Raw genomic sequence first — 122,863 nt, 5'->3', positions numbered from 1 at the left:
ACGATCAAGCACGTGTTATGACCGACAAATTATCATACATATATCAAATGAAAATTTGGAAGTAATAACGCATGCTTGTAAAATTGCGTGTGTTTATTGTCATTTCAAAACTTATGATAACACTAATAATTTTTCTGTGTTAAAATTCCCCCGCACATTTCTTAATTTTCCAATTTGAATATGACATATTTCAAATGATGTTTTAAACCCACTCGGTACAATGAAATATTATTTATAGGTAAAGGACTACATTGCATTTTCTACATAAAAAGTTATTATTCATCGATCCCCACTTGTTTGTCATAAATGTAATTTATGTATCTTTTTTTTTCAAAAATGAAAATGTATACGTACTGTCATTAAGAATGAAACGTCAAATTATATTTTATGAATTTATATTACCTTTACCATGAATTAGACACCCACAATACCAGAAATAGCAGAAACAGAAGCTTCGAGATTTAATTTCGTCTCGATTTTGAATGATGTGAAAACGATGAATGAAAAGCTTGCATAGTAATATTGAAATACGTATATTAATGAAAATCCTGCGTGATAACATCCAAATAAATATATCAATTTTTTGATAATAGTTTTTATGTATGTGAATTCATTTTACAATGTATTATGTATAACATATAACTCTCATTTGGTGAATGTCTAACCCTATTCTGTCTGGTGCAATATTAATGTGCATATACTATGATATAGAGACTTTTTTTAATGTATTCATCCATGTTTTGATATTCCGCTAGTATGCCCTGCAAATTGGTTTGTTGTTTTAGATGATTATTCCTCTTTTGCAATATCACATATTTACATATTTATATTGGTTACCCATTCTTTGTGTAATGTATTGCTGTTCCGAAGGTTATAGTTTGATTTCGTTGTTATTTTACAATAACTGTATTATATTTATACTTAAATGTATTTAGTTTTTTGTATTTCAATGTTCTGATCATATTTTTAATATGTTTAATTTGGTGATGATGTACTTCAGGGGTGCAGACATGCATGGGTATTCGTACCTTTTTTTGCACCCCTAGATATTTTGTTTTTAATTTGTCTGAATAAATACAATACAATCAAATCGAACATTCATTCATTCTCTCTCCCTCTTTTTTTTTCCTTTCTTTTTTTTCTTTCTCTCTCTTTCTTTCTCTTTCTGATTTGATTAGATCTTGGGAACGTGGTCTTCTTTATGCAGGATAGCTTCTTCATTGTCACTGCTGTACCAAAGGGCCCTCCCATCATTATTACCCTAGCGTTGCCAGGTAACCACTTATAAACCTGGGTGGTGGGTGTAAACGTTTTGTCCAAAGATGTACAGACAGTAATTGACGAGGTTCGAATTCTGAACGTCCGATTGAGAGTCAGGAGTCTCATCCCTGATGCCTGGGTGCCCCTTATATGACTATGAAGTCAAAGAAACATTGGACTGGTACGGCGCTCTGCTATTTCCACGTTTATTGCTGAGCAAGGATTCAGCAGATGCTCCGTTTGAGTCACATGATTAGATAATATTTCATAGTATGCCGATACTACAAGATAATTTGTCATCATTCCCTTGATTTCACATGTATTCACAACCTTAGATTCACGAAACGAATTCTTAATTCAGTCTCTTGTCAAGAATGTCAGACTTCGCCTTTACGGGAGTCTTCCCGCAATGTATACCAGCTCTCCGCTGCCGGAGGTTTATCATTATCTCCGAAATCCTGGAATATGGCAGAAAGTAGATTGGGGCTTAGCAGGCTGAAAGCGAAGCAGGTAATTTGCAATCACTTCTCTCCCCCGACGTTGGCCGAAGAGGCGTGCAAGCTACCTCTTAATACGTCAGGTCCCAGGGGTGTGTGAAATGGCGGAGATTCTGATTACCTTAATCAATTTACATAACTTAATCTTTTGTTCTGTCATTTACTTATCTGTAGGAAGTAAAGAAGTGAATGGTTAGATCTCTATGGAGATGGAGATAGGTCAACGGGCCGGAGAGGACAAAAAAAAAGAAGAGAAAGAAAAAAGATTCTGTGTCAAATAGTTCTGCGCTCAGTGAACGGTATGTGCTAAAACACTTTATTTATTTATTTATTTATTTATTTATTTATTTATTCAGTTTTCTTTACCCAGGGTAGCCCCATCAGTGGTTTAAACACTGTTATCCTAGGGGGCCCTGCAACAGAATGACAAAATATAACAGTTCAACAAACACAAAATAATAAATCAAGGACATTCCTTTTTACATCATAACATCAGCACAATATCAATATTCTATATAAATGAAAAAATGCAAAGTTAATCGTTGACGATTATAATATACAAACTCATATTATTTGAAAAAAAAATACCTTAACATTAAACAGGAATATCAAAAATACCCGAATTCTACCCCAAGTGAGATATGTATGCTCTTATGAACGCTTGAAGAGAGGTGGCGTTTCGGACTTCAGCGGGGAGCTGATTCCAAATACATGATGCATAGTGTGAAAACGATTTTTTTACCATGACTACTAGACTTAATCTCTTCATCTCAGTCATGCTTAGCATAAAATCAACGTGCTTCTTTGAATTTTCTTAATGTCTACACACAAACACACACACAAGCCCTTACTTTTAATCATGGATCTAATATACATGGACTGTTCACTGCAGTCTTTCTTTGATGTATGATCGTCGCCGACACCTGATTATGTGCATCTTAATGAGTACATTCGGATGTCTGGACAATAACGATTGTGATCATGTATCGTCACTAACATTTCAGTCTTGTTTCGCTGATGTGCATTTTCCAGACGGAAATGTCTTTGAATAAATACAGATGATGAGGAGCAGCAAACCTGAGATCAATACAAATTTTGTGTCAAAGGATGGGTAATTGCTGATTCGCACATTTTCGCACACGCATAAGACCTTGCCTAATGGCAAGATATATCTGTTCTCTACCATTACCGTCCCTTCTTGCTCTGGAATAACCTGGAGAAAAGTAAAATATTGAGATCACAAATGATAATTATTCTGCCAAAATGTTAGCTTTCTTTTAAGAACTGCCTGCTTCTCCCAGGCGAAATTGTTTGAGGTATGATTTCCTAACATACACCACAACTGCACATTCACTTTACTTGATTTTTTGTGAGTTATTTTCCTCTGCGCATATAGTTTTAGATTTCTCGAATCTCCGTCTTGTTCTTCTCCCGGCTTGCTGGTGGTGACGATCATGGGACCAAGCAGTGAAGCATGCTAAAAATGTCTTTGTGGCGCTTTTGAGATGTACGGGTGCATGAATGAATTTACGATATACGATGAATGTCCATGTGTATTAGGTCCATGTTTTAATTAAGTGTACGTTGATAAATACAGTGAGATTCTTCAGATTGAGTGGATATTACATTATTCGTAAATTCAGTAGGAAAAATGAAAGTCCTTTCGAATTATCTTCCTGAATATGCGGCTGTCCACTGCACATCTTCTTGGCAAACCTATGAATTCCCCCCGTGAGCACAGAACCATGGCTGGCGTCGAACAATTTCCGTTGAATTTTTACCACCTCCACATCTCACAAGAAGGCGCCATGCTTTCATCAATTTCGCTGATTCTCTTCTGTCCATTCCTATGCATTTTTTCACTTGAGGTCAGCGAAAGCAGGAAGTTTAAGGGCATGTTATGACGTAACCTGTCTTTCCTTGAAATTCATTCAGTTGGACAGTCTGCGCACGAGAGGAAACCAAGTACTTCCGTGGAAATCAATGTCCGGAAGAATGAGAGTGAAATGTTCCGACACGACCGGAAGACTTCTTTTGGCAGAAATTGATTTTATTCTATTGTATAAGATTTGTATGTCTTGAATTGAAACGAGTCAGGCTAAGTCATCACAAAATTATTACAATTTTGTTTTGCAGTTTCAGCCTTCTCCAGAGTTTTTCACTCTTTCAAAGAAAATCGATATTTTACCCAAACAAAAGTAATATTGCGAGTACGATACTTGGATTTTCGAATGGGTGAAGTTTTCAAATTCATGAAATTATTCAAATCGGTGAAGTTTTGTTGCTTGCTTGCGAATGAAGAGGGATCTTCTTGAATCCCTTGTACACGTAATATTAAAGCAAAACTGATCATGCATATATGTGATGCTTGTGAAACTAGTTTTATCGTTTCTCACAATTTGTGCATTCGTCTCTCATTATTCAATACAATTCAATCTTTATTTCCGTAATCACTTAAGATCCTGTATAATGAAAAAATACAGATAGAATATAGGTACAATAAGAACAAAAGCTGTGTGTATGTGGTTAACAAAAATGCGCGTAAGGTCTACATACCCCGTATATAATCATTTAATACGCATGCCTCTTTAATTGAAAGAAAGTTAAGAAAAATCTTCGATATATTTGATGCTCGTGATTTGGTGATGGAAGAAAGAGGTTATCAAAAACGAGATGAAATTGAACGGGAAAAAAAAATAAATAAATACGCAGAACGAAATTCTGAATTTCCTCTATTAGCTTTAGTTTGCGTGCACTGGAACTCTTCAGTACTTCTCAAACGATGTACAATTCCCTTAATCTGACAGAAAGTTTGTTGAGCAAAAAAAAAAAAAAAAAAAATATATATATATATATATATATAGATTTTCCAGCCAATGTTTGTTTTGAGGTGAGAGAAAACTGCACACCACAATCGGTTTTGCAGTCTGAAAGACTTCCTTTTTTCAGCAGAACTTTTGATTTCTTTCAATCCGACGATCCTCATTTCCGTGTGCATCTTGAAGTTGTCGCGACGGCGAAGAATACAATCATGTGGGAAGAGTGGGGTGGGGCGGGGTGGTGGTTGGGGGTGTAAATAACTCTAAAGCGCGGGGAGGGGTAATCATTTTGTGAGACGGACTATTGAATGACTGCTCATATCTGGCCGCATGAGAGAAACGTGTCGAGACGGGACATGGAATGCATTAGCCGTTTGTCACGCTGTTCGTAGCGCCACTCTCACCGCGAGAATGTTTACGCGGCATCGATTCCGCGCGTCCGATATTGATGTATTTGCCCAGTGATTTTGGCGGCGGAGGACGCACTTGAACCGTCCGTTCCCAACGGGCCGTCGTCAACTCGTTCCCATCTATTCTGCATGTTGCGATGTATCGGTGGAAAAAAAAAAACAATTATTTCCTCGCGACTCTTGAAGCTCGAAAACGTTTGAGCGTGAGAGATGGAGACAAAGGAAGTAAAGTTTATAGATAATTAAAAAGATGAATTATGTAAGATGAAATGAAATGAAGGATGAAATGAAATGAAATGAATGAAATGTAGGCCTTCCGTGCATAAATAAAGACATATGTACACACATAAACACATACACATTTATGTTATATACATTAACTGTTAATCATTTATTGTTCCAGCCAATGTTATCACGTCTATGTGTGAAAGAGGGGAAAAGTAAACGTATTGATTTAATTCAATTCAATTGGACTCGATCTTATTGTCCAATTCTAGAAATTTGTTTTGTTTGTATGCATACATGTTACATCGTTGCATACATTAAAATAAATGCATACTTACAGGACATAGGTAAAACCTGATAACATAGATACATACATAGACATAATAGACATACAAAAGATATACAACCTGACAACAATATGATATCAATATGAGTGTGAGAGGTACATGACATTGGAGGAAATATCAAATTGTGTGTACAGTTCTGGTCGAGGTGAGGATTTAGCTTTTAACGCTTTGCGAGATATTCAGAAACCACTCTATGAGATGTCAAAGAGCATGCCATTCTAAGGGGTATCAAAAGTTTATTTGACGAAAATCGGTTTTGAAATGGCTGAGATATCCAAAAACAAGGTGAAACAAAGAGATCCTAATAAAAGGCGTGGCCTGTCGCCTTTTATTATTATCACTTGTTTTGATATTTCAGCCATTTGAAAACCAATTTTCATGAAATAAACGTTGAATCCTTCTTAAAACTACATGCTCTTTAATATTTCATAAGAGGTTTCTCATTATCTCACTTAGGAATGTTCAAAACATGAATCCCCACCTCAACCAGTACTGTACAGTCCCTTTAATCTGTATACATATGAGTCAACTTCGTGATGGATGTAATGTGCGTGTATCTACGTGTGTAAATGTATGTCAAATTGATAATAACTAATGAGAGTTTTAAAAGATTTCTATGAGTGGGTGTATTTTTATGTTTAAAAAAGACAATGGTGATTGTATAAAAGGTTTGAAGGTTATGTGTGTATGTTTGTATGTGTTTGAATATAAATGCAAATAGGTGTATACATTTTACAGAAATATATACAACATCACGTTCATAATCATTCTTCTACTGAATCAAATTTTTAAAAAATGATAACATTGATATGATTCATATCCGAATTTCAAAATAATCTTAACATCAAATATTACTATAATGTAATAATGGAATTCTGTCGGGTTCGGCAATGACGTCAGTGACGCCGGAGGTGGGAGAGGAGCCCAAAGGTGGACGCGCAGAAGCGGCCACATGTTGGGCATGCCACGGCAGAAGTAGGGTCCCGGATCCTCTCTTTACGGGCTTTTCGCTTCTGGTCCAGGCTCTTGAGGCGCTTATCCTCGAACAGTCTAACACCCTTTTGGACAGCTGGGCGCCAGGCGGTGCGGTCAGAGGCAAGCGATTGCCAGCCACGGGCTGAGATGCCACAGGCATCGAGGGATGTTTTCGGGCTGTCCTTGTACCGCTTCAGAGGCCTTCCAATGTTTCTTACTCCAGAAGCCAGCTCGGAGAAGAAGATCATCTTTAGTAGGCGAGTATCATCCATTCGGACTACATGTCCGACCCACCGGAGCTGGCCCTTCATGATGAGGGCCTCGATCCCAGGCATTTTGGCTCTGCGAAGCACCTCAGTGTTGGAAACTCTGTCCTGCCAGGAAATTCCCATGATTCGTCGCAGGCAGCGAAGGTAGAACTGGTGAGGTGCACGGCTTTGCCTCCTATACAGCGTCCACTTCTCACAGCCGTAGAGCAGAGAGGTCACGACGACTGCCTTGTAGACTGCCAGCTTGGTAGAAAGTTTGATGCCTCGTTCACCCCACACACGTGTCCAAGGTCTGCCAAACGAGGCTCCTGCTTTTGCGAGCCTCTTGGAGACTTCCTTGTCCATGCTGCTGTATGAGGACAAGCGTGCAGCTTCCCAGGTATGTGAAGCTCTCCACGTTGTTCAGTGTTGTGCCCTCGATCTCGATCTGAGGCTCAAGAGGTGTCAGGCCAGGTGCAGGCGGGAGCATCACTTCTGTTTTTTGCAGGCTAATGGTCAGTCCAAAGGTTTTTGCTGCTTCTGCAAAATAAGTGGCAAGTTCTTGCAGGTCTGGTTCATTCAGTGCTGCAAGCGCACAATCATCTGCAAACAGGAAATCTCTCACACGGGCCTTCAGGACTTTGGTTTTTGCCTTAGACATCTGAGGTCAAAGAATCGGCCATCACATCTGTAGCGAATACTGACACCAGCATCACACTTGGAGAGGGTGCAGAAGAGCATGGTAGTGAACATGAGGCTGAAGAGTTGTAGGAGCCATCACACAGCCTTGCTTCACACCATTGGAGACCGGGAATGGGTCAGAGACATCTCCGTTTTCCACAATGCGAGCCATCATGCCATCATGAGAAGGCTGGATGATCCTGACAAACTTTGGTGGGCAGCATAGCTTGGTCAAGATAGCCCACAGGCCCTCACGGCTAAGTGTCAAAAGCTTTCGTCAGATCTACGAAGAGGATGTAGAGGTTCTGGTTTTGTTCTCGGCACTTCTCTTGTAACTGCCGTACTGCGAAGATAATGTCTATTGTCCCCCTGTTGCTCCTAAATCCACACTGGCTCTCAGAGACCACGTCGTCCAGCAGATGGTGTGTGATGCGTTTCAGAACAACACGGGACATGATCTTTCCTGCGATGCTCAGCAGTGATATGCCTCTGTGGTTGTCACATGAAGCTCTGTCCCCTTTGTTCTTGTACAGATGCACAATGTTGGCATCCTTGAAGTCCAGCGGCACCGACCCTTCTTCCCAGAACTGCTGTATCTGCTAGGTCTGTTTAGTAGCTGGCTGAAGTGTTCACTCCAACGATGTATGACGTTGGTTTTCAAAAGTAAGCAGGCTTCCATTGGCAGAGCGCACAGGTGTCATTGCATTCGGCAGACTTGTTCTCCCACCACTTGTCTTTCATCTGTCGCAGCTCAGTCTGCACCTTTCCTCTGATGTTCTTGAGGCGGTCATGCTTCGCTTTGGAGTCTTTGTCGTTGAGCCAGGCTGTGAAGGCTTTTTTCTTCTCCTGGAGGAGGGTGGTGATCTCCTTGTTGTTATTGTCAAATCAGTCTCGGTGTTTCCTTATCATGTATCCAAGAGTCAGACTGGCAGAGTCGTACACTACATCCCGGAAGTTGGCCCAGGCCTTCTCATAGTCTCCCTCTGCTGGTAGATGTTCAAGCTGGTTTGCAAGGTTGATGATGAGGGCTTCTTTTGTGTTCGGTTCATTTAGCTTCTGGATCTGGACATCCAGTTTCTTTTTAACATCAGCTTTCTGGCGTCTGTGTCTGCTGACAATGGAAAAGGACAGCTTGCACCTCAGCAGCAGGTGGTCTGTCCAGCAGTCAGCTCCCCTCATTGCTCTCGTGATGTGAACATCCTGGATGTCTCGGCGCCTGGTGATCACATAGTCAATCAGGTGCCAGTGCTTGGATCTTGGGTGCATCCAGGTGGTTTTGTGGATGTCCGGCAGTTGGAACAGGGTATTGGTGATGGTGAGTCCATGTTCAGCGCAGAGGGTGAGTAGCAGTAAGCCGTTGGTGTTCTCATGGCCACTGCCATGTGGCCCAATGACATCTGGCCAAGACTGGGCATCTCCCTACCCGGGCATTGAAATCCCCTAGTATCAGCAGCTTGTCGTCTTTAGGAACTGACCGTAGCACTTTGGAGAGGTTCTGATAGAACAACTCTTTCTCCTCCAGAGTGTAGGTCATGGTGGGGGGCGTACACACTGATGAGTGTCAAGTGCATCTTGCCATGGAGAGCGATTCTCATCACCATCAGGCGGTCGCTGATACCTCTTGGGAGGGACTCCAGGTTCTTGACGAGGGCGGTGCGAATGGCAAAGCCAACTCCTGCTTCCCTGCGTTCATTCAGTGCCTTCCCTGACCAAAAGCAAGTGTATCCAGCTCCAGCCTTTGTGACCTCTCCAGTGTCTGCAAGGCGTGTCTCGCTGAGGGCAGCAATATCAATGCTGTATCTCAGCAGTTCTCGACCCACATGTGCTGTTCGACGTTCTGGTCTCTCGCAGTTTTTGTTATCCATGAGTGTCCTGATGTTCCAGGCTCTAACACATAAGGTGTTTTTCCGGTGGGATAGTTTTGAGTTCATCTTTCGTGTTTCTCTTGTGTTTCGACCGCGAGGTAGATGACCAGTCAGCTGCGGTATGCTGACAGGATGAAGTTAAGCCAAGCTTAATTAGGTCACCTTTTCTAGACCCTTCCCCCTGAGTGGAGAGCAGTGCTGTCCTTGAAGAGGGCTGCTCCGTTGTCAGAGTGGCTGCCGAACTATGCCTTGCCACGGTAGACTGTAGAACGACCATCCTTGCCCTGACCGCCTGAGTGTAGGTCCATGGCTAGCAGCCCCCAGCGCCATCTTGCACCTGCCACCGTCGCCACTCGCCCATCGCCTCAGGACTTGGGAGAAGAAGAAGAAATGGAGGGTGGAGTCACTGAATCCTGGGCGAGAAGAACTGTGGAGGCCTTGGGTTACCCAAGTCCAGGACCCCCCCCCCCCCCCTCGGTCCAGCCGATCTACCCAGGAGGGACGCAGGGCGACACATCATAGCCACAACCGGACTGCTGGAGCTGCCGGTGAGATGATGAACGGCAACACCTAACCACCTTAGGGGCTCCGCTCCGGATTTGGATAAGGTTTACTCCCTAGCCTTTGATTAACCAAAACCTGCCCGCAAGGCAGCGGGAGACTCGTGGAGGGCGGGGACGTTTCTGTACTCGTACAGGATCAGAAGGATCTGCCAAGAAGGAACTACCCACTGCCACTATAATGTATATTTTGATAACCCGGCTCCTTCGGGATATTTTGCTATAACTTGTATCATGAATTAATAATAATAATAATACATAATTAATTTACCTAGATATGAAATTACAAGTATCCATATTGGCATAATTATCACTAAACCGAATTATATAATAAAACATTATATTACAAATTTATGTTACATAGAAATTATAAATATATCTCTCTCTCTATATATATATATATATATATGACCTATTTATAAATATATATTTTTATATTAGATAGCCTAATAGTAACAGAGGAGAGGGATATCATTTTTGGTTCGACACAATCTGGTAAATTGTGTCACATTAAAGAGAAGATATTGATCTGCAACAGACAAAGAAAATGAAAGTGAAAAAGTTGGTTAAGATGAGGTTATCAAGCTTTAATTCTCTCTGTTACTATTGCTCTCCTCCACCCCCCACCCCTCTCTCTGTCTCTCTTTACACAAACACACACACACACACACATATATACGATATAAATATATATATATATATATACATATATATATATAGTATATATATATATATATATATATATATATATATACATGTACGTGTCGGAGCATGCAGATTACTGACAAAAAAAAATCAGAACACTTTTGACTAATCATTCATTTCTTTATTCATTGTCAGTAACTGACAATTGACCATTTATAAGACTCTCCAACTGTCGGCTGTGGATGGAGACTATCTGTCTACTGGTATCAATCAAGGTCAAGCCACGCGCTGCGTTGCAAGCTATGAAAAGTTATGGTTATACGCCATTTTTTTTTAAATAAAATGACGTAATATGACGTGTGTTAATGACCACAGAGGTCTGATTCAGAATCGTTTGGTTTTCGAGCGTGACGGCGAGACGCGAAATAAAATATCGAGAACTGTTTCTCGTGGGAATCTTTGAAGGCTTTTGGCGTCATCTGAATTTTCTGTTAGGAGGATAACCTGTTCAAGGACATTATCTTAAATCTGCGTATGTTACTTTCTCTGAAAAAGACACTATACTGAGACTGAGAAAAGCGTAATGAAACAAACAAACAAGGAATAAAACAGATGAAAATGGCCAAACACGATCACGAATAGGGTCTAGAGCTGCCTTTGTGGAAGTCTTCAGGTTTTTTCACAAATGTCTTTAGGATCCAACCATTGAAAAGAAAATACTTTCAAGGAGACCAGCATTACACTTCAGAGCGAAATGTTTTACCTTGCTATCTGCAACCAAGAACATTGAAACTTGCTGTAACAAGTTTGAAAGATGAAAAGTTTCCTGTCTATGTGTTTTTTCAAGAGACACCAGACGGAATCGGTCGTCTCGGCAAATGGATCGCTTTTGATTGATCAAAAATGACCGCGGAGTATTGGCAATTTGCACGGCACGTACGGAGCATTGAAATGGTAGTGAGTCAGCAGATTTATTGGCCGATGCCAACGTGGTAGCATGCATGGGCCAATCCTTCACCAGCAGTTTGCATTCACAAATCCTCCTCTCTCTCTCTTCCTCTCTCGCTGCCCCCCCCCCTCCCCCACCCCCACACACTCACACACATTCATTTATCTTTCTCCCTCTCTTTCTCCTCATCTTTCTCTTTCTCCTCATCTTTCTCCCTCTACCCGTTTTCACACTTAGGAGCTCACTCTCATTGATGCACAATCTCCTTTAGACTCATTGCCGTCATTCATTATTAAACTTGCGCGACATCCCTATTAAACTTCGATCCCCCTCCCCTCCCCCTACTCCCGCGTTTCTCCACCATATACCGTATATCAATGGCCGAATGCAAATCGTCTGACTCCAGTGTGTACAAATTGTGAGCCCGGAACGTAGGTCGATCTCTCTCAGTCATTCTGAATGACACCACAGAAGAGAATGACTTCCGGCGATGTAAACCTGTCCGACTGTTTATACAACAAATACACCACGCTTTTCCCACCGAAATAAATTACACGGAACCGCTGTTTCAATGAAGGCCGCGACTTCGCGCAGTAATTCCTCTCGCGCACGTTTTCGGGCCCGCAATGCAGACCTTTTATTTACTAAACTCTTTCTCCACTATTCTCCCATCCTCTCCCCGAAGAAACAGAAGGTGAGACGTCAGCTAGAATTCGTAGAAAATCACCACGATTGATCACTTTTTTTCTTTTTTTTCTTTTTTTTTTTGGTAGGCAGCTTTCAATTCAAGGAATTGCGCTATCCCCTCCCCCTGTTGTTAATCTCGTTTAACCAGGGCGTGTAATGTTTGTCCGCCATGTCTCTCCGCGATCGTTAAACGTCTGACACTTCATTTTAAGCGGACGCTCTAGCTTCATCTTAGAACGAAGAAAGTAGATTAATTCTTTACGATCGTTCAAATCAGAGAAATCGAGGGTTTCCCACTTCAATGATGTGTGAAACGCCTCGCTAAGTGTTCGTTGGGTTGTGAAGTTATTTGAGCCCACCCCATCCCCCTTCTTCTGCTTTGTCGTGATTTTTAACGACTAGAAGAGGAGCGTTTGGCGTTTCGTTTTGATTTTCATTTGAGACCTCCTCTTTAGAGTGTGTGAAGGATAACGCAGACATGTTCAATTTGTCTAGGAAGAACAGAACCACTCTTAGCTACTGTCCGATGTTCCAAATTATAAAGTAGAAAGTGGAAGGTGATGATTTTTCACTAGTGATAATGTCAGCACCTCATGGCGAGAGCGAAGCCAGATTCAAGAGAGTCTAAACACAGGTGCATTTTTACGATCGCTGAATTTGTCCAATTAATGTTAAGGAACACTGATCGCAGCTGAAAGTGTCACTTATGCAAGCGTGTATTCACTTTTCACTCGCTATAGCAAGTTTTTCCCCCTTGTTTGTCTTTTGTCTTTAGGAGCAGTGAAATTCAAACTTGAAGAAATTTGCAGCCATAACACAGCAGCGATTAAGCTTCATAAAACGAATGTTGAAGAAGACATCTTAATCGCAATCTATTTTCCTTTCTTTGTGTATTATAGCCTAGCCAATTGGCTACTACTAGGGCAAAATTGTTGTCTTTTTTTCCATGAATGAATCAATCGATAGCTTGATTTCGTCCTCGCCAGAATTGTGCAAGTGCATTGAGCAAGTGGAGCATCGCAATATGCAGTTGGACTGTGAAGATTTCTTAAAATTGTGATTCTATTTCTGCTAAAATTCACGATGTCAGTTGATGGCACTGACGCTGAAAGTAGAGAATGACACATGCAACCAGACTCGTTACAGATTTGGTGTCACGCTCGGTGCCAGAGTGCAGGATTATGAAATAGGATTTTTTTTTTTAAGTTTGACATGTCAAGGTTCTGAGACCACAGGGTATTGATGAAAAGAATACGGGCTCTTTTTGCCAAATATTTGCCTAGAAATACACAGACCGATATTTACACATGTAAAATAATATCAATAACAATATGACATGGTGATCTCATCAAAAATTAAATTTGGAAAGGCAGTGATTTATATCATTTACATGAGAATGTTTGCAAGACAGGCGGAGGGGAGAATGGAGGCCAAAAAAGAAGAGAAGAGGGGTGAATGGTTGCCCTACCCGTTGATTTTGCATTGAATTTTGTCACAATTTGTCAGTAACCTGCGCTTGGCGGCTTTCTTCAGTGAAGATACAGACGGAAGGGCACAGACATCCCGTATGCGACAGTGACGCCAATTCGGGAAACAGGGTTAAATCAAAATATTTCAATTGCTTTGCCATAGTCATTGATAGTGATTGCCAAATACTCCGATGACATATCCGTTTCCCCAAATTGTGAAGGAAGGAGATACGGCCATGCGCAGTCAATAAAGATCCATAATCTTCAAGCGAAATTTAAACGTGGAATCTCATTCCCATTCCGGGCAAAGAGTTTATACGATTCCTTCCCGCCGCTCCTCCTGGGCGGTGCAATCTAAATTCCTCGCCATGTTTGACGCCGTATGGAATGGAATGTGTGATCAACGACTCTCCAGGGTAAATTTGAGTCCAGGCGCTGGCATAAACATCAATAAATTGCCACTCATCATGATTGCTATCTTATTACTTTCATGTTGGATGCCCTTTTTTTACTTCTTCTTCTTCTTCTTCTACTTCTTCTTTTTTCTTATTCTGGGTCACTTTTCTGGCAAATTATGCTATATGGTATATCTGCGAAGTAGCTTCTGTATTTTCTTCAGATGTTGCCCGGCGCGAAGAAGAGCTTTGGGCATAGATGTGCCTATATGTTTCTGTATATCATGTGCGTTTAAAACGTGCCTGAAGATACGTTAAAGGGAAGATAAACCCCAAGAGCAATGTGGATTGAGTGAAAGCAGCAACATTAGTAGAACACATCAGTGAAAGTTTGAAGAAAATCGGACAATCGATGCAAAAGTTATGAATTTTTAAAGTTTTGGTGTTGGAACCGCTGGATGAGGAGACTACTAGAGGTTATGACGTATGAGTGGACAACAATACCAAGAAAATATAAAGAAAATACTACAAAAATCAATTTTTCATGAAAATTACAAATTCCATCAACTTGATATTGACATATGTTAAGGGTAGCAATCATTCCCCCTGCTTTCTGAAAGCGGTTGGTCCATTGCTCTTTCATAATTCTAGAAAAGCGAATTTTTGTTGAATTTCCTTTATATTTTCTTTGTATTGTTGTCCACTCATACGTCATATCCTCTAGTAGTCTCCTCATCCAGCGGTTCCAACACCAAAACTTTAAAAATTCATAACTTTTGCATCGATTGTCCAATTTTCCTCAAACTTTCACTGATGTGTTCTACTAATGTTGCTGCTTTCACTCAATCCACATTGCTCTTTGGGTTTACCTTCCCTTTAAGGTTCATTAAACCTTGGTATATGTTCTATCATTTAAATTTGTTGAATCTATGGTGTATTTATCACGAGTTATATTTCGGAGCGAGTCTGCAGAATACTCTGAAGCAAACGGTTTTTTTTTAAAACTTTTATAATAGACCTCTGACATCTAATATAACGTTTCTTGTTTGTATGCATTTTATATTCTTATTTGATAATCAAGGTACTGGATATGTAGGCAGCATTATGCTTTGTGTTACACACGTGTATAGCGGTATTATGTATACGATTCATACAAAAGCGATAATATTGTGCAAAACCATAATGAATAGTAATGAGAAAAAATAACGCAATTGCATTTTTTTGTGCCTGTCCCAGAATTAAACGTACTCTCCCACTCCCTCACACGACTTGCGAATTTCATGAATAAGAAACTTGAGTAGCAATTTTGGAAAGCGAATTGACTCGTCTCTCCCTTCTGCTAAGTAGGACCTATACTGGTTACTTTTTCAGTACCTTCAGCAGTGGTTATTCTATCTTGATTCTTTATTTGACATCTGCTTCTATCCGTCCGTTTATGGTCTACGTCATCGATACATAACATTATTAATCCCCGACTCTATACATTTAGTTTTCTTTTACTGACTTAGTTCCAAGCAGAATATAAGATGCAAGTTCGGACATACTTATTTCAATCATATTCTATTTCCGTCTTTTCCATCGCTTTATCTATTCTTTGCTACCATTGCAAATTGTGCATTGTTTCCGGGTATAATTTATCTTTCCGTATATTATATTCTTTATCATACTTACGTCTTGCTTGATTTTTTAATTGTCCAATAACATGAATTACTAAATGTATACTTTGTATAATGTATTGATTTCTGTCAGATTGATGGAAATGAAGCATTACTTGAATTGAATTGAAATTCTAAAGTCATCGTGAAACCTGTTCTAATTCAAGATGATATCTCAACGCCTCTGAATATCAACGTCATTTCCACGGTAGAAATTAGGAAAATGTCATATGAATATTTTTGTAGTATATTTGGCATAAAAATTAGATATGAACATGTTTCGGTGATTTTTTTTTTTTTTGTGTGTGTGAATATTTATATACGTATATGTGTTTGTGTGTGTGTATGTGTGTGTGTGTGTGTACATATGATAAGGGATATTCTTCACTCAGCATATGAGCTGAAACAAGTTTTGCGTTAATTTGTCAAATTTAGGCTTACGGAACTCATAAACTTGAAAAAAGTAAAATATTCACTTTGCGCTTTCCCATCAAAGTTTCGTAACAAAGCCGTAGAAAACATTTAATGTTCCATCTAACAAAACCACGCTACTTAAATCGTTAGGAAAAGCAGACAAAAGCTTTTAAGTAGTCTGCAGACAAAACTGATATATCAACTTTTTTTCGTCTCCACAAACTTAATAAATGGGCTCCCATGTTTGTTTTACACCGTTGAACATAATCATGCTTTGATACGAACGTTACCATATACCATATTATGTAGGTTTATCTGGGATCTTCAAAGAAACAATCTTTTGAAATAATCACAGTAATATGTGAGGTGATGGCTTTGCCAATTTAGTTACAGATAGAAGTCAATTTGTGTTTTTCACATAATCTCATTCTTGTATATTGTATGATATGCTTTATCTGCACTTGGTCCATTTACGGATTGATTGTTAGGTATAAATACACGGGCATTAATGAAACACTTGTGAGGTGAGTGCCGTAAAGTTTATTTCATATTTTAATATGTTTTCTTGGGATATGCAATATCACGTTTGCAAAATTCTTCCTTTGAACTTTACCCTCCTTTTCTTAAGTTCATTTTACAGAATATCGTGAATTACATGTATTTTCCCTGCAAATTGTATCCTATTGCGAAAAAAACATGTAATTACCATTTAAACTCACACGGATACAAACTTTCGTAAGCCCCACAAATTGCAAAATTTCTCAGAGAGACAATCCCGGGTGTATAGTCCTGGTTTGTGATTAAACCTTCTACTGTAGGCATGAAATGAAGCCAGACTGGTAGATATTCATTGGACAGAGAGAAAGAGAGAAAGATAGAGATCGATCTACGTCGCGGAGATTATGATGATAATCAAAGCCAGCTAATTCGATTTCTATTTCATCTTTTCACTTACAATTCTCATATTGATTTGATTTCTTCTTTGAAATAAATCTCCCTTGAATTCCACTTTTTTACATATATACGATATGTAGTACAACACTGATGCTTGGGGTTTCTGATAATCATCACTCAGTACTAATATTATTATCATCGTTGATAATTATGAAGTTGCCTTTTCTGTGACTATGTGATTCCAATTATTACTGACATGAATATCATCGTCTTTATCATTTGTCGATTCATTATTCTAATTATGATTAATTCCTCTTACTCATTTATTGCAAAGGTGGCATTATTGTTAATATTACCGTTATTATCGATTCAAACATGGTAATAATTATCCTCAAAGATGATAACAAAGCATAGGATAAACCTAATGAACTCAAAAGAATATGTAATGAATTTTATCTTCTGGAAAATGAAAAAAAAAGTATAATGGTATAACACAGGATATGGAATATTGATCATTATTCATGGGAAAAGCTAGTTTTCTTGTTCACCAGATGATAACCAAAAAAGCAATTCTTCTATTTCTCTGAAATTTAATATCTTATGTAACTTTGGAAACTTGTAGTCGCTTATAGTTATGACATGTTGTTTGATAATAACATGATAAAAGTGAAAATCTCTTCGATAATTCCATATCTTCATTAGATTACACAAAGTGATAAACGAGGCTGTTGGTTTTCAAAGAATAAGAACTAATAATTAACGTTCGCATTTCGTTCACTTGAAGATTCTTCTCGTTGAAACATTGTCTAGACATAGTTACAATCTATGTATACTACATCCTATAGTTAAGTATATCAATTTGTTTGTAGATATAAAGGCCATGGCACTACTGAAAAATATTGAAATCTCTGTTACGAATTTCAGAGACAGAATTCAGGTGAGTGAATTCGCGATTCCTGTCCTATATTGATCCAATCAATCAGAAATAAAGAATAAGATAATCACAAGAGTATTTTTTTCTTACAATGACAAAGTAATTATTTCAACCTCCGTGGCCAATCACGAAACGTACAAAGGTAATGTGCAGGTGTTAAGTCTACTTGTTTTGTTTTGTTTTGTTTTTTTGGTTGTTTGGGGAGTGCATTAATGTAAATGTAATGACACGTACATGGCCCGACCGACCCACTCTGTTTTCGTATTTGTCCTAATTCCAGCCCTTTGTGGTATCCTTGAATTCCGTCGAGGATTTATTTCCAAGAACAACACACAAGGGGCAAACAAAATGATTGGCAGATCGTTTGATTATGATCGTTGAGGGCGTGGGCGCCATAAATGTCACCCCGATATATCGTCATCGCTCATCGTCTGCTCTGACCTTGACGAAGGCGATGAACGTGACGTTTTCTGACGTCACATAGTCTACCCGCTTGTCAGCAAATCATCGACGAATAATCTTCGGACTAATACTTGTACATTGTCTCGTACAAAGCATAACACAACTCGATTTTCTACGCTTAAAGAGCAATACCACACTTTGCTCTAGTTGGATATATAGGACTCTTTTTTTATTTAAACACAAGTTTGATTTAGAGTAAGACCTGGGGGCATTTCATAAAACGTTTTGTTGATTTTTTTTGTGGACAAACTGTTTGAAGTCCTGAAATCCTTGCATCTGATAGCTGAGAGCGACTTTGTCCGACCAATTTGTCAGATATATTAAACGAGTGAAATGCCCCCAGGCAAACAGAATTGCAGAGCTTTCATGACAATCGGACTCAAAATAAGAGAGAATTTAAGATTCTCCATGGTTTTGCAATTTAGTGATAGGCCCATCAGCCGCACTTTACATAAATCTAATTGGCACAACTGACAATTCTTTCATTAAACTGTCCTCAAGTTGTCACAATATTTCCGTTTCTTGAAACTAAATTCTATAAAAATGAATACATCCTCAGCATCAGATTGATATGTTTAAAATTATAGTGTCTTGTAATAACCCTGCACCGACTTGAAGGGAACAAAGATTAAAGTTGCTGGATAAAAAGAAGTGACTCTGAATAGATCACACTGTGTACAAGTCAATAAGGGAATTGAGGTTATGACATCGTTGCTTCTTTAAAGTTTCGTCTGTTAGGCGAAAATATGTGAAACTTAAAAACTTCCATAACTTTCATTTTATTTTTATTTGAGTAAGATTAGTCTGTTTATCAAGTAAACGTGAAGGAGGTATGGAATTACTCTTATCATTCCTGACGACTTATTCCGACACAAAGCATGACGTGTAGTTTCATGTACTTTATTTCGTAAAGATACTTTATACAATGGAGCAACAGTATAGGATTTTTCAATATGCGTATAGTATAATATTATTATGTGTATATCATAGAGATTTCCACAAAGCATGTTTATGTTGTGTGTGTTGTGTGTATTTGTTCGTATAAATTATTAAAAAATGAATTGGACAAAGAAAATTCTGAATGTGTGGCAGCTGCAGAATTTTACATTGGTCCAATCATTTCATCATTTATTTTCATCATTCATATGTTACCATGTGTCATTTGAAGCTGATACTTGCTAATCCATGTCAATACTCTTGTCATCTCTTCTGAACATCATCATAATAATCACTAATAGTGTTTTTTGTGTGCATCACCAGTGGCTGATCCAGGGGGAGCGCACCGTCTCCCCCCCCCCCTTTATTTTTGTTGAAACAAAAGAAATAAAAAGAAAAACATGGGAGGGGTGTGTGCACCCCCCCCCCCTTTAATTTTGTAAAGGCGCCCCGTCTTTACCGAATTCCTGGATCCTCCCCTGCGTCACTGTGATTCTGTTAGCCGGGTAGAAAATATAAATGAAATAAAAAATGCAAAATCATTGCGTGGTTTGAGTATTCAGTTTCCAAGAACCTTTCATGGTCCTCATGTAGTTCTTTTGACTCTGGGTATCTTTCCCTCTTAAATACTCTTTGTTCTGGGACTTCTTCAAAGAAATATGCATGCCGACACTATATGCGATACGAGTGTTTACGGTATATAAAGAGAAAGGCTTCCCGTCTTCAAAGTACACAATAACTTCTATACGTGGTAGAATCGTTGGAGGGATGAATAATTCACAGGCGCGATCGACACATAGCTCTTTGGGTGTCATCCGTCCGGACGGTATAATTAGTTTCAGAATTCAGTAATCCCCGCGGAATGAGCGGATCAAATATGATATTTTGGGTCAGAAGGTCAGAATTTCAATGGAAAATTAAGGCGCACAATACAAGTTACCGATCCATTCGACCCATTGCAAGCTCTACCAGAAATGATAACTACAGGGCAGGATGGAGTTGACACCGCCAGACAAATCAGATGCGGCTTTTCTTTCACGTCGACACTTCCTCGTTTGCTACGTTGCGAGATAAGTTACTAAAATCTCGACCTGCTGACGCTGCATTCCATATTTCTATAGGAATAGAAACCGAAGGAAAGGTGTGCATAATCTCTCAAAAAAAGAACGCGAATTTCAACTACTTTTTTATACCCCAGTCTTGAGGGTATTCCAGGTTATTCAACAAAACGCTTGACAGAAAAGATTCCCAATTGGATTGAACACCTCGGAAATGATTACCATTGACACACAATTACTGGTACTTGCATATTTAATTTTCAGTGTCAGTCTTATTAGATTATCTCATTTAAATGATAACTCTCATAATAAACGATTATAAGATTTCATTGCACTTGACGCGATAACATCGTCCTCATACATAATATTGCAATGCCAGTTACGGTTTGCGCGGGCATTTCATAGCTTCGTTTTGATACACAAGAAATTCATGTGATCGCCTGGGCCAGCATATCGTTCAAAAGTTAAATAAAGCAATTACTGCCAAAAAAGAGCAGAACCTGCCATGGGGAAATCAGCGTAGTATTATTCTATCTGTGGGAAAAGAATGAATGGAATCTATCATATAGACTGACAATAGCACAAAAGCCGGAAGACAGTACTTCCGGCTGTGGTGCTCAATCTTAATGTAAATACGGGCGATACATGGTGATGCATATTGATAACTTCCTTCAAAGAGAGGGAAATGGGGACGTCATTAGACTACTCAATCTGGATCAATAATTGTACACATGAAAGATAAAAACAAAACGAAACAAAGATGCCGGTATTCCCTGTTGTGACGTAAGGACCATGGCATGTACGCAAGAATGGAATCACAAGGTGTAAGAATGTGTTTATCTGTGTTGGTGTATGGGACGCGACCACCGAGGAAAGAGTTTGAACAGCCATGTACATCAACCATCACCATCATTACAAGTATTTGGTGGCTGATGAAAAAAACAAAGGGACAAAATGTTTCCATTGTAGGAGCCAACACTCCCTGATACCCGGTCCTCCTTCTGGGGTTGAACTCGAAAGTAATGTAAGGGGAGTACATACGCGTGTTTGTGGCAATGGCTTTTCTTATGTATCCGTGTCGGCGGGTATGTTTCTATTGCTTAATCTATGAACGTGGGGTCATCTGTCAACAACGAAAGAAGAAGTCTACACATAGAATTCAAAATGGCAAATGCAAACATAAGAAAATGCGATAAGATGCACTAACAAAATAAGAATAAAAGACTAAGAACTATAAAATGCCGTTTAATCATCAAGACGACTTATGGTCAGGATTATTGGGCCATGGTATGGCGAAAGCTTACATAATTGTATCTGGCTCCTATACTCATTCGACGTTTGTCCTTTATTAACCGCCAGTGTCCTGCACTATACCATGGTAACCATAATACAAGGTATTATAAACAGATGACGGCGTGAAGGATGAACAAATCACCTGGTTAGGAGGTGATCGTGAGGGAGTGAAGACCTTGTGGCTGGACAGAGAGGTAGATAAATCGATGGAAAAACAGATGGATGGACAAAAGAGAGAGAGAGGGGGGGAGAGAGATGCCGTATACTAGTAGTATATCTTACAATTAGCGTATAATGTTCCATAATGATATGCTGCCACAAAACAAGTAATCATTGTCAGTATCTTTCGGTTGAACCGATATGGAGGAGGGGCAAGAGTAGAAGAGAATATATGTATATATATATACATAATATATATATATATATATATATATATATATATATATATATATATATATATATTATATATATATTATATATATTATATATATATATATATATATATATATATATATATATATATATATATATATATATATATATATAGGTGAGAGGAAGGATGACACGATAGACGTAGTTTGAATCCTCACTGTTTGATTTTTATTCTCAAGCTTTCGGGCCCTGCCCTATATCAAGACTGAGGATCAAAGAAATCGGACAAAATAATGATGATGGATACAGAACATGATATAGATATTGTATACAAACAATAATATGATAATACGATATTAAATTTTTTGCATACAATATCTATATCATGTTCTGCATCCATCATCATCATTTTGTCCGATTTCTTTGATCCTCAGTCTTGATAAAGGGCAGGGCCCGAAAGTTTGAGAATAAAAATTAAACTGTGAGGATTCAAGCTACGTCTATCGTCCCATCCTTCCTCTCACCTATAAACACTACTAAGCTGCGACGGCCCAGGGGTTTAACAACTGAAAACACACCTTTCACACTCACTATATATATATATATATATATATATATATATATATATATATATATATGAGTATATGAATATAAGAACGACCCAAGTCCATGGAAGACCATTTCGAGTAAACTAAAAAAAACTTCATATCTTTTTTATTTGTCCAATAATATTCTATTTAACTGTGTTGGGAAGGCAACATTGTATATACAAATTAGAACATAATTAAATCATTATGACAATTAACATTTACATTAATTGTGGAGAGGCCATTTTGTATGGTGGACTTGGGTCGTTCTTTGATTCATATACATGATATTCTGCTATAGAGATGAGAGAAGGATGAAAGAGGGCGCTATGATATGAATGTAAGAACGACCCAAGTCCTTCATTCTTACATTAATATAAGATTTAACTCATTCATTTCAGGCACTTCCGGGGGTAATTAGGATTTATCATTTATACATAAGATGAGTCCATGCAAAAGCTACAATTTCCCATGTCAAACTGAATTTGGCCAAAAATTGGACTTAAGTCGTTCTTATACTCAGGTCTTCATATTCTTCTCTGTGTTTGTGTCTGTGTCTGCCTGTGAGAGTCCGTACACTGATTTCCTCCGCACCATTAAAGTAGAATATTTAATTCAATTCAATTCAAATATATTTCCGTTTTTCAACAATAACATAATACACCTGTATACATTTCACTCACTTTAGTGACAAAAATCATGTAAACAAAACAATGTGGATTGAACAAAGTAAACAACAATAACTGTATACCTACAGTTACAATACATTGTAATGATATTGCAGGTAATTACAAGCCAAACAGATAAGATATTTTTCCCCAAAAAAGTCGACTATTACAGTGCACTCTTTTTGTTTTGTTTTGTTTTTTCTTTCAGTGTTGTAATGTAGTTGATTCCGTTGGAAAGAGCCATGTGCTCAAGAAAAGAGATGAAATCAGCAATATACACGATGTCAAACAAGAGTAGGCAAAATTTCATGCAACAAGTCTCGCCCACACACTGATGATTAAAGGAAGCACATCATTTGCACATTGAGATTAGAATCTCTGAAAGTGAAGTTGCATCAATAGAAATTAAAGGTAACATCAATTTTTTTTAAATGACGATAGGTTAAACAGATGAATAAAATAGTTGATAGGCAAAATAGATGAAAATGAACAAATTCATAAACTGAGAAAAATGTAAATAGATAATGACTAGGCAAATAGATGTTTTTGAAATTATTTTCATTTACTTTCTGTCAGATTTAAAGTGATAACCGTACTGTTCTGACACTGAAGATGCATACTACGTCTACAGGTTCGAATGCGCATTTTAACTTTGAGTAGTTTCAAAAGATTAAAAGTTTCATGCGCAAAGATTAACTATTGTTGTGAATTCCTAACCAAACGAGAGTGTGAAGGTCGTACAGCATGTCTCTTTTTATACTCTTCATGCATTTGACGCTTTTTGTGGTTCTAAACGTTATAGACACGGCATGCGATCTCCGATAAGGATGAGTTTGCAACTTACATTATTCATTCAAATCCAAATACGATTATAATCGAGAAATGTATTGCTGAATTCAACAGATATTCAACGATGACATAGTTCTGTCCTGTACAAGTTGAGAGAGCTGTAAATCAATGGATTAGTTTTCTTTGAGCCCTTCCCGATTGGGGTCAAGTGAAAAAAGTATGATTGCCTCATTAGGTAAACGCCTAAACAAGTGCTCGCAAATTGGAAAATGGATAAGTGGTGAATGTGTAAGCAGACAGTTAAAAGGCAGAGTCACGGCAAGCAAACCTTCCGCTCCATTTTCCCATAAATCTTTCCTTTTTGTTCCTCTAGAATTCATTAATAGGATCCGACTACCTGAAACAGTTGGAGTCAATAGCAATATCCGCCCCCTTAGCGAATTGTCTATTGACACACGGACTAAATGGGGAGTGGAGTGTTCTCATACTTCAATTCCATTGTTTGGAACAGGCCCATCGCCAGTATTCGCACAACGATGAACCTGGCTTCCCTCGCTTCATCGCAATCCCATCCTCCTCAATACAACAAATTTTCAATTATTACTATTTCCAGGAAGCCTGCCTTCGCGTCATATATCTTACGTCTTTTGATGAAGAATGGAGCAAATGTTACTGAAATCCCTTGGAAATCGGAATATCAGGGTCATGCGTTTTAGCACGACGAGTAGCCACGAGCTGATAAGATCGTTATAATGATAACGACAGCGTTAAACACACACACACACACACACACACACACACACACACACACACACACACACACACACACACACACACACACACACACACACACACACACACACATCTCTCACACACAAACATGCAATAAGTGATAACTTTCATGAACAGCGCTTGTATAGCATGTATAGTGCGTGTCTATATCAAGTATACGCGTGTGCGTGCATTTGTATGTGTATAATTATTCTCTTTGTATGTGGGACGGAATACACTCGTGGGTTTGCATGCCTTTGGCAACTAAAATACAGTTTGTGGTCTTTATTTCTGCGAACAATTTTTCTCAAAAGGTATAGTCTGGTATTCCCATTTCTATTAATATTACGATGGTCCTAAATGTCGTGCTTATAGAAACAATAGAAAGTTTAGCTATAGTCACTGCTTGAAGACCTACCAATAAACTATTCACCTCCCCCCCCCCCCACACACACACAAACAACACACACAGTCATTATTGATGCCTAATAAGAATTTAGCTATACTATTTGATGTGTAGAACGTGGAATTTCTTTTGATTTTCTCCAAAATCATTAAATTCATGTTCAGGTCAATGAAAGATTAGTATACACAAGACGATTATAAAGATCACAGGTCATCTAATTCACAGAATACATTTTGCAATTGTGACCACTGTCACTGTTTTGTGTAGATGTGTGAAGTACGAATTTGTTTTACATTTTTTGAAGATTGGTGTGTGTGTGGGGGGGTATGTGTGCGTATGTGTGTGTGTGTGTGTGTGTGTGTGTTCTTTTTCAAATTTGCATGAACCTCTATCATCTTCCTAGTTTAATCTGAGTCAAACTATTTAAAACAATTTGAATATGGAGTGAAAACGCTGGTCGAACACGGGAGGTCTTCACAAACAAATATTTGGATTCAAGGAATGCAGAAAGACAAGTAAAACACTCTGCGAAAATTTCAGATTATATATTCAAGTGGTGGCCCAGAGGCATAGATTTTGGGCCACCACTTTCTAAGAAAAGATATATAATTTGGTGGCCCGATCGGGCACACAATATGTAGGCAGCAATGGGGGGGGGGGGGGGTGGTGACGTGTCCCACTTTTCCGATTTTTAAAGCTCAATATACTTCCCCCCCCCCCCCCCTATTTCATTGGCATTTTTCATGATTGGTATCTGCGAACTGCGAACCAGTACATAGGTGAACACTATATTATATTGACTAAAGATTTTCCACCACCACAGTGTGCACCTGATCACTGAATATCAATTCTGAAAATGCAAAAGCTTCCTCGCGTGGGAAGGTGTGGGATTTGAACTGAACTGAACTGAACTGAACAGAGGGGGAGCCCCTAACACACCCTTCCCCCTTCGGTTCACTTTCACAAACTTACTATACAGTGAACAAGCACACGCGGATAAAGATGTATGCATATTTTTCGCCTTCGGTTTTTCCGTCCTCCACCCCCCCCCCCCATTTATTACATGAAATCCCTGCCACTTTAAGTCTGTTCTGCTATAATTATGAATTGTTCAAGTTTTTGATAGTTCTCTGTGCCAACCTCTCTAGATACAAACACCACACAAGTTGTGAAATTTGTAACGGATTATTCGAATTTTTTTCCCAAGCTTTCGTCGAGTGATAAATTAAATGACTGAGCTTCAACCAACCTTGAATTGTAGAGGGCAAGCTTTCGTCCTGCTCCTGAGAACTAAGTCACCCACAAAGGAAAGGAAGGAGACTACCAATAGGGTAGTCCTCCCCTTCGTTAACACCATATCCTCCCGTCTGAAAAGAGCATTCCACAACAAGGATGTTGATATTGCATTCAAGAGCTCTAATACCCTGAGAAGTAGACTAGTCCATGCTAAAGACAAAGTCCCAAGGCAAATAAGGTCAGGCATTGTATATAAGATCACTTGTGCTGATTGCCATGATTGTTACATCGGGGAAACCAGCAGAACCTTGAACGACAGACTCAAGGAACACAAAAGGGCACTGAGACTAAACAATCCATCACACTCTGCGATAGCTGAGCACTCTTACAACACAGGACACAACATTGAATGGGATGAGGCGCGTATCATTGACTTTGAAAGCAACTGGTTAAAAAGAAAAATAAAGGAAGCACTTTGGATCAGAAGGGTTAATTCAGCTCTCAACAGAGACTCAGGCTATACCCTTTCACCAATCTAGGGTCCAGTGATTAACAATGACAGGCAACGGCAGCAAGACAACACTCCACTGCATAAGGCTTGAGAAAGTCCTCAAGAGCAGGACGAAAGCTTGCTCTCTACAATTCAAGGTTGGTTGAAACTCAGTCATTTAATTTATCATCATTCCCAGCCGATGAAAGTTTTTAGTATCTTTCGTCGAGTGCTTCAATATTCTAATTCTACATTATAATGAATCCCAATAATCGCTCGGGGAAAATTGTATATCTCACAAAACTCATTATAAATAACTTCATGAAACAAAATACAAACGAAAAATTACTGGAATGAACCGAATCCATACCTACACGTTGCTCACGCCCACATGTATAACGTAGCGTACAATCACGTATTTGCATTAGTCCCAATTTTTTATAATCTCATTAGATTGCTTCCAACGTCTGCTATCTTTGATAGAGGAAGATGATTCTTATGGCTAAGGCTAAAGCTTTAAGCCCAAGTTCAATCACGTGTGCTATATTTGACAGGTTGTTAGGGCACATGCGAGCAGACTTGGGGCACCTGTTATAAATTACAGCTCGGACAAAAGCAGAGTCGTCCCTTTGCGCGTGGGCATTGTTCTACTGCGTCGGTAGGATAATAGAATGGACAATCATGATTTTTTTTTTTTTTTTTTTTTTTTTTTTTTTTTAGCTGATGTATGACTTGCGTTCTTACACGTGATTCTTGTAGTTCTTAGACAAGACAGTTCTCTCTCACGAATTTTCCCTCGAAACAAAGAAGAATGAAACCGAAAACTCACTGCTTCGTTGAAATGGATCACAGAAAACCTGATTCGTTAGTCCAAGACCAAAATCTCACAGAAATTTGATGTATTATGGAGATGACAGGCGAGACTCAACCAATTCCCTTTGCGCGCTTTCTTGTGATTAGGTCAATTATTCTTGCAGATACAAAATAATTTCGATCAACCATGAAACGGTTTGTCTTTGAAAGTCTTCATTTTAATCCAACCATTTTAGTCGACAAAATCGTGTGTGTGTACAACGTCTGTTTCATGTGCATTCCATATTTGTGTGAGGGCAAGTGATAAGGTGTGAATAAATTGTTTCTGCATGAGACTTTAGTAACCACTAATGGTGTCCGTCTCGTTTTATCTGAATTTTCTTTCAGTAATTTCTTTCTTTCTTTCTTTCTTTCATTTCATTAAGAAAAAAAAAAGATGGCTGGATAGCCAATATTCAGCTGGTATTCCATGGGCTTCAGTTGGACGTGAGGCGGGACCACTCTTCACCGGGTTAAACACCCTGCTCTTTGCGATGAACGAATATCGTGAGTTCTGACTCTCTTACCACAAGACCGCAAATTTATTTCCTACCTGAGGGAGAGAGTGTTTTGCCTCTTACTAGACGGGATGGTATGATTACCCACCACATTGCTCAGTAAGACTCGGAGATCGAACCCGGGTCCTTTGGATCTGGAGGCAGACGCACTGCCGACTGAGCCAAATCAACGCCCTAATTAGTTCGTCTGAATAATACAAGATTATATCTCTCTCTCCCTAAACATGTGAACATGTTATGGGCATGTTCAACACATCACCCTACAATTGGCACTATAAATGCGTGGACACGAAGATGCAGATTTTGTCAATTTGCATAGTTGACTTCATAGTTTTTAGGTCTTTCAGTCCGTGTTTTGTTATGATTGCGTTGGTCGATATTCCTTGCACATTAATCTTCCATATCTGATAACTAGATAATCTTCGGCAATTCTGTTACTTGCGTGCGGCATGAATATGATTCTATCTTTCGATAAGAATCAATAAATGAATATCTATACATGAGTGGTTGTTCACTTATCGTCAGAAACCAAGAATACTAATCATAATCAAGCTTATAATTTATCATCTCTTGTTCTGTTGACAATTTGACAAATTATTTGTCAACTAATGAAGCCTTTCCGCAAAATTTCCACTTGATTGTTTTTGTTTGGTGATTTACACTTCGTCAAGTCTTTAGACTTTTCCTCGATATCCAAGTCAAGTTGCGTACTACATTCATTCGACGGAGCTTACTCATTTCTGAAGTTACTTTGAAGTTCTGTTGAAACAGGTGCTATACTCTTGATTCAGTTTTAACTCTCTATATTGTGACAGTGAATCACTCAAGTCACGTTTCCGATTGTCCGCGCCTGTTATGTTGTTTTCGATTTTTCACGCGAAAAACACAAGTGCCAATCTACTCAGCTTTATCTATTGTTTTGTGATGAGAAGATGTACGTCAAAACCATCGTGAGTTTGTCAGAAATACCGAAAGAAGTTGGTGGCAATCGTGGCGCTATTATACGTGATGTGCCTATGAATAAAATAGTATCCCTATCAAAAGTTTACAAAGAAAGCAGAAACAAAGAAGCATGTACCTATGAACATAAGAGTAGGGAACAGAATTTCATCTTAAGCATGAAAAAGAAGTGTGATCATGACGTCATAATTGTATTTATAAAATTGAGAGATCAGGACCTACGCAATAAGCTCCTTGAGAAGATTGAAAAAAAGTCGAACAGGGAATACGCTGCAATTATTACAGATATAAAGATAAGCGTGCATTCAAAGCAAATTGCGGTTAAATTTGAGTGTTTGGATTTTTTTTCGCAACAAAAAGGAGCATAATGTGTACTTCGCGGTTTTTCTTCCAGACGCTTGGACATGTTTACAAAGCTGCGAGCATCACTGTCACGTGCTTGAAATCATTCAATAAATGCTACGTCACATTCATGGCTATAGTTGGATATCAGTTTACAAAATCTATCGAGGTACGGGTCCTCAGAGTTTAAATGAATTGTATTGAATTTATTTGCTCAGCACAAAAACAAAAAAAACCAAAATCAATCAGTGACAATGATAAGCAATCGTAACAAACTACAGAGTAAAGACTGATATATAAAATGCATGATATGATGATATGAATATGAATATGATAAGCTGAAGGGAAGCAGCCAACGGGGAATTAAAGTTTCCCTAAGATCAGGCCGACCCAGGTAAGCAGTGAAAAAAATACATTAGTGGTAATCATTTTCATATTTTTATAAACAAAGAGATGAAGAAATATACAGATGGAGGAACAGAAAAAAGAAATCTGCAATGATAAACACCATTATATTGAAATAACAAAAGCAGGTTTAAAAAAAAAGTGAATTATAATTATTTCTATGAGATAATGCCAGCCAAGAATATCGAGAAGTTATGAACAATAATTTTGTACAAAATTTTCCCTAAGTTTACGTTTGAATAAAATATATCGAAAGAGGTGGCTTTATGAATATCGTCTGGTATTGACGTTTTGAGAGAGAAAGAGAGAGAGAGAGAGAGAGGGAGAGAGCGAGCGAGAGAGAGAGGGAAACTTCTTTAACTTCACTGTTCCATTACAACGAGTCCCCTTCATTATGTACATGTAATTCATTTTCAAATCTGACCTTGCCGCGTGTTGACATATCCACTTGTTATCGGCTTTACCATCTTTTGAATAACGCCAAAGTTCAGTGGCGCTTACTTTTCCTTTGCTCTCCATATTGGTGCCTGCCTTAATTCGCACCAGGAGAACGAAATGACAATAAGGAATGTGGTGACATAACGTTAGAACAGCATTGGTAGGCGAGACGTTTTGGCAACGCCAGTCACGCCTGTCTGAGGTGTCATGCGTGGTAGCCTCAGATTACATGACTGAAATGAAGAACCCGACGTCGTGTCTTGTATCGGATCGGGTGGACATACAACAGTCTTTCATTTATACCTAAAATGTCAGATTTCTCTCCCCTCCCCCCCCCCCCCCCCCCCCTCCATCACCAGTTCACAGGACACCGACCTGTCTCATTGATATGTACGTAGATTATCATCGTCTCAAGTGGATTAGCATTTTCACTGTTGCTTTATCAATTGGTCTGTGTGAGGGTTTTTTTCTTTGTTTTGTTGCTAGGTTCTTTTGTTTTATGCCTCGGCCACAATGTGTCTCCGGAGGTACGATGTCTCCAGGTTGTCTGTCCGTTATCGATTTTATGGGTGTTACTTCGGAACCAATGGCGGTATCTAAACGAAACTTGGTATACTCAGTATTATGTACGTATATGCACGAGTGGACGAAGCTGCGTCTGTCAACTTTTGAGTGCACACGCTCAAGTTCGAAGGTCATAGGTCATGGTCAAATTCAATGATTTTCATATTTCCCCCCATATCTCTGCAGTGCCTGAAGGTATTCTCATGAAAACTTTAAACTAGTGTGTACATGTATTACCAGATACACTGATTCTCTACAGAAAGTTTTGAACAATGGGGTCAAAGATCAAATGTCAGGTGAAATTGCTACAATTTTACCTTTTACTCCATATCTCTTCAATGGCTGGAGGTAACTTCATGAAACTTCATACATAATTATATTGCCTGTGATTCTCGTGGGAATTCATACATTTGCCGCGCATAATAATATAATGTAGTGCATTCAAAATCACACACTATCTATATTAAATATATATGTATATAATTATATATATATATATAATTATGCTCTGCTTCACAGCATCGATCACTTTTCGTCAATCCTCAACAAACTATATCCAACGGATATGCCCATCGGATATATACGCTGTTTAAAATTAATTTTGTCTCCATTGGACTTACACTGTTGTATTACAAAAGTGTATACTCGGCACGATAAATAATACAGAAGGTCTACTATACAGCTTAAGCCTATTCTAGCTCTGTTTGCTTCCAGCCTTATACATAATACATCCTAAGAGGAACAAAACAGAGGGCAAGAGTGACTGGCGTACAGTTATGATAGAGGAAAGGGAAGAAGAAAATGAGAGGTTTGACTGCTTTCAGAGAAGGTTTGTCTGTTTATTAATACAAGTAGGCCTTTCACTGTTCAGCGTACCATTGCATATTTATTTTTCTTTTTTCTTTTTTCTTTTTTTTCACCCAGGTGCAGATAGACAGTTTTGTATGCCAGTTAATGGTCGGTATGGTTACCTAAGAAATTAGGTCGGGTAGCATTTACAAGTTGCAAGTTTACAAGTTTATGTACATCACACATGCATCCACATATCTTAGGATCATTGATATCCAGAGGGCAGCATTGTTTTTTCATTTTTTTTTAATATAAGGAAAAGCAATGTGCAATATGTGGAGAATTAACGGTTGTAATTCGAAAATTAATGCTATTACACGCAAAAGCAGTAATCTTATCTAAATTGACGATGATAGTGTCTAATTGCTTCTTTCCTTGTTTTCTTCTCATTCTTTATGTCGTTGATTCCCTCTGTTTAGGCCCATATGTTTATGATTATATATATATATATATATATATATATATATATATATATTATATATATATATATATATATATATATATATATATATATATATGTGTGTGTGTGTGTGTGTATGTGTGTGCGTGTGTCTCCTTAAAGTTTTCTCCTTTACACGTATTAAATGTATATCCCATTCAATCCACGCTTTACTGCTGCCGACGCTTAATGCACATTTTCCATACACTTCCTGCTTTTTGGGTTTTCATGTTTCGGTCATTATTGGGCTCGATGCAGACGTCAAATGATGTGATCGCCAAGTTCGGGATGATGGCGCTGTTTACAGCATGGGGCGCCACACACGTTCACATCTTCAGTAGATCGACACAGCACAAGCTGATTTACGTTGTAGAAGCTTTGTGTGTCTCTGTGTTCGTATAAAATGTGCACGTCAGCTTATTGAGTGGTGATCAACAGACGCATAACTTGAAAATAATCAACGTTGATTGCCACAATTTTAATCGAGACCAGATCTGTAGTAGTACAGAATTTGATTATTTATAAATCACAAAGCCATCAATTTGTAATATACATATACACAAATTGAAAATCAATGATGGTTAGTGCATGTTACAGTATTCATTGGGTACAGAGCAAAGGTTTGCAAAATCTGATTTTGCCGTTTGTTTGCAGTCCCGGACATTTCATACTACATTGCATTGGCAAGATGTAAGTTGCACAATAGACACGTGTTTAGATAGCGACCCAATGGCATTAGAATGCGTAAAATTTAATCAAGTAACATGTATCTTCCGTGCCTCACAGAGACCAAACAGTATCTTAACAGTTTCAATGAAATAAAAAAAAAAAAGGAATACGAAACAAAATTACACCTTCTCATTTCTCAGTACGACAAAAATGTTATTGTGGTAAGAAAAGCTACTTGTTTTCACTCATTAAATGCATGTACAGGTCTACTTTCCCACAGATCACACAACTAAATCAATTGTCCAAAGTAATCACATAGTAAAACAGGAATTCATTTCAAAGCAGCCACACGGAAAGTAAACCTACGCAGAAAAAAAAAATAACAACTGAAGTCCCCTTCGTAACCTTTAGCCCTTTCTTACTTTTTGCTAGGTCAATATGGAAACACCTAATTAGATGATCGCTATCAATATTCTATCATGTAACCCTCCCCCTTTTTTCAGTTACAGAGAAATCACATTGGTGAAGGACTGTTGCAAAGTGCATATCTGTACTAGATTCTGGTAGAAAATTTTTTTCTCTGTACAATGCCAGGATTTTGCAGAGGAGGTCTAAAAATTCGGATTCACCTAGATCACTGTAAATTACCATTGCGGAACAAGTGTTAAATACCAATGGTGTGTCCACGTTGGCCCGAATTCACGAAGGTGGTACAAACGAAATCATGGTTTAAACCATGGACAAAAACCATGGAGCGCCAAGTGTCGCATGGAATATTTCGTTACGGAATCAGTCATTTCGTCGATTAGATGATAATTTTGGAACGAAATGACAACATTTCGTCCACGAAATGATAATTTCGTTAGCGAAACGGTCATTTTGTCAACGAAATGGACAATTTCGCAACGAAATATTCCGTGCGACACTTGGCGCTCCATGGTTTTTGTCCATGGTTTAAACCATGATTTCATTTTGTACCACCTTCGTGAATTCGGGCAATTGTGTCTATCTGAGTGACGAATTATTTGACATTGTTAGTGGCGTAGGAATGTCCCTGGGTGTGTAGGTATATGTCTTGGATTATTATGTGGATGTGTGTGTGCGTGTGTATGTATATGGGTGCGTGTGTGTGAGTGGGTGTGTGTTTATGTGTGTACCCGGACATGATGAAATCCAACTGAATTCAATGAAATAAACAAAGAAACTATGACTAAGGTGATACATTATAACTGATTTTATTATGATAAATTCCCTTTAGTAATACGCATTATAGGTAGATATACTATGTAACACTGCCACAACCTGTACACACTCAATTAAAACAGTATCAAACATTAAGAAATACAAACTTACAACAGTAGATGCCTTTCTATGATGTCTTCAGCAAAAGTTTTAAAATACCTGGAATTTGATAGTCTTTAACTTCATATTGTCGCAAAAATACACACACACACACAAACACACAAACACTTTGTGTCTGTAATATTAAAGCTTTTTAAAGTTCAAACATGATTCATCAACTTGCAACGGATCCCAAGTCATTCTTTTTCCCCACGTGCGTACGTGTGTGCGCGCCAGCAAACGTTCATGAATGCCATTATTCAACGCAGCCTATAATGTCTGAGGTCATTACTAATACACTGCTTCCCGCTAAAAAAAAAAAAAAAAAAAAAAAAAAAAAAAAAAAAAAAAAAAAAAAAAAAAAAAAAAAAAACCCAAAAACTCTGAACTTAACATTGTACTATGTGCAGTATAAGTCTGACAGACAGCGAAAATACTGGAGTCTTGAAATATTCTCCCATGGCACTACTACAGTGCGCTCCCGTTATAACCAACGCGGTTATAACCAGTGATAACGAAATTCTCGTTACAACGAAATGAAAATCAGGTCCACGACTTATCATCTATACATCTTTGTACACTTGGCTGTTCGGCAATAACGAAATTGCGATATAAAGTTCCCGAGGACTTCGTCATTAAATTTTTTAAAAAAATAGACGGTAAGTGTGAACATATTTCTTTATTTCATATACACTTCTGATGTTCGTATATACCCAACTTGCGTAGTATTTAACTTTCTTTTATGTGACCACCTCTAGAGGAAGATCCCATTATACAATTCTCAAAAGAAATTCGTATATTGCCTTAACTGTTTAGTTTGGTCACGTTCGTTTGACATTGAGATGAAATGCATTTGTGCGTCTCCACATTCCTCGGATTACTGATGCTGCAGTATGAGATACATAGTAGAATACAACAACAAAGTGATGGTATAGTTTTGGTTGAGATGGGGGATGCAGATTTTAACTTTTTGAGAGATAATCTAGAAACTACACTGAATTTATGAATATGATATCAAACAGCATACACTTCTAAGAAGTATTCAAAGTTTATTTGATGAAAATCGGCTTTGAAATGACTGAGATATGCAAAAACAAAGTAAAACAAATTGGTCCTAATAAAAGGTGGGTCCCACCTTTTATTAGGATCACCACTCTGTTTCTGGATCTCTCAGTCATCTAAAAACTAATTTTAATCAAATAACTTTCAGTACCTTTTAGAAGTGTATGCTCTTTAATACTTCATATAAGTGGTTTCTAATTATGCAAAAAGTTAAAAACTGAATCCCCATCTCAACCAAAACCGTACCATCCCTTTGACTCAATCAAGTCCAAGAGACTGCATTATTATGGTTTTCATGCTATCTGTTTGTATTACAAATGTATCATTCATTGTCAGTATTTCAGAAAGTAGAATAAAAACGTCCCTTATAACTAAGCCATATTATAAAAAAAAAATCAAAATCAAAATCTCTGACCTGCTGGATTCATAACTGATCCAATTTGGCAACACGTGATTAAAAAAAGAATAGTTTTAGTCTTTATTTACCTATTGAATATTTGCTAACACTTCAGTCCTTTTTCAAGTTTTTGTACTGACTCGACTAATTTACAAGTTCAGTAGAATCTTTCTCCAATAAACGGATCCAAATCAAGTTCTAAATTTAGTGACAAGATAATCTTTGCAGCAAAATCACATCAGGACCTGATAGGCAAATAGGACACACCTCACAAATGTGACTTCTTACGTTACATTTCTGCTGTCATGCAGCTTTAAAAGGTGAAAAAATTGAATGAATACAGATGTGTGAACATAGGTGCGTACCATGGAAGAAAGAAACTTGCCATCTTTAACATACACGTTTACATGAAAATCACTGTGAACAGAAAAAAAAAAACTAATGTAAAGGTAAATATATCACACAACCTGCTTTACAAAGACAACCAAGAAAGAAGTGATATTTTTTATTAAAAGGCACATAATTTGTAGTATACATGTACATATACTTTACATCTCCTGTACACTACATTAAATATTTGGTTTTCGTATGACAATATTTCCTTGTCTTTAATGTAGGTTTTTGTTGTTTTTTCCTTTGGTCAACTGACAAGCTGCACTCATAATAATTATTATAGGTCATTTCTCTGTTTTCTTTAGTGCTTTGTCCAATTCACAATGTGATGATAGAAAGAAAAGGGCACTTGACAAGGGAAAATTTATGTAAGTGATGGTGACAACTAAGGACTTATCACAACCTTCTTCTTTTTTTTTAAACCTCAGACAAAGCACTGTATACTGTTAAGCTCTGGTAGCATAAAGTCAAATTGCATTTCAAATTGTAATAACTTGTCCCGCTAAATATATCAGCAATAATCAGTTAATCATTATGCAACAGCCATTATTATGATTTTCTTTGGCTTTGTGCGGCAATGACATTTTCAAAAATAATAATTGCTTATTTTTGCATTGCACTGGCACTGCAAAATGCAAAAAATGGTGCTTATCATAAATCTGGTCACATCTCAAACCACTGCTTTAGGAATGTTAACTAAATATGAGGTAAAAGTAAATTCCCGTTTTCATATATATTTTACTGACAACACTTTACAGCCTTCCAACTATTTTGTATCAGGAAACTGAAGATACTTCAGCCTGGCCAACAGGGACGCCACGAGCCAGCCTTGTAAAAGAGAGTCAGACTGGGCAACAGGCGACTCTCCCACATCTCCGGAAACAAGGACACATAACGGAGATGACTGTGATATGTCATCTATCAGTCCTACTTTTAGTTGCACTTAGTACTGTTCAGCTACACTGCACCTACCCCTTCACAAGTACTTCAGGAATAAAAAAAAAAGAAAAAAAAAGAAAGAAACTTGGAATTAATACTACACTCATAGTGAACCTAGAATACAAGGGGATGAACTTGGGTTATGATTCACAGTGCAAGACAGTAGAACTAGTGATGGATATTCTACTCAAAACAGAGAGGAACAAAAACACTTAATTTTTCAAACATACAGAATCTGTATGGAAATTGGTTTTTACATCAGCAATATACCAGAGAGCACAAAATAATTTTGCCTCGAAACACATCATTTTTGAAGGCTGTGACCCTCATACTGAACCTTGACAAATACCTAAGAGAATAAAAGTGGGCAATATTGTGCAGGCAAGTCCACAGTGGGATAAGCACATAAAGTGCATTTCAAGTTAAGTCATCACAAAGGAAAATGCTCACAAGGGTACTGATCTCTTACTTTAAGTAATATGATGCATAATTATGAAATAACTCAAGATAGAGGGCGCTTCCACAATTACAGGGAAATTGTTGGTATTTGCATCCCTTTAAAACACTTTTTCATAAGGTCAGAGCTGCTAAGTGTGCACATACAAAATTGACTCTCTTCGCTCAACCACTAAATGCACACAAAAAATGAAAAAGAAAGCAATCAAACACTCAATACATCAGCTGCATTTCAAACACTGAGATGTCAACTAATCATGTTACTTTGAATACATTATAAAAAAGTCTGAAAGTATGGACATTACATCCTGAAATAATGAACATCTATGCAGGCTCCACTTCCTCATTTTGTTTGGGCAAGAAAGCTCCATTTAAAGGTGGAATCCACGAATCAGGTTACTGACAGCACTCTTAATCAAGCAGTACATGAAAAGTACGTTTACAGGAACATTGTATTTTTCAGACTCAACAATTTTGTTCTTTTCAGATACAGAGTTAGTCAAAAAGGCTCTGAGTTTCCATTATTCAACAACTTTTACATGAAACAATGCGCCATTTATGTACATCTTCAGATAATCTGATTGACAATAATAATCAACCATTCTTTTTTTTTTAGAATATACATTCGGTTTCAACATTAATGAAGGTTCAACAATACACTGCTTAGGCACAGTAAGACGAATTTATCCAGTGACAGAAACAGGTTTTAGGAACAACTCAAAAGAAAATAATATTGAGATACTCTACTTACATACACATGCAAGATTCTCAGAGGGGAGATGTATATGGCAAGTTTCATGAGTTATTCATTCAGTGGCATCAAAACAGCTCACATATGGCTCAATTGCTTTTTTAAAATCATGTCAGTGCTTCATGCACAAGGGATATCAATCAAGACCATTTTCACTATCATCTAAGATAAAATTATATACATATATATATAATGTTATATTGATAGATATGCATGTATGTGTGTGTGTGTGTGTGTATGAATCTGTACATGCGCATACCAGCTTATCTGTTCATAAAGTGAGTAGATACCAATGAACATTAAACTGTAATTACCATAGCTGCTTGTGTCAAATGTAAAGGATGAAATGCTGAAAATAAAATGCATAACTGATCCATTCCTGTATACACTCTCCCTAGCTGGGGAAAATTGTTCCCTGTTAAAATCGTCCATGGATAGCAATCTAAACTTGCCTTTGATGTTAGCATATTAAACTGGTTACCACAGGAGCTACAAGAGTTAAAAGAGGTTACAGTGGATGTCTATGACTGTATTCCAAAACAGACATCACCTGTGCTTCTGGGAACCATCTAAGTTTGGTCCATTCTTTGAGATAGCCCTGCAGCCCATCATCATCATCATCATCATCATCATTTCACTTGGAGCAAACATGCACTCCTGTGACATGGATGAGTTCATGCCAACCTCCCCTATCTGGTGCCCGATGGGATGCAGCTGAACAACTATGACCAGTATGCTTCTTAATTTTTTCAGTCAAAGTTGTTATTGGTCTACCTTGCCTCCTTTATCCTTCCACTCTTCTTTCGAAATGAGCATTTTCTCTATAATTTCTTCTGAAGATATGCCTAAAAAGTCAGAGCTTTGGGGTGATTATCCCCTTATGTATGACTATCCTTAACTCAATCTTCTTCAGAGGAATAATCTAGGTTTAGTCTTCAGAAAGGGCAAGGCTTGGTCTATAACCTGCTGGGAGGTCAGCTTCAGGGGAGTGGTTTATCACTACTGCCTCAGATCTACACTAATCCTGTGTCTACTGCAGTGTTTGGGCAACAAAGCTCAGTTTGGGGCTCAAGGTGATCTCTTTTTTCTTCTCCAGTCAGAAGATCTGCAATTTGGTTCATATTTCCGTTCATTCTCTAGGCTCTACATGCCAGAGCACATAGATTAAGTTCTGGGTGGGGAATTTCATGAAGCATTTTGTCTAACAAATTTGTCGGACAAATTTGCTCTCAGCCAATCAGATGCAAGGATTTCAGTAGTTCATCACAGTCTGTCAGATGAAATATCGAACAAAACACTTCATGAAATGCACCCCCAGGTCACCCAAATTCATATCAGTGCAGAGAGGTCATCTGCACGTTTAGGCAAAATCCTACCCTGCTGCAGAGAATTAATACATACATTAAGCCAGCCTCATCTTTTGTTGGTCTTACAGGGCAATGATCCGAGACAGCCTCATGTCTGCTTACAACAGAAAGTATCACAGGATGTATGTACATGAGCCATTCATTTTAGGATTCAAATAATCCATCACCAATAAAATGGAGACGGAAGAACAGAGACACGTGACGAGGTTACCATGGCAACGTCCAAAAGTCTAGACCTGGCGGTAGATCGGTCTCTGAAAGAAGAGGAGGACCGTTATGGTGCTGGAGGTGAGGCTGGCCTGGATAACCTCTGGAGTCTCCAGGATGCAGGCGAGCTCCCAGCCCCTCTGACCCATCTCCACCATGACTGGGTCCCATGTGTGCCTGGAGGCAACTACCCCACCGAAGGAACCCTACATGGTAAAAATCAAGGCAATATTACCACAAAACTGAAAGTTCATCTGAGGTAAGATATATCGACGATGCAAGATTTTGAACACTACAATACAAGATAATATGACTACAACAAGTAAATGTCTGTTGCAATATTAATTTTGCAAAAACCATTAAACTGGACTCACTTCTGTTTTAACTTCTGTTTTAACTTTAGTGCATGAAACATAATCCAATCAAATTCTTCTTTTTTCCTGATGATAATTTTGTATTTCATCTTTTGCAGTATACAACAATATAAATATTTCAGGAGAAACCCTATGATATGTTGTGCAACATGCATATATTGGAACATCCAACTTTTGGTATGCATGCTTCATTTCCTTTCTGCATCATACGCACAAAAATGGGTGCACTGCACATGTTTAAGGTGTGGAACAATGCACACATGTACATCCCATTGAGTGCGCACTTTGGAGGCACCACCCACAAACAGGTGCGAGCATTCAGACTGCCCAAACTATGAGAAGATTGGCAGGGTGCAGGAATTTTCCCTAGTTTGAGTGAGAAGTTTTGCAAGAAGCTTCACAAGAAGTTTTCAGAAGTTTGAGGTCACTCTGGCAAAACTTTGAGATGAACGAGTACGTTCGAGCACTCTCCTAAAGTGAACCGTACCGTACCTGCCCCAGAGGAGGGTTTGAACACTCCTAAAGTGTAGAGTACTGTACTGAACCAATCCAAAAGTGGACCACTTTCCGATGTGCTCCAAAAGGGTACCAAAAGCATACCAAAAGTTCGCATGTGAGAATGCACGTAACAGGCACATACATGTACATCATAATCCAAAAAGTTCATTCTCTTTGTTCAGGACAGCTGTAAGTAGTTCAAGTGCACAAGGTAAATGACCCTGTTGCTATAAAATGTGTGACCCGCTCTAAAAATAACTCATAAGGTAAGCTTTCTCAACAGAGTGCTCCAACGCTTCAAATCTGGCACAGTTCAGTACGGTATGCTTTAATTCAGCTCGCTTTGGTTCACTTTAGAGCACTCAAATGCACCCTTAGACTTCACAAACTAAAACTTTACAATATTTGCCAGTGAGATCGCGGCTAATGTATATGTTATGTTCATGACAGGGCGCCCTCTGTAGGTAAGGGCTGTACCTTGACTTTGTGTTGATAGGTGACAATGGTTCCCTGCCATCTAGGAGTAGGGTCATTGACGAAGGCAGCCTCTTTCTCAAAGAACCACATGGAATTCATGGTGACCTGACCACTTGCGAATCCAGTTGCTGTGGAGATGAGAAACCAAAGAGACAAATAAACACACACAAACAGACATGTATAAACAAAAGAGAAAAATTACTTGAACAATGTAAGAAGGGGCACAAGAAACAGTTCTTGATCCATTCTCAGCATGTAACTTCCTATATTTGTGATAATTTATCACAAGGTCTTGATAAAGTTGCATTTGTTCATTTTCCTGTTACTGTATTCTTGAATTTTCTACACTCTAAATCTTTAATTAATGTACGATTAGTTACAGTAAGCTGTGAATATGTTAAAAAAAGAAAAGCAAAACAACACAAAACAAAAAAAGAACATCTACTATAGAAATAGTACAAAATGTGTATCCTAAATAAGCACTTTTGAAAAAATCAGCTTCAAGATTTGGCATTTACACACAAAATATGCAAACTGGCACCAAAAACACCATAAAGATTCTCGTTCTGAATCAGTCTTGGCCTGAGAAACTCAGAAAGGAGGTAGTGAAACTATGAAACTTTTGATCCTTAAACAGAAGTAAATTCCTAACTTTTCAGTTACTCTTCAGCGATAAAATGCAGAAAATCTGAAGAAATTTGCATATTTGAATAATCAATCACTTTAAAATGTTCAAAGTTTCAGTGAGTTTCATTAATTTGACAACACAATATCATAGCATATATGATAAGCTACACAGACACCAAATTTGGTTGCAATTGGTCAATAAATGGGTGAGATAAGGCGAAAAGTCAGAATTACAAGTACAATTAGCATATTTGCATGATTAATTACCTGTAACATAAGAATTACACAAGATATTTTGATTTTTACTATGCATTCTGGTAAATTATGAGATGGGCTACATACGTGCAAAATTTGGTGGCAATAAAAAAGATAGCAGAGATCTTGAGGGGGTTGGCTCCTCAGCTATTCAGTCGCCAAAAAAAGCTTGGGTTACATAGGGTTAAAGGAGAAATTTCCCCAAGTATACATGTAGATTGAGTGAATGCAGCAACATGAGTAGAGCAAATCAGTGAAGTTTGACGAAAATCAAACAATCCATTCAAAAGTTATGAACTCTTAAAGTTTTGGTGCCTTAATCACTGGATGGAAAGACTACAACAGTTCCATGACTCATAGCAAACAGCAAAATAAAGGAAATATACAGAAAATTCCACAAAATTCAATTTTTCTAGCATAATGAGACAGCAGTTGACTTACCTCTTCCAGATAACAGGAGGAATATACATCTGTATTACCATTCACATGTCAGTAGCAAGACAAAGGAATGTGTACTTTTCACTTTAAATAAAAATACAATCTTGCGGAATTCTCATTAGAATATCATACTTCTGCAGCAACATCACAGACTGCTGTAGCCTTCTTGTCCAATGACAGTGGCACCAAAACTTAACTTTTGAAAAGATTGTCAAATTTTCCCCAAACTTCACTGATGTGTTCTATTAATATTGCTACATTCACTCAATCCACATGTATCATGTTTGGGGGAACTCCCCCTTTACGTATACAGAGCGATTGTGCCAAATACACTCACCCTGTCTCAGGCTTGACTGGTCGGGGTTAATCTCCACCAGCTTCCAGCCTTGCTGGAGAAAAGCAGCAAACTGCGCACCGATGTCTGTCAGGCACTGATACCTCGGCATGCCAAAGCCCGCCTGAACGCCGTACGTTATGGCCACATGAAGGCCGTGGTAGATGTAAGGGGTTGGGTTGGGGTGTTGTGGTATGTGGAACAGCAGGTCGACGCCAATCGCTACAGGGTATCAAGAGGAAATGGAGCAAGTCATCTTCAAAATCAACAAAGGGCAAAAGTTCATTGTGTATCATATATCCAATTTTCTGCGACCTGATCTTACTGTGATCTAGTGCTATGTTTACACTATGTTCCTAGCAGCCACAGCAACCCTGTTTGCCCGCAATGTAGTGCGCCTTGGGTAGGTGGGATATTCTCCCTCTTTTTTTACCCTCCCTATTCTAGTAGTCTTCATTCCAGTCCTCGCTCCAGTGCACAAAATGATAGCTCTAACAGGCACCATTTTCATGGCATCTGGTCAGGCTACACTAAAAAATATTTCCTGTCATGTCCCACTATGGACCACTTCCAAGTTTTTTATGGCCTACCACGTTTCTCATCAGCACCACGACTGCAATGGTAAAACTTTTGACAGCTTCACTGGTACAGCAATCACGGCCTATCACGTTGGCCCATCCCCCCTCCCACCAATGAAAGAGAAAAACAAAAATCTCATCGATGTCAACTCAGAAATACATTTAGAAATATACCTAGAAATGCATTTGCATCATTACATTTTGCTTTGTACACAAAATGTTACAAATTTTCTTTCTTTTTCCCCCTTTGACTTTAGACCTATGCTTGGTACATAAACAGAGCACTGTAAAAGTGGACATTTTTGCAGCATTAAAATTTGCACGCATCTCGTGCAAACAGAAACTAACACGAAAATATAAGTGAATATTTTCGCTTGTCATATATTTCGGTAGTTGATGTCTTGATTCCATGGAATTCAAAACATATTAAACTCATCTTATCCGGTCGAGCATGAACAATTACTCACGTGAAAATATCCAGTTTTACAGTAATACATTTTGGTGTGTCCAAGTATCTGAGAAATATGACAAATGGTGAAATTTTGCATTCAAAACAAGTGAAGAGCTACTCAACACTAAGATCACAGAGAGTTGTCTAATGTCTTACACTCTAAACTTCTAAAATTCATAACTTCTTATGCATCCGACTCTTCACCCAGATTTTCACTGAGTTAACTTCTCTAATATTTCAGTTTTCATACAAAGCAACATAAGATCAGGATAACATCTCCCTTTAATGGAGATGAATTTAAGGAAATATACCAAAAGCTTGGTGATACTAACTTCCTGCATGTCCACCCAGCCCGCTTGAAAAAGATGGCCCCTGTACAGCACCGGTAGGCTCAATGCAGATCAGCCGTGCCCCCTTCTGGGTCATTTCCATTATCTGTAAGCCAACATCAATTAAATGACTCACTTTACCAGCAAAGAATACCTTAAAACTGACATGGAGTATTGTATCATCAATGTTCATTAAGCTTCTCTAATTTTCTCTTTTTCACGCAATCATGCCACAGAGGAATTTTGCAGCAGGAATAATCACATTGTCCTCATAAAAATGGCACCTCTAAATTTCACTTCATATCTTTTATTGATGCAAATAAAAAGATGGATTTAGTTAAATTTGTTAATTTTACACACAAGCGCCATTAGCACCGAAAGGTGAACCTGTGCGTTTTACAAATAAACCCTCTTCTTCTTCCTTTTCTTCTTCTTTTTCTTCTTGTTTTGTTGCTGTTGTTAATATTGCTGCTGCTGCTGTTGTTGCTGTTATTATTATTATTATTATTATTATTATTATTATTATTATCATTATTATTATTATTATTATTATTATTATCATTATTATTATTATTATTATCATCATCATCATCATCATCATCATCATCATCATTATTATCATTATCATTACTATCATTATTATTACAAACACACGCACACACACACACACAAAAATGCCAATTTCATTTTTATAACTTATTCTTCTGGTGTTGTGCAGAATAACTGAATTGAAATAGTCCCATCTGATTTTTCTCCAAATAAGGTGAGCGGCATAATTCAGAGATGTAAATTTAACTGGGAAACGATGATAATTTTTGCAGCAGCATTACCTCACAATTTGATGGGTTCACGAATGAAGGGGAGAGAGCTTAGGCTGGCAATGTGATTTAATGGATATGAAAATTGGTCTTGTCATAAATTGATTGAAATCATGACAGTCAAAATTAATGATTGCAATTTGCACAGGCAACATTCCATTTCATTCTGTTATTTACATGCTTAATCACTATAACATTAATTGAAACAGCAATTTCTAATACATGCAACTTTCAACAAATATCTGTTACGATGAAACCAGAGACCTACTGAGTCTGAAGGGTACTGCTCTATAGAGAACTTTTCAGATTTGAATTGGGAAGATTAAAGGGATTCAGAACACATAAAATCAGCATGAACTGGGCAAATACTGTTGTGTCAAATCTCCTGACATTTCTCCGGGTGTATAATTAAACTAGAAGGGTTGTTCTTCTTTTTCTGTCACTTAAAGGCAGTTTGAGTTAAACTTTGTGCCTTTTTTAATTGGGACTAGAGAAGTGATTAATTGCTGTTGATTGGAAAGCATAATGACTGATGTTTTTTAATGCAACATGAAAAATTTGACACAGAAAAATTCATTTTTCCCCAGTCACCTTATTCATGACATCATTCGTGTTGGCCATTTGACCTTGTGTTGAATACCAGGAAAAGGAATAGAAAGTCTGAAGTTCAATGGCGCTCTTTACAATCTGGAGATTCCAACTCTCAGCTGGTGGCGGGCTGCATGGAAGAAAGTAATTCGCAAACGACAAAATGAGTGGAGTCAGCTTCCAACCGTAATGTGTGCATGATCTACAACTACAGCCCACCGCACACTACACGATCCGACCGGTCGCACCACTCTGGAGGCACAATTTTATTAAAGGAAACTTAAACCCAAATGATTGCCCAATTTTCCCAAAACTTTCACTGTTGTGTTCTACTATTTAATTGCTGCTTTCACTCAATCTACATCAAAATTTGGGTTTGGTTTCTCCACACTTGATGCTTCATGTGGTAAACTCTGCTGTTGGCAGCTTGCCATAGCTATGCTGATATGGTTTCTCTTCAGTGCGGGTGAGTTGCCATGGACTGTGTACAATGAAACCCTTATACATGTAAACTGATACAGATTTGCAAAGTGCTTATCAAATTCTAGCTGGTACACTTGTAGCAGAGAGAATCCAAATAGGGGTGCATCATCTTGACGGATTGGAAAGCAGCCTCCTTAGAAAGCTCTCAGTTGCTTGGTTTTACTAATCACATGCAAAATATAAAGAGCACTTGAAAGTAATAAAGCAAAATGAATTGTTAGTCAAATAGTTAGTATGTACAAAGCATATCTTTTCAAGCTTGAAGGAATGAATTACTTTATTTTTGGTATCTATCTCCTCACTATCTAGTGCAACTTACAAAATGAAAGCGGGCCTCACTTATTTTCTGTGTTTGGCTTGGACTATCACACCCATTCCTTTAACCATAAAAACCTGTTGAAGTCATAGAAAACTTACTTTTGCAATTTGGGTTTTTACCGCCACTAAGGAGGTTATGTTTTTGTTGGTGTTTGTTTTGTCTGTCTGTTCTCAAAATAACTCAAAAAGTCGTGAACAGATTTGGATGAAACTTACACAATAAGTTGAAAATGGCACAAGGAAGAGATGATTACATTTTGGTGGTGATCGGGAATTTTTATGAATTTTCTTGGATTTTTAAAAATCTTTTGACAAATAGGGTCAATGAACTTGGGAGTTCAAGCTGCGCGTATTTGATGTTTGCATATATGTATATGCCCACTACGGAACGTGCTCTGCTCGAGGCACCACACAGCAGGATGATGAGGTAAATACTGCAAGGCTTCAAGTATTTTGAAATTGGACTACTTTCAGCATGCATATATGTGTTATGGTGGAAATGAGCTGCTCGACGGAAGTCTGCACTCTCTGAGAACTTTTCTAGTTTTACAAAAAGTTTGGTTTTGATTTTGCTTCGGATGTGGGTTTTTATGTGGTTTTTTTTGCGATTCTGATTTGTTTTGTTTTGTTTTGTTTTGTTTTTTGTTGCTGTTTTGAGGTTTGTTCGTTTGTTTGGTTAGTTGGTTGCTTGCTCGTTTTTTGTTTGTTTGTTTGTTTCTACAAATCTATGGCAAGAAACAGAACGAGATCCAGTGGCCACATAAAGACTGTTTCAAGAAAATCACATCTGAAGTTTAGATAAGTAATACAGATCTAATTGGTGCTAAGATACTTTATTGCAAGTTTTGCTTTATAAAGATTGAGGATGATCATTCTCATTATTAGAAGAACTATCAGTAGTAGTAGAGTATCAATCATTGATCATTAGCAGCAGTGCTAGTATTATATCATCATCCCTTTACTTGCAAATAAAACAAATGGTACTACTGGTTTACAATCCAACATATCTAGCATAAAGCATGTACGTGTCCTACATAAAAGAAAAATGATTTTGATACACGTAAGGAAGAGGTCTTGATTGGCTAGCTTAATTCTTGTCATCAACGTCATCGCCATCACCGACAGCTATATCATCATCATCACCACCACCATCACCATCATTATTATCATCAACATCATCAACATCAGCATCATCATCAACATCATCAACATTATCATCATCATCATCATCAACATCATCATCAATATCATCAACATCATCATCATCATCAACATCATCATCATCAACATCATCATCAATATCATCAACATCATCATCATCATCATCATCATCATCATCATTAACATCATCATTAACATCATCATCATCATCAACATCATCGTCAACATCATCATCATCATCATCATCAACATCAACATCATCATCGTCAACATCATCATCATCATCAACATCGTCACTATCATTGTCATCATCATGATCATGATCATGATCCTTACATTCCAACTGGTCTCATAAGAATGGCTTGAAACGGCACCGCTTGGCTCATCCAACCGGCCTGTTGCTTCACTCCAGGGATGGTCTGGAACTGGATCATCTTGAAGCCCTGTGGGTAATTCTGGATCAGCGCCGGATAGTACGAATCAACGTTGGTGGTCATTATGGGGCGCGAGAAAAATCCACCTGGAATTGGATGCAAGAATACAGAGAATAGCGCATTTTATAAGGCTGACAAAGAATTTTAGAAGGATTTCATGGAGATACAAATTCTGAAATGAAAAAAATAATTAGTTATGCTTTTCTTACAATAACTTCAAGGGCAATGAATGGTACGTATTTCTGTCTTCAATAAATTGGACGGCCAAATATCGTCTTTGAAAAGAAAAAAAATGGATAATCCCACATAACCTATCACGCACATCATTTTACAAAGAGATATTGGGCATGGAAGGTGGAATTCTCCTTCCAATCCATAGTGTTTCCATGTTTTAATGCAGTCATACTCCTTCAATGAAACGATAACAAATGTATTTGCAAGAATGAGCATATCATAGATTCTTATAGCTGCATATGTCTGCCATTACAAAAACAAATGGAAGTAAGATATGTACAATGAGAGTACAAACAGCAATTACTCATAACTTTCTTTTCACGAATGAATTTTAAATCTCATACTTCCAATCTCTAAGACTAAGTATGTACAAAAGATCTTGTTGCAGCCAACTATACCTTGCATATCCATGCGTGCTGTGACATTGATGAGCAGGTACTCCAACTTCGGGCCAAGATACGGTGTTGTATCCACCGGTAGGGGCGTGTGGCTCCCTGACTGCACTGGTCCCGCTGGACCCTGCATGGTTGTGGTATGCAGGGCTGTTCCTGGGGCAGTTCCCATCGGTTGACTAGCTTGTGCACCCATGATGTCCAATAATCAGCACACATAAGGCATCCAGCAATAAAAGAATAAACTCAACTCTCCTCTGCACGTGTCAAACTTGTGCTAGCTGTAAATAAGAATAAAAGGCAATCAAATTTCAACCTCACATTATGGACAAGCAGCTTTCAATATTGTGATCTTGTGGCAAAGAGTTCTCTAACACCCTCCACTAAAACTAAAGCAAAAGTATTAGCTTTAACTGAATTTTAACACGGCGGGAAGCAATTGGTAGAATTTAGATCAATTGTGACCATGCACCTCAAAACGAACATAAAGTCGCACACACTGATTTTGCGTGAGGACTGAAAATAAGTGAAATGGGTCAACCTAGCCGAATTTGACTTTTTCATATTTTCTGAAAGAGCGGGTCTTCTTTTACATTACGCTAAAATTTGGTATCATAAAACGGGCAGGAAAGTGTGTTTTTTTAGCAGTTTATCTCGAACATTTTTGGTAGAATAGTGTGATTAGGTGTGTCTTTAGAATCCCTTTCTCATTTTTGAAAAACCTTGTCCACACTCTTCACTTTCAACTCTAATAACTTTTGAAAGGATAGTGCTACTGCTTTGAAAGTTGGCATTAATTATATGGACAGAATGTGTTAATGAGGCATGCTTAATTACAGTTTAATTTGATAATCCCTTCATTGTTGTTACTCTGGTGGTTTACTTCCTGTTTTTTGTCCCATTCATCGCACAGCCAGCACTGTTTGGTAAAGATTAAGTGCTTGAATAGACACTGTACTTCAGAGCCTCTTTTCGCAGTTCACACTTTTCCTGAGTTTGTGCTTTCTTTCCAATATTAAGATAGGTCAGGAGAGTCCATTTGATTTGAGTTATACATCATTTTAAAGCTCAAAGTCTGCTCTTTCAGAATATGGTCTTAACTAAAAATTTATGTCTGGCGACTTTTTGTTTGTTTTGAGGTGCAGGGTCACAATTGTGAAACTGTGTCTGAATTTCTTTGGGCAAAAAAAAAATGTTGAATAAATGATCATTTCTGTTTGTTAAACACACAATAGGTACTAATGTGCATCATCTGTGTATCAGCATCCTAGTGAAATCTGTTGCAGTGTCATCATTCACATTTGCAGTCTAGTAAACACTGTATGACGTGAATCCGTAGGATTAAGGACTAAATACAGTGATTTTTAATGGTACAGATATCTTGCCATGCTTACATGTATGACTCCTGGCACTATACTATATACAGACACGGAGCCATGTGCCTATGAAAAGCAAGTCTCATGTGCTGTGCTCAATACCCAAACAAAACATTTAAACAGCAAACACAACTTCACCGCTAGACAGAAAAGTCCGTCTGTCCGGAGGGGTCTTTTATCATTTTTTACTTTTACGGCTTTCCTCCATAGGAGATCAGCCTTTGTATCATCAATCTGTATAGGAGGGGATTCCATTAAGCCAGACAGTCTCCACTGAACGTATCCCTGCAAGATACAGACCGATCTTTTATTGGTCAACTTCGCTGCTAGCTGGCAGAGCTGAGGATGGCTTCACTCGGATCCACACAATACCACAGATAGCACAAATTACAAGACGATTGTTTTTGTTTGTTTGTTTTTTCTACATTAAAGATAGTACCCACCCAAGTCTATTGTAAGGCGGGGGGGGGGGGGGGGGGGGGGTGTGGATGTGGTGGCTAAAAACAATCAAACATTAACCAGTAACCATACAAGATTACAACAAGTTAAGTAACTTAACTTGTTGACTTGTAATCTTGTATGGTTACTGGTTAATGTTTGATTGTTTTTAGCCACCACATCCACACCCCCCCCCCCCCCCCCCCCCGCCTTACTTAGACAAAGTAGTCCGACCAGACACTGTTATAGCTATCGCGACGTACCATGTTGAAACCACACAGCGACTGGGCTGTGTATAGTTAGAAGTTAAGAAGTTTTTTACAATGCAGTTGAGCTACTGGATACGGCGTTGTCCAACCTACCTTCACTGCATACCCTTTGTACTTTAATAGGGCCTATAGGCGTACACTCAAATAATTCATCCAAGACAGAATCATCCATGGACATGAATGGACATGGTCTATTATGGACATTGGTATCCATATAACCTAGCCTTCACCTAACAATATAATTATGACAGTTATATTACACACACCGACACACACGCATTTAGGTAACCTATTATAGCCTGACCACACCGCTGTGGCGACAGCGGCTGCGTGTAGTTAGGTAACCTATAGACAGAAAGATCCGTCTGTCCGGAGGACTTTTTTATATTTTGCCATTAACGCTGTCCTCCGTAGACGGAGGGGATCCGTGAAGCCAGACGCAGTCTCCGCGGAACATTCCCCGACGGGCAGATACAGACCGATCTTTCGGTCAAGGTAACCTATAACTATACACAGCCCAGTCGCTGTACATGGTACGTCGCGAGCTGTTTTCGCATAGCGTAACAGCGTCTGGTCGGGCTAGGTAACCTACTGCTACTGTACATACAGAGTTGTATATTAATATTATGTTTACAGCTCCAAATAATTAACAACCTCACCTGGTGACGAGCCTTTTCCACTCCGAGCACAAGCCTCAACCTAAAGCGGAATCTTTGGAAGTTTAATTATCAGGATGGATGTTGACATGCTGTCATGCTTAAAAATAGAATGTGCTACAGTACACATAACACACAACAGTGTTCCGATATAAATTCATTCGTGACGACCGCTAGCACTGCATGCATATAGCATGCACTGTTTATCGGAACGCGTACGTCGGGCTCCCTTGTGCGTGTCCGGTGCACTTGTGTGCGCGTGCATATGGCAAGCCTTTTTTACATTTAAAGTTAATTTCTGATATCACAAATTCCATTTTGTGATATCATAAAATCAAATTTTTGATATCAAGAATTCAATTTATGATATCAAGAATCAAATTTGTGATATCACAAATTCCCATAAGTGTAGCACATGAACTTAATTTGTGATATCAAGAAATCGAATTTGTGATATCACAAAATCCATTCTTGATATCACAAATTCAATTTGTGATATCAGAAATTCGAATTAGTGATATCTAAAATTCAATTTGAGATATCACTAAATGAATTTGTGATATCAGAAATTCGAATTCTTGATATCAAAAATAGGTTTCACGTGAAAAACCAATGGTGATTCGTGATATCACAAAATTATTTTTTGATATCACAAATTCGAATTTGTGATATCACGAAATAAATTTCTGATATCACTAATTTGAATTTGTGATATCAACAATTCTTATTTGTGATATCACAAATGCGAATTTCTGATATCACAAATTCTATTTTGTGATATCACGAATTGAATTATTGATATCACAAAATCGAATTTGTGATATCAGTAATTCACAGGGAATTCGAGCGTTAGTTTTGCGCTGAAATTCAACTGTGAATTCGAGCGTTAGTTGAGCGCAGAAATACACGGGGAATTCGAGCGTTAGTTCAGTGCAGTAAATCCCTGTGAATTCGAGCGTTAGTTGAGCGCAGAAATACAAAGTGAATTCGAGCGTTAGTTTTGCGCTGAAAATCAACTGTGAATTCGAGTGTTAGTTGAGCGCAGAAACACAAAGTGAATTCGAGCGTTAGTTTTGCGTTGAAATTCAACTGTGAATTCGAGCGTTAGTTGAGCGCAGAAATACACAGGGATTTCGAGCGTTAGTTCAGTGCAGTAAATCCCTGTGAATTCGAGCGTTAGTTGAGCGCAGAAATACAAAGTGAATTCGAGCGTTAGTTTTGCGCTGAAATTCAACTGTGAAATCGAGCGTTAGTTGAGCGCAGAAATACACAGGGATTTCGAGCGTTAGTTCAGTGCAGAAAATCGCTGTGAATTCGAGCATTAGTTTAGCGCAGAAATACAAAGTGAATTCGAGCGTTAGTTTTGCGCTGAAATTCACCTGTTAATTCGAGCGTTAGTTGAGCGCTGAAATACACAGGGAGTTCGAGCGTCAGTTCAGTGCAGAAAATCGCTGTGAATTCGAGCATTCGTTTAGCGCAGAAATACAAAAGGAATTCGATAGTTAGTTTTGCCCTGGAATTCAAATGTGAATTCGAGCGTTTTTTTTTTCTTTTTTAGCGCAGAATACACAGGGAATTGGAACATTACTTTTGAGCTGATATTCAGATGGAAGGTATATTATACTGCTAACTTTTTTTTTAGAACAATGTTCAAAATACAAACTATATATGAGAGATTTACACATCCATCATTCCCTAAATGATCATCAAGGTATATTCGCTGAATTATTGCTACAAATCAATTATTGTTTTGCAACATGTTATCATGAATTCAATGATACTATGTTCACTTAGGGCCTACATTTAATTCATCGTTTTGGTCCTCAAATTGTCATCTATTACTACATTATTGTTAATCATTATACATCCCTCCCCATTTTTCATGTGGTAATCCCCTTTATATACAGTAAGACTCTTCCACCAAATCGATGATAATTATGTGTGGTTGTATGTGTATGTGTGTTATAAAAGCATACCATGACACTTGTGTTTGTATTGCGGAAGACTGACCGAGGGCAATCACCCCTCTGGTCTGTGTATGTCAGCAGCGGAGAATAAGATAGAGAGACTGTGAGTCATGCAGGGTGCGAGAGGGAGTCGTAAACTTGTCAAGCTAATGTCCACCACTGGTGTCGGCTGGTGGTCACATAAAGCAACGTGTTTCTCCTAAAGACATTTTCTCACTCCTCAAAATCAGTCCTCCAGAACAAAGGGGTGTATCCATTAAGACCAATAGTGTTGGGTGTACAGTTTGCCTGCCCCAATATGTTTATGATTTTGTAAAATAATTTAAAGTGTAATTATATAGGCAAGTTTATTCAAGAACCAAAACCGGGGAGAACAAAACTGGAATGCACAAGCCCAAAAGTCTTCAGACCAGATCAAGAAGAGTGAAGATATCCAGATCTTATGAGGATTTTATGCAGCAGTATGCATGGCAAACAAACAGTTAGAATTTGTAGTAAGAAAAAAGCAGTGGTACGAAGGACTTCAATTTTGTTAATCTGCGCAATGAGAAATCTCTCTTATTTTAACTCGGAGGAGTAACAGGGGGAGGTCGGGAGAGAGTATCTTTCACATGACAGAGTAAAGAGAAACGCAAACAAAAGTTGTAAGTCAACCAGTCTCTGCCAAAATCAGTGGCGAGAAATGGAGAAAAATAAGAATATAATAATGACTTTGAAGTAATTGACAACATATCAATAATGGCATTTTAGATATGTGGCTAAACGATTTATTTTCATCGATTCTTTTAAAACCAATTCCTAATCACTTTAAATGAAGACGAGTTGCCAAAACTCTTCATTTAGGGTTTTTTGTAACTATCGTTATATACTATGTAAAGATAACACCTGAAATTCCATAGGAATATCTGCGCTAAACTAATGCTCGAATTCACAGTGTATTTCTGCGCTCAACTAACGCTCGAATTCACAGTTGAATTTCAGCGCAAAACTAACGCTCGAATTCCTTGTGTATTTCTGCGCTCAACTAACGCTCGAATTCACAGTTGGATTTCAGCGCAAAACTAATGCTCGAATTCGCTGTGTATTTCTGCGCTCAACTAACGCTCGAATTCACAGTTGAATTTCAGCGCAAAACTAATGCTCGAATTCGCTGTGTGTTTCTGCGCTCAACTAACGCTCGAATTCACAGTTGAATTTCAGCGCAAAACTAATGCTCGAATTCACTTTGTATTTCTGCGCTCAACTAACGCTCAAATTCAAGTTGGTTTTCTGCACTGAACTAAAGCTCGAATTCCGTGTGTATTTCTGCCCTCAACTAACGATAGAATTTACGGTTGAATTTCAGCGCAAAACAAATGCTCGAAATCAGATTATTTCTTTGCGAAAGATATGTGCTGAAATTCCATGTAAATTAATGATATCACAAATTGGAGTTAGTGATATCACAAAATGTATTTCTTGATATCAAGAATGTGAATTCGTGATATCTCGAATTGAATTCGTGATATCACGAATTGAATTTGTGATATCACTAATTCGATTTCGTGATATCAAAAATTGGTTTTACGTGATAAACCAATGGGTATTTGTGATATCAAAAATTGAATTTGTGATATCAGAAATTCGAATTTTTGATATCACGAAAGGGAATTCGTGATATCAGAAAATCTTTTTTAAAAGTAATATGGCTTGCCATACGTGCGAGGGGGAGATCGAGAGGAAAAACGTAAACACTGCCAGGTGACACGCCCACAAACCTAATACGGCACGTCTTTCAGATACAGTAGTGCACTGTACACTGTGGGCCGTACACTGTATTCGTGTTTGTTTTGTTGTCTGTGTTTGTGTTGTCCATGTTTATTTGTTTGTTTGTTGTGGGTTCATTTGTTTTTCGGTTTGTTTGTTTGTGGGGGTGGGGGTGGGGGTGGGGGGAGGGGACTGATGTTTGTCCACCCATTTTCGGAGTCGTGATTACCGGCCTCTATTCGAGACGAAAGGAACAAAATTATAACTAATTAGAAGTAAATCAAAACTGAACTGAAACTGCAACTAACCCTAAAGTAGGGTACCACTACCATGAATGGAAAAAGTCGACATCCGATTTGAGATCGGTCACAGTCACAACAGATGATAATGTTATATCATTGCCTCACAAGTTTCCCACGGTACTGTACATAAATCATCACATAAATTCCTCTTTCGATATGAATTTGTGCACGACTTCAAAAAAGAAAAAGGTATACATTGTAATTGCATGTGCATCCTGTGCATAAGTTATTGTTGTGATATGAATTCCGAGCAATGATGTTCTTGAGAAAAACTCATTGGGTCGTATAGTTACTTAAAGCTTTTTAGTGGATCACTATTTTCCATGATCGAATTTATTTTCCGCTCGCCCACGTAGTATTTGTACAGTGTTCCTCTTTATTATTGTACATATATGTTGTTCTATAATTTGTCTCGTATATTACATGAATCTTTTGCAAGCGTTTGAACAATATCATTTAATGACATGTATACATTGTACTATGTTTTTGATTTTCGTTGATTGGAAATAAACTATGATTGAACTATGAACTATTGAACTAAAGACCTAAATAACCTGCCAAAACAAAACTTTAGTTTTATTTTCGTGTACTAAAACTAATGAAAGATTTTGACATCCGATCATCTCATCATCGTTCAATAGGCCTATGTGGTTTCACCTGTGCCAAAACGAGTGGTACCGGTAACTTTTTTATATTTATATCACTTGTATAATCAACGTTGGTATATAATCTCATAATTTGATTAAGCTTAGGCACTGACGTGGTTCTGCTTGTCTGATTAAATCTTAAAGGGATGCCAGTGTTGGTTGAGATAGGGATTCAGGTTTTAACTTTTTGCAAGATAATGAAAACCCACTCAACGTGAAATTAAGCAGCATACAACTCTAAGAGGAACTGAAATTTTATTTGATGAAAATCGGTTTTGAAATGGCTGAGATATCCAAAAACAAAGCAAACAAGGTGGTCCTAATAAAAGGTGGGTCCCACCTTTAGGGGGCCGAAAGGACCTCTTTGTTTTTGGACTTCTCAGCCATTTCAAAATCGATTTTCATCAAATAAACTTTGAATACCTTTTTAGGATTGTATGCTCTTTATCTTATATAAGTGTTTTTAATTATCTTGCAAAAAGTTAAAACCTGAATCCTCATGTTCTCAACCAAAACTGTAGGCCTACATACCGTGATAGATGAAGTGAAATCGCGTACATCATACCCGTTGATATTAGAGATGAAAAGAGTGTTACTGGTGTTAACATGAAATAAACAATAAAAATGGCATATTAAAGGGGTGGTATAGTATTGATGAAAATGAGGATAAGGCTGTTAACTTTTTGTGAGATACCAAGAAACCACTTATAGAACGTTGCCATTCTATAGAGGGTTACAAAGTTTATTTGATGAAAATCGGCTTTGAAATGGCCAAGACATCCAAAAACAAGGTAAAACAAAGCGATCATAATAAAAGGTGTGTCCCATCTTTTATTAGGATCACTCTGTTTTAGATAATCATTCATCTCGGCCAGTTCAAAACAGATTTACATCAAATAAAGGTTGAATTCCACTTGGAAATACATGCTCTTTCACATCACAATTAATTTTCATGAGAGGCTTTTCATTATCTCACCGAAACAATGTTAAAAAAAAAATGTTAAAATGTTTTTAAAAAAAGTTAGGTCTCAACCAAAACTACACGATCCCTTTAAACCTCTTGCAGAACACAATACCATGCCAAGGATAAGAAAGACGTGTGGTGGAATATGACAACCTTGACGATTCGAGGGGAAAGGGCATACTACAGCTGGAATGGACTTATTAACTCATTATCTGGGGAGGGAGGGTGATGCGCCATGTTTCGTATCGTACGTTGTCAGAAATGGTATTGTACAACTTTTGAGTGGGTAATGAACTAGTATTGGATTTACCCCTCGCCCTATACTGGTTTGGCAGCAGCAGTGGTGGTGGCGCCCAGTGGTGGTGGTGGTGGTTTGAAGTTTGAAGTTTGAAGTTTGAAGTTTGATTTATTACTCAACGACCCTCATGGGGTATGGGAGTACAATGTCAATTGAAAATACACAAAATAGAAAATTTCAAATAAGAATTAACATATATACATGTATAATACAAATATATACAAGATATCAACATACTTTTCAAATAAAATTTGCATGAAAGTATGTTATAAATAATATACTATACAAATGTAAATCTATCACATGAATTACGCACAATGCAAATAATCACGCAAAGGGTATATAAAATAAACTAAATCAAACGAAATAATAAAGTGCAGTAACTAACTAAAAAAGGACATTATTACCTCACAAAACCTCGAAATGTTTGACAAAGTCTTTTTCTTAGTGGAATTGAATAATTGATCATATTTAGATGTGTTAGGATACTCCCTAATATAATACTTTTTGGTGGTCGCGGTGGAGGGGGGGGGGGGGGAGGGGAGATCACATTCCATCCACTACACGTGTACGTGTCAGACGCATCGCACGCCAACGTACAACATCAGCGCTGAATGCTGCTGTATGTGTTGTATGGAGTTGCCGGGAGAATGGAATCGGCAACATTAGTCACTTTGGTGATTATCACCGCTGCTGTGGCAACACGGTGGTCGGTGTCACTAAGTCCATACTCCGGTAAGTTTACATACCTTCTTTACAATCTTCCTATAAACTTATTACTATCGTGTGGAACGTGGAGGAAATTGTTTTGCTGTGATGATTGATAATTTGCAGTACACAGAAACAAGTACATGGGACGGTTATTTTTTATTTGCTGAACGGCTGTCGCGTTGACTGTAAATAAAGCTAAAGCCCACCTCCAAATAGATTTTTATTTATTTTTATTTTCCTTTGGGGATTGGAGGGGCATATTTAATGCAACTGTATCAAACTTAAGTGATGGCTCAGGAAATTGAGATCATCGATACAATTACAAAGGGTGTAAACTGTTTCATGTAAAAAAAAAAAAAAAAAATTGCTGCTCCCTCTTGTGGTCATATATCACTAGCGCATATAGATATAGCCGATAAAATAAGTTTTAAATTGACTGGGGGGGGGGGGGGGGGCAATAAATTTGGTGTCAATTTTTTTTTTGGTCTCTTGGGTGTGGTTGCTGCGCTTCTTGAGGGATTTCACTAGGTTTGTATATATATTAGTGATTTGTTATATTACATGTCTTAACTTGCCTTTTCAGGGGTCTAACAAGCTTGCTTTTCTAAGACCCCTCCACTTTACATCTATAATGCATCTACATGCATTGTCAATTTATATTCAAATATTCTACAAATTGTTTTAATCGCATATATTCAACAATGTATTCCTTGTTACACATTATTGTTCTTATGTAATTTTTGTATTGTGGAAACTTTGAATAAACTTGAAACTTGAAACTTGAACATTGGCTGTTGCTTGGCGAAAGATCGATCTGTAGTTATCTGGTCGTCGGGGATATACTTATATGTTCCGTGGAGACTCTGAGCTGTCTGGCCTGGCTTCACGGAATCCCCTCCTATACACCGGAGGAGAGCGATAACGTCAAAAAAATGAAAGACTCCTCCGGACAGACGGATCGTTTTGTCTAGAATTAAATGCTTGCTTGTTGACCCCTCCCTACCCTGTAAGGCTGAAGTAACCCTGTAGGCTGTAGTAACCGGGGTGCTACTTCACATTGCGTTTGGACTGGTCTCAGTTAGCCGTTTGATATTAATATTTATTCATTACCGGTATCCATTATTAACATTCTAAAACGATACTTTGGACATTTTGATTTCAGAGAAGAATTTCATTCTCATCCCAGCAAGAATGCAAGAAAGGTAACAGAAGTCTTCCATGCAACTACCGTCCTGTTTCCTTAACTTGTGTGACCACCAAACTCATGGAGCATGTAATCTTCCATGCCATCATGGAGCACATTGATGACCATGACATACTAGCCAAAAACCAGCACGGGTTTCGTAAGAAGCACTCAACAGAGTCTCAACTCATCACCACCTTAGAGGAGATTAGTAGATCCTTTGACAACAAGGATCAGACCGACGTACTGATATTAGACTTCTCGAAAGCATTTGACTCAGTGGCCCACCAACGTCTTCTGACAAAGCTATCATTCTATGGTATAGGTGACCACACCCAAGCATGGATCAAGACATGGCTCACTACTAGGACACAGAGAGTGGTCGTGGATGGGGAGGCTTCACCATCTGTCCATGTTGACTCAGGAGTGCCTCAGGGCACGGTCCTTGGACCGCTGATGTTTCTCTTGTTCATCAATGACATCGGGGACAAAATCGACTCAACCATCAAACTGTTTGCGGATGATTGTCTAGTATTTCGCACAATATCATCCACAGATGACACTCTCAAGCTCCAGGACGACTTGAATACCCTCCTTGAGTGGTCCAATGTCTGGCAGATGAAACTCAACGCGGAGAAATGCTACTCAATGAGAATCCACAGAGGGAAACGGCCCACCACTCACACTTATACCATGGGGGATGAGGATATTGCCTCTGTTTCAACCCTAACTTATCTTGGGATTGAACTCCATGAGAAGTTAAGCTGGAAACCTCACATTGAAGCTGTAGCATCTAAAGCTGGGAAAACCCTTGGATTCTTGCGGAGAAACCTTGGAAAATGTTCTACCGACATCAAGAAATTAGCCTACATAACCCTAGTACGATCACAGTTAGAGTATGCATCAACAGTATGGGACCCCTACAAGCAAAACCAAATAGACCTGCTGGAGAAAATTCAAAGGAGAGCTGTTCGCTTTGTATGTGGGAATTACCAGAGAGAGGCCAGTGTCACGGCTATGAGGGAAAGTATCTGTCTCCCTACCCTAGAAGACAGAAGAAAGCAAGCTCGACTCACCACCTTCTACAAAGCAATAAACAACCAAATTGCAGTACCTATACCACATTACCTCAAACAGAGACAAAGAACAACACGAAGCAGCCAACATCAACGTTGTATGAGAACCGGCTCTACCTTGGATGCCTACAAATACAGTTTTTTCCCAAGGACAATCAGAGACTGGGATAGGCTTCCTCAACACATCATTGAACTGCCCTCTGTTGAGCAGTTCAAGAGAGCCACAGAAGCCAATTAAGCATGGCAGAGATTTTTTACTTGCACAAGCACAAAGCACAAATGGCATCCACTGTCTGAAGCACCACACCACAAACCCTCATCCAGTTGCTGAACAGGCTTTGATGAGAAGCACCATAGAAGTAGAAGTAGAATGTCTCTGGAAAGAATGTGTTGATTGGCTTATATGTTGAATTCTGCAGTCAGAGCTGGGAGGTGAAAACTGAATTTAAGAAGTCTCACCTCCCAAGTCATAGTTACTCATACAGAGAATGGCTGAATGAGACAACCTACTGTTCATGAACACTTTGTTGCTTTCTGATTTCACATCAATGCAATGAACTGAAGGAGACATATGAATATACTGTAAAAGTGGAAATTTTTCCATGATCAGAAACCAGCGCAAAAATGCACATCATATGGTCCATTTATAAATGTCTTGATTCCGCAGAATTCATCTTGCCCAGCCAAGCATGAAAAATTACTCATGCGAAAATAACCATTGTTACAGTATTATGTCTCATACTGCACTCTTCACAATTGCCCCATCAGTGTCTTTTTGTGACTGTGTAATTTAACAGAAAGCAAGTGCAGCAATTAGTTTACTGCCTACTTTTGCGTACAGTCGACCAATTCAGCCACTAAAGAATTTTAAAGTTTTCTCAAATGCCCATCTCTGTACTTCAGAGTATGTTACTACACAATATGTAGACCCACCTGTATTATGATAATTTCCTTTTTTTGGGGGGGGGGGTTGAACTACTAAATGGTACCTGTATGTGCAAATTTCTTTTTTTTTTTCTTATTCTGTTTTAACATTCAGAAGACAAACCAATGTACTATCCATAGGCCTCTATCATAATTATTCAAATTGCATTCTTGAACCAATTAATTTAGTGTCAGAGCAAACAAATCGCTCTCAACAGTGGTGTATTTCCTCTTCCAGGAGCCGGGAAGCCTCCCATGTTTGGGGACTACGAAGCACAGAGACACTGGATGGAAATCACATACCACCTGCCTATCAGTGACTGGTGAGTCTCTTGTCAACAGAGGGCAGCAATCTTTTTGTTATTCGACAGTCCCATGCAAATTGCAATGTTTCATGTCAGCTCCTGCATTTATTCCAATTGCCAGTAGCAACGGGATGGGAAGTAAATATATTTGGTAATGAATGTCAGCCTTTGCAGTTTGCAGCTATATCTTTTGCTTGTACCGAGTTGGATAAATTGTTTTTACAGTTTGTATGTACAGCTGCAGTAGGAAAATATATTTGTGAAGATTTCCATTTCTTTATTATAAACACTATCGTTATCATTATTACTGCTTCATGTACTAACATTATCAATGTGTTATATCAATTCTTATCATTACTTTATTACTCACAGTCAACTTTAATCACCTTCAAATCTTGTACTTTTTTCTGTCATTCTACTGCTCTTGGAAATTAACATTATTGGTATATGACACAATGAGAAAAGGCTAATTTCAAGCCTTGACTGTTAAACAATATTTCCCTATAGGTACCACAATACAACGGACAATGACCTCCAGTACTGGGGCTTGGATTATCCGCCTCTCACCGCCTACCACAGCTGGCTCTGTGGATATGTGTAAGTTTGTTTTGCAGCACCAAGCTGCCTTCATTAACTGCCGCTTAAATAAAATCCAACTCAATATCTTCATTCATCTACCGCTGATACACTTTGAGATCCCCACACACATCATTCATGTGGCAACAGAGCTTTTTCACAGTCTCGTTCTTCTCTCTGGAACTCATTGCCTTTGAAACTGAGAATCGAGATCAGTCCTCCCTTTTAAGATAGAGCTCAAAACATATTTGTTTCAGTAACTCCCATGCTTTGATAATATGTGACCCTGCACCTCAAAACAAACAAAAAGTCGCCAGACATGAATTTTCAGTTAATACCATATTCTGAAAGAGCAGACTTTAAGCTTTAAAATGATGTATAACTAAAATCAAATGGACTCTCCTAACCTATCTAAATATTGAAAAGAAAGCACAAACTCAGGAAAAGTGTGAACTGAGAAAAGAGGCTCTGAAGTACAGTGTCTATTCAAGCGCTTAATCTTTACCAAACCGTGCTGGCTGTGCGATGAATGGGACAAAAAACAGGAAGTAAACCACCAGAGTAGCAACAATGAAGGGATTATCAGATTAAAGTGAAATTAAGCATGCTTCATTAACACATTCTGTCCATAATTAATGCCAACTTTCAAAGCAGTAGCACTATCCTTTCAAAAGTTATTAGAGTTGAAAGTGAAGAGTGTGGACAAGGTTTTTCAGAAATGAAAAAGGGATTCTAAAGACACACATAATCACACTATTCTACCAAAAACGTTCGAGATAAACTGCTAAAAAAAAACACACTTTCCTGCCCGTTTTATGATACCAAATTTTAGCATAATGTAAAAGAAGACCCTCTCTTTCAGAAAATATGAAAAAGTCAAGTTCGGCTAGGTTGACCCATTTCCCTTATTTTCAGTCCTCACGCAAAATCAGTGTGTGCGACTTTATGTTCGTTTTGAGGTGCACGGTCACATATAGTGACTTATAACAAATTAATGTACTGTACAATTACCAAGTATCTATTTTCCACCCCCCCCCCCCCTGCAAAAAAAAATGCATAGTAACAAATTACACTCAAGATGACAGAAAAACAAACAGACAAACATATTTAACGTCAACACACAATATAAGCTGTGTAAGTAAATATACACAGTCTAGAAAGACACGTTTACTAATAAATCAATCTTCAAGGAGGATTTTAGAGAAGGCAGTGTGGAAGACTGACAAAAGTATTGTGATATTGAATTCCATTATCATGGGGCAGCACCCAAAAATTAATTATTACCATAAAATTTAGTATTCATTTAGGAAGAAGCTGTCATGTAAATTGTGACTCTTTTCAAATAGAGCAATGTTGAAAAGTTGTCTTGCCCACCTACGCCAGGAGTGTCACTGCGTGATAGGCACAGTGCATCAGAAGACTCTGTTATCATTATCATCATTAATGATATGAAACATGGGCACTGAGTGTTCTTAATATCTGATGTGGTCTTCATTTTTCGTATAAGTAGTGACTAATATAAGTGAGAGGATAGTTTGACCATTACATGTATGTATGTAAGCTACATTGTGTGTAAATGAACTTTGCCTGGGCTGCATTATTGTTAAACTTTGTTCAGGGTGAATATCAGCCCAATGAAAAACATGATTCCATTGTCCACTAATGTCAGTACAATTTGATGTCGAGATTTTCAAGTTGACATTTAGAAGTGTGTTTTATAGTGTCTTTTTTTTTTTACTAATAATTTACCCATTCTTTTTCCCCATTTTTTTTTTTTCTCTTAGAGCTGATAAGATAGACCCTAACTGGGTGGCACTGCACAACTCAAGAGGTCATGAAAGCTACCACCACAAGCTGTTCATGAGGTACACAGGTGAGCCCAATTTTTATGCCTCAAACCCCGAAGGGTGAGTTACAGTGTACGCAAAACCATGTAGGGAAGTTTTCTTGTACCAGTGCCAGGTATGCTAAACACATGAGGTGTTGATATGCTAATTGTATTTTGAGCATAACCTGTACATGTATGATCAAAGGTCAAAGAAGATTGCATATTTTAATCAAAATGAAATGTTGAAACTGTAATTCCACAGCGGAATGCCCAGAGTTAATATAATTTAGTAGATGAGACAGAGGCACAGAAATTGAAGCATCGCTGCTGTGGCATTGCTCCTAGTTATATCTGCTCCATTAAGTTGTCTCTTTCTGCACAGAAAATCAAAGGACCAGCGTCCTGCAAAGTACAAGAGTGGTTGTTCATGAGGCATTAGCATGCACTTGGCACATGGTTTATTCACTGCTAGTGTGTACTCAACAGCTGCCTTTTTATGGCATCAAATTTCTCGTAAATTTGCCATTGTACAGCAAAATTCAAAATGTGCAAACTTCATCTTCTAGAATGAGCAAAATTTTTCATTTTTGCAGTAAATAAATGGTTTAATGCTTTTCATCTTGACAACAATGCTACCCCGTTACCCTATCTGTGCTTTGTAATATTCACTCACAGTACTGGTAGCTGACCTGCTAGTCTACATTCCAGCAGTCTTGGCATATTATTTCTGGACAGTGAAGGGTCAGTCCAATGTCCAGCGTTTGGTCTCGGCATCCTGTGTCCTCCTCTATCCAGGCCTCATCCTCATTGACTATGGTCACTTCCAGTATCCTTTCTGTGGTCAACCACTCTCTGACCCTGGTATTTCCTCTCAATGACCCATCTCTGGCCCACCATGTCAAATACTGAGAATGATTATACAAGAATTGTACAACATGCCAAAACATTCGTGTCATATGATATTGATAACTTGTGCATTCAAACTTTTTATGTAAACGTTTCATTGTTTGCATCAAAAGATTAAGTCTCAATGTGTCATTTTAACGATGGATCTCCTAAAATCTTACGAAAATATGGAACAAGATATGTCTAATGATATGTTTCTTTTGTCATTCAAATTAACTAACATTCATAGAGGATGACCACCTTATTGAAGTTAAATGTTCTTGGACAGCGGAGTCTTGCATATTTTCTGTTGATGTGACCACTGATTTCACAACCTAAACTACTATGAAATCATCAAGCACTGCATATGTCATACACATATCTTGTGTCCATGCTCATGTTGATGTGACCACTGATTTCACAACCTAAACTACTATGAAATCATCAAGCACTGCATATGTCATACACATATCTTGTGTCCATACTCATGAAATTTTGAAGACTTTTTCCACAAGTGAATATGAGATAAAAGTGTTGAACTTGCATAAACTCATTACAACAGTGGCAAAGTGAGTCTAGGTAGAGCAAAATAAATAATTATGATTAAAAGCTGATTTCTACCCAGCTATGTGCTCATATATCACTTGCTCCCTCAAAATTTGTGAAAAGATTTTAACCTGTTGAAGACTAGTCCCAAGTATAACTTGGGCAGGTGGCAATGGGTTAAACGTAGAAATTCTGTGCTTGACCCCATTTGAACTTGACACTCACCAACTCCAGATTTAACAACATAAGTCTGGGACTAACGTTGTGGGCTGTCGTTGCTATGGCTACCAACCACGAGCTGCTCGGAGCGGTGGCGTTCGTCTTCGCCCTCAACTACAAACAGATGGAACTGTACCACGCCCTTCCCTTCTTCTGCTTCCTGCTCGGGAGGTGCCTCCGGCCCCTGAGCCCGTGGAGGCTGATCAAGATCGGTATCTTCACCGCGGCAGCATTCGCCCTCTGCTGGTCCCCCTTCATTACGGACCGCGCCCAGATCTTCCAAGTCCTGCACAGGGTTTTCCCCTTTGCCAGGGGTCTCTTTGAGGTGAGCCCGACCTCAAAGACTTCCTCTGTATTATCATCAGTGCTCTCCGCTCGTAGTGAAGGAAGAACATTTCTTTTGCCTGAATGCAGAGTAGTGAATGGATTCATATAATTGTAATTGTTGCAGCAAAGTGTTACTATAATTATACTTCTCAATCTTTGCTTCACAGTACAAAACACCAATTGCATAGAGGGCCACACAGTTTACAAAAAGATCGTAAAGCATCTTGAACTCTGCCACTTTTGCCAACCAGTTGTGAGGCGTGTTGCTCAAATTTATTTTCTTTTTTGTACTTTGTTTGGTAATTGGATTAATGCTTCTGTGGTTTTTGTTGATCTTGCTGTTCTTGTTCGCCTTCTTCATTGTCTTCCTTTTGTTTGTGGGTCACCTCATTTCTCTACCTCTCCCTCAACAAGTATCACATGATCGGACTCGGTTTATAAAACACAAATATCTTGAAATTAGGACAAGATCCACACACCCATATAGACAGACAGACACTTAAACACTTCTCATCCCACCCGTGATTGCCTCATCGTTGTCGCATCAATTCTGCCTCTTTCAGGACAAGGTATCCAACGTCTGGTGTTCTCTCAACATACTCGTCAAGCTTCGAAACCAGTTCTCCCAGGATGTCCTCCTCAAGCTAAGCCTCATCTCAACACTGGTGTGCCTTCTCCCCTCATCCCTCGACCTCCTTCTACGGCCTTCCATCCAGAAATTCAAATATGCCTTGGTAATGTACTTGTCTTGTTACACCTACACGTTGTTGAGCAATTCACTTGTGTTTAAAGAAATTCAAGTGTATTACCACATATCCCTGTTATACAAAAAAAAAAAGAAATTGACGTAATTAGCTCAAAGTAGGTTTATGCAAATATTCTGAATGAATGAAATGTGGTATGTTGCTGGCTTTTTTCTCTTTACACCACAAAAGATAACAATACAGCAGGGCTACTCACTTACTTTTTTTCTGCTAGTCCGACCTGTCCATGTCAGACCATCAGATACCCATCTTTTCCTTTTTTAGCTGGTCTGAACCTAAAATTTACTGGTTCTGTTCTTTTTTTTTTCTTTTTTGAGTAGCCCTGACAGTGTTTTTTTTTTTTTCTGGTCATGTCCAACCAGCAAATTTGCAGTTGCTGCAAAATGACAGTGATTTCTACTAGTTTGGGACTAACGGACCGGTGCCACTGTTAAGCGTTGTGTATATTAGGTTTTGTCTATTGAAAGTTAAGGGGGTATCTCATTGAGCGGCGAACATTTGCGAACGTAGCGAATTTGGGAATTGGCCAGGGTTCGTAAACGGTTGCAAAAGGTTCGTTAACATTCGCAAGAAAGTTCGCAAACGGTTTTTATTGTCGCAAACAGTTTTTCTTGTCGCAAAGAAATTTTGAACATGTTCAAAATTTCTTTGCGAACCTTTGCGAATTTGTATTTTAGCTAACAGTTGCAAGCATTCGCAAACATTCGCAAAACACTCGTAAGAATTCGCAAACGGTCGTAATACGGTGTCGCTAACATTTTTATATGATTCGCCACTGCTAGTGAACAAGTAACCACATGGTTCCTATATAAAAGCTTCTGAAACAGACAAGGTTCCACTCTAAGAAAGTTCTTGAAGCTCTTGACATCTCCATCATGATTGTAATTGCTTCAAAAGCTTTTCATATTGACTAAAGTCTGTCCTCTGCAACAAGCACTCTCTGACTCTCTTTCTTTTCTTCTTCCTTTCTTGTTTTTCTTTATTTTATTTCTCTTATGCTGCACAACTCTCTAAAAAAGAAAGAGTGAAAATGTTCACTCTTGAAGGAGTGAATTACAGAAAAGAGTGAGTTTTGAGTGAAATTGGAGTGAATTTTGAGTGAAAATATCTATTTTCACTCATTTTGGAGTGACCTCGGGGATCACTCGAAAATCTTGGAGTGATCCCTGAGGTCACTAAAAAATGAGTGAAAATGAACATTTTCACTCCAAAATCACTCTAATTTCACTTGAAACTCACTCTTTTCTGTTATTCACTTCTTCAAGAGTGAACATTTTCACTCTTTCTTTTTTAGAGAGAATAGCTGTAGCAGCAGCCTGACAAAGCAGCTCTTCAAGGATAGCAACACCTTGAGCCTCTTCTTGGCAGAAATTTATTTCCATATCCTGGAAATCCATCTTGAACGGTTGTCACAAGAGATCTGAATTCAGTGGAAGGTTTTATGTCGTTTTATGGGTATTACTATACACAATCGCCTGGTACTTTTCTAGGTCCAAGAACATTCGCAAAATTGTTACAAAGGATTTGCAAACAGTTGCTAATATTTGCAAAACTGTCGCTAACATTTGCAAAATTGTCGCTAACATTTGCAAAATTGTCGCTAACATTTGCTAACATTCGCTAATAGTCGCCACCTGTGTTCGCAAACACTTTCGCAAACGTTCGCTAAAGTGTTGCTAATTGTCGCTAAACTTCGCTAAAAGTCGCTAACTGTCGCTAATGGCAGAAGCGAACTTTGATTTTTCGCAAACATTCGTCAGAAAAGTTGGCGAATCTCAAATTCGCTACGTTCGCAAACGTTCGCAAACGTTCGCCGCTCAGTGAGATACCAGCTTTGGATCTTAATTTGACCCCATGATCTCTCTTAATGCGTAAACTCAAACTCCATTTGCCATCTCGTCTTCATTTGCATGTAGTGGTGTGCAAGACACTCAAGTTCTCTCATGATTCTGTCTCTCCTCTTACCCCAGATCAACAGCTCCCTGATATTCTTCCTGTTGTCCTACCAAGTACATGAAAAGACCATCCTGGTGGTAGCACTGTGAGTATAGTAAGGAGGCTCCTGGGCATCCACCTAAAAGAACCGCTATTAACACATTGAGGACGGGCTGATTTTGCTACAACACGCATTTCCCATAGACACCTGCCCCAAGTATACTTGGGACACGTCCTCAATTGGTTAATGTGCATATATGTGAATGAAATGAAAATCATAGCAGAGTGTATTATATTGAATATTGTAAGAAGTGAGAAATATACCAGAACAAAAATTCCAGTTTGACAATGCCTGTATCAAATGTAATATATGTAATAAGGGAGCTCGTAGGTCAGCTAGCATTTACAATCAAGGCTTCATATCTCATAACGGTATGCAGAAGATTTGCGCAACAGTAAATTTTAAGTTTTATGGACAACCAAGGAAATGAATGTGTAGCTCCTTATACTAGCATCATGATGGTATTAACTGAATATGTTGTACATTCACAATTATTGTTTTGTTTTGTTTTTTCGGGGGGGGGGGGGGGGGGGGGAACTGGCAAGGAATTATTTAAACATGCCAGTTATGAGAAATCAAGAATTTTGAAAGTTAGAATAACAAATTTATGGGTTTATCCATTTTCAAGAAGCAAAGTTAACAATTTCCTACTATGAGACAATGCACATTGCATTTATGTGTAATATGGGAGGCTCTATTTTACCGTTTTTTCTTTTTTTGTTGATTTCTTGATGATGAATAGTCGTCAACTTGCATGATTTGAAGAGTGAAATCAGCACAAATATATATGAGATGATTCATAGTATATTTGAAAGGAGATCATTTGCAGACTACATACCATTATTGTATGTTTACTTTGGGTCAATATGCTCTCTTTTTTCTGGTTGTTTTGCAGGCCAGTGTGTCTATTTCTCCATGAACATCCTCTATTATGTACCTGGTTCCTGTTTGTGTCAGTCTTCAGGTATAGTATTATACTTAGTAGCTTCTGTATCTTTAGCTCTTTTTTCTCTTTTTTTTTTTCTCCTTGTCACTCAATCACTTGACTGAATCTATTTGTCTGTCTATCTGTCTTTCTTATCTATCTGTAACTAGATCTATTTATTTATCTGTCTTATCTATCAATTTATCTATTTCCCTATGTTAAGCTATCTCTCTATCCTGCCTATTTACCTATCTATCTATCTATCTGTCTGTCTATCCGAAGTTCCATTCTCTATCTTTCTGTCTCCGGAGTTCATATTCTGGAGAAGATTAAATTCCAAGTAGTGGTTTAAATTCCCATTCATAAATACATTGCAATTCATCAAGAAAAACAAACATTGTAATACATTGTAATTGGGTATTGTCAAGATTTCAGCATAAAAACTTCATCGAGTGAAAATGGCATTATCTTTAAATCCTTCGTTAAAGTAGGGTCCTATTTTCAGCTTTATTAGAAGTTTCGTTTGTATAGTGTGATGTGTTGTCTATTGTCACAATTTTTATCGGAGTTTTTGTCAAAATTTTTGTACTTTCATTGTTAATGTTGTGTGTAATCTTATCAATTGGTTTATTATTTCCCCTCCCCCCAGCATGCTACCACTGCTGATCAAGGATGGTCTAGTTCTCCCTACGCTAGCACTTGTGGCTTTGTTCCTAGTGGTGTCAAAGGTCAACCAGAGTTCATGGGTCAACCCACCTGGAGAAAAACAGGCGCCTTCCTTCATGTTCAGCCTATCTGTAAGATTGCGCTTTCCTTTTCATTTCACTTGTTCTGTTATTTTTTTTTCTTGTGTCATTATAAGTACCATTGCAAGCAAATGAAAATAAGTTTTGAAAACAATTGCTTTTACAACCAGCTCAGATGTGTCTCATGTCAGCTGTAACATACTGTAAAGCACGATATTTTCACGGCATGAAATTTTCGCGAATTGGAGCCAACAGCCTTATTCACAGCATGAAATTTTCATGAGTTGCCTCTAACATTCGATGCATATAGCATAGACAAGATCTTTAGCGTACATTTTAATTTTGGGAAAGTCTACTCTCGAGAAATTCATGAAATTAAAATGCACGCGAACATTCCTTGTTTTACAGTAGATTTGAGCAATGCAGTCCTTGAACTTGGATTATTTTTTGCACATTGACAGACTTTCTGTAACTGGGAGAAATTTGTTGGTAAAGATGGTTCTCTTGCATGTGAAGATGATGTTAAAGCACAGCAATTACTGAAACATAGAATTGTGTTATGATGTAGTTCATTGAGAATGAAGTGTAGATGAGGTTTATACACTATGTTTTGGTAATATACAATATATTAATTTAGCATTGAGACCATTGTCATGACCATTAATTAATAAGCCAGTTCGGGGTTCCAGTTTGAGCATGAGCAGAAAAAGGTCATTTGTACCGAGAGACAAGTTGGATTTTAATTTCACTGAGATAAGCATCTGTAATGCTTTGATTATTCATGGAATCCTTATAAATGGTGCCTGCCAGCACATCCACCTGACAGCAAGCCTGGTATTTCACATTGTTAACAGAAAAAGTTTGTTAATGTATTCAAAACAGCATAATGAAATAGATGCTTCCCAAAGTGTTGATTGACGAACCATTCCGTTCACTTCATCGGCACAGGTTCATTCTTTGTTAGAATACGAGTTCCATAAATTGCTATGTTGGACAAGCTGCTGCATTATGTCGCTTTGAATTGAGTGAAGTGCCTAACCAACTGAGAAAAATGAAAGGTCATTTGTACCCATGTGCACATGAGCTATCTCCGAACTGGCTTATTGTGCAGCGTTATCTTACAACTGATACCGGTAAACCCCATTATAACAAGCTCCCTTGCAACAAGGTACTGCTTTTAACAAGATGACTTTTGTAGCCCCAATTTCCGACTACTGTTTTTGGCTGGTCTCTTTTTGGTTACGTTTACAACAAGGTACTGGTTATGAGGAGGTAAAATTGCTGGTCATGGGACCTCAGCATAGCAGGGTTTCCCTGTAATTGTATTCTACAGGATGTTGATTTTGAACTACTCAAAGAAATGTAGACCTATTACTTCAATGTGATCTTCTGGTTTCTATTCATTCTGTAGGACTTTTCTGCTTCAATTTCATTCATATTTAATTTCTAAAATATATTTCTTTGGGGTTGTTTTTTGTTTGTGCTGTTTTGCATGATTTTAACTCCGCTTATTCCAGCTTTTCTTTAGAGACATCAATCTTGATTTGCTTTAAGATGTGTAACATTGCATCTTTATTCATGAATCCTTTCAGCTATTCATTTATTCATTCAGTTTTATCAGCCATCAATACTAATTGTATCAATTCATTTTACAACACAAAGCATACTTCCTATGAGGTAAGGTGTGCTGTCATGTACAGAGTAGTGGGTATATTTTGGAACTCTCTGAGTCTGGAAATTTGTTTGTGAGCATCCCTTTATGTATGCCTGAAGTAGTAATGTTGGACATGTACTTTTGGCGATTGGCGAAAGGTTGATGGCTCTTTTGATTTCTTCTTTCTCTTTTCATGGTAGTTTGCCTCTTCCATCGTTGGATTCGTCTGTCTGACGTTCAGCTCACTCTTCATCCAGCCTCCACCCCGCTACCCGGGTCGTCTTCATCGTCGTCATCGACCAGCGTGCAGGGACACGGGAAGCAAACATCCAGAGAGACTCAAGGAGGGAAATCAAAGAAAGGGGGAAAGAGGAAACAGAAAACTCACAAGGCTGATTAGGAGTACTATAGCAGTGGCGGATCCAGAGGGGGGCACACCGGGCGCGCACCCCCTCTTTATTTTTTGTTAAAACAAGAGAAATTAAAAGAAAAAAATGGGGGCATGTGCCCCCCCCCCCCCCCCTTAGTATTTGAATAAAGGTGCCTCCCCTTTACGGAATTCCTGGATCCGCCCCTGTATAGCAGTCATAGTTTGACATGGGGCAGAGCGAGGATTTGTTTGATTTTAAAGGTACACAGACCCGGGACTCAAGAGGGCGCTGTAGCATGGACCACACTTTTGCGTCTTCCATGCTTTGAATGTTCAAATAAAAGTGGTTGTGACAGTGAGTATGTCAAGTATTGTTGATATTCTGGTAATAGCAATCTCAGGTCATCACTTGATTCAGCCATTGTTTCTGGCCGGTTGTGCTTACTACATGCAGATCCTTCAAAGGCAAAGTTTGCTTGCTAGCTAGCTGCCGAAACTTGTGTGCAATCATGTCATGGCCGGCGCACGTTTTCAAAAGTGGGGGGGGGGGGGGGGGGCACTTCAGACTTCTGGCACCACTGCCGGGTTTCATCCGCTAACAAAAAAAAAAAAAAGAGGGTCTTCAGCACAACAGAGGGTACCACTTTTTCAGCTGACAAGCAAAAAAACAAAAGGTCTACAGCGCAAAAAGAAAGTCTTTCCACGCTCACACGTCAAGCTTTCTGTCTATTTCTTTCTAGTGCCACTTAGCACTTCCGGGGTAAAAAAATGTAGGGGGGGGGGGGGCAAAGTGGTGACACCTTATGTATTCCTTTGTGTGGTACAAAAAAAAAAAGTGGGGGGGGGGGCCTGAGCCCCCCCCCCCCCCCCCCCCCCCCCCTGGTTCCGCCGGCCCTGTATGTGATCTGTTTTGATGGATGATTAACTAGCTTTTTATCATCGCTCTTTGTAATGAGGACGGCAGCAATCATCACGCCATCTAACAGCTCCCTTTTTGAATCCCTGGTTCACGTACCTTTAGAAAGGAGCAAGGAAGTCTTTAACTTTAGAATAGAGGAAGTATGATAGTATTGTTAGTCAACAACAGGAATGATGTTAAGTTTGAATAAGCTCTGTTAAATCCATGTGCTTCTTTTCTGTAAATGACTTTTCGATTCAAAGTCATTAATCTTCAAGTAGGAACATAGAGAAGGCAAGTGAAACTATGTCTTCAAGAATTATCAGTGTGCTGTGTGCATTGAAATAGAGGTAAAGTTACATTTTCTCAAGGGAAATGGGTTGGTGAGAGTTCTTCCAGTAAAACCTAAGCATGTAAGAAACAACAGCTTTGAGTGTAATTCTTTCTTGCCAAAGGGGGTAAAATATGGATAACCCTAAATTTTCTGACATGCATGGGCATTTCTGATAATTATCTCAGTAATTAGTTTGCCCGCTACATCCTTGGATCATGTCGTATGTGATATTATATATTTTGGAAATTATGAAGTAAGAAATTTATATTTTGTATAAAAAGCATGATTACACATCCGCTTTTTAGAGCCATCCTAAAGAAATCAAACTTGTTTCCATTTGAGAAATATATTTTAAATACATTGACAGTTGCAAGGCATGTAGAAGCCATTGCCATCAAACCCCAAAGAGATGATTGCCTGAAACTGTAATGAAGTGACTGAAAGATTTGAAATGAACAAGATACACTAGTAAAGATAACTTTCTTGATGTGGTCTTTATCGCTCAGAAGATATGGTACTTAACTACTCCATTAGAGGCAGACAGTGATTCTCTCATGAAGTCTAGGAGTTCGTAACCTTTTTTTGGTGATTTCTCTGGCAAGATTCGTTCCCAATCTTGCTGCAGTGTAAAATGGCCGCCTGGACATTACTTGGTCCCTATTGCTATTTGCCTTGTGTGTTCTTTTGTTGTTGTTTAGCATCATGCTGCTTATTGCAACTACAGTACTCTGTGGTAACACTTTGTTATCAACTCAGGGTTATGTCAAATACAATGTATTGATTTGCTCAAAACAAAACAAAAAGAAAAAAGATAAGAAAGCTATTCAAAACAAAGTCAAAGAAAATGGAATTATGAGATTTTGAAATAGATGACTAGATTGATTTACTGTATAAAAAAAAAACACACACACACAAAATAAACAGAATGCTGCCACTCTCAAAGGTGTGTTCTTAATAGACTGGTTCATTAACATTTTAACCCTTTTCCCACTTTTCCCCAATTTTCTCATGTTTTTTGTGCCTTATCAGATTGAATGAAATATGGTCACCCACAGTCTGGTTATGTACATTTGTATGTTGGTTTCACATTGTAATAAAAGTACAAACACCACTGCAATGAAAATTTCTCACAGTCAAATATTACAGTGCAATTTTGACCAAGTGAAATAACTGTTTTGGAAATAAAGAGTACAATCGAATTAGGCATGAATGAAATGAATGAAAGATTTGTGATGAGTCTTTTGTTTGTATGTGTAATTAAATGTAGTCATGCGTGTGTGAATGGAATTTTGTGAAATGCATGTTTCTGTGATGATGAATCAATGAATCATGTATTTGCGTCTAAGTTCCTCTGATTCATGATTTGTGATTGTTTGGGGGGAAAAAAAAACTATCATGCACGATGTCTGTGATCACTTGCAATGTCTATCAGATGTGGATGCGTATCAATGTTGGCTGTACGCACTTCATTCTTACACATGAAGTTTCACCCTGAAAATCCCTTCAAAAACTCGGAAACGTTTCCAATTCAATCAGTTCATCACTTTGAAAAGAAACCAATTCCAGCAAGTTCATCTGTTGTTTTCATTTTCTTTTATTCATTAGTTTATGTTGTATTTGGTTTTCTCAAATCCTCTTTGCACCTAGAAAGCGATATGAGAATAGGCTATTAGCATGTAGTTGTGTATTTTGAAACACATCTCGACTATCACTAGACCCCCCCCCCCCTTATCCCTGGGAGTCATTTCCAGTCATTTCTGATCAAGCTCCCACTCTCCCTCCCTCCCTCCCTCTCTCTCTCTCTCTCTTCCTTAAGTATTATCTCATTGCTGTACTTTGCTTGTAAGAAGTAACACAGGATCACATTCATGATATTAAAAAAAAAGCAAACCCTTTTGAAAATATTTCATCTTCTTCAATGTAAAAAATTTATCAGAATTTGACTGAACTCGGAGACATACACCGCCATAACGTGAATGTTTGATGTAGCACGGAAGGGTTTAGAAATAGAGACAGGTTAAAAAAACACTAACAACAAAGGGCAGACGTCTGTGTTTAGCATAGTAAACAGAAAAGAGAACATTGTGTGTAGCTCATCATCCTATCGTCTCTAAACGTGCACGCACAATAACGCAGATCATCAGACCCGCGATGTACTCTTACTTTCATTATTGTGTACGATGTCATCCAGATTAAAGAATCGACTTTTTCAACAAAATGCTTTAGGCTGGTCACGTTTTTCCTTGACATACCACATGATTACCTTCTTATACATAAAGGAAAGATTAACACTAACCATCCAGTCACTGGGAATCCACTTTACATTGTGTTTTGTTATAGCGACCCGCCTTGTAATCCCTTTACTGAGAACAGTGTCTGGATAATTACTTTGTAGATGGACATGACATGCACAATAGCAGGGGCGGATCCAGGGAGGACCGCAACCGGCGCACGCCCCTTGCCCCCCCCCCCCCCTTTATTTTTTGTTGAAACAAAAGAAATAAAAAGGAAAATAAAAAAGAAATAAAAGGCGTGCGCCCCCCTTTAATTTTGTAAACGCGCCCCCTCTTTACGGAATTCCTGGATCCGCCCCTGAATAGGGGAAGCGATCTTTGGTTCTCGCTTCTTTCACCTCTTTCCGTCAGTCAACCGTGCCCTATTCTTCCCCCAACCTCTCACATCTTTCCCTATCCATTCTCTCGCCCTTCCCCTCTCTCTCTCTCCCCCCTCTGTCTCTTTCTGCCCGTCTGTTTCAACATTCCATGCATTTTCGTAGAGTAATTTCTTTTGATTTGGTTGTTTTCAAATTGATCGCTGATCATCACTGATGCACGTTATACTATTTAGTTGATATTTTGACTATTAGTGATGACCTTTATTTGAAAACACACGGTACATTAGTTTGTTTCATACGTCAACGCATGTTGTCATCGAGGTTATACTCTTTCATCACTGCAGTAGACCCTATACTTTGTTGCAAAGACGAACTGTTGAAGTTGTATTCCACTCTCTCATAAGTTTTAATTTGACTGATATCACTCATCAACACGGTAGAAGTTCATTCAATTAGGACATGAAGTAAAATGCCAGAAATGATTGTTTTTAAAGTTTTCCTTTTTAACGGAACTTTAATGTTGATCACAACGCATATGCCAGTGAGTCGATTTTACCGGCGGCTCACCGGCCTGCATCTCATTGACCTTCACGTTGACTTCAACATGGAATGTCAAGATGTCAGTAGTTTGGAGGGTCAGTGTCCGGTACAGTGTGTTACGTAACAGAACAAAAACAACCCGACGTCGTCACATTTATCCAAAGTTTGATGACCCTACTGATGATTGCATTTTCCTTCGTGCGCAGGAATCAATTGAAGGCGGACATTATTTCCATTTGAGATGGAACTAAGCGATGTTGTCCTATATGGATGTTATTTGTCTAAAACGAGTGACTCTGCATTGAACTTTTGTTATACATTCATTTATTCGTCATTGTCATGCTTTTTGTTGTTGTTGTTTTTTTTAGTCACACGCTTTATATAACTACAACATTAATCAGCAAAATCTATTCAAGCGAAATAGTATAGACAAAATAGCACCCCCCCCCCCCCAATATGCTCTCTTTTGTTGTTTCGGTTTAATGTTTTACGCAAACCAAACTTGCTTCCAGCATGTACCAAATATTGTCATGATGCAAGTAGCTTTTAAACTTCAACCTCTTCCTCTATAGATTTTGGTTCCATTGAGGTCTTGAGTTCAACGGCCTTTGGAGATTATCCAACTGGCAACCGCACGGACGTTCATACGGCGAGCGTGAAATTCAACATCAGCGGTGCGTGACGGGTAGGGGCATAGACAACCCTTGCTATGGGTCATGAGTGAAAGTTGTTCGAACGTTTTCAGGCAAGGAGAGGAAGAGGGAAATGAAGAGAGGGAGAGGGGGGGGGGGAGAAGGGAGGAAGAAGAGGGGGAGAGAGGGAGAGACAGAAGGTTATAATAGTTGAATGGACAAAGCGAATCACTGCACAAAAGTAAACACAAACAAGAACGATTTGTAACTGATGTAATGATCGAACAAGCGTCCAGATTGACTTTGTGGGAACATCAGTTGGCCTTGTCTTTTATTTTCCTGATAGAGAAGCACATGTCCACTTCGATTGTCCATTTTCATGGGCTGAGGCTATTGTTTGACACCTTACGAACTCTATCATTACAGATCGGTCAATACAATTTCAAAGACAACTAACATGACAAAGGAAACGCCGACAAGCCATGAGAGTTAAAAATGATAATCTGTATTGTCTTAAAGGCTGGGAATTCTCTCCGGCTAAGAATCAACATGGAGGGCACAAAAGCTCATTTTGTGCGGGGGTAGAGGGAGTAGGTTTTTGTTATTCTTTTAATGATTTTTTTTTTAGCTTGTCGCTACTTTAACACAATTTGCTAAAACCTTGAACTAAAAAAAAATAATAAGATTAAAAATAAGAATATCTATGCTCATACTTTGCCTTATTTGATACCGCGTCATTGTATAAAATCACAAATACACAAGCATACACAAATATGCCCAAAAAAATCATATAGAATGATAAAAAACCTTTTACTTCGTTCACTGTTAAGGGGTAGATCTTAGCATGAAGGAAACTTATTCGCATTTAACATTGAAAGAGCAGGAAGAAATGTAAAATTCCTGACATTTCATTACTTTTATGTCTTACGACGTAAGCATAACGTGGGATATACTAGTACATTGTATATTTTTAGGTCCTTGATCTTTAGGAGATCACGAAAATTATATGCCGGCCGTGAAACGTCATAGTCACTATGACAACAAATTCAAGAACACAAGTTCCGACTGGTGTTAGTCGATGCAGTTTTAATTATTTATTTTACAGGCTGAACAAGCATTTAAGTATAAAAAAAAAGAGAAAGAGTGAAGGCGACAATACATTGAGGAACGTAGGAATTACGCATTCGTATTTCAATTGTGATAACAGCAATTTTAGATTGAGGGATATAATTTACTCTCTATCATCATTTGCACTTTGTTCTGTGAAATGTCAACAACAATTGGATAAATATCGTGGTCCCAAAAGGGCTATTTGACTAAAGATAGAACAAAACTTCGTGATGCAGAAAATTGGTCCAAGGAGAAATAGTTATCAATGGCCAAACCAGGATGCAAGGTTCACAGGGCTGTAGATAGGTGGTTTTTGTTGCCATTTTGGTTCTTTGTAACAATAGATGGTCAACGATATCTAGGATTACGTCAGGAACTATATGCATGCACGATAGTCCTCCGTGGCGTAACTTTACAAATTCGCCTAGCACACCCTCCCAATGATTCAAGATAATTTATAAAGGTTATTAACTTCAGTAAGAGCTCATGAGCTCTGCCTTGCAGTAGATTTAAATGAAGCATCGCCCTTGTCTACTTTTAAGGAGAGAAAAGAAAAAGGAATTGTGAGTAATCGAAGGTAAAAGTATAAAAATGGAATTTCTTTACGCTCGTTAACGCAACATTTCGATGAAAAATTACAAACATATCAAAAGTAAAGCAGTGGGTGTTTTGAGCGGTTAGTCAACAATATAAATAAGAGTTATGTTTTCCTTACAAACTTAATGTCAATCACACAACGATAATACAGCCTCATTTTTAGTTTGCAAATGTTGTAATATAGGAAATTATGGCAGGATCTGTCTTATTTGTTCTGATTGAAATGAACTAACAAAATACGCATGACTCAAGGCAGCGAAATAGATATTGCCTTTTTTTTTCACAACAGGCAACTCAGGCCGAAATATGCTCATCGTCTCCAAATTATTATGAACTGTCATATTTTCCTTTTTCTATATATTGTTATCTTCTTCTTCGTTTCCTTTTACAGTTAAATATACATGCATTCGTCTAACGCCGGCTCAGATGAGCCAGAAACTTTACAGGAACGATGATAAGTGCGGTTACCATGGTTTCCTTCCATCCTGAAAGACCATAAAAAGATAGAACTTTCTGTTAAGCTTTCTCGGTGAATTCACACTTACAAGATGTATCTGAGAAGGAAGGTGTGTCACTGGCATTTGAAAGTTATGGTAGTCATCCCACACATAGGCCCGATAATAAAACATTCTAACTGTGATGACTTTGTTAGACAGTGTGAGACGAACAGTCTCGGAAACCCCTGTTTACTCATAAATATAAACACAATTCCATTTCTTAAGGTCTGTGGCTCCATTTTCTTGGTAAGATATTGGTGATGGTGACTCCTTAATCTTGTCAACGAATATTAATTTCTTTGATACTAAAACTATTCTTGTTATTGCTCTTTTTTTTCTTCTTTTTTTTTTTTTTGCTCTTACAGTGTAAGTGAGATTCATCGGCTTATAATGGGCCAAGCTTCCTCGAGCTTCATCGATAAGTTAGTAATGCTGTGGTGTTAAGGCATGAGGTTCGAGTGGGTCAAACATTCGAGTTCTTGCTAAGAGTTGAGACTGGTGCGATTTCGATGTTTGACCTGAAATGAGGCGAGCAAACTCCAAAGCAATTATTGGCTTAACGGTCTTCTGAACACTGAGCATAATGCGCTCCCCCGTTTAGTGTCATGCAGTTAGCGGGATTGTAAGTTCAACAGCGAGGTACCCACGCCAACCTGTCAGCAATAAAACGTATTTGCCGTCAAAAAGCATCCATTATTTATCCTCATCAACGACGGACAAGTCAGCGATGAGCGACATTTGCAAACTCGGCCTCTCCAGCCCGGGTGTTGTTTCCCCAAACACGTCTTGCAGGAAGGACAAAAACGGGATTTTGAATGCCGATTAGCTCTCGAAAACAAGGTTCAACAAAAGGCGATATCGATCGAACCGTTGTCTGAGGTATCGATTGATAAATTGCCAGATGCGGAATCGCGGGGAGTTGTCAAAAGCTGCATGGGCGGCAGCCGGCATTGTTCGCGCTTTGTCACCGTCCTTTCTCTTCTCCTTTCACAAAAAGTGATGGATTTTACTTGACGTTTTGGAGAGCGGTGTATCGGATTCACTCTGGGGTTGTTTACTCGTTAGCAGCGGTCGCTCACAGTGAGACGGATTTCAGGCTTGACGTGACGATGATGGTAATGGCGGATTTGCTTCGGGGCGATATTGAGTATCATTATATACGTGTCATTGCAAGGAGATCCAGGATGCAAGGTTAATAGATGCAAGGGCAGCATTTCGGCATACTACTACTACTACGTGCAGCATTCAAGAAACTAGAGCATTACTTCTTTCAAGACACTAGAAACACAATGGAACAGTGATTATCTTAGAGAACAGGAGGTGTGATTGTATCTCGTTGCTCAGTTGGATGATGCTACAAGGATGACTAATCACCGCTACAAACTGTGATCGCCCTTCCAACATCTCGTTCTGACGGTGGACGAGAGTAAAAGCACCAAATCCAAAGCGCAAAAGCCATATTTCATAGCAATATATCAATAGCTGACCGCAAGGACGCGTCATAGGGTCCTACTTATTCGATATTTAGATTAAACGTCTTCACCAACTAGTGCTGTCATATTCTAATTTTCTTTACTGTCATACATCTTGATACTCAATAAGTGCAGAGGTACAGTAATGCTACCGAGGTTATGTTCAAGGAAATGTTTCGGGTTATTGTCACCGATAATTGTGACATGCTGACGAACACGCCGGTTTTCCTTGGAAATTATCTGTAACTCTTTGAGTGACACATCGAATTCCAACAGCCGACAGCTGGGAATTAAGATCTTTGCTAAATGAACGCAATTAGATCGTCTTATCTGTGCAACAGAACTTAATCAAATTGATGCTGATATTCTTGTGCCGAGTTGCAACAACAATAACAAGAAGACTGCTGCATGATATGGACATGGACGACAGTTGGGGAAAATGTTATGAATGGGTTACAGTTCCATATAACAAATATTGATGTAAACCTTTAGTTTGGAGCCTATCTCAGCGTTCTGAAGTTGATTAAGGTTGAGATTTCAGAGGATGCTCGTATAGAGATGGCATGAACTACAAATGGCCGATGAGCGGCAGGCAGAGGCTGTAGCTGACTCGTGGACACGCGACGAGCGAGCTAAAGCCAGGCGACTGGCAGACGTCAAGAGGGGTACGAAAACGCGACGCCAGTTCCAGACTTTAGCCGAATCGACCCTGCCGCATCGAATACCTTACGCTGTTCATGATGGAACGACTTTCTCATTTTCTGCCACTGACACTAGAGTCGGAACTCTGAAGTCGGTTCGAAGCGAAGTTCATGGAAGACATTCTTGTCCGACATTACCCGCTATTTCAACTCTATCCAATGATCGTTTCGAAGAAAGAACTAAAGGAGAAATTCACCTGGCTAGAGGAAAAGACAAATCTGCTTTGGACGGCTTGAAAAATCCGCTTCAAACAGTTATTTCGCGTAAAAAGAGAAAATCGGTAAATTTGTCTCCCATAGCAACGAGGGACAATCTGAACTTCCTTGAATCAAACAATGCGGGAACCATGGCGGTACACGCAGGTCCTTCAATGAATTCAGATAACACGAAGATGTCGACTCGTGACAGCAAAGGTATTGATTCAGATTCAAGGGTGCTGTCTGTTGGAGAGTGTATCAAAAACAAAGCGACATCGATTGAACATAATCAGAAGAAATCTGTGGACCTTACAAATGCAACGAATGCAAACCTCAGAAGAAAGTCAACCACTGATTTGTCGATACCTCGAATCAGGGTTCAGGATTTCGGGACAACGGCGCCACTCCTACGAAGTGTCTCGGAAGGGGTGTACAAAGCTGACGAAAAAGGCAATAAACTCGAAAGGGCGGGTCCCTTGACCGAATCCACGCGCCGATATTCCGTTCTCATCAGCGGCGGAACGCTCTCGAAACAGGCGCCATACGTGGATCGCGTCAAACCAGAATTAGTGAAAAACGATATATCGGGGAGCCCACCGTCGAAGATGGATCGTCTGCAGCACTCCGATTCAGTAGACCAGTCCCGAGATGCTATTACAGTTCCCGCGCCGGGACACGGGCGTCACTTGAGAAGTCGCAAGGAACTCTTTGCCTTCCAGCAGGATCTGTTACTTCCCAGGTACAGGAAGTTGGCCGGGATCAGCGAGAATGTGAGCGGGAATGCCAGCGTAAATACGAGCGGGCAAAGCATCGGCGGGAAAGGAGGACCTCCCGATCCCGAAGAAAGTAATGGCACAAAAAAGTCGGGGGCGACCCAGAGAACCGAGGAGGTCTTCGAGAAAGTACGGCTCATCATTCAAGGTCCCACAAAAGAGGCTCCCAAGAATGACTCCCAAAATAGCGGTAAGTTGAGACTTTCGTCTTCACTCTCTCCATCACTGCACAGTTGATAAAATCATTCGATGTTAAATTATTGTAGTCACTTCTTTTCCTCACTTAATACTTAAAAATGAAAAGCTTTATCAGCCTTATTTAGGTTTTCTTACACAAACTTACATCAAACAGATAATCAAACCAACATCTGGTCGACCCTCAAATCATGTCATTGACAATCAACAACAACAACAAAGAAGAAGAAAAGAAAGGAAAAATCTTATAATACTTCAGAGCTCCATCAAATTGTCCAATGAAGCATTGACCGAAGAAACATATAATTCAAATCACACTATAAAATGAAATCAAGTCTCAGCTATGACCAGCCCTGACATGTAAATGAGTCCTTCTTCAGCCTTTCATTTCTTAAATAGCGGCGGAACTACGGGGGGGGGGGGGGGGGGGGCTACGGGGGCTGCCAAGTGAAACTGTGATGTGTACTAGTAAAAAAAGACGCTATCACGCTGATTTGTTGCTAGAATTGCAATAAAAAAGAAACATGTGAAGACCGTGACAGCAAAGATCAGAAGACCTTTTATTTTTATTTTGGTTTTTCCTTTTATTTTTATTTTCCTTTTGTTTTGTTTTGTTTTTTTTTTTATTAACACATCATTTAGGGAGAGAATCGTCATTGGGTCACCCTCCCCCTTCCCCTTACTACAAAAGCTAGCTCCGCCCCTGTTAAACATGAGATCACATGATAAAATGAGCTTATGTTATTTCTGCCTAAAGCTTCTGAAAAATATCCTTTGTAGGTTTTTTTTTCTTTCTTAATCCGGCCTGACGATTTATCTCTTCTTTGCTTGAACTTTTTTATCCCTTTGCACATCTGCATATTGACCATATTCGCTCTTTTTTCTTTTTCTTTTCTTTTTTTTTTCTTTTTTTTTTTTTGTTTCGTTGTTGGTAGCATTGATTGGTTGGTACACGCTTTCATGCATGATGATACGTTTGACGTGCTTGGAGACGTTGTGGCATTATCAATGATGATAACATTAAGTCGTGTGGTGGCGTATATGCAGTGAATGCGACTCAATGAAACGTAATGAAACAATGCACAGATATCAAAACAGATAACTTATTTTGATCTCTCTTTCTCTCGTATTCTCTTTCTCCCCTCAAGGCAAGCGTCGCCAGGCAATGCCAATCTACCTCAAGTCTGGGCTGCCTTGTGGCTATGTGGACCCATCCAGCAAGTGTGACGCCTGGCTTGATGCTAACGACTTCAACGAGTGATTCAATGGCATCATTCCTAACTCGATTGGAAAGTTTTAACATTTTGATCATCAAAATTATCACAATTACTATTACTGTCGTCGTCATTTTCAACATTATTATTGTTAGTTCAAGTATTCATAATTATGATTGCTATCATTTTCATTGTTATTGTCATCGAAATATATCATTGTGACAAAATAACTATCTTCTCGCTTTGATGAAAGCGCGAAAGCACTATATCCTGATAATCGTGCCATCGTAAACCTATTGTGCGCTTTTTATTGTCACTTCAGTATCATGATGCATTTCATTGTAATTATACTCACACTAGAGTATATATTTCTTAAGTATGTGATTTTCCACTTTCCGCATCTCTGCCAACATTCGTTATTATTCAGGCATTACGAGGGTGTACTTATCAATGAGACGTTGATTATTTTGAAAGCTTGCAAAGGATCGAGAAGTTTGGTACTACGTCTCACCTTGTTATCTTCTATCTATCTTTGCCTTGTTCTCATTGTAATGCTTTTATTTTGTGAACTTAAATTATGAACGCAATTTATCGACAATGGCGACGCCGCCATCTCGTTTTCCGAGATCTAAAGAGAGTTTTCATAGCCAGACGAGGTATTAACAAATAATAGTAAATTATTTGTGTATAGTACGAGCTTTACTCCGTGTCTTTGCCGGTGTATCAAACAATGAGCTTTGTGCTCTTACCTTGGAAACCTGGGTTTCGCCGGAGAGCTTTACATTCAAGAAACCTACTATCGTCAAAACTCACTACAACCCGCTCCGCTTTATGTTGCCTTATTATTGAAGTGTTGGAATCACTCTGTGGATTCGATTCGATATTTGCTCACTCAACCCTTCCGTGAGCGCATGTACGGATTGAACTATACAAGGTAACGGAACACACATTAGTGTCACTAAGATGTTAACACTTCTATGTTTTCGCCATCTAAATAATGTTTTGTCATATGTACACAAATAGAACACAGTCAAACTCGGTGTACAAATGGAATCCGTTAAGACGTATAAAAGACGATGCCTTTGTATTGTACATGCCCGACATTTTGAGTCAGAATGCATTAAGGGTTTTATAGTAGTTTCGACTTCCAAGGGACGTGACATGCATACTCCCACTGTTAAGTTTCTTGACACAGTGACTTCTCAGGGAGTTTGAACAATTTTTAATGAGATACGCTGGCGGAGCGTGATGGTTTTGTGATGATTTCGTCATTCATATACGAAAGAAATATTATAAGATCTTGACCATTGTCAGTCCATCAATACTCATCGCCTGTTGATACTAACGTGGACATGAATGGAGATTGCTTGCATCACACTGAATTCGATAGATGCTGCGTTCAATGCAGATGCGTGATCGATCATGATCGCATCCTTTTTCGTCACGGTGAACAAAAATTTCAACATCGTGTGCATCAAGCAAAATACAAAAAAAAAAAACAAACAAACACACACCACAAAATCAACACTGGCAATCTTTAGTGCATGCGTTCCTTTGCGGGAAGCCGATGTGGCATACACTTATGTCTTCGTTATCAAGAAGTTTTTGAAGAAAGATAATGTCATAGGCTGTGTGAAATAGTATTTGGCGGTGACTGGCAACAGTATTCAGATATGACAAAATTACATTCCCCGCTTTATATCGTTATTTTCACTACTAGTTTTTCGTATTACAATCAGTGTGGTCTTTCTCCTACCTTACAAAAGCCTTTCGGCGCCATCATGATTATAAAATGTAGCGTAGAGATAGTAGATATATATATACTTCCTTGCATAATTTTTCTTCACGCAGCGACGGAGTTAACGCCGAAAACGTTTTTTTCCCCCAAGATATAAGTTAAATAGAAGCGTCATGCATTGAATGCATTGACTCTATATATTTGGCAAGGACTTTACTTTTCTTTTCTTTTTTTGAAAATCGTGAAAATATACTTTACAGTTATTGATTGTGGTCTGAAATAGCTAAAGTGTCTGGGTAAGTGTGCAAAAGGCTGTTTACATGTTAATCAGTTAATTATTTGAATACATCGCCGCTAACAGTGAACTACGTAATGTTAGTAATGTTAGTAATGTTGAGTCACGATTGTGATTTGTTCAGAATATGTCGTAGATTTTATAGTTCTCTCTATATTGTGTAACTTTTTTAGCTGTTTCTATACTCGTCATTCTTTTTTTTTTAAATAATTTAACCGTGAATTCATTCTATTTGTACAGTATGTCTTTGTATCTATCTCATTCAATGCTTCTTTTCCTCTAGAATACAGAAATACCAAGGACATACACGCACACACACAGACATACTCGTATCTTATGTGCATACAAATGACATGTGTTTCTTTTAACTATTTTACTTTTCTAATCTCTGCTTGTCTATCAAACATTCTATCAATCCATTGGCACACTTCATTGTTGTATGTATATTTTAAAAAAGGTAGGCATTTAAACTGACAGAATGATGAAGCCAGGAGGAGATAGAAAAATTGCCTTTTAAGCAAATAGTTACTTCAACTCTTTATGTATGATACATGTCAAATATATATAATCATTTTTATGGCATTCAACAAGATCTGTCAAGATTGCAAGTAAACGTTTCTTTACCATACTATGTACAGAGCTGATGACAATCATTACAAAATAGAATGAAATATGTTTATTGTGGCTTGATTCAATCTTGTATTTGCCAAATGTGTGAGCATTGAAATCCACGACTTGAGTTAAGTACCATGAAATAAATCACTTTAAATTTTCATCAAAGTGTGCAATCACTTGCCAGTTTGTGAGTGTGATAATGAATTGTGTTACCCTTTTCTGAATCCAAATATGTTGGTATAATCGCATGCATTCATACACTGCAAGATGATCATACCCATTGGTACAGCAGTAGCCTTCAACACATTTTGAGTCAAGACATCAGTATTCGTGGAATAGCTTCAAAAGTTACTTCAGCAGACAGGTGGTATCACTTGTATGTAAAGGATCATGGTGGATTTTACCCATAAAACATAATCACCTCAATTCAAAATATGACACGTCAAATGCATTAATCTGAAGGTGTATTTTTTGTTTTAAAAAAAAAACTGTTTTTTTTATAAATTGTAAATTAATTACTCCCCTTTTGAGGTAAATTGGGGTAGGCTCTGGATATTGAATAATGCCAGTGTCATTTACTCCTCAAATATGGCAACAACTAGTAATACTGTAAAAGTGGAAATTTTCGCGGTGTGGAAATTTTTGCGCATTTCGCTCAACCAGAAGCTAGCGCGAAAATAGAAGCACGCAAATATTTCTGCATGCCATATGTTCCAGTAGTTAACATCCCGATTCCGCGGAATTAAGAACACATTAGAATTCATCTTATCTGGCTGAGCGCGAAAAATTGCTCGCGCGAAAATATCCACTTTTACAGTAACACAAATTCAGTGCATCTCCACAACAAAGAGTTACATAATGGATGTTTTACGTGCTTGTACTCCTAAACTTTTGGTTCGTCATCATCAATTCTGGTCACCCCTAAAGAGAGCTCAAGCAAAAATGCAATAAATGAACACTTCCACATGAACATGTAAACTCACTGACTTACATAAAAGCAAAAGGGAATATAATTTACACATAAAAGTGGGAGTACACATACGCACCAGTACCTTACTTTTTATTAGTTCCATCTTCTCACAAACCTAATGCATATCCCCTTCTGCAACAACACTTAAGGACGGTTAAAATATCTACCCTGTCAACCTTAAACATTTTTGTTAAAATTCTGTGAAATTAATTTCACATAGTGTCTCGACTCCTTAGTAGTTGACTTGACATTGTAATCAAATTGTGGGTGTGGTTTTTGCATTGCTCTAAACCATATCTACATTATGCTTTACTTAACGAGGGCTTTCTTCAGATGGCAATGAACGGTTTGTCAGCAGGCTGCACATTCATCTATAACTGCTAAAATCACTGACAGTAATATCAATAACTTGAAATTCATTATATACTGAAGCTCCATCATGGTCAGTCATGTCCAATGTATGAGAACATCAAGGCACATTATTCATTCCTACTTTTTTTTCACACACTTCCACAATTATCAGGGCAGCTTTCATATTTCTTCTTCTTCTTTTTTTTTTGGGGGGGGGGGGGGTGGTGGTGATGTGACACGGATGCATTACAAACACTTGAACTATATCTCTGCATGTTTGCGGACAATGTAGCTGACAAATGATGGATGCCCCCGATACCTCAGAAGCACATGTTTTGTTTGTTTTGTTTTTCAGTCCTGTCCCCAACATAATACCACCCTCAAACAAGCTGTGATGACAACATATACTTGAACATCTTGAATAATCACATCAAAAAAAATGAAAAAGAAATGAAAAAAAAAAATTGATGGGTGGACGATGGCTCCATAACCTGCAAAAATCTCTTAATCAGAAGAAGTGCAGAGTCATAGGAGAGCACATACACCAACACTCCTGTGGGAGCCAACTTAGAAATCATTCATCAGATAACAAGATAATGCCTCTGGCGACACTTCGTGGCGGAGGCATAAAAACTGGATCACACTTCCCTAGAAAGCACATTCCACTGACATCAAAAATTCACTAACAGTTCATGATGCTCATGAGGTACGTGGTTATGAAATAATGTCACTGAACATCCATGATCAGGGCTTTGAGCAAGACAATGTAGCATAAAACTGAACTATAGATTGACCTTTAATCAAAGTAACTGCCTGCTACTTCTGAGTGACCAATCCGAACTGATTACTAGGGCACTGCAGCTGGTTGCTACAAATAATATTAGAATGTTGTTGTTGCTAATTTCAAAGCAGGGATACTCACTCTGCGCAACACATTTTAAGCACTGCAACAAGAAAAGAGTGGTCAGAATCCACAAACAGATAAACGTTCATGCTAACTTCTTAAAATTCATCAAAAGGACACTACTAGCCATTGTGTGCTCTCAGGGCCCAAGAATGAGTTCCACTGTGCTTTCATGATTTTGTATTTCTTTGATCTATTGAGGAGAACGTGTTCCTGGGTACATTGGATGTTGTAATGCAAACCTTTGCATTTCTCCTTTACAGCCCTTTCCACATTACACAGCAATAGGCTGCTTACTGACAGAGAATCACTCTAAAAGTCATTAAATGAGGTTCCCGGCAACCTAAGTATTTCCTCATCACATCACGTAATATCTTGTTCAACACACTCACTCTAGCAATGGAACCTTTGGATTTTTGTTTTAATCTGGGACTGCTACTACAAGCCCCAAAAAGAATGACAGACACATGTTTTGGAATACAAAATAGGCAAAAGCTGTGCATGATTTAAAATCAAATCAACCATTACACCGTATTCCACAACACCAACAACTACCATGTCCACATCAGTAGGTAAATAGCTTATGTCAATGAAAGCATGGAATTGCAAGATTGCTCTGTAATGCCAGCAACACATACATCTTTAATACCCATGCACAAGGTTGCAACACTTTGTCGCATGGGTTACTGACATAAAGAGCTAATATTCATTTAACAGTGAGTGTGCACTCACTCTTCCTTGGTTGGGTCACATACCCAGCTCAGCCATCATAATTGATGGTTATGGTGATGATGCTAATAATATGATCTTATATTCCCGCTGCAGCCTCACCAGTGTCAGTGCTGCCCTTCTAGAGGTTGTTACCACAGCAACCTTGGGCACCAATATGTACCCCTAAATCAAGAGGGACATATAATTATGTAGTAGATAAAACATACATCCTGTCCAGGGATGTACACATCAGGCAGGAATCGAACTGAGGACCCCTAGTTTAAGAGCCTTGAGCCATAACCACTGTATCAATGTGCTCCCATAAACTGAATGACCAATTAAAGTGTGCACATAAAACAGTACAATATGTCCAGCAAGCTTGGTCGGTTGGCCATTCATCACCTACTCTCCTTAGCTTCGACTACCCTGTGCCTAAATCTACCACTGCCAACTCGGCTGGCTCTTGGTCTCCCGGATGAGGGTGGAGAGGGCTGCAACCTGGTCGGAGATTCTGGAGGCCCTCGCCCGCCGGAGACGGGGGATCGAGGTTGGACCGGTGATGACCTCGAGGACAGACCGGTACCCGGGTTGACGTGCGACTTTCCTTCCATCAAGAGCAGGCTGTCGCTGGATCGCCTGGATGGCAAGGGATGAGTTGGAGGGAGCCCCGCTGGATGACCAGGTCCATGGGGGGCCTTCAGGGGGGCCATCCTACCAGTCAGGCCAGCTGACGGTGGAGGTGATGGGCGGAGCTTGGGGCTGACCCGAGTGGGTGGGCCCAGTGGGCTAGGTAATCTCCTTTAAAGAACAGAACACATTCAAACACAATGTGTAAAAGCAAAATAGCTTTACAAAATTAATGAAAAGGAACGATATGAACTTGCTTGATCTTGTCATCCTGTTCCCTCCAACCAAAGTCATCAATAATTCATTATCTACTGACTTTCAGAACTATGAACAAATCAGTTAAATCCATGGCTACTTGTCACAAATGTAATCAAATTACTGTGGCTAAATAGCAGATTCCTTCATGGTTGATGCTGTTGTGTAACTATACATTTTCTTCCTCTCAAGATTGAATAAACATTTCTCATCAAAGCAATACATGTTGACTTCTCTTCTCAAGTACAAACATTGTAGCTGCTGACCTAAGTGGCTCTTACATTTGGGAATGCATGCTACCTTACATGAATCAAATATATTGGGACTAATGAAAAAGGTTTCATTTCTACAGTTTGTTCACGGAGACCATAGTCAAATCTTCACAGACTCTAGTCAAGACTTCATGGTCAAGTATTCAACCTTCAAAATGTTGATTCATATAAAGTTGCTGCAGCCAGAAGCACAAGCAGACATTCAGAGGTTAAAGATAGAACACACTACTATTTTCCATATGCCTGCAGAAACTATCAATTTTTGTGACAAAATGGACACGCACACATAAGAAATGTGTGAAATAACGCTGCGATAACACAATATCAGTTGGGTAATGACAAAGATGTGAAACATTACCCAAAAAGGGTATGTCAATAATATGGCAATTTTAGAGCATATCCAATCGCGGTCACTAAATAATGTTTTATATTTAATCGCAAAATCGGGCCATGGCAGTATCCTTTAATCTTCTGCGTGAGAGTAAATGGCATGCAGCTTGTTTGAGTAATATACTACTGATTGACCATCACATAATATTCTACCTACCCACTGCTGAATGGGGTGGGCACTTCAGAAACAAAACTCATGTACTTCTATCAGAACATTTTACACTTTTGATCTCAAAACACTCCCTAAAAATACTCATCTTGGAAAATACTAAGTCAGTAAGACAAGTTTCATGGTATACCCATTCAATATATTATAAGCACATTCCAAATGTTGGAATATGAATTTGAGCCCTTCTGAGAAATATGTTTTACCTTTAATCTTACTTTGTTGTAACATATCTGAATTACTGATGCGTGCCTAGACCTGTCACTTACTTTGGCGAGTTTGGCAAGCTACTCTTCTTCCCTTGGACAGAATTGATGATAGAGATCGCTGATGGCTGACTGCGAGTCTTGAGATCAGCCTCCAGGCGACTTCTTTCTTCTTTTAGTTCTGCATGGGAGGGAAACATGCTGTAAAGTATCAGTACACTGTCTGAAAGAGGGTCCAAACTTACAGGTTGTACTTTATTGACGACTATGCACAATAAATTTGAAGATTAAATACAAACCCTTTGCATCGAGAACATTCTAGTTAACTGTTTCCTATTTACTACAATACTTGGCCTGAAGGGTCATCCTCAAAGCACCTGGTACTGTTCTTGTGTTGTCATGATGAAGTTCTTTATCACTTTGGTATACTCTTGCTATCTTAGAGTAACATCTATATGAAGCAATTAATAGAAGAGACCATCATTTTCTAGTTGTTGTTTTTTTCTGCTAAGTTACTGCAAGAATAGTATGCAAAACATCAGTAACTTGTCTTGAGATAAGCAGATAATTACACTGTATCACTTAAACTGTCTTCTACACACTAGATGTTTAAGAATCATCTGTTATGGTGAGGAACGGTGATGTCACAGCCATCTTTTTCAGTATCATCCATGATATACTTCTTAAATGTACATCATTTACTGTAAAACCAGAAACATTCTGGGCATGAAACTTTCACAAATTGGAGCCAACTGCCTTTTTATGCAGCATGAAACTTCCCCAAATTGCTGACCGTGATGGTGCAGAGCATTGTACTGGCATTCAATACACTGTATAGACAAACACTTTCATGAGCATTTCACTTTTGTGATTCTCTGCTCCCTGTGAAATTTGCAAAAGATTCATGCATGTGAAAATTTCTGGTCTTATAGTATTTCAGAGGAGAGGCAGGAAGGAAGAGTGAGACGTCCAGTGAGCCAAATACCTTGGATGGAGGGTTCCCGGCTGACTGACGACATCCGGGACTGGCAGCGGAAGTCTCGCTCCTCCTCCAGACATTCTTGGAGGAACCCGCTGTCCTTCAGTAGCTGGGAGATCTCCTCCTCCAATGTGGTTCTGCAACATCAATGAAGTACAATGGCATCAAACATCTCTTTCATACTTTTTCTTTAAAAAATACTTCTAGCACCTCAAAATTTGGATGTTATGAAGTACTTGGTGTAATTATTATACAAAGGGGAGAAGCATTTCCATCTGAAAATATTAAGACATTGATTTGTCCAGTCTTAATCTCTTGTCATAGGACAATTCAAAACTACAATTATATTGGATAGATTGTAGATCAGTCAACAAAACATACAATTATGGCACCTCTGCTGCACTACAGACTATTGTGACATTAGAACATAGCTACTTTGCTCGCATTAAGATTATTATTATTGGGGGTTTTTTTGTACCTAGACACTTGCTCTCCCATACTGGCATTGACATTGTCATTCTATTGTTATGAGCACAAGTAAAGCATTCCAAAATCAAGGTGTAAACAAGAGGTGGAATACTGATGAACTCAATCCAGGTCTTCACTGTCGAGACTAACTTGCTAAGTCATCTGAGGCTGTAAAGCAAAAAAAATAAAAATAGAAATAGGGATGCAATCTGATATTCCATGGCATTACTATCACGGCAATGGATGAACTGTCAGGAATTCAAGAGAGGGGTATTGGCACACCATGGATAGCATGCTGTACATTCTGACTTGGCAGAAAGTGAGCAAAATATCCAATTCAAACGTGATCTAAGTTAATCTCCAGCTGCTCACCTGAGCTGATTTGCAACCTCGTCTATCCTGAGGATATTGAGCTGGTCTTTGACTGAATCCACCTGGTCACTCACTGTGGACGTGCCAGACAATCTGTAAGGACAAATGCACACAGAAGCAGATGATATGAATACCACTGACCACAGGAGTACACTGTATACCGGGTGTCCCCAAAAAAGCGGAACGGTGGATTTTCAGTACCTTGCGGCCTAAAAGTTATATATCCTTTGACATCATTAGAAAGAGCATCTTCCGCAGAAGACATGATACCAAAATCATTAAATTTGGTTCAGTACTTTTTATTCTACGCCAATTTCTGAAAATGCAGTCATTGTCAAATTTCGCCGGATTTTTGCGACTTATGAGATAATAATTTGAGTGCGACACGCGATCCATACGGTGAATATTGTCTAAGCTCGGTGATCCATGTCAACAAAAGATCACACTGGGCACAGGCCAGGAAAAAACAGTGTGTGTGTGTGTGTGTGTGTGTGTGTGTACGCGCTCCCAATATGAAAGCGTTATCTTTTGTTGACATGGATCAACGAGCTTACACAATTCACCGTATGGAACGCGTGTCGCACCCAAATTATTATCTCATAAGTCGCAAAAAATTGAAAATGACTGCATTTATAGAAATTGGCGTAGAACAAAAAGTACTGAACCAAATTTGATGATTTTGGTATCATGGTCTTCTGCGGAAGATATTCTTTCTAATGATGTCAAAAAATATATCACTTTTAGAACGCAAGGTACTGAAAATCCACCGTTCCGCTTTTTTTGGGACACCCGGTATAGTAATCATGGTGGTTACTGTAAGAGTTAATATGATCACATGTAGATATACAAGGAGCCAGCACATATTCTCTGCATGATTCTTTTTTTTTTTAGCATAAAGCTATGAATGTTGTAACATCTAGCAGTAAGACTTTACTAATATTCATCTCCTCTCATAAGCATAAAGTGACACTATATGTTTTGTGATGATAACATACTGAACTACTCATATTTACCAAAAGGAACTACGATAGACAGGTACTATGACATTCTTTCAATACAACATCTCTGAAGAAGAAAGAGAAGAAAAAGAAGAGGAAGACAGACATGAAGAAGACAAGGAAGAGGTGGAGGATACATAGAAGAAGGATAAGAATGAGAGGAAGAAGAAGAGGAGAGGAGGAGGAAGAGGAAGAAGATGAAGAAAAGGAAGAAGTGAAGAATGAGGAAGAGGAAGAAAAAAAAGGAACAACAAGAAAAGGAAGAAGAGGAGAATGAGGAAATATAAGACAGATAGAATAAGAGGATGAAGAGGAGGGGGAGGAGGAGGAGGAGGAGGAGGAGGAAGAAGAAGAGGAAGAAGAAGAAGAAGAAGAAGGAGGAGGAGGAGGAGGCAGAAGAAGAAGAAGGAGGAGGAGGAGGAAGAGGAGGAAGAAAGAAGAAGGAAGAAGAAGGAGGAGGAGGAGGAGGAAGAGGAGGAAGAGGAGGAGGGAAGAAGAAGGAAGAAGAAGAAGAAGAAGAAGAAGAAGAAGAAGAAGAAGAAGAAGAAGAAGAAGAAAAAGAAGAAGGAAAAAGAGGAGGAGGAGGAAGAGAAAAAAGAATCACTGCTCATCTCCACGGTCTACCAACTCACCTGTCACTGTCACTGCTTGGTGTCATCCTCATTGGTGTCTCTCTCCCATCTCTGCTGCTCCATGAGCTGCCTGGTCGCTGGAGGTTCATCCCTGGACTGGCATCTGCACCAGAATGAGACATGAACCATTTATGTCTCCGTATATTACATTTTACACACCGCATGAACACAAACTGCGACATATCCCTGCAAATTGTATTCTACAAACACAATTTTACCATTATCACGAAGGAAATCTATACGACACATGGAAAACTGCCATTGTTGGTAGTCAAATTAATGCACTTATTTACCATAGTAACAACTAAAATACACAATGGCTAGTTTGGAATAGCCAGGTGGCTACCATGACAGCTGTGATCATACTTAGTACAAGTGTATATTGAATGCATTATTCATTTCATTATAATGCAGGACATCAAATATTTCTGTAACTGTTTTGATGCTCACACAAAGTATCAACCACAATTTTTAGTAAAACTACCAGGCACAGACTTTGGGATTTCATTTTTGAGACCATAACATTACAATGCAATGTGAAGTTTACAGTGAGACTTACTCTCAAATCTTCAAAACACAACATGTTTTTACTCATGAAAACAGAGTTGCTGGTACTGACTAATGTGAACAACGATGAGATAAATCCTTTCTCTGTAGCCTGCAAGTTATATGATTTCAGAAATACTATTGTAACCAGACAAGACACCAATATCACTGTTGATGTGATCATTAGCTTACTTCTTGAAAGGTCATCACTGACATAATCCAAGACTTCATTGTTGTGTCTGGCCAGAATCACCTCAGTTTCCCTGCAATGTAATAACACAATTAAAGAAAATGCACATCTGTTTTTATGGTACCTTTTTTTCTTCTTCTTCTTCTTTTTTTTTTTCTGAAACACTGAAGAAGCCATACAGTGTAAGAAATGTTCCCTCTGACAAATCTTACTGCTCTTCCTACTTCAATTTGCACTAGGATTTTGCAGGAGGAATACTACCTTCATACTGAATTATCATTTTCCCCCTCCTCTGTGCTATGACACATGGTGCATAAAAGCAGTGGACATTCTTGCTTGTTTCTAAACATTAACTTCCTTTGTTCTTGATGACACCAAATATTTTGTAGGACACAAAGTTTCTTGCACAGTAGCTTGATGTCATATCAGACAAGAAACAATTTCCAACACTAAAATGACCACAGAATGTTTCTGCTCTTATGTGTATTTCGTAGGTCCACCTATTTAATGTGATACTCCACATCGGTTTTATTTTCAGTATCTTTTCATAGGGGAGGACGGGTTTTGCTTTGAAAAGACAAAAATAACATATTATATATACACATTTTACACATGTAATTCAATTGTTCAAATGCCTATCATCAGAGGGGTTGGGACAATGTTTTTATTACTGCACTAGGATGCTTTTGACACAACTACTTGATATTGGGGAACTTTTATCTCCTCACCTCCCTTCGTCCTTCGCTTTTTCCCTCACACACTCTAGCAGCATGCGGATGTGACTCCTCAGGTTATCCCTCAGGCCCGGTGGCTCAGGGAGGATGCTGGTTAGGGGCGACGCCCTGGTTTCTTCCTCTGTCTCCTCCCGATAGTCCTGCCATATGCTGAGGAGATTGTCAACCTGGAGCAAGATGCATAGATGTTTAATACATGCAAAATTTGAAAAAGAACCGTAAACCACATGAAAAAATCTTTTATTACTGTCATGGCACAGTTGAACACATGATGCTACTAGGTTAATCTATCATAAAGATGGGGAGTTGAAAGGGTAAACCACACATGTCATTACATGGTAGTGTGACACATGATATTATGCAAACAGCTGTGAAAACTTGAAAAACTAAGTGAACACACAATATGTCACGCTCAAGGTAGAAAATCCATCTCAACAGAATCATTGAGGTTTCCACAAACACTTTAGCATTTTTCCCCTCACAACTCACTGCTAGATTGAGCAACATCAATGCACTTGGAATTGTCTGGAAGATCAGAGAGATTCATAGGGATACTTTGTTCCTAGAAGTGGTGGACCACTATCTCGATATGTCATATTTCAGATGACATCTAGGATTTATCTCAAAGTAACAACATTGACAGCCAAAATCCTAATCAAGGTAAATGTTACCCTAGATATTCTCACCTCCTCATGTAGTTCCAAGCTCTGTTCCACCAGAGAAATTCCCAGGATATCCCTGATGTCAGGCCTCTCCTCCGTGGAGACAACCTCTTCCACTAGTTTCCATAGTGACAGCGGCTTTTCATATGCCGCAAGATTGTACTGGGGTGCGTCCTCCATGGTTGGTATTCCAGTTTCACCCCATGCAAGTGGTACAATGATGACTAAATTCTAAAACATGGTGGTGTCCTCCGTACTCATCTTAATGTGCCATCCATAGTGGTACAAAAGTAGATTGGTTTGGCTCATCCTGCAATACACAAGGCTATCGCACAGAGTTTCAGTCTTCTCAGGCATGTGCTGTTGAATAGTCTGCTGTTTCAAGTTTCAGTTTCTGTATGCGGTCAGATAAGGTTGATGCTCACTGAAGGTATCTTGCAAAAGTTTTCCTGTATTGCGAGATTTAAAAAAAGCACTAATGATCAGTAGCACTGTCAGGGAGAACAAGCCTCTCCTGGTGTAGGAAACTGCTGCTACATGTATGACTGCCTTGATGACGTGACAGTGGTCCCTCTACCTGTTGTATTCTGTCACAAGTGTTACTCAAGGTGCAAATCCTGTATCAAATGATAGCATGAGCTGTGAATACGAGAAAAAGAAGAAGAGAGAGGATATGTATTTTATTACAGGGTTCAACTAACTTCTAATGAATGTTAACATACCTATTCTAGAAAACTACTGTTCATTTCAACCACAAACAAAAATACTGCATTATTAAGCTGAATATCATAAGTATGTCTTAAACACTGAGTAACAGTAACAGTAACAACATCACATTGATAAACATAAAAAATTCTTAATACCTCCGCCAAGGGAGGAGGTTATGTTTTCGTTACCGTTGGTTTGTTCGTTAGTTAGTTCGTTTGTCCGTGTGCAAAATAACTCCAAAAGTAGTTAACGGATTGGGATGAAACTTGCAGGGAAGGTTGAGAATGACACAAGTACCAAACGATAACTTTTGGCAGTGATCCGAGAATTTTTGGGGAATTTATGAAGGATTTTTGATATTGCAGGTAGGGTCAATGAACTTGGGAGTTCAGGCTGCGCGTATTTGAGGTTTGCATGCGCGCACTAAAGTGCGTTCCCCACTTTTTGCTAGGGCAAGGCGCGTCGCGCAGCTGAGGGTTTATGACGTAACAAAGGCTTCTATATTGGGAAATTTTTCAGCATGTAGACCTATGGGTGGAAATCACTTATCTCTATGGAGGAGCCCAAAGAGCTTTTCCCCAGTGGTAGACAGGAAAAAAAAAAAAATCTCTATTGGAAGAGCAAGATCATCGGTGGAAACTAACTGCTTGGCGGAGGTCTGCGCTCTCAGAGTGCTTTTCTAGTTTAATACAAGTGGTTATCAATATTGAAGCTTGGATGTACAACTACAATTGTAGATCTGTATATCACAAGTAGGATGTAGAATAATTATATTGATTCACCATCAAGAAAATGGATGATAGAGCGCTACAATTGTACACTAGATCTCTCCTCTGGCCTTTTGGCCTTGCAAATCACATGTAGGGCCTACCAGTAGTCATGTGTGCAAACTTGAAAAAGAATTTCAATTATTGTTTATGTCATAATTACCTATAAAGTTCAATTTAGAATATTTTAAACACCTGCATCATCTTCAATCATAACAAGTACGTGATGCTGTACCATGTGCACTACTGTACCAAGTTTTACAAGTATTCATTGCAGGATAATGTGCAAGGGCAAGGGACTGATTGCAATGACTCGAATGAGTTTAGAATCTCATTCCCATTCGAGCCCTGAAGGAAGCAGCGAAGCATATTGCACCAGTGCTTCAAATGATTTTCACCCAGTCCTATGAGAGTGGTAGCCTACCATCAGATTGGCTATCAGCCAACATTGTTGCCATTTATAAAAAAGGTAACAGAAGTCTTCCATGCAACTACCGTCCTGTTTCCTTAACTTGTGTGACCACCAAACTCATGGAGCATGTAATCTTCCATGCCATCATGGAGCACATTGATGACCATGACATACTAGCCAAAAACCAGCACGGGTTTCGTAAGAAGCACTCAACAGAGTCTCAACTCATCACCACCTTAGAGGAGATTAGTAGATCCTTTGACAACAAGGATCAGACCGACGTACTGATATTAGACTTCTCGAAAGCATTTGACTCAGTGGCCCACCAACGTCTTCTGACAAAGCTATCATTCTATGGTATAGGTGACCACACCCAAGCATGGATCAAGACATGGCTCACTACAGTGGAAACTCGATATAACGAGATGGTCGGGACCGAGTCGTTTTCCTCGTTATAGCCGATATCTCGTTATATCAGTAGCATAAAAGAAAGCACAACATAAAGACATTAATTTGCACATGTGGGACTACCCATCATCTTTCAATCAATACTAATAACTTGGTAATGTGTGTGAGGTAATTACTCACCTTTATGGGTAAGAAGATGTTTTTTGGCCAATGAAATCCGATATCAAGATTGTTTTTCTTATTAATTGTAGATGTTTGAAATTCGTAAATCTATATAGCTTGCGATTGTGTGAAGATCCGTCTGTGGATTGGTATGTTGTTATGGTATGGGTGTGTGTTGTGAGTGGAAAGCTTGAACATGGTCTGTACAATGCTGTGTGTGTGTGTGACACATTCTGTATGTACGTTATGACTGCGTGTGTGTGAAGATGGGGAATTCCCTTTGTAGAAAGCCAATCACCGCATCAGATTGTCTCACACTTGCTAAACGTCATGATGATCGTATTGTATACGGCCGTCTGGCCCACCACATTTTCTGCATGTGATATCAGTGCGCACACACACACACATACACATACAACATGCGGTGCTAGCTAGCTGTAGAGTGAACTGCAGAAAATATGTGTGTACAAGACAGTTTTTGGCGCATCGAGCTTTACAATCTCGGCCGGAACGTGATAGCACTGGCGAAGTAAAGCTTTACCCGAAGACATTTTGCTTCACCTCGCTATAACAGGTTTGATTGGCTATGTTTTTCTTTGTTTGGAAATCACAAAATTTATCTCGTTATAGCAGTTATTTCGTTATAGCCGATCTCGCTATAAGAGTAACATTTTACATAGACTTGTGTGGAAGGAAGTTTGGGACCGGGAAAATTTCCTCGTAATAACCGATATCTCGTTATAGCAGTGTTCGTTATACCGAGTTTCCCCTGTACTAGGACGCAGAGAGTGGTCGTGGATGGGGAGGCTTCACCATCTGTCCATGTTGACTCAGGAGTGCCTCAGGGCACGGTCCTTGGACCGCTGATGTTTCTCTTGTTCATCAATGACATCGGGGACAAAATCAACTCAACCATCAAACTGTTTGCGGATGATTGTCTAGTATTTCGCACAATATCATCCACAGATGACACTCTCAAGCTCCAGGACGACTTGAATACCCTCCTTGAGTGGTCCAATGTCTGGCAGATGAAACTCAATGCGGAGAAATGCTACTCAATGAGAATCCACAGAGGGAAACAGCCCACCACTCACACTTATACCATGGGGGATGAGGATATTGCCTCTGTTTCAACCCTAACTTATCTTGGGATTGAACTCCATGAGAAGTTAAGCTGGAAACCTCACATTAAAGCTGTAGCATCTAAAGCTGGGAAAACCCTTGGATTCTTGCGGAGAAACCTTGGAAAATGTTCTACCGACATCAAGAAATTAGCCTACGTAACCCTAGTACGATCACAGTTAGAGTATGCATCAACAGTATGGGACCCCTACAAGCAAAACCAAATAGACCTGCTGGAGAAAATTCAAAGGAGAGCTGTTCGCTTTGTATGTGGGAATTACCAGAGAGAGGCCAGTGTCACGGCTATGAGGGAAAGTATCTGTCTCCCTACCCTAGAAGACAGAAGAAAGCAAGCTCGACTCACCACCTTCTACAAAGCAATAAACAACCAAATTGCAGTACCTATACCACATTACCTCAAACAGAGACAAAGAACAACACGAAGCAGCCAACATCAACGTTTTATGAGAACCGGCTCTACCTTGGATGCCTACAAATACAGTTTTTTCCCAAGGACAATCAGAGACTGGGATAGGCTTCCTCAACACATCATTGAACTGCCCTCTGTTGAGCAGTTCAAGAGAGCCACAGAAGCCAATTAAGCATGGCAGAGATTTTTTACTTGCACAAGCACAAAGCACAAATGGCATCCACTGTCTGAAGCACCACACCACAAACCCTCATCCAGTTGCTGAACAGGCTTTGATGAGAAGCACCATAGAAGTAGAAGAAGTAGAAGAATCTACTTCTTTTTTATTATTATTATTAAATCATTACTATAGTATCTAGGGCCTACACTTTTAGTTTTATAGGCTCTGGGGAAATAGAGTAGAAATTGTAGACACCTAAACTACAATAAGTCTAGCGTTAACGTACTTTTCACATTTCAAATTCACACATTTCATATAAATTATAGGTCTAACGTTAACGTTAGAGAGATGATGACATCAGCATGATCAAGGGGCAAATAAATAAGTTTTAAGGGATTGTAAAGTTTTGGTCGAGACCCAATTTCAGGTTTCTAACATTTTTAGGTGAGATAATGAGAAACCTCTTATGAAATATGAAGGAGCATGTAATTCCATGAGGAAATAAACGTCTAACATTTGGTGAAAATTGGTTTTGAATGGCTGAGATATCCAAAACAGAGCGATTCTGATAAAGTGTGGGACCCACACTTTTTTACGATCTCTTTGTTTTACTTTGTTTTTGGATGTTTCAGTCATACCAAACCCGATTTTCATCAAATAAACTTTGAATTCCTCTTTGATAGAATGGTATGTTCTATACTATGTCATAGTACTCATACTCATAAGTGTCTTCTTGGTATCTCACAAAAAGTTAAAAGCCCAATTCTCATCTTCACCAATACGTTGTTGTTGTTGTTGTTGTTGAGTTTTTTGGCGTTTTTCAGTCAGACTTGACTATTTATGCCACTCTTCAGTCTTCACCAATACTGAACCATCCCTTTAATTTACGCCCACTACCAAGGAATGTTACTATTACTTAGCATGGTTAGAGTAGACTAGAGGGTCCATAAAGACTCTAGAATCTATGTTATCGGTATATTTGATGATCAACGTGCTAGCAATAACCTTGCTGTGTGATTGCGAATTGTGAAACGTGACGCCACGGGTTGTTTTGAGCACTGCAGACAGCTCACATGCAATGCAATTTGAAGGGAGTTGCAGATACAGTGTGAAATTTAGTTCTACTAAGTAGGGTTGGGGGTACCACGTATCGACACCCTAAGGATCTGTAGCTTGTTTATTCTAAAAATATAATACAAATCCGCCTAATTCTTACCTCAAATATGCCATAAATACTGCAGTTTTGAATGTCGTGACCGTCTCGTTGATTATGAATCTCCGTTTTAAAATAGCGCAATTTTAGTGCGTGCGTTCCGTTTTCTTCGCGCAGCTAAAAAGGGAACCTTGCGATCGACACCCCCTCTCCTCCATAGGTATACACGTGAATTTCACAGCATAGGTATACACGTGAATTTCACAGGCCATAGGTAATACACGTGAATTTCACAGCCATGCGTCGTTACTGATCGGATGTGTAATTTTTAGCTTGGTTTGTTTGAGTTTGATTTTCGTTTCTTCGTTTTTATTGTTTTTATAGCTAATGACACTTAATCCCGCGCGTACTTTTTTGTTCTATACGCAAACAGCCATGATACGCAGGGTGTCGATGGGAAGGTGCCCTGTCGATAGGTGGTGCCCCAACCATATTTGTAATAGGTCCTAGATCTAGGACCTACACTGTACAGTGTCTACACTGCACTGCACCGATCACTGCAGCTGCAGCAGTGTAGGGGATTTTGAAAGAGCACAAACTAAAAGCTTGACACGGTGATTTGTTGATGTTTTGAATACTCACCAGGCTTGCTCTTCCTCTTTTCGATGATCACGAGCCTGTTTGACGTTTAACTATCACGAATCAAGGAGTAGAAGTGAGTAAATTCGAGGTAATAGTATGCAAAAGTGGTTGTAAAATCTTCACTTCACATCGTAGTTTACATTGACGACCACGAAAATGGCTGCCAGCTACAGCGCCCTCATTTGACCACTGCTGATCCGATCCCCACCATAAATAATTATTATGACCACCGTGTGTGATCCGAAGAATCTCAATGTTTTCCTCATCATACACAGTCTCACATCACCAGGCATGTGTTAATGATGTGTACATGAGAAAAGAAGAACAGAAGAAGGGGGAAAAATCAAGCAAATCAGTGTCAAGTATTATTTTACAGCAGTATCTCTAATTTGTAATTCATCTTCTCATTCAACTTACCGTGCTTCCCTTTTGCTACTTCGACTGTAGTTTATTTCATTGGAAAAAGGGGAAGAAAGAAAATAGGCCTAAAACTGAAAAGTAAAATGTTCACTAAATGAAATAAATTGCTCAAAGGGAAAAGGCTTACTTTTCATTATTTCATAGCAATCTGCTAGTATTTCTTCGCTCTCAAATCATAAAGACACCGGCAAAAAAAAAAAGAAAAAAATGAATTAGAATGTATGGATAGCTTTGGCAATTTTACTCGTGAGGATTTGAAATACGTGTATAACTCCACTAATGAGATCAAATAAGAAAAAAAGAAATCATATCCTCCTCATAAATCAGCCAACATTGCACTTACATAAATCACGACTAGACCCCATATTATGAGTCTCAAAGTATTTAGGGACACTCGACGTACTCCCATAATGATCAAATTGACGTTTTAGCAACTGCTGCTTTTTTTTTTTTTTTTTATTAAGAGAAACCCAGATTTTGGCAAAAATTAACTTCCGGTAGAAAAAAAGAAGAAAAACTATGTATCGTGCTTGTTAAATACTCACACATTATATACACATCAAATAAAACATGTGGTAGGCCCTATGATTTTTCAAAAGTCTAATTTTTCTGCATTTTATAGAGCATTTTATAACACACAGTGTTACTATTTCATATGATATTTGATGTAGAATGCAAAATTATTATATAAAAATCTTATAAACGAACAGGTCTACACGCCGGATCTTATAGGTTCTAACTTTGCATTGGTCCTGTAAGTTGATGGTCACAGTCGTAGTGGACCCAAGAAAATGGTCAGTGGTCGTTCAGAATGAAGTGGATTATTGTTGTCTGCACACCAATGGCGGAGGAATGAAGAAGAATGTTAAAGGCTATTGAACTTGAGAGCACCACTGTGTACACATAGGCCTATAAAGTAAAATAAGTTTACAAGGTCAAGGCAAAGTCATCCAATGAGTAAAATAAAAAAAGGAAACAAACAAAAATGGTATGCATCACATGTTGGGATTGTTGGCATACCGGTACGATCGTATTCAATATCTTATCAGCAAGAATTGTTGACCCTTTCAGTTATTCCTTTCTGTTAAGAGTTAAACATAACTATTATAGAGCAGTGGTGGATCCAGGGGGGGGGGGGTGCACGGGGCGCTCGCCCCCTCTTTATTTTTTTTTTAAACAAAAGAAATAAAAAGTGAAAATGTGGATGTGTGCCCCCCCCCCCCCCCATTTCTGAAGGTGCAGTCTTTGCGGAATTCCTGGATCCGCCCCTGTATATAGAGAAGTCCACTGGACTGAAATCGTCCCTTTTTCAGTTTGTTTGTTTTTTTCGCTATATCATGAGAGGACAACTTCAGGCCTATATCACAAAAACGGGGAAAAGTAAAAATGCTTGTCATGCATGTCATGTAACGAGCTGCTTTCGTTAGATAGGTTTCTTTGGTTTGCGAGGTTGTCTTACCCTTTTTGATATTTTGGGATTAAAGTTTTATCCAATTCATGAAATTCTTCCGTCGATTTTTTTTTTTTTTTTTATCAGGAAACCTATTGCAACTGATTGACAAATTGCCCCACGTTGACGTCGAACACGTACTCGAAGTGGGGCAATTTGTCAGTCAGTTGCAATAAAGTTTTTATTGTTTCTTCATGTTGCTATGTTAAATGTTTTCCGCATCTAGACAGCAAGAGCAGCTGTTCGGACGAGGGAGGTAGACCTCACCTCCCTGTTCGGACCAAACTCCCTCCCCTTCTCATCTTGAATGTTGAGCTAGGGAAACTCCCAGAAACTCCCTGGTCAGTGTGCGCGCACTGTATTTTCAAAGGAAAACGGTGCGCCATCATCGATCGCTCGATCACTTGTATTTTAATAGTTGTGACTGTGACTGGCGCTGGTAAACGCTGACTGCCCGTGATCATAATCATGAGTTCTGGCAAGAGTCTAGCGAAAGAAGAGGGTGCAGACTGTCTTTATCGCGTGCTGGAAGAAGGATCAGATAAATATTTGTGTTTTACATCCTGCGACAGAGAGACTTGGATCATTCAGTAAGTCCAGCGTTGGTAGCATTATAGGTAAATCGAAAGAGCACGTACCATACCCGGCTACCCGGTCAGTAGCTTTTCTAGCCCTGCGGTCACCCGTGCGTTTAATGTCAACGTGCCGTGTAGAAATAACAGCACCAGCTAACAACAGCTGCGCAAGCATCATGTTGTACCACTATATAAATGCTGTGAGTTTTTGATGCTATTTTTCGTGTAGTCTCCTGTAATTTCGAGGTTTAAGAAAGTCAAGTTCTTCAAGTCTGACCACGTTGAGTAGATAACCAGGCGTGAGTTGGTGCATAAATGATAGTGATAAATAATAGGATATTTAATTTCATCAAAACTTCATGATCATGGTTTTAGATATATACAAAATGTAGCTCCTAGTACTAGCTTCAAATACAAATGAGTGGTCATATTTTCTCTTTCTTCCTCTCAGGGTAACAAATGGCATTGATGTATGGAGGAAATTGTTGGACCAGGCTAACCTCGAATCCCATGTGAGTACTAGATCTATGTACTACTATGAATAGAAATCTACCGAGTGCATTGCTCAGAATTTTACTAGCTCATGAGTGTGTGGGGGAGGGGTGCAAAAAGAGGTGAGTAGGATGGTGCTTTTGTATCTGTATTTACCCTCATTTGATTTTATGAAGTGGTAATGTGCAGTTTAGAATTTGGATTGACCAGTTACAAGGAATTTAGAGGCAAGAGAGTGCTTTATCTTTAAATGTCCACTTTGTAATGATGTAATTTTGAGAATTAATCAGACTTGATCACTGAAAACAATGTTTATTGGACAAGTGACGTGCTTTAATTCCTAAATGAATCACAAACTTGACCTGATAGAATTGTTAATAACGTGTGATATCTGTCCTGCATTCATGGACAGAAAGCCATAATATTGTTGTCAGTTTATTGATTCGCCTTAATGATACCACTGAAGTCAATTTGGAATAAGTCAAGTTCGTTGAAACAAATTTAAGTTGATTACATTATCAAGCTGATGCCTGAATAGAACCCTACATGTAATTTCCAATCCAAGTTATAGAACTGATTTGTGCAGAACTGACTTGACTGATCTAAACAATTCTGTTCTCTTTCCGTGTACAGAGAGAACTAGCTGATGTCACCACTTACTCTGCTTACTTCTCAAGAGTCAGGTAATTAATTCATGTTCTTGGAGAACTAGTCTACGTCTAATATCATAAATATCAGGATTTGACAGTGTAAGTCAAAATTCAGTTTGATCTGTTGGTGCAAGATACATTATATCCTGGCAGCGTATGGGGTCAATTAAGATTGGTTGGAAAGCAAAATCTGAGAAATTCATCACCTGGTTGTCTGATAATGAAGAAACTGCGGTTTGATGTCCTCTGTCGCCTTATTTGCCCAATTTGTTTGGTGTGAGAAATCACATATTTGGATTTTTTTAATGTTATTATGATTATTATTATTATTATCATTATTATTATTATTATTATTATCATCATCATCATTATTATCAATGAATGTGCATATTGCTGAAAATAATCTGGATTTTTGAATTTCAGTGGATAAATGCTCATTGCATATTTGTATACAGTACCTTGTCAGGTAGTGATTCAATGCAGATAATCCTATATATGTTACACATACCATACTATGCACTCATGATATGTAATCAACCCAAGAAGCTTTTCTTCTCCACTGTCATCAACAATTATTTACAAAGTTTTAGTGCATGGAGCTGCTGCACAATAATATAAAGTGTTCACATGTTGTTAACGTGAGAGTTTGTATGTGCAAAAGCTGATGTATGAATCTGTACTATTGATGCTACCACTACTTTGTTCATGTAAAAATAATTTTACTGAAACAAATGTACAGTAACATTCAATCCATTTTATTTGCTTCATCCACAGTCATGCCTTCAAACTTGGAGATCTGTCAATTTCACTGGGAAGTCAAGGTCAAAAGGTTGTCCTCAAAGTTGGAAGTGGTTCGACTGCCCTGACGTATGACCTCTACAAAGCGACGCAAGATGAATGCAAAAGTGACCTTCAGAGGGCTCTCTTCCATTTTGCACAAATGTGTAGCAGCCTTGAAAAGAGACTTACAGGTATTCACAAGTTTTTGTAGAGAAATAACATGGAGCTACATTGTAGCTCTTGGAGATCTGTCAATTTGTATACAGTAGTCAATTGTAGCTCCATGGAAATAAACGTACGCTTCGCTTTACCCTGAGTTACAAAAAAAAAGGGGGGGGGGACATAGAATCTGTATCAGCACATGTTGTACTCTGTACACCTGAGTGTTACAGCTTGTATGTCAATACAGTGTGACATGTGTTTATATACTTTTTTTTTTCAATTTTTTCAAGCAAGTGCATGATACTCCCCCCCCCCCCCAAAAAAAAAAAAAAAGTGAAAATTATGTTTGCAACGCCTCTGCACTTCTCATGCCAGAAATGGTAGAATTACTCTTAAAACTGGCTTGTTGATGGGCAAATGTGATGTGAGGCCCATGGCATCTTTCAGAAAAAAAAAATCCAGTAATATCAAGGCATGTAGATGAAGACCGCTCAAAATATCTTAAGATCATTCAATGCTATCCATTTCATATTACCCCCTAATTCTGACAGAATAAACATATTACTTTACTCGAATAAAACTATGGGACATTTTTGCAAGCAAATGTCATCAGTGCATTGCATCATTGGCTTTATTCCTCTTTGATTAAAAGAGACACAAATAATTGGGCTGTGGTTCATATCTGTAGTCCAAAGATAGCTTGTTTGTGATATTCATTGGAATGGACGGCTGGGCGTTGTGGCTTGCGCCTGTAATCCAGTTACTTTGGAGGCAAGGGCGGGGATATGGCTCAGTCGGTAGTGCGTCTACCTTTACATCCAAGAGCACAGGGTTCGAGTCCCGAGTCGCTCTGAGCAATGTTGTGTGTAAGCATTCCGTCCCCTCTAGTAGGAGGCAAAACACTCTGTCCCTCGGATAGGATATTAAATGGACGTCCCATGTGTGTGTTAGCCACGACACATGCACGTAAAAGATCCCACTTCATTCATTCATCGCAAAGAGCAGGGTGCCAACCATAACCGGAGGGCCAAACCCCAAAAAGTCGCTTACTTAACGAGTGAGTTGCACTCTCTCTACAAACTAAGTAGACCATGCTTATTTTCAAGTTTTTATTGTAACAAACAACATTCCACTGGTCTACCTCAAAAAATTTGTTGCGAAAGCCTCCAAATCCAAGATGGCGTCCAAGATGGCCGCCATATTTACTGAATTTGTTATTTGAAAGATAGAATTTGATTGAAACATCAGATTTCAACAAATTTGATGTCATATGAAAGAGAATAAAATTTTCTACAAGTTGATACCATTTTTGTGGGTTATTGTGATAACTGGATTGAGATTTTAAGGAAAAAACACTAATTTTTTGATATTTTTCTGAAAAAAGGAAAATCATGAAAATGCTTGATTCATCATAAATCAGAGAAAGACTGAAGGATTATCTTGAAACATCTGAAGAATTTTGTTTGACATATAATTAATATTTGGAGAAAATTAGGGGTCAGTGCCGTTTTCGGTTCAGGAGTTATAATGTCTCAAACTTGAAAACTCACTACGTAAAAATGGCCACTTTAGTCGTGACAAGACTTTGATGGTCATAAAAAAAGCCTGCGCGCGCCAAGACTACTACACGCACCACTGGCTCTGGCGCTTGTAGCAGTGCCAGTGGTGCGTGTAATAGTCTTGGCAAACGTAGACTTTTCTTTGACAAACAAGGGTTTGTGCCTGCAAACTAACTTTTCATACCAAGTGGTAGCTCAGGTGACGCTGATTGCTATTATTTCAAAGTAGATTGTTCTGAAGCAGATGAGATGAAGCAAAAAATATCTTTCAAATAGAGGTAGAAGCTTGAAATAACCTTGCTATAGAAAGTTTAAAACAAAATTTGGATCAATCACTCAAAAAATTCAAGATTGCAGGCCATCAAAGCTGACATAGTGTATCGCGCCAAAGTAAATGTATCATTTCGATTTTTATACAATTTTGTCTGTTTTGGTGTCTATTTATATGGTTTTTATATATTCTGAAGATGTTAATGCTATTTCAAACCATCTTACGTTTTTATGGAGACATTTTTCAGAATGCACCATGAATATTTCTCCAAAAAGTAAAAAAAAAAAAATCAAAAATGTTTATGAAAACCATGCAGAAATTAAAATCTTTCCCATGTATGAATGTTTGGAGGTCAGTATTGTATTTGGTTCAGGAGTTATAATGTCTCAAACTTGAAATCCCATTTTACATAATATGTATTTGCACGCATCTGTTCCCAAAGACGTCACCTGTAGAGGGTCAAATAAAAGATCGTGCTTACTTTTCGAGTTCCACTCTCTCTATGAACAAAACCATACATAATATTAAGCATACTAAGCAATGTTCCGTAAGTACACCTCAGTAGATTTGTTGCAAAAACCTCCAAAGTACAGATGCGGTCCAATAGGGCCGCCATTTTTATTGAATTTAACATTTCAAACATAAAATTTGATAGAGACACTGGATTGCAACAAATTGGATGTCATATGAAGGAGAGCAAAACGTCCTAAAAGTTGATACCACTTTAGCTGTGTATTGTGATAAATTGGGGGGGGGGGGGTGTTTGCTTCTCTCTTTTTTGGGTGGGGGGGGGATCCATATTTTATATTCTTTTGAAAAAAGGAAGAAATGTAAAAATGCATGATTTAGTATTTATCAAAGAAGAACTGAAGAATTATTTTGAAATCTGCGATTGAGATTGAGATTTACTGAGATTGAGACATAATTCATATTTCTGGAATTACAGGCAATATCATACACTGTTGACAAGTTAACATCTAAAACTTGAAAAAAATTTATTCATGCATTATAAATTTTGCATACAATGTGTTTACATGGTCACATGTAATACTGTAATGGTCTAGTGACTTGCAAGTACCTGCAAACTAACTTTTCATGCCAAGTGGTAGGTGACGCTGGTCGCTATTACTGTAGCATTTCATCATAGTAGATTGTTCTGAGGCATATATAATATTGAACAGAAAGTATTTTCCAAAAAGAGATAGGAGCTTGGAATTTGGCACAAATTTTTCCAATGTGTAATATTTAGCGAGAGAAATAGTATCCACACAAAATTTAAGATGGTGGTAATTAATCGAGGTTGTCGTTCAAGGCATTATTTACCATCAGTGCACGTAAAACAAAAACCCAGCTTTACTTAATTCCTCAAGCTAGTTCTTAACTGTGAGTTAGGGATAGAACAACTAATGTACAAACTTAAATAAGTATATTTAATGCTAAATATTGTTAGATGTACTAAATAGATCTGATAAGAATGTTTTGTTATATAATTCAAATTCAAATTCAAATTCAAATACTAAATTGTAAACAGTTTATCGTGGTTATGGTTTCTTGAAAAGAAATGGTGATATCTCCGTATGTTTTAGGCTTTATTATGATTTTTTACATGGTAGAATGTTTTGTAATACAACTAACCTGCACATATAAATCGAATGTGATATCTTTCCCAATGGCAAACAATACCTTAAGTGTGTTGCGTCAAAGTTAAATCTCAACTTATAACTTATAATTTGATACAATATTTTTAATCTTCTTATCTTTCTGTCTATTACATGTTTCTATACATTCGAACGATATTGTACTACAGTGTAAACCATATTGAGGGTCTTTTTTTTGGGGGGGGGGGATGGAGCTCATTTCAGTGTTTGGGTAAGGCACAATCTTTGATAAAAAAAAGAAATGCTTCTGTATCAAAGATACTATATGCTTTTTTACTTGTATGTTACTCTGCTGTTGTAGACTGCGTGACTGATGATGGTATATTGTGTAATAATGTCTGATCCGTAGATGTCCTTGAAAGCCCTTCTGATCCGAACTCCCCCCCCCAAAAAAAAAAAAAAAAAAAAAAAAAATCCGACATGGCGGCAATTTCTCAACTTTGCTCTTAAATGTGTTGTGCGAAATTACTTTTCAGTATATTGTTCGAATAAAATTGTCCGAATTAATTATTCGTGCTGTATATTCACATTTACAAATAAGCATGCTGAAACTGTATTTACTGTTATCAGATTTTTCTTACATTGTTTTTGGGCTGATTTCATGTGGGTTATAGTGTCACAATTGATCTGAACTTATGCCATTGGTAGATGCTTTCCCATATTAGATACATGTATCAGGATCACTCGAGAGTGAAAATATTCATTTTCATTTATTTTAGAGTGACCTCGGGGATCACTCGAAGAGTGACGAGTGATCCCTAAGGCAGGGCTCGACACTAACGTTGGTCCGGTGGCCCAGGGCCACCAAAAACGCACGTCGGGCCACCAAAATGTCAGAAATGAAGAATTTGGTGGCCTGATCGGGCCACCAAAAAAGGTCGGATATTTGCCTTTGGGCCACCAAAAATAAAAGTTAGTGTGGAGCCCTGCCAAAGGTCACTCTAAAATGAGTGAAAATGAACATTTTCACTCAAAAGTCACTCCAATTTCACTCTAAATTCACCATTTTCTGTTATTCACTCCTCACATCAAAAGTAAAAACTTCCACTCGATTTGTTTTTTCTTTTTCGGAGAGTAGAATATCACTGGATTTTTTTTTTCGGAGAGTAGAATATCACTGATTTTAAAAATGTGTCCATAAAAACCTAAGACGGTTTAAGATATCACAACAGGCAAAATTGTATCAAAATCGACATAATACATTTAATTTGGCGCAATACACTATGTCAACTTTGATGGCTGTCATCTTGATATTTTTTTTGAGCGGTTGATCTATTGTGTCTTAACAAGATTGGTGCCAAGTTTCAAGCTACTACCTCTATTTGAAATTTTGTTTGCTTCATCTCATTTGCTTCAGAACAATCTACTTTGAAATAATAGCGATCAGTATCACCTGAGCTACCACTTGATATGAAAAGTTAGTTTGCAGGCACAAAACCTTGTTTGTCAAAGAAAATGTCTGCATTTGCCAAGACTACTACACGCACTACTGGCGCTGGTGTAGCAGCGCCAGTGCCATTGGTGCGTGTAGTAGTCTTGACGCGCGCAGACTTTTTTATGACCAACAAGGTCTTGGTCACAACTAAAGTGGCCATTCTTACGTAGTGAGTTTTCAAGTTTGAGATATTATAACTCCTGAACCAAAAATGGTACTGACCCCTAATTTTCTCCAAATATTAATTATATGTCAAACAAAATTCTTGAAACGTTTCAAGATAATCCTTCCGTCTTTCTCTGATTTATGCTGAATCAAGCATTTTCATGATTTCCCTTTTTTTCAGAAAAATATCAAAAATGAGTATTTTTTCCTTAAAATCTCTATCCACTTATCACAATAACCCACACAAATGATATCAACTTGTATACAATTTTATTCTCTTTCATATGACATCACATTTGTTGAAATCTGATGTTTCTATCAAATTCTATCATTTAAATAACAAATTCAGTAAATATGGCGGCCATCTTGGACGCCATCTTGGATTTGGAGGCTTTCGCAACAAATTTTTTGAGGTAGACCAGTGGAATGTTGTTTGTTACAATAAAAACTTGAAAATAAGCATGGTCTACTTAGTTTGTAGAGAGAGTGCAACTCGACCTCTGTTTTTAGCTTTTGGCCCCCCGGTTACCAGGTGAAGTGGTCCCCAATCCACCCACACAAGAAAGCAGGTGAATGATGCCGACCCCTCGTGGTTCGCCCCAAGTGACTAGCAATAGTCAGCAAATGGTATCAACCAGGCACACTGTGCCATACGTTTGAATGAATGAATCGGAATAGACATGGAGATTTACCCATTGCTATGACTGCTACAGTCTGTAGGAGGTTGATAGTAATCAAGCCTTGGAGAGATATGGTGGATCAAGTGTTTATATGCTTGAGGGTACATTTTCATGCAGAATGCATGGCTAAAAAGTTAATCAGCAAGTTAGTTTGAACTTGTACCATAGACCTTCTTACATCTTACATATTCCATAGTCGAGAAGACCATTGGAGCGTCACAGAAGACTTTGCAGCCAGTTTCCTCCATCCCCCCTCTCTTCTGCATTATTAGATATCCATACTATCCTAACATCATTACTTTGCTAGAACTGTGATGAAGTGTTTTTGCTTTATTTTTATCATGTAGCAAAGGAAGAAGAGTTGGCTGCTGTGAAGAAGCAGAAGACAAACGTGCCAGATCAGGGAAACTTACTTCCAGGTGAGGCAGTTATGGCAGAAAAGTATCGATCTATCCATTTGTCTATTTATCTATCTATCTATCTATCTATGTATGTATGTATCTATCTATCTATCTATATATCTATTATCTATATCTAATCATCTATCTATTTATCTGTCTATCTATCTTTTTATCTACATGTTTCTGTCTGTCTATATTTGTATTGATATCAAAGTCCTTGTAAGCTAAGTTTATGACTTGTAGTTATTGACTGCTGTCAGAAAGACAATGCTAGAAAAGATGATTTCTGGGCAAGTCAACATTTCTATCAAAGAGTTTGATTCACAAATATATATGAAAATATATATATATATATATATATATATATATATATATATATTATATTTGTGTCATCAAAGACATCTTTCCTCAGTAGGGAAAAAAATCTTCAAGTAGCATATAGGTAGTGCTTTCCATTATACATTGGAAAAGTAATGATATTATGTCATAAACATTCTGTCAAGGTTTTCTGCTTGTGGTCAAATGACTCAATGATTGATCTTTGCCATGATGTTAGCGTTGCTTATTGTGCTGTTCCACTGTTCATTTAAACTACAATGCAGACTTTGAGCTGAAGAAGGACTCGGGTAACAGACCAAAAGTCATCAAGCAGCAAGGGCTGAGTCTTGTGAACCCATCCAGTAAAAAGTAAGCCAGCTGACTAAAAATTTTCACTCATTTTAGCTCTCTTTAGGCTGGTTCATGAATATGTACCAATTTATAAATATTTTTTCCTTACAACTGACTTACAAGCTATTCATATTCAATTCAGCTGTTCCTACAAAATACATTTCAGTGCTTGGAACCTAGCAACAAGCTGCATAACCCACTAGTTAATTACAAAATGTATTTGAATTGCCAGGTGAGGTTGTTTAGAATCAGTTAATTTCCATGGCAATGAATGGCTATGATATCACATCCAATCTTACCAGACTCAAGAAAGGGTATGGCTAAGAGATGACTTGCACACACGACAGTATAAATATTGTTCTAAGATTGAGCTTATTTTACAATGTCTTGTGAAATTGAAAAAGAAGAAATAACCCCAAACAGATCTAGACACTGTCACTTTATTGGCTGGAAACGTTTTGCATTTTTGCCAAAGTTTAGTTCCAGATGTGCTAATGTGTATGTTTCATTTTTGGTCTCTTTTCTTTTTAGGAGGAAAGCTGCCAAAGGAGTGGAATTTGACTGATGCAGATATAACCCCATGAATCTTTCTGTCAATATTATTTATTTCAATGTTCATTTCCAATATTTTGGAATATAAAGCTACCCTCTCTTTATGCACTGTTCATGTCTGTGGTGTGTAAAAGTGTGTCATTTTATCGATGCATTTATATTTCACATACTCAGTATAATTATGATTTCCAAGAGGAGTATGTAATGAGCCGTGGTCATTTCATCTGTACATCTTTATTTAGTTTTAGTACATTCTGTACTTGGAATCAAATTTGCATGCATTGATTAATTATGCAATGTCAGGTAAGCCTCATGCAGGTTTCCTTATTGTGGGAAAATAACCTTTGTCATTGAGGTATGCATGGAATGTGTCAGTAATGTAGTCTTTCCTAATCCTGTGGTGGTGACAAATTTGCGTGATGAGCTTGTACTACAGAAGGATAATGAGAGATAGACTGAGAAACTGCACTGTCAACTTTAAGGTAAAGCTTAAGAGTGTGTGGATTAATCTGCATTTATGGTCGGGTAGAACCCCAATATACCAATTTTGGGTATGTTCAAAGGTTATAGCATTTCTATGGACATGCTATTGATTTCATTTTTCCCTCTTTTCAATGGTTTCACCAGCCTGTCTGTAATAGATGATCAAAGTTAAATGCCAAAATGATATTTACTCAGTTTAATGATCCATCATTTGTTTCAGAAATTTGGCACCATTTGTCTTTTTTTTAAGGGAAGCCATATGTTTTCAAGTCAAGTTAGAGTTAAAAAAAAAATGTACAATGTACTGCTAAACCATGATGAGGTACTGTAAGCTAAGATATGCCATACAGTAAGGATGAACTTGAAGGAGAGTGAAATGGTTTGCAAATTTTGATGGCATCAGTGATTAATTGTAAGATTGGCCCATATACGTGAAGTGATCATACAATTTGTATTTATTAGTGAAAGAGCTTGAACAAGAACCCAAGTATTGATGTTTTGATATTTACATATCAATATGGTCGCCTATTATGAATCATCTGGCCAGATATTATATGAAATATGATCTTATTGTCGACTATGTCATGTATACACTTTTACAAACATCTGAGCAGACATTTTTTTTTTTTTCCGGGGGTGGAGGTGTGTGTATGTGAGGGGGGGCAGGAGGCAAATGTACATCATGCTTGTCTGTGATACAAATTATTGTTTTGCTGAATTTGTAACGCACACTTTTTTGTGCAGGTCTATACAAATGCCAAACACCTTGTGTGTCTGTGAATGATGAATTAGTTATACACTGCAATGATATACATAAGATATTTGAAATGGATTGTAGAATGTGAATTATTTTACCCTGGTTACTCTCTTGTCGAGCAAATTTTAACAGCATTTTTCTTTGTTATTGGATGCATGCGTGCATGCACAAATGTAACACATATTTACAATGATTTTTTAGCACTAAAAAAAAGTACATTTTTGTATCCTTTTGTCTGTGCAACTGATTTATTGGTGAATATTTTCAAGTCTGTTACTCCATACGGAGGCCTGTCATTCAACTAATTATGTCAGTGTAGATGATATTGCTTTGACCCTCGAATGTGCTGTCAGAAAAACAATAAATTCGAGAGACTGAAAGGAAAATTAGTAATTAACTTGTTGACCAGGTAACTATCTCTTTTTAAATTTCTTTATATACCCAGTAAAATGTAAAGTTTTAGTTTTTCAGGGACATACATGTATTTATATGAAATGCCAAAATGAAATTAAATAATGCATTTTTTATAGTCTGAATACATGAATTAATGAATTCTTTGAATAGATATGAGTACTAGTACCTGGCAGTGCTGGGTGTTCATCCAATGGCAGAGCCTTCTGTGAGAAGAGGCCCAGCATTGAAAAGGCTACCACGGGTAGCAAAGTTTGTGTCGTAATCATCCCGTTGAGGACGAGTCCCGAGTATACCTCAGGCAGTTGTCTATGGAAAATGTAGCAAAATCAGTCCGCCCTCGGCGGCTTAATGTTGTTGTACATACACATACAATATAATGATATTGCTGGTGATTCAAGAAGTATTCCTTTTAGTTCATCTCTTAGAAATAAGCCATTGTAAAGGATTGATAACTCGCAAACATCATTCCACAGTCTTATACTGAGTTGCAAATTCATGTACACTTGTATTTCATTGGGATATGAGACAGTCAATGTTCATTTGACAGATGAATATTGCACCATTTGTAATGCTGTCTGAATGATACATTTTAATTGTTCATTGCCTCATAATATGTCCGATGAGCTCTGATTTTTTTTTCTTGCTTTTATTTTTTCTATGAATGAAAGCAAAATGAAGATGAAGGAAGTAGTACATCAATTGCAAATGTAAATTTGTCTTCGGCATCAGCCAGTCTGAAGTGGAAACACTTTGAAAGAAATTTATTAAAATTCCTTGCCTTTTATGTAACTCCATCAAACTTGTACAGCCTGAACCTTTTTTTGTCAGTGTGTACAGAGTTTCTTGTTAGTTGATGTTTGTACCTTCCAACTGTGGTCAATGAAATTTCAGTGTACCACATAATTTTGTGAATGCTCTGTGCAATTTCACAAGTATCATCGAAGAGTATCTTTCAAATTTGGCAAAACTTTAGTAAGATTTCCAGGAGTTAAATCGACATGGAATGATAATGATAACTAGAGATGCTTATTCTTTTACAAAGGTTATCTGTGGCACTGTAGTCACTGCATGACAACCCTGAAATTTAGCATTTACGTGTATTATCCTATAGTGCAACTTAAAGAATAAATCAAGCAATACGTTACATTGTTACTGTACTACTGGTACTGGGCCTGTTCTCTAGCCATAGTTCACACATTTTCATATGCAATAGTGTCGGACATGTGGGCCTTATTTGCTTCGTGTTGGACTCGTGGGCCTTGTTTACCTTGTGTCGGACTCGTGGGCCTTGTTTACCTTGTGTCGGACTCGTGGGCCTTGTTTACCTTGTGTCGGACTCGTGGGCCTTGTTTACCTTGTGTCAGACATGTGGGCCTTGTTTACCTTGTGTCAGACATGTGGGCCTTGTTTACCTTGTGTCGGACTCGTGGGCCTTGTTTACCTTGTGTCAGACATGTGGGCCTTGTTTACCTTGTGTCGGACTCGTGGGCCTTGTTTACCTTGTGTCAGACATGTGGGCCTTGTTTACCTTGTGTCGGACTCGTGGGCCTTGTTAACCTTGTGTCGGACATGTGGGCCTTGTTTACCTCGTGTCGGACTCGTGGGCCTTGTTACCTTGTGTCGGACTCGTGGGCCTTGTTTACCTTGTGTCGGACTCGTGCAATATGGGCATTTTTGCGTAATGCGAGCTCATGGGCTGTATGACCAGTGGGCCGCCATGACTCATGGACCTTATTAAACACCCAATGTCGAACTCAGGGCTGTATGACTCGTATATGTCGGGCTCGTGGAAATACTCCGTTTACTCTCTCAATTTGCAAGTATTACCCTGACGTAGAACAGAAATATGTCACTAAATGTCTATACCAAATAGTTTTACATTACGTTAAAAAGTTTAACATTTTTAAACTTTTTGTGCTGCCATTGCTATGATATGAGGACCACAACACTTTATGACCTCACACTCATGTGGAACACAATGTAAAGAGAAATCCATGTTTTAAAACTTCTTCATAAAATCATATACTCATAGAATCAATTTTAATTTTCTAGCATGTTTGTGAAAGAACACTTCACTTACCTCTTTCAGAAAGCAGGGGGAATAATACTACCATTTACATATATCTTTCAGTAACAAGTCGTAAGAGAAAGATAATTAATCATTCATGCTTATACTATATACATTAATAGACGTCATGTCCAAGATACATGTATACACAGAGCTTTTGAAGTGTACATGAGAACATATCAAACTGTATCTCTTCCTCTTTCAAAGATGACGTGTAGGTATAAGAACCACGAGCGATTTCTAAGATGTGACGAATTAATACGTGATAACTATATAGGATTGCACTATCGTTGCTGGCGGAAAAGGCAACTCTTCACCATAATTCTTAAACAATATTGAATTGCAGTAGTACAAGCTCTGATGAAACGATTTACAGTTTAATGAAATTCCACTTAAGTATATTTTAAAGTTGTTTCTCTGCATAGATTTTGTATCGACCACATTATCTTTTTGTGCAGTTTATTTTGTTTCATACACAAATCGAAATTTGAAGATGTATTAAGTATGATAGATCATGGAAACAGTGTAGGCCTGTAATGAATATAACAGTTATTATACCATGCCCTTCTCATATTTCATCGGAAGAAGAATGTGTTCTTCTTTTCCCGCTCTCCTCTTTTCTGCGGATTACGCGAAGGCAGAGAATATTGACAATTGTTTGTCGAATTAATGGCTGTGCCATAGCGTATGCCACCGGGTTGAACAAACTGTTCGCGTAAGATATCCATCTAGCTATTTCGGTGAATCCAATCGTGTCATTCATCTTTCTGTACACGTGCGGAAACAACGTGTAGCAAATTACGCTGAATGCAATGGGCAGCCAGGTTAACAAACAGGCCAATATGATGAAGGATAGCGTTTTCATGGCTTTGCGACTTTCTGCAGACGACTGCCCTCGTACCACACGTTGGACCCTGCCGTGCTTCCCGCCAAAGGAACCGCCAGAAGTCGACATGCTTTCTTTTGCTTTTCGATGTTTGCCATGGTCTTCAACCACATGGTCATCGGCCATGCTGCATGACTGCTCTTGTTTTCCACCCAGGATGCCTGATGATATGCTTTTTATTGCGCTGTCACTTTCTCCGATATCGTCATCGACTTCGAGTGCTCGCTTGTTCAAATCAAGTTTCCTCTTTGCCCGCGATGTTGGAATGCGTTTGATAGCCCTGGCATTTATTGCAACCAACACTCGGATGTAAAGGATTAGTATCAGGGAAAACGGCAAAGCGAATCTTATGCAAAATGTCAACAAGCTCAGAGCCAAGGTTCTCGTAAAATTCGGCCTTGGTAAGCCACTTGGAATTGTCTCGCCTGTCGGATAGAGGAGGTACCACACCACGTTGAAAAAGAGCCAAAATACAAAGGGAATGATCCATGTGAGTAAATTAACCAGTGCTGCTATGCGTTTGGTCTTTCCAGAATAGTGCAGAATTGGATGTAAGGTTGCTATGTAACGGTCAATGGTGATGACCAACACCCCTAAGACCGAAACACCAAGGCAAGTGTTTTGAACTGCAAGGAATATTGCCCCTCCAACACTTCCAAACGGCCAACCATTGTAAAGAATAGTCATTGAGCGTATTGGCATGGCGACCGCACCAACAAGGAAATCAGCAACAGTCATATTAATAATGTAGTAATTGGTGTAGGTCCAAAGTCGTCTTTGGCACGCGAACGCCAAGAGAATTAAGACATTAGTTCCGACAGTTACGACTGACAACCCAGAAGTCACTAGAAATCTTGGGCCTACGTTTAGCTTATCAGTGTCAATTACTGCTGATCCAGTAGAATTCATGTTGGGGAAAACAATTCTTCGACTGCTCCCTCAGAATAGTGGTGGCCCAGTCGATCAACTTGGAAGAAAGCATAGTGAATACAGAGTAATTTTCATTTAAGGATCGTGAACCATATTTACAATAAACCAATCTTGAAAGTGACGTTAGGTTCAAACAGTATTCTTCACTTCCATGATAGTAAAAATGTGCATCAAAATGTGATGGTATATACACTCAGCAAAAAAAAAGAAAGTAAACACTTTTTCGAGGTCATGTTTTTCATATAAAATTTTTATAAAAATCAATGTATCATATACCATATTAAAGGGAATTTAATTGGCTATTAAGCTAATAGGTTAATTGAATAGAAAACTTAACGCATGAGTGAGCACAATCGTTTTTGTCCTCTAAGGCACAAAATTAAAAATTGCAAAAATTGACATGTTCTCTTTCATTTGCAAGTGCGCTTCACGATAACATTGACAACAAAGGACTGGTTTAACACAATGAGAGACATGAAAGAAATAGGAAAAATAAGTTTTTGTTCTCTTTATCTTTTTATAACCTCTAAGAAAAACAAAGTGGGAAACTAAAGGGGAAAAATAAGAATTTTCTGTCAAGTCAAACTTCAAATGACAGGGAATAATAAGCATAAAGATGATTAAATGAGCAAAATTTCTTTATTTGTTTCTTTTAATCTAGTGACTTAAGAATCCATGTGACAATTTCATGAACCAAACATTATTTACAATTTCCTAATTTGAAAAAAAAAAAACCTCAAATTTGTACCATTTTTGTTTATCATTACTTCTTCTCTTATTAGATTTGAACTTTGTTTTGGTATAAAGATGCTTTATTCTTAGCCTTCGTTGATCTTTTTGGCTTTAAAGATATCATAGAGATCAAAGGTTTAGTTTTTCAACTTAATTCATGTTTCTTTTTGTGTGAAATTTGTTGTTTGTTCTTATTGTTCAATAGAAGAACATATACGCATGAATAACAAGTTGTTCGATTTTGCAATTTTCACATTATACAGTCCTGGAAGAGAAAAACAATGGTGTTCACTCATGCGTAAAGTTTCCCTTTATGTTGACCTACCAGGTTGATAGCCAATTAAATTACCTTCAATATGGTGTATAATACATTAGCTTTCAGCCAAATGTTCTATGAAAAATGTAAACTTGAAAAAGCGTTTACTTTCTTTTTTTGCTGAGTGTATAATCAATAGGGTTACTGTATTCTTTTAAGTCTTCATCACCTTATAAGCTTTCGTTTTGGTGCGACGCCAATCAGCCAATAGAAACACCAATATCTTCAATGAAAAGGTAAACGTAAGTTCAGACTTCATAAGAAAGGTTGTTATAGCCAGAAGACTCAGTAAACCGACCATCTATATGACCGGGCGCGACCGGATAGGAAATATAGATTTATATATTACTTAACCATGAATATTCTGGAAAGTCTGAACATAATATTGCGTATTATTTTCACATAATACTAAGTTAAAGCTATTGAATTCCTTAGATATCAGCTATGAGCAAATGCAATTATCAGATGTAGTAAATTTTATCATATAGAAGCAAATACATGTGTGTAACTTTCCATTTCGTCAGGTAATTTTTTTTTTCATCCCTTTCACTTTTTTCATGTAGGACATGAGACACCAAGCTATAAACTTCTATATTTCAAAATTTCTAACTTTCTTGAGGCGATATTGCATAGGCCTAAATTAGTAAGCCGAATACATGTATGTATACCGGGAAATTCTCTCTCAATTAATCTGACATAACGTAATATTCGAAAATCATTTGATACATTTATCAAGCTCTTTACAATATTGGTTGTATTTTCCTTGTATTGTTATTCTTAGTACAATATAACCTAATACAGTGCACTCCCGTTACAAGGAACACGGTTATAACGAAATTCCGGTTAAATCGTTGTTGAAATTCAGGCCGCAACATTATCCACTATGTATTTTTATTGTTTATTTGTTCAGTTATGACGAAATTTCAATATAACGAAAGAAAACTGCCGGTCCCGAGGACTTCGTTATAACGGGAGTCTACTGTATAAACCAACAATCCGTCTTTCACACAACTTGCCTATGAAACGATATTATTGATCTTTTCTAGTATGTCTTCGTGGCAGCCATTTGATGGAACGCACTGAAATATTGACACCGATAATTATT

At 38.4% G+C, this 122,863-nt stretch overlaps 6 protein-coding genes across 6 annotated transcripts; 3 read left to right on the top strand and 3 right to left on the bottom strand.

Moving 5' to 3' along the window:
- Positions 1-7,493: 7,493 nt before the first annotated feature.
- On the bottom strand, positions 7,494-9,393 carry LOC139744789 (craniofacial development protein 2-like). Its single transcript, XM_071655205.1, has 4 exons — positions 8,938-9,393; positions 8,408-8,881; positions 8,190-8,308; positions 7,494-7,719 (listed from the first exon to the last, which is right to left on the bottom strand). Exons 1-4 carry the CDS (start codon positions 9,391-9,393, stop codon positions 7,494-7,496), a joined length of 1,275 nt encoding a protein of 424 aa, XP_071511306.1.
- A 29,348-nt stretch (positions 9,394-38,741) lies between these two features.
- LOC139744801 (uncharacterized) lies at positions 38,742-51,616 on the bottom strand. Its single transcript, XM_071655216.1, has 8 exons — positions 51,478-51,616; positions 48,742-49,016; positions 48,012-48,195; positions 45,717-45,843; positions 44,311-44,413; positions 42,953-43,171; positions 41,296-41,423; positions 38,742-40,152 (listed from the first exon to the last, which is right to left on the bottom strand). The coding sequence occupies exons 2-8, from the start codon at positions 48,929-48,931 to the stop codon at positions 39,970-39,972; spliced, it is 1,134 nt and encodes a 377-aa protein (XP_071511317.1). The 5' UTR covers positions 48,932-49,016; positions 51,478-51,616; the 3' UTR covers positions 38,742-39,969.
- A 6,404-nt stretch (positions 51,617-58,020) lies between these two features.
- Positions 58,021-72,463, top strand: LOC139744788 (dolichyl pyrophosphate Man9GlcNAc2 alpha-1,3-glucosyltransferase-like). Its single transcript, XM_071655203.1, has 11 exons — positions 58,021-58,133; positions 61,531-61,615; positions 62,105-62,194; positions 63,958-64,046; positions 64,677-64,827; positions 65,667-65,976; positions 66,542-66,712; positions 68,713-68,783; positions 69,634-69,702; positions 70,313-70,460; positions 72,305-72,463. Exons 1-11 carry the CDS (start codon positions 58,049-58,051, stop codon positions 72,461-72,463), a joined length of 1,428 nt encoding a protein of 475 aa, XP_071511304.1. The 5' UTR covers positions 58,021-58,048.
- Positions 72,464-82,175: 9,712 nt separating this feature from the next.
- LOC139744787 (uncharacterized) lies at positions 82,176-84,255 on the top strand. Its single transcript, XM_071655202.1, has 3 exons — positions 82,176-82,959; positions 83,144-83,170; positions 84,143-84,255. Exons 1-3 carry the CDS (start codon positions 82,176-82,178, stop codon positions 84,253-84,255), a joined length of 924 nt encoding a protein of 307 aa, XP_071511303.1.
- Positions 84,256-90,190: 5,935 nt separating this feature from the next.
- LOC139744800 (coiled-coil domain-containing protein 24-like) lies at positions 90,191-97,627 on the bottom strand. The gene is made up of 9 exons (XM_071655215.1): positions 97,314-97,627; positions 96,622-96,794; positions 95,896-95,966; positions 95,158-95,260; positions 93,528-93,620; positions 92,694-92,824; positions 91,772-91,889; positions 90,673-90,675; positions 90,191-90,590 (listed from the first exon to the last, which is right to left on the bottom strand). Exons 1-9 carry the CDS (start codon positions 97,467-97,469, stop codon positions 90,191-90,193), a joined length of 1,248 nt encoding a protein of 415 aa, XP_071511316.1. The 5' UTR covers positions 97,470-97,627.
- Positions 97,628-105,591: 7,964 nt separating this feature from the next.
- LOC139744799 (protein PAXX-like) lies at positions 105,592-115,185 on the top strand. Its single transcript, XM_071655214.1, has 7 exons — positions 105,592-105,713; positions 106,150-106,210; positions 106,824-106,873; positions 107,615-107,811; positions 113,898-113,969; positions 114,554-114,638; positions 115,152-115,185. Exons 1-7 carry the CDS (start codon positions 105,592-105,594, stop codon positions 115,183-115,185), a joined length of 621 nt encoding a protein of 206 aa, XP_071511315.1.
- Positions 115,186-122,863: the final 7,678 nt, after the last annotated feature.

This window comes from Diadema antillarum, unplaced genomic scaffold (genome assembly GCF_040938485.1).
Source record: "Diadema antillarum isolate AM-2024a unplaced genomic scaffold, OU_Dant_1.0 seq00001212_RagTag, whole genome shotgun sequence".
In the NCBI taxonomy this organism is placed as follows: domain Eukaryota; kingdom Metazoa; phylum Echinodermata; class Echinoidea; order Diadematoida; family Diadematidae; genus Diadema; species Diadema antillarum.
The sequence above is the reverse complement of the archived record's forward strand: the minus strand, read 5'-3'. Positions and strand labels throughout refer to the sequence as shown.

What these genes read in the sequence shown, in the direction of transcription:
- LOC139744789 (XM_071655205.1), bottom strand. Translation starts at nt 9,393, where the DNA reads ATGAACTCAAAACTATCCCACCGGAAAAACACCTTATGTGTTAGAGCC. An exon ending in CCTGGGCCAACTTCCGGGAT is followed by an intron (nt 8,309 to 8,407) that starts GTAGTGTACGAC and finishes ACCCTCCTCCAG; the next exon opens with GAGAAGAAAAAAGCCTTCAC. An exon ending in CGACAGATGAAAGACAAGTG is followed by an intron (nt 7,720 to 8,189) that starts GTGGGAGAACAA and finishes TTTGACACTTAG; the next exon opens with CCGTGAGGGCCTGTGGGCTA.
- LOC139744801 (XM_071655216.1), bottom strand. Translation starts at nt 48,931, where the DNA reads ATGGGTGCACAAGCTAGTCAACCGATGGGAACTGCCCCAGGAACAGCC. An exon ending in CTTATGAGACCAGTTGGAAT is followed by an intron (nt 45,844 to 48,011) that starts GTAAGGATCATG and finishes TCTTCCATGCAG; the next exon opens with CCCGCCACCAGCTGAGAGTT. An exon ending in GCTGGGTGGACATGCAGGAA is followed by an intron (nt 43,172 to 44,310) that starts GTTAGTATCACC and finishes GATACCCTGTAG; the next exon opens with CGATTGGCGTCGACCTGCTG.
- LOC139744788 (XM_071655203.1), top strand. Translation starts at nt 58,049, where the DNA reads ATGGAATCGGCAACATTAGTCACTTTGGTGATTATCACCGCTGCTGTG. An exon ending in ATTGACTATGGTCACTTCCA is followed by an intron (nt 64,828 to 65,666) that starts GTATCCTTTCTG and finishes CACCAACTCCAG; the next exon opens with ATTTAACAACATAAGTCTGG. An exon ending in ACCATCCTGGTGGTAGCACT is followed by an intron (nt 68,784 to 69,633) that starts GTGAGTATAGTA and finishes GTTGTTTTGCAG; the next exon opens with GCCAGTGTGTCTATTTCTCC.
- LOC139744787 (XM_071655202.1), top strand. Translation starts at nt 82,176, where the DNA reads ATGGCGGTACACGCAGGTCCTTCAATGAATTCAGATAACACGAAGATG. An exon ending in CATTCAAGGTCCCACAAAAG is followed by an intron (nt 82,960 to 83,143) that starts AGGCTCCCAAGA and finishes CACAAACTTACA; the next exon opens with TCAAACAGATAATCAAACCA. An exon ending in GATAATCAAACCAACATCTG is followed by an intron (nt 83,171 to 84,142) that starts GTCGACCCTCAA and finishes TCTCCCCTCAAG; the next exon opens with GCAAGCGTCGCCAGGCAATG.
- LOC139744800 (XM_071655215.1), bottom strand. Translation starts at nt 97,469, where the DNA reads ATGGAGGACGCACCCCAGTACAATCTTGCGGCATATGAAAAGCCGCTG. An exon ending in AAAGCGAAGGACGAAGGGAG is followed by an intron (nt 95,967 to 96,621) that starts GTGAGGAGATAA and finishes ATTACATTGCAG; the next exon opens with GGAAACTGAGGTGATTCTGG. An exon ending in CCGGGAACCCTCCATCCAAG is followed by an intron (nt 91,890 to 92,693) that starts GTATTTGGCTCA and finishes CCTCCCATGCAG; the next exon opens with AACTAAAAGAAGAAAGAAGT.
- LOC139744799 (XM_071655214.1), top strand. Translation starts at nt 105,592, where the DNA reads ATGAGTTCTGGCAAGAGTCTAGCGAAAGAAGAGGGTGCAGACTGTCTT. An exon ending in GCTTACTTCTCAAGAGTCAG is followed by an intron (nt 106,874 to 107,614) that starts GTAATTAATTCA and finishes CTTCATCCACAG; the next exon opens with TCATGCCTTCAAACTTGGAG. An exon ending in GTGAACCCATCCAGTAAAAA is followed by an intron (nt 114,639 to 115,151) that starts GTAAGCCAGCTG and finishes TTTTCTTTTTAG; the next exon opens with GAGGAAAGCTGCCAAAGGAG.